Source organism: Loxodonta africana, chromosome 5, assembly GCF_030014295.1.
Source record: "Loxodonta africana isolate mLoxAfr1 chromosome 5, mLoxAfr1.hap2, whole genome shotgun sequence".
Taxonomy (NCBI): Eukaryota; Metazoa; Chordata; class Mammalia; order Proboscidea; family Elephantidae; genus Loxodonta; species Loxodonta africana.
Genome location: NC_087346.1, coordinates 118873898 through 118980882, shown reverse-complemented (window position 1 = coordinate 118980882; position 106985 = coordinate 118873898). Strand labels below are relative to the sequence as shown.

Sequence of the window (106985 nt, the reverse complement as noted above, 5' to 3'; positions counted from 1 at the left end):
TACCAGAGAGAGCCTCAGGGCAGAAGATGCCCAGGAGGCCGGCTGGGGGTGACCTTGATGCCATTGCTTGCCTCGTTACCTTCAGTGGCTGTAGTGAGATTATTGTGAAGAAACTTAGGGCATGAGGGCACACGGCAAGTCACCCTTCAACAGCAGGATCAGCCAGGCCAACCGCGTGCCAGTCAGCTGCTCTGAGAACCAGAAAAGGGGCTCGGTGTTGCTCAGAACACAGGCTGCGGCTCATGGACCTGACTTCTCATTATTCACCTAGTTAATTTCTTCCCCAGAGGGCCTGACTGGTTTGGTTTGCCACCACCGTGTTTAGAACACAAGGGACTGGGCAGAGTTTGCCCCAGGCCTTCACACGCAGGCCTCCTTAGAGGTGAGGAACCTTCTCATGCCCAGCCCATTTGTGGCTGCTTTGCCTGCACTGTCCCCACCCCAATCATATGTGAAAGAAAAGGCAGAGTTTGTTTTCACTAACAAAACACACTGCACTGAAATAGCCACCTATGTAGGAAAGAACCTGGTGGGGCTACTTTCCCTAAAAGGTATATGAGGCAGGCATGTCTGCACAACCAATACATTCAAAGATGGGAGGCAAGAAGAGGAAACCACTCTAGAATGTATTCCTAGGCTTCTGTTGTACTTCGGAGCCCTGGTGGCATAATGGTTAAGCATTGGGCTGCTAACCGAAAGGTCCGTGGTTCCAACCTACCAGTGGCTCCTCAGGAGAAAGATATAGCAACCTCCTCCTGTAAAGATTATAGCCTTGGAAACTCTATAGGCAGCTCTACTCTGTCCTATAGGGTCACTAAGAGTTGGAATCAACTCGATGGCAATGGGTTTGGTTTTTTGTTGTTGTTGTTGTTGCTGTTGTATTTCAGCCTCTGGGAACAAAGTTTCTGGCAATGAATTTGACATTGAAATGTGTTATCTTGTTGGTTATGTGTATAAAGAAACAGGAAAGCACAATCAAAACATTGTTTATGATGCTAAATTATAACATTTGACTCCTTAGGAAAGAGAGTAAACTCATTTGCTCAGTCTGAAAGTATTTGGTCCAATCTCAGATAAAAAGAACTGGCAGCAATGAGAGAAGCCTTCTGAATCTGAGTAACACTATTTCCTGATTTTCTTAGGGATGGGGGTCTGGGCAACGAATGAAATGCTAGTTTTTCTTCTCCCTTCCCCCGTGTATTGTTTAGACCATTGGCCCTGAGAGTGTCTTTGAGTGTGAATAGTGCGTGCCACCTTGTACTCACCCACTGTTTTTGTATCTCAGGTCAGCTGCTTGTTACTCAGCCAGATCTTTTCCCAAGAATTCTGTGCTAAGTATAGTCCCTGAATATAGAACACAAGTGTGAACACAGAGGGATGTGTGCATTTAAAAAGATGAAGAAAATGGAAGAGGAAGCATAATGATTGAAAGCAACTTTTCAGTTCATATATCTGTCTGACTCATCTTTGTTCATTCTCTCCCCTACAGCAAGAAGTGCAGTGTCTTCTGTACCATAAGCTTTTTTATACTATTTATTAATTGTTGCTGGATGAAGAGTCTATAAATAAGCCATCAACACAGTAACAAACTTACATGCCTAACCTGGCATGTTGCTGTTAGCTGCAGTCAGATTGGTCCTAGACTTACGGTGACACCATGCACACTGAACAAAACGCTGCTGTGTCCTGTGCCATCCCTATGGTCAATTATGGATCAGACCGTTGTGATCCCTAGGTTTTCATTAGCTAATTTATGGAAGTAGATCACCAGACCTTTCTTCCTAGTCTGTCTTGGTCTAGAATCTCCGCTGAAACCTGTTCAGCATCATAGCAACCCGCAAGCCTTGGCTGACAGGTGGTGATGGCACTTGAGGTGTATCGATTGGCCAGGAATTGAACTCTTGTCTTCTGCGTGGAAGGGGAGAATTTGACCACTGAACCGCCATTGCCCCCAACCTTGCCTAATAACTATGAATTTATTCTCCAAGAAAGTTAAAAAAAAAAAAAAAAGCCAGATTTCAAGAGGGTGGGAGGGCCCTATCTGGTAGACAGTGAATCAGGAAGTAAGAAAGCAAATACAAAGATACATCCTGGAACGTTTTTTAACTCATGAGACGTCAACATCAATTAGAAGTCTTGCAACTTTTTTTTGTTGTTGTTAAGTAAAATAAGTAAATTGAGATGCTGGAAGTTTTTTTTTTTTTTACGCATGGAAATAAATACAAGTACTTCGTGTTCACTTCTTTGACTTTACAAGTTTACGGAACCTTCTATTAAGGACATTCTAAAGTTTCATGAAACTGGTAGTATAACACTATAAATTAAAGGAAAGGTCCTATCTGTGTATGTTATAAGGCTCAGGGAAAAAATATCCGCGCTCTAATAAATTGTTATTTCCCAAAGGTTCATAGGGAAGAGGTGTTTTTTCATTCATTCAGCGATTATTTATGAGTGTCTGCCATCAAAGACCTCTCAGCTAGTCAGGGGGGACAGACGAGTAAACCAGTGTTCACAGTTCATCAGACAATCGCTACCATAGAGGGGCAGACAGATGACATAACAGAAAAGGAAAACACTCAGCTTAGAAAGTCCAGGATAAAGATCGTCAGAGGAGGTGACCCTTGAGTTGAACCTTGAAGGATTTAGGCAAGCAGGTATCGGAAAGGAAAGGAATTCCAGATAAAGGGAACACATTCAAATGCATAATTGTGGGAGAAATTATACATTCTGGAAACTAAATCATTCAGAATGGACACAGAGCTGGAGTAGACAAGGTTTAGATTATGGAGGACTTTTCAACCATGCTAAGGTGTTTGGTCTTTACCTTGAAGGCAATAGAGTTATTAAAACATGTTTAAGCAGGGCCCTGAGGATGAACAGAGTTAGGTTTGTATTTTGAAAAGGTTAGGGAGGCTGGAAGGAGGTGTTTAAAGCCTGTTTTACAAAACCTGTTTTCCAGTCAGAGAATGCAGCCTGATTTTAGGAGGCCTACTTACTAATGGATGACTGGAAATATGTGCATGAGAGAATGCACATTCCTCCTGCCTGCCCCCAGCACCGTGCACAGGCAGTTCTTGTGTGACCGCTCTGGTGACGGACTGTAAGGAGTGGCCTGGCAATGGGCTTGTAATGACATTTCCTCCATGTGTAAAAATTGAGGAAGTCTCACCAGAAGAAACAGCTCGTATATTGGGTCAATCACCAAGGTCCTGAAATTTGTCACTAAGCCCTATCCTTCTGACCAGAAGTTAAAATTAAGCAGGAGTATATGTGATTGTGATTGGAACTGTGACTGGAGCAAGCTTGCTGGCTCCCATGTGAAAGACAGAAAAATGGCCTTACTGTGTCGAGAAAGAAAGGAACCCAATAGGGAAGGAAATAAGGCAGATTGCTTGCAAATTTATACCTGCCCTTTGGAGATGGAAGTTTGTTCCCAGGAGAATAGAAACTATGGAGAAGTAGCTGAATAAATGAATGAAGTTATTGGTGTTCCTTATATTTTCCATAATAATTTAATTTTTATTCTCCTTTTCAGTTTATTTTGAAAATCCTGGATTGACTTAGTTGTGGTAATGGAAACACATTTTTTTTTTTGTTATTTAAAATTTTTTAAAATTTTATTATGCTTTAAGTATAAGTTTACAAATCAAGTCAGCCTCTCACACAAAAATTTACATACACCTTGCTATATACTGCTAGTTGCTCTTCCCCTGAGATAGCACACTCCTTCTCTCCACCTTGTATTCCGGTGTCCATCCAGCCAGCTTCTGTCCCCCACGGCCTTCTTATCTTACCCCCAAGACAGGAGCTACCCACATAGTCTCATGTGTCTACTTGAGCCAAGAAGCTCATTCTTCACCAGTATCATTTTCTATCTCATAGTCCAGTCCAATCCCTGTCTGAAGAGTTGGCTTTGGGAATGGTTCCTGTCTTGGGCTAACAGAAGGTCTGGGGACCATGACCTCCAAGGTCCTTCTAGTCTCAGTCAGACCATTAAACCTGGTCTTTTTACAAGAATTTGAGGTCTGCATCCCACTGCTTTTCTGCTCTCTCAGGGGTTCTCTGTTGTGTTCCCTGTCAGGGCAGTCATTTGTTATAGCCGGGCACCATCTAGTGCTTTTGGTCTCAGGCTGATGTAGTCTCTGGTTTATGTGGCCCTTTCTGTCTCTTGGGCTCATAATTACCTTGTGTCTTTGTGCTCTTCATTCTCCTTTGCTTCAGGTGGGTTGAGACCAATTGATGCATCTTAGATGGCCACTTGTTAGCATTTAAGACCCCAGATGCCACTCTCCAAAGTGGGATGCAGAATGTTTTCTTAATAGATTTCATTATGCCAATTGACCTAGATGTCCCCTGAAACCATGGTCCCCAAACTCCCACCCCTGCTACACTGGCCTTTGAAGGATTGAGTTTATTCAGGAAACTTCTTTGCTTTTAGTTTAGTCCAGTTGTGCTGACCTCTCCTATATTGTGTGTTATCTTTCCCTTCACCTAAAGTAGTTCTTATCTACTATCTAATTAGTGAGTACCCCATCTCCTTCCCTCCCTCCCCCTTCTCGTAACCACCAAAGAATATTTTCTTCTCTGTTTAAACTATTTCCCAAGTTCTTATAATAGTGGTCTCATACAATATTTGTCCTTTTGCAACTGACTAATTTCACTCAGCATAATGCCTTCCAGATTCTTCCATGTTATGAAATGCTTCATGGATTTATCATTGTTCTTCATTGATGCATAGTATTCCACTGTGTGAATATAAGATAATTTATTTTTCCAGTCATCCATTGATGGGCGCCTTGGTTGCTTCCATCTTTTTGCTTTTGTAAACAGTGCTGCAATGAACATGAGTGTGCATATATCTGTTCATGTAAAGGCTCTTATTTCTCTAGGATATATTCCAAGGAGTGGGATTGCTGGATCATCTGGTAGTTCTATTTCTAGCTTTTTAAGGAAGCATCAAATCAATTTCCAAAGTGGTTGTACCATTTTACATTCCCACCAGCAGTGTAGAAGTGTTCCAGTCTCTCCACAACCTCTTCGAAATTTATTATTTTGTGTTTTTTGGATTAATGCCAGCCTTATTGGAGTGAGATGGAATCTCATTGTAGTTTTGATTTGCATTTCTCTAAAAAAAAAAAAAAAAAAAATTTTTTTTAATGGGTAATGATTGTGAGCATTTCCTCATGTATCTATTAGCTACCTGCATGTCTTCTTTAGCGAAGTGCCTGTTCATATCCTTTGCCCATTTTTTAATTGGGTTATTTGTCTTTTTGTAGTTGAGTTGGAAACACATCTTAACATTTGAGCAATGTTAAAAAGGAAACAAATAACCATGGGGACCCACAAGTAAGCAGAGTTAGAATCTGAGGTGAACTTTAGGAGACAAAGTTGGGATTACTTGGCTACCTGTCTCTCCCTACCTGGAGAATCTCCTTCCAAGGGTATGAACTGCTTATACCTTATATAATTGTGTCTTTTAATAGGAGGTTCTTACATGTTAAAACATGGCTAGCAGAAATACTCTTTAAAAAATAATTCTAGTTTGTATCTGAAAAGAACTACCCCAACCCCATTCCTGGAATCCAGATTTTGAACTTATATGGTATATATAACAATAGCTTAAGCCTTGGTCCCTTATCTTTTATTACCCGCGCCCCCCACATCCCTTATAATCCAAGCAGAAAATGAACAGTCAAACCATTTCTTTGTTAAGAGCATCTACACACTAGGGATAAGTTTTGCTTGTTATCTATCATCTACACTTTACCCAGATCAAAACAGTAATTGTTAACTTCAGCATCATGATTGTCGTCAGTTAAAATTATTTGGGCACTCATAAAGGTCATCATATTGGCACGATCTATCAAGTTATCAGCAAAGTAATCAAATTTTAGGCTCAACTATTCCACTTCTGATCACTGATATATTGTTTCATCTTTGGGAAAAATATTAAGACCTTCACAGCATTTACTGATCTGTCATTACTTTCTGAGTCTATGGATGCTTTATGGGCCAGCCAAGTTGTAAGATCTCATAGATTCTTAGCTGCAAATGCTTCTTCAAATTTTGTTCCTTATTATTTCCAGTATGAGAGAGATTAAAAACAGCCTTTTCAAATTCTAATAGGATAGACTGCACTGTATTTTAGAACTTTTTATTAATATGCCTAATTTAAATGACTCAGTTATAAAATAAATTGTATGGAAGCCCTTTAACCATTGCAAAAAGGAATACCAGTTGTCTTTTCTATGTGGAGTCATTCATTCATTAAAAAAATACTGTGTATCTTCTATGCAGCAGTGTAAGTACTAGACACTGGAGATATAACAATGAGCTATACATACAAGTTTCTGCTCTCATGAAGCTTACATTCTAGTGGGGGTAGAGAGAGAAACAGATGTATGTAAGGAGCCCTGGTGTCACAACAGTTAAGCACTCGGCTGCTAACTGAAAGTTTGGCAGTGCAAACCCATCCAGCGGCTCCAAAGGAGAAAGACCTGGCAATCTGCTCCCGTAAAGATTACAGCCTTGGAAACCCTACAGGGCAGTTCTACTCTGTCATATAGAGTCACAATGATTTGGAATCAACTCAAAGGCACACAACAACATCAGGTGGTGCCAAGTGCTGGGAAGTGAGGGGATAGAGAGTAGTACAGTGGGGGATTGCAGGTTTAACCTAGGTAGTCAGGAAAGGTGACATTCATACAAACAGAGACCTGAAGGAAGAGGGAGTCAGACGTGTGACCAGAATAACTACAAGCCTTCCAGGCAGAGGGCCATGGAAGGTTTCACAGGCAAGTGTGCTGGCGGGAGAAGAAAGAGTCTGGTGTGGAGGAGCAAGATGAGAGCAAGCAGGGTAGGAGCTGAGGTCAGTAGCAGAGAGCCAGATATGTAGGAATGTTTTATTTGACTTGCTTTTATTGGGGTGGGGGAGCAAATTAGCTGAAAACACAGGTTAGTAAGACAAATGGAAAATTTCAGGACAGAATAAGATATTTAATGTATTAGGGAAAAAGGCGATGGTGTATGGGAATTCCTATTTCTTAAATTAGAATTCATCTTTTTACTACAATTGTAATTGATTTGATTGTGGCACTTTTTCTAGTCTTTCTCACTATGGATCTTAAAGAAAAAGGCGGAGTTATAAGTCCAAAACTGAACAACAATTAACTATGAGAGGGAAAAAAATAACTGTGAGAAGAATGTCATTTGCTGTTAATGCGCACAAATGTTAACAATGAAAAGTCAAATGAGGGTTAAAAAGGGGCACTAGATTCCAAAAGTTCAGGCTGTGGGTTTACACAAGTCTTTTGTGCTTAAAGACAATGCTACTGAAGTAGCTTTAATCTGTGCCTGTGTGATTGCAAAGAGGGGAAATGGCTCTTCATGGTTCAGATAAAACACGTAGCCTGTGCTTTGCAGGTGGAGTCTTCAGTGGTAGAGTTAGTAGGGCATCTCCTTCCTGACTGTGGCATCCACTTCCCTTTGAACTAGCACTACACTCAGTGCTTCATTGTTTTACATTATGTTGCTTTTTCTAACCACTTCCCCAAGTGGGAGTGAACAATACATCCCTAAGCAGACCTCTCAGCCATTCCAGGCTGCTGCCACAATTTGGCTACATTGTTCTGCTAATAACTTGATCGTCAGTCTTCTGGACCACTTGCTGGCACTGGGTTTTCGTTCTGGAGATACACTAAAAATCTCCTGACCGAATGTCATTTTGGGGGAACAACCACATTCAAACAGACAGCTAGTTCAGAAAATAATGAACATATACATTACTTTTAGAACCAAAAGCAAGTGGGCATTTTATTTATACATCACTCTGAAACAAAGTAAGAAAACCCCTCACCTCGCCTTCCTATTGCCATGAGCTCCAAGGTCATAGCTGCTCTGCTAAGCCTGATTATGACAACATACGTAAAGAGCGTTAGATTACTATTTGGCAGATACCAAAAAACCAAACCCGCTCCCATCAAGTCAATTCCAACTCACAGTGACTGTATAGGACAGAGTAGAACAGCCCATTTGGGTATCCAGGGTTGTAATCCTTTACGGGAATTCCAGAACACTTAATCGTGCTCATGAGGAGCCTATACACAGACCAAACAGAACTAGCGTATACTGCGTGGTTTAAAATCAGGAAAGGTGTGTACCAGGGGTGTATTCTTTCACCATACTTATTCAAACTATATGCTGAGCAAATAATTTGAGGGCCTCAACTGTGTGAGGACGAACACAGCATCAGGATTGGAGGAAGACTCATTAACAACCTTCAATACGTGGATGACACAACCTTGCTGGCTCAAAGTGAAGAGAACCTGAAGCCCTTACTGATGAGGATCAAAGACTACAGCCTTCGGTATGGATTACGCCTCAAAATAAAGGAAACAAAAATCCTCACAACTGGACCAACAAGCAACATCATTATAAACAGAGAAAAGATTGAAGTTGTCAAGAATTTCATTTTACTTGGATCCACAATCAATGCCCACAGAAGTAGCAGTCAAGAAATCAAATAATACGTTGCCTTGTGCAAACCTGCTGCAAAAGACCTCTCTAAAGTGTTAAAAAGCAAAGACATACCTAATCCAAGCCATGGTATTTTCAATTGCCTACTGTGTATGTGAAAGCTGGACAATAAGTAAGGAAGACCAAAGAAGAATTGATGCATTCGAATTATTGTGTTGGCGAAGAATATCAAATGTACCATGGACTGTCAGAAGAATGAACAAATCTGTCTTGGAAGAATTACAGCCAGAATGCTCCTTAGAAGTGAGGATGGTGAGACTTCATCTTACTGAAGACATGTTATCAGGAGGGACCAGTCCCTGGTGAAGGACATCACACTTAGTAAAATGGTAGTTGTTGTTGTTAGGTGCTGTCCAGTCGGCTCCAACTCATAGTGACAGTACGTTCAATCCATCCTCTTGTGGGTCTTCCTTTTTTGTTGACCCTCTGGAGGGTGAGCTAAAAGGAGGAAGACCCTCAGGGTGATGGATTGACACAGTGTCTGCAACAATGGCCTCAAACATAGCAACAATTCTGAGGATGGCACAGGACCACGCAGCGTTTTGTTCTGTTGTACATAACGTCGCTTTGAGTTGGAACTGATTCCACCACACCTAACAACAACAACAACCTTTAAGCAGACTGCTACACCTTTCTCCTGTAGAGAGGCTAGTGGGTTTGAACCACCAAACTTTTGGTTTGCAACTGAGCTCTTAACCCACTGCAACAGCAGGGCTCCTATTTGGCAGATAAGTGCTCCATAAATTATTACCTCCGTAGGAGTTTAATATATTTGCATCTAGGAAACCTCCTCTTGTCAGATTCCTATTATCCCACTACAATGTTGATGGTGGTAACTGCTATGGCACAAACCCCTCTATCTGGAGAACAATCATTATCAGATGATTGCAAGGGAAAGGGTCGCAGGGGCTGAAAAAGAGAGGCAAACTGGGTGACTTCCCTCAAAGCTCTGGGACAACACAGCCCCTGCTCGTCAAGGAGCCAAAACCACAGGCCCGCACTTTGATCGCCTTCCAGGCCGGCAGAGGGACCTCTTCCTAAACTTCCACCCCCAGGAATTCTCCCAACCCAGTTTCTGGGGGCCGGGAACAAACGCGATCTTTGTCAGGTCTGCTGCGCCCTGCCCCCTCCCCCCCGAGCCCCGCCCAGCCCGTGCCCCCTTCCCCTCCTTGAGCTCCGCTAGCTGCAGGCCGCGCCCTCCCCTCCCCGGGCCCGCCAGCTCCCGCCGTCGACGCGCGCCGCGCGGGGAGCAGAAGGCCAGAAACCGCCAACGCAGAGGCGGCAGAGGTCTCCGGGACACGCGGCCCCGCGGGAGGAGGCGGGGCCTGCGGGGGCGTGGTCTGCGGAGGGGCGGGGCCTGCGGAGGGGCGGGGCGGGCGGCTGCTCGCGCCGCGCCGTGACTGACGGGCGAGCGGGCCCCCGATCCCCCCCTGCCCCCCTCCTCTGCCCGCCCGCCCCCTCCGGGGCTGTCCCAGGAGTGTGTTCCCCTTCAGCCTGGGTGCAGCCTGACGGAGGGGGAGTGGTCCGCTCCGGGCCGGCCGGCCCCGGGGGTGAGGCTGCCGGGAAGGGGTTGGGGGCGCCCGAGGAGCCCGGCATCCCACTCTTCGGCCTGCCGCCCCCGGTCCCCCGCCTGCCATCCTCCTCCCGCCTGGCCTCCCCGCCCCGCCGTGACCCCCGGCTGCCGCCGGAGCCCGACGCGGTAAGTGCGACTTCCTCCTCGGCGTCGGGAGGCGACCGCGCGACGGAGCCCCCTCCCCGCCCCCACGCGTCCCTCCCGCGCGCCCGCGGCGGCCCGAACGACGCTGGGCCGAGGACTCGGTCCCCGCGGGGGCGGTTCTGAGGCACCTTTGTCCGGAGGGGGTGGGCCGCGCGGGGCCTCCCAAAGGCGCGCCCGGGACTCGAACCCTGGCCTGGCTTCCCTCCGCGGAACCGTGTCCAGGGCAGCCCTGGAGTTGTTAGAAGTTCACCACGCGGCGTTCGCGGCCGGCCGCGGAGGAGTGGACTGCTGGTCAGAATCCTTGCTTCTTTCACGTCCTATTCTTACTAATAAAACGACTTGGAAATCATTCCGGATTTTTTCCTCATTGTTACCTGCAGGCTTTCATAACCTAAGTCTTAAATGTTTAAAAAATAATTGCCTCACCTCCGGCGTGTGAAAAAACAGAAAGGGAGTACGTTAATGAGATTCAGTGTGCCTGGCTGAAACTTTCATTTGGACATTTCAGTGTATATGCTGAGATCAGAAACTGAAGTTTGCTGTGTCAAGGAGGAAATGATTACTGATAACTTGGTCACCGTTTCATTTCCTTTTTAAAAATATTTTTGAACAATCGATGCAGTCACAAAATTCAAAAGATGCTAAAGAATACACAGACTCTCTCTCTCCACCCACCCCTGAACCCCCAACCACCAGTTTTACTAGTTTCTTGTGCATCTTTCCAGAGATTATGCATATGCAAATGACATTCCAGCTTTCTTTTAAAAATCGAGTTGTTGTTTATTAAGTATCTTGCAATTAGTAGTTGCCCAGTAAATGTTAATTCTCCTTCCTCTGAGAAAGCAATTTAGACTTCTTGCTTCTTAGACGACTGAGAAAGCAATAATGAGTTTTTTTTTTTTTTTCTGGTTTTAAGCATTTACAGGTTTGACTACATTGTTAGTGTGTGTTCTATTAGTTTGTGATGACTTATGTGAATACTTTTACACAAATGTGAATACACTGGTAGTTTTGGGTAATGGGGCAGGGAGGGAGAAATTCTTACGAAATTATAAGATGGTAGGACATACATAACACGGAGTTCCAAATAAAAAATGAAGCAACTTAGTTTCCACATAGTACAATAGGGTTAAAACAATCCGAAAAGAGAAAATTGAGGCAAAGCAGGAGAAAAAGTAAGACAGGTCAAGGGAAAAGATAATACCAACCACATGCTATAAGATCCTGTACTAGAAGGTGAGTCACAGTTTTGGTCCGGGCTTCCTAGTAGCCAGAAAAAGGGAGAGAGAGGCACAAACTAAGTTTCACTGTGTTTCTAATTCTAAGATAAAAACAAACCAGTTCTTCTGGCAAAGCAGGCAGGTCATATTCTGGTAATGGGGCTTGAGAGACACATTTTCTCATGGGCTCTAATTAAAAGCGAGCTTGTGTGATGCAGCTTACAACATTTTTAAAATATCTCTACGGAAAATAGTGGATTTTGAACAATTTGTTCAATAGTCTTCAATAGAAGGCAATAATAAAATTCTAAAGATAAGCTCTCTGAAGACTTGACTTGATCCATTCATAACATTTAGAATCACCTAGAAGAGTCTTCCCTGAGCTGTGTTCTAAGGAATGAGAAATAGCTTATTTCTTGAAAAAAGGATTTTGAGCTCAAATAAGTTTAAGATAGCTGGGGTAGAGAAATTTCAGTAGTTTTTTACTGTAGAACTTCTTGGAAGTTTAATGCGGTAATGTTCAAGTTTACTTTTTTAAAGGATAACAATCTTAATATTTTGTGACCTTTGCCAGATGTATTTGACTATGGAGCACAAATTGAGAATCACTGAACCTATGGGGATGGATAGACTGCCTATCCTTCAGGCAATTCCTCATGAGTATTTCTCACAACTGAGGTTTATAAGAATTGGAGAGCAAAGAGTCCAGGTTAGACAATTTGGTAAGGACCAAAATGAATATACTCAAAGCCAGGATGTTAATATACTGTATATCAAAGGAAAGGCTACTTTTCCCCTGAATTCTTGCACCAAAAAAAAAAACCAAAAAAAAAACCCCACTACCATGAAGTCGATATCAACTCATAGTGACCCTATAGGACAGAGTAGAACTGCCCCATAGGGTTTCTAAGGCTGTACATCTTTAGGGAAGCAGACTGCCACATTGTTCTCCCTCAGTGTGGCTGGTGAGTTTGAACCATCAACCTTTTGGTTAGCAGTTGAGTGCTTTAACCACTGCACCACCAGGGCTCCTTGAATTCTTGCACAGTTTTTTATTCATCTTCATGTTGCGATATCGGACCAAATGACCTCTAGGACTTCTCCCTCTTTTCTTCATGGCACTCAATGAATTACACTAGGTTTTTAGGCAAGTAGAAGTCCTTGAAAAATGACTTTAATTAATTGTTCTAGGATGTACACATGTGATCAAATGCTCTGTATCACAAACGCCATTTATACTATTAATTTATTATGAAGTCATAGAATTCTGTGGTTGTAAGAGACCCTTGAGAGACACTGTGGGACATATTGGAAAGAGCAAGGGATTTGGAGCCAGAAAATCAGGGATCGTGCTGATACCGTGCAGGGTTATTTTCAGCAAGTTTATGAACCTTTCAGAATGTTTCCTCTTTGTAAGATTAGAATAGTGACAGCACACAGTTCATTCATGGAATAGATGTTGAGAGTCCACTTGGTGCTGGGTAGTAGAAAAACAGCTATCTATATGGGTGCAAATGAGATGATCTATCAAATCCTTTACTATCTAAATTTGTTCCATTCCTGAGTGCAAATGGCAAGAGTTTGGAGGGCAAGGATTATCACCTTATCCAGATGTATTTGATTTCTGAGTTTCAGAAACATAAGATGTGAGAGTTGAGAGAATGAGGGATTAGCCCCCAAATTTATCTGAATTCATTCAGTTCCTGTGTTTACATAATAAGAGAGTAGATAATGAGGGAGACTTATATGAAAGTACTTTATAAAGCATGTAGGGCTACACAAAATGTTATTCTGTGGATATACTGAGGTCACAGCTATTCACTGTCTTCACTCCATTTATGAGAAAGGGATTTGCTAATTACTTCAGGCAGGGTAGGTTATGTTATGGTAATGGAAGACTCCCTTATCTTAGCAGTTTAAAACAACAGAGGTTTATTTCTCAGTCACACTACATGTTCAGTTAGGGTCAGCGGTAGAGCTCTGTTGCAGGTGGTCACTCAGCGCCCCAGGCTGTCAGAGGCTGTGTCTCAACACGTGCTGCCACAGTTGTTGGGGTACAGAAGGGGATGCAGTGAATGCACGTGGGTTTCTAAAGGCTTCTACTTGGAAGTGTAACATGCAACTTCCACTGCCATTTCGTTGACCAAACAAATGACATTGCCACACTCAACTTTAAGGGGGTGGGGGGAAATGGAATCCTACCATGTACCCAGATGGAGAACTGGAGTAGTCTGTGAACAACCTTAATGACTGTTACACTAAGCAGTCTTTATAGTCCTATGAGCTAACATAAAATCTGAATAAATCAAATCCAAATTCTGTTTTTTAGTATTCCATTTAGGAAGTAGAAAACGGCATTTCTTTGTGTATGTATTGTGTGTTTAGTCATAGAATTATGCTAATGAGAATTGGAAAGAATGTCTTTTACTAATTGGAAATGAAATGCTTTTGCAAATTGCACAATTAGATGTACTATTTTGACCAAGTGAATTTCATTCTTTTTGAATTAAATTTCCATTCAATAAACACTTGTTAGATGTGATACGTATACAGCACTCTGTTAGCTTCTATGAGGATACAAAGAAGAATGGGGAGTTTACAACCCCAGTAGAAAATAGCTGTATTTGAGTTCTCTCTCTTTACCTTCCTCTTTAAGGCAACAACAATAACAGAACTTTTTAGTATGACAAAACCTGATTGTGTATATATATGCTATTATACTTTGCCCGTCCCCTACTTTTGATTCTAGTGATTATTTGGTGACAAATTACAGAAACTTAAGTTAGCTTGAGCAAAATGAATGCTTTATGAAAAGGACCTAGCTTAATGTCACAGCCCAAGGGCAGGAAATGCATCTTAGCTTTAGAGGCAGCTGATGTCTGTAAGGAGCCCTGGTGGCACAGTGGTTAAGAGCTTGGCTGCTAACCAAAAGGTCAGCAGTTTGAATCCACCAGCTACTCCTTGGAAACCCCAGTTCTACTCTGTCCTATAAAGTCACAGTGAATTATAATTGATTTGACAGCAACGGGTTTGGCTTGAGTTTTTTAAATGTCAGTAATAGAAGTCAGGAGCTGGGGCTTCTCTCCACCTCTCCAGGTCTGTATAATTTCTTGCCAGTGTCTCTACATCAACTTCATTCTTCTTCTCTGCTAACTTTCTCTATTTTGCTATTACCTAGGTGTCCTAATCTAAGAGTTCACACCCTTAAAGGAAACTAACTAGAGCCTTTAGTATTTCCAGAGGATCTCAATTTTTTTTAAGTGCCACATCTTGGTTAGCTCTTAACTAATGTCAGGTTTGAAAATAATGGAGTTAGCCTCAAGGTGTGCCAAGTTAGGATAATTGACGAGGCTCCCTAGGGCTTTGTAATAGAGAAGGAGGCAGTTCTGTTAGCTTGCAATTAAAGAAACTTGAGATGCCTTCAAAAGTTCTGCTGCGCAGTTAACATTAACTTGGGAATTCTAGTGGGACAGACAGATTACGGTAATCAGGATAAGGAGGTAGAACTGGAGCTGACTTGTAGCAATAATATCTGCTCCCTGAACACTGACAAACACCATCTCCATTGTAAACCCTTCATCCACCCTGTCTCCCTCTCCCAAGGTACAGATAGATACTGATGGTCTAACTCTTACGAGTCACCTGCCTCTGATACTGATACAAGGCTCCCTGGCTTCTCCCCATGGCTAATAATAGAGGAAGAAGTGTACTACCTTGCTCTACTCTTTTCTGCCATCCACATTGGTCTTCTAAATACTCTATCGGGATATTTTACATTTTAACATGCTATTCCATATCCTACCACTGTAACTTACTTTTATTCTCAATAAATTTCCATTCTTTTTCTGTAAGCTATGTGTACTTAGCTTCTCTAGCAGAGTTCTCTTGCATTCTTTACCTGTGCAATGTCCCCTTACTTATTGGTTGAAAAATACCAATACCTTCACCTCAACAGATAGGTGGCTGAAATGGTGAGCCATGGAGAGGTAGTATATGTTACCTGGAATAGGGGAGTCCCAGAAAAATAATACTGTAGTATTATTAATAGAAGAAGGTAAGCAAAAGCTATATATGAGATTAGGTGGGATTTGTCAGGAATATATGGTTAGACTAAAAAAAAAAAAAAGACCAAAAAGGAAGGGAATTTAGGTTCTGATTGTAGAAGACGTGGAATGTCATTCTAAGATGTTCTTATACTCTTGTTCTGTGCACAAAGGGGTCTTTTTAGGTTCAGCTAAACATTCAGACTCACAAACCTACCATGGGCTAGCTTACTCAGAAAGAGACAGGAAGTATAGCTTGCCAAAGAAAAAGAAAAAAACCATTGACGCTATAGGACAGAGTAGAACTGCCCCGTAGAGTTTCCAAGGAGTGCCTGGTGGATTTGAACTGCCAACCTCTTGGTTAGCAGCCGTAGCACTTAACCACTACGCCACCAGGGTTTCCATATCTTGCCAGCAGGGCAGAATCAGATAGATGTTCCTTATCAGTAGGAGCAGTCCTCGTAGCAGTCCATGCAGTCAGTTCATATACCTATCTGGGAGACATCTATCCAAGTGACAGCTCAGGTGCAAGGAGAGGAGACTCACATCAAGTGGATGCAGGAGCTACCCTGGTTTAAAAGCCTGTGTCCCACAGGAGCTAATATATCTTACACAACTCCATAGACTTAGCTGCCAGGGTCCCTGCAAGAGACATGCCAATTACAAGAGCTACTCAGTCAGGAAAATCAAAGCTATGGCTTCCCATCAGGTATTTATAGTTTCTCTGGGAAAAAAAAAAAAAAAAAATTTTTTTCTGGAAACCCTGGTGGTGTAGCGGTTAAGTGCTACAGCTGCTAACCCAAGGGTCAGCAGTTCGAATCTGCCAGGCACTCTTTGGAAACTCTATGGGGCACTTCTACTCTGTCCTATAGGATCACTACGAGTTGGAATCAACTGGACGGCACTGGGTTTGGTTTTTTTTTTTGTTTTCTGAGTCCAGATGCAATTTACTGGTGTAGAGGATCATTTTTTCTATAAGTAATGTTGCCTAGTAACATAGTTGATATATCCACTTGCCAGGGAACAGAAGGGGGAATAGTTTTGTGTACACTTTTATTATCCACATTGCCTTTCATAGTCCTTTTCATTTGGTAAGTATTCAGTAATTTATTTTGCTTGTTCTGGTGTAGTATGTTTTAACTTTTTATGACAGATAAAATGTGAAATAGTAAGAGGTTGAAAGAGGAAGGTAAGGCTGGAAAGATAAGCCAACACTGTTGTTGTTGGGTGCTGTCGAGTCATTTCCAACTCATAGCGACCCCATGTGACAAAGTAGAACTGACCCATAGGGTTTTCTTGGCTGTGATATTTACGGAAGCGGATAACCAGTTCTTTCTCCTGCAGAGCCACTGCGTGTGCTCGAACCACTAACCTTTTGGTTAGCAGCCAAGCAGTTAACCATTTGTACCATCAGGGATCCTTAGGCCAAGACTACTAGGTCGTTAAAAACTCTGCATGCCCTACTAAAGAGCTTGGCTTGTATTTATCTTGTGGATGATTCAGAGGGGAAAAAAAGCTTTAAGTAGGAGTCATGTATCAAGAATTACCCTTTACAAGGTTACCTTGGCAGAAACCCTGCTGGTGTAGTGGTTAAGGGCTATGGCTGCTAAACAAAAGGTCAGCAGTTGTAATCCACCAGGCGTTCCTTGGGAACCCTATGGCAGTTCTACTCTGTCCTATAGGGTAGCTATGAGTTGGAATCGACTCGACGGCAATGGGTTTTCTGGTTGGTTTGTTTGTTTTTGACTGATTAGAGGGTGTTTAGACTTGAGATTAGTGGGTCGTTTCTGCTTAATATTTGTCTTCCTTTGAGGGGATATTTCTCTTATAAATGGAAAAGGAATACTTAATTCTGTGATCAGTTCTGTGATCTGCAGAAGTTTAAATCGTTGGACAGGTTTAGCGTGATCCTTTGGAGGGACCTGAAGCAGTTTGTCCTTCTCAATTTATTTTCCCTGTCCCACACTGGAGGTTGGGAGGGCTACCCTGAACTGCCTCCTGAGAACAGAGGGTTTAATCTAGTGTATTGTTGGCACTAAGAAATTCTGGTTTTCACTGATTCCCATTTGACTCATTAGCATGCCTTCTAGAACAGTCTTTCGGTGACTTTTTTTTTTTTAAGGGCTAGTTTTAGGGCAAGTGAGGGAGTTTCTTCAGTGGTTAACTGGTTTAATTAACATGTGTGGCGATTAGCTATTTGTAATTATGAGCAGCTGAGAAACAGAGTGCTTCACATTTTTCTCTTCCCAGATGCTTACATTGCCCTTTACTGCCCTTTCCTCATCCAGACTTAATGCTGTTCTATCTAACACTGAGCAGCCAACTCAACAAATCTGACTGCTTCTGCAGCAGAATCACATTGATCTGTGATTGACTCACTGTGTGTCCTGAGAACCCAGGGAACCTGGATTATGTTTGTGTCGAGAGAATACTGATTGATTACTTTTTTCACCTGCATCACCGTAAAGCTACAAGGAAGACAAAAACACTTAAACTGGGTTTGGTTCAGGTCAGTAAAACACAAAATTATGGTTATCCAGATTGTTACTCTTTATGGCACGTAAGACAGTTGGTTGTCTCAGCACATACCATACATAACGGATCAGGCAGGAATTTAGCAGCGGTTTCCCATCATCTTTATGGTATTACGATCTTTACCCTTGTGCCACAGCAAATACATGTTTATATTCACAACATCTATGGGGTGGGTGGCAGATCTTCACCAGCCATCAAGTCAAAGGGCTATTTTAAAAAGTAACTAAATATTTTATTATGATCATGCTATAGTCATTATAGTATCAACTGTGATAACTTTTATAGGTGTGCTTTTAAAAAAGACCATATAATATTAATTTAACTGCCTTTAAAAATGTTGTTTGCTTTACTACCAAATATTAGCACTGATAAGCAGTTGAGGGATGAAAAGGTACTTTTGATGTTACTGTGGGTCAGCACTTCTCCGTGTAAGAAATAGTGACAGAAATTGGGAGGGAACCAAGTGGGGAGAAATCTGTGAGGTAGTTGTATTTGGTGAGTAAATGCCACTTTGGCATTTAATTACAATTATGATTAACTCGGCTGCAGTGTTTTGTTACCCAGGAGTGATGTGCTCTTTGAGTACTCTGGTTATTTCTCTGCCACTACCTTGTTTGCTTTTAATTTGGCCAGGCCTTATCCGTAAAGAATTTAAGTCTGCTTTACTACTGTCTACTAGATGTCTAATTTTGTACAGATCAACCATATTCTGAATCTGCTTTCTCACCTGTAAAATGTGGGTAATACCTATTCTACCTGCCTGAGTAGCAAATGAGAATATTTTGAAAGCAGTAAGCAGCACGTTGTACTTAGAAGTACATGGTCTTTAGAGTCGAACCTGTGTTCAAAATGAACACTACTACTCACCAGATAAATGAATTAGTGCAAGTTAATTAACCTTACTTTACTTCAGTGTCCTCACCTATAAAGGTAGATGTATGACCCCCTGCTTGCTGGAGTTTTTGCAGGGGTGAATATCAAGGGCGGACTATCCAATACGCAAGGCAAGCACAGTGCTTACCTCGCTTACCAGATCATCTGTAGTGAACAATTTGACTTTTTTTTTCCGCCACATCAAGGATTCTGCTTCTTGGTACAGCTGGCATCTGTCTATCTCTCAACCCCACAGCACCTTCCTACAGAGTCAAAACCTCATTTCAAATTTACAGTCCCTGAGAGGAGCAGATGACTTAGTAAGCATGGGCTTACTTGTGCTTACTTACTAATCTATAGTGAACAATTTCACATAGGTTTCACTACATCAAAGACCAAAGATGTGGTAAAATCCAAGGTAAGCAGTGTGCTTACCTTGCCTGTTGGATAATGCATACCTGAGTTTTTGTGACAACTAAATGCTTCATTCAGTGTAAAGTATTTCACATATTATTGTGCATAGTTAGGCACTTTGGAAATGGTAGCTGCTGTAAAAATCCAGATTTGCACACGCTACTTACTTTAATCCGATTTCACTGAAGAGCAAACTGAAGACCAGGGAGTAGAAGTGATTTGCTTAAATTATGCTGCTAGCTGGTGAGTCACTTAGCTATTGACTCAGAATCTTTCTGCTTATATCACTTAGGCTACCATTTAAAAGTGATAATATAGGAAAATAACAGCAGAAGCACTCTTGACCAGAACTGCCACCTACCTGACTCATGGCTTTAACCTGATGTATTCTCTTTCTTCTGTAAAATGTACTTACTGATTCCAAGGGCCGACTGAACACTCATGACTACGTAGGCCACTCTGCAGTAGACTTGTACACTTCTCTTCCTTGTTGAGTTGGGTGCTTACCAAAAGTTGGCTGTGTTTATTCCCAAACCTGTTTTTAACAGTTATACTTGTTACGGTAATTATAAAACATTAATGAGTGTAAAGAAAAAAGAATTCTTTCTATGAAAATTGAGTTGAATGCTTTGGAAAGTCTCAATTAAAGCGAGTTATTAAAAATTTGCTGTCGAATTGGATGAAGGCCAGATAACTGTGAAAGCCTGAGGAAAAGTCATCAAAGTCTAAAGCAGTGCCTGTCATATGTCAAAGTCCATAGATCAATGGCTGGTTTGCAGACTGTTTGTTAGTGGTCCACAAGGAAATAAAGAGCTCACACCAAAATGTAAATTGACTGTATCGCTAAGCACACCGTTTGGTTCAGCTGACTTTTTTTTCACGGTAAGACTTTCTCCATGAAGGAAACAATGCATTAATTTACGTTCTGGCACAAGTTCTTTATCTCTTCATGGATACTCCATTGGTCAAATGGACTTTGTATTTATAGTCCTTCAGAAGTGTTTTTATATTCTTTTTCCATTTATAGAAGCTGTAAGTGGAAATCATAGATGATGGATCATTATGGGCATGGTTTATGTAAGAAAGAGAACCCAACCGCAATAGGGAGCCTATATCAAATAAATGGCATTAACCCTATATCAAAAGATTTGTGAGTAAATGTACATTTATATGTTCAAGTTAGAATGTTTAAGGGTATGTAAATATTTTTACAATTAATTTTCATTTTAATGGAGCAACTACAGATTTCATTTAATAAACAAAACAAAAAAACAAACCTATTGCCACTACGTCGATTCCGACTCATAGTGACTCCATAGGACAGAGTAGAACTGCTGCATCTTTCTCCCGCAAAGTGGCTAAGTGGCTAGTAGATTAGCAGCTGAGTGCTTAACCACTGTGCCACCAGGGATCCTTTTTATTTACACTATTCTCAGAGTTCCAGCTTGACAGGAAATGTATCTTTAACCTCACAGATCTCTTAGTATCTTGTGCATGCCTTTGTGTGTCTTTACGGTCCTGTATTGCAATTTTTAAATTAAATGTCTGTTTCTGCATTCTGAGTGTCTCAGAGACCACAGTAATTTCTATAAACTCTCCATAGAGTTTCCGGTCTAATGGAGAAGGCAGACATTAAATAAATAATTTCAATAAAATGATTGAGTTGTCTGAACAAGTTGTTTGGAATGGTGTATGATCATATAGCAAGGGGACTCAATATATTTTAGAGATTACAATTTACCCCACATACTTTTTCACCTTGCTCTTATATAGGTGATTGTGTTGTCTTTTTAGGGTACAATAAAATAAAATAAAATCCCCAATTTAGATGGCTTTTAGCATGGAACTGCACTTCAATTTTCAGTATGTATAGGAATTCTTAACAGCTGAGTTTTCAGTCTACAATGTAGATTAAAAAGCCAAATCTCTTAGCTTATTTTGCCTGAATTTAAGTTTACTTACTGATTAAATCAAAACTATTTCCAATTACTTTTAACTGCGTGAAAGATTTAACATTGTTCTAGAAATCATAATTTTGAGTTTTAACATGTTCTAAGTTTTTTTTTAATTACAAATGTTTTGGTAATGTGTTTGTGGTAACACGTGGAAATAATACAGTTATTACCAATGTTAACAGCACAGGGTTTATCTGTTCCCACCTTTATTTAAATTTCTGATTGTTAAATTGATTCTTTTTTTAGTATAAGCTAGATGTGGCTCTGGACCCGTACTTCTAGCTGGTTGCTAGAGATTGTAATGGTTAAAGTTGCATGTCAACTTGGTTGGGCCATGATTCTCAGTGGCTTGGCAGTTACGTAATGATGTAATCATCTCCATAATGAGATCTGATATAATGTAATCACCACCATGATGAGATGTGTTACAAGCAGCCATTCAGTTGAAAGGGAGTTTCCTTGGGAGTGTGGCCTGCATTCAGTGTAGGTGGACTTTCTGGCAAAACTCCCTGGCTTTTGCTTGCTCTGGATCCTGCATCTGGCTCCTGTTCATCTAACCCCTGGTCCTTGGGACTTAAGCTAGCAGCTTACCTGCTGATCTTGGGATTCATCAGCCTCTCTAGCCTGTGAGCCAGAGGCCTGATGTCTGACCTGCTCATCATGGGTTCACCAGCCCCTGCAGCTACGTGAATCAGGAGAAGCCTCCAACTTGACCCACAGACTGGGGACTTCCCAGCCTCTACAACTGTGTGAGCCATTTCCATGATATAAACCTCTCTCTATATATATTTGTATGTTTCACCGATTTTGCTTCTCTAGAGAACCCAGTTTAAGACAGATGCATAGTTAAAACCAAATTTTCAAAAGCTACACCCAATCCTCCTGAAACTGTTTCTTTCTTATTTCCTTATTTATGTTAATGTTACCATTCTTCTTCTAATCACCCAGGTGTGAAAATGCTGTCATCTTTAATTTCTTCCTGGTGGCCACACACATCCTATAAGGTCTGTCTGTAATATCTTTAACATTCATCCACCTTCCAGATCTGATTGCTTCCAGTCAAGTTTAAACCATATGTACCTCTCACCTTGAGAAGTTTTTTAATTGGTTTCCCCACTGATGATATTTTGCCTCACCAATTTGTTCTTTACTATTGCCATATGAATCTTCTTGAGGCATATTTCTAAACTGCAAGTCAAGAACCTCATTCTCTCCCAGATAAAGTGAATACTCCTTGATAAGTCATTACAAGTTTTATTTAAGACCTTCTTCAGCTGAATTTTAAGATCTTCCAAGGCAAGGCCTCTGCCATTCATCTATTCACTTGTTCTTTGGCTTAAATTCATTAAATATCTGATTTCCATGAACTATATAAGTTATTAGAGATATGGTGATTCTTGCTCTGATTTTACAGTTAAACTTGAGGTACAAAAGCTCAGGTACTCTTTTTATTTTTTCCTATTGTGCTTTAAGTGAAAGTTTACAAATTGAGTCAGTTTCTCATACAAAAATTTGTATACACCTTGCTATATGCTCCTAATTGCTCTCCCCCTAATGAGACAGCATACTCCTTCTCTCCACTCTCTATTTTCGTGTTCATTCGGCCAGATTCCGACCCCCTCTGCCCTCTCATCTCCCCTCCAGACAGGAGCTGCCCACATAGTCTCATGTGACTACTTGATCCAAGAAGCTCACTCTTCACCAGTATCATTTTCTATCCCATAGTCCAGTCCAATCCCTGTCTGAAGAGTTGGCTTTGGGAATGGTTCCTGTCTTGGGCTAACAGAAGGTCTGGGAACCATGACCTCCAGGGTCCTTCTAGTCTCAGTCAGACCATTAAGTCTGGTCTTTTTACAAGAATTTGGGGTCTGCATCTCACTGCTGTCCTGCTCCCTCAAGGTTCTTTGTTGTGTTCCCTGTCAGGGCAGTCTTGGTTGTAGCCAGGTACCATCTAGTTCTTCTGGTCTCAGGCTGTTGTAGTCTCTGGTTTATGTGGTCCTTTCTGTATCTTGGAAACCCTGGTGGCGTAGTGGCTAAGTGCTACAGCTGCTAACCAAGAGGTTGGCAGTTCAGATCTGCCAGGTGCTCCTTGGAAACTCTATGGGGCAGTTCTACTCTGTCTTATAGGGTTGCTATTAGTAGGAAGTGCCTCGACGACAATGGGTTTGGTTTTTTTTGTTTTTGTTTTTTTTCTGTATCTTGGGCTCCTAGTTACCTTGTGTCTTTGGTGTTCTTCATTCTCCTTTGCTCCAGGTGGGTTGACACCCACTGATGCATCTTAGATGACCGCTTGCTAGTGTTTAAGACTGCAGACGCCACTCTCCAAAGTGGGATGCAGAATGTTTTCTTAATAGATTTTTATTATGCCAATTGACTTAAATGTCCCCTGAGACCATGGCCCCCAAACCCCCACCCCCTGCTATACTGGCCTTTGAATCATTCAGTTTATTCAGGAAACTGCTTTGCTTTTAGTTTAGTCCAGCTGTGCTGACCTTACCTGTACTGTGTTGTCTTTCCTGTCACTTAAAATGATTCTTATATACTATCTAATTAGTCAAAACCCCTCTCCCTCACTCCTTCCCTCCCCCTCTTATAACTATCAAAAAATATTTTCTTCTCTGTTTAAATTATTTCTCCAGTTATTATAATAGTGGTCTTATACGATATTTGTCCTTTTGTACCTGACAAATTTCACTCAGCATAATGCCTTCCAGATTCCTCCATGTTATGAAATGTTTCACAGATTCATCACTGTTCTTTATCGATGCGTAATATTCCATTGTGTGAATATACCATATTTTATTTATCCATTTGTCCATACCTTGGTTGCTTCCATCTTTTTGCTATTGTAAACAATGCTGCAGTGAACATGGGTGTGCATATATCTGTTCGTGTAAAGCCTCTTAATTCTCTAGGATATATTCCAAGGAGTGTGATTGCTGGATTGTATGGTAATTCTATTTCTAGTTTTCTAAGGAAACCCCAAATCAGTTTCCAAAGTGGTTGTACCATTTTACATTCCCACCAGCAGTATATAAGTGTTCCAGTCTCTCTACAACTTCTCCAATATTTTTTGTGTTTTTTGGGTTAATGCCAGCCTTGTTGGGGTGAGATAGTATCTCATTTTAGTTTTGATTTGCATTTCTCTAATGGCTGATAATCGTGAGCATTTCGTCATATATCTGTTAGCTCCCTGAATGTCTTCTTTAGTGAAGTGCCTGTTCATATCCTTTGCCCACTTTTTAATTGGGTTGTCTTTTTTTTTGTAGTTGAGTTTTTGCAGTATCACGTAGATTTTAGAGATCAGATACTGATTGGAAATGTCATAGCTAAAAACTTTTTCCCAGCCTATAGGTAATCTTTCTACTCTTTTGGTGAAGTCTTTGGATGAGGATAGGTGTTTGATTTTTAGGAGCTCCCAGTTATCTAGTTTCTCTTCTGCATTGTTAGTACTGTTTTGTATACTGTTTATGCCATGTATTAGGGCTCCTAACATTGTCCCTATTTTTTCTTCCATCATCTTTGTCATTTTAGATTTTATATTTGGGTCTTTGATCCATTTTGAGTTAGATTTTGTGCGTGGAGTGAGGTATGGGTCTTGTTTCATTTTTTTGCAGACGGATATCCATTTATGCCAGCACCATTTGTTAAAAAAGACTGTGTTTTCCCCATTTAAGTGACTTTGGTCCTTTGTCAAATATCAGCTGCTTGTATATGGATGGATTTATGTCTGGATTCTCAATTCTGTTCCATTGGTCTATGTATCTGTTGTCATACTAGTACCAGGCTGTTTTGACTACTGTGGTGGTATAATAGGTTCCAAAATCAGGTAGATTGAGTCCTCCCACTTTGTTCTTCTTTTTCAGTAATGCTTTATTTATCCGGGGCCTCTTTCGTTTCCATATGAAGTTGGTGATTTGTTTCTCCATCTCATTAAAAAATGTCGTTGGGATTTGAATCAGAGTTGCATTGTATCTGTAGATCACTTTTGGTAAAATAGATGTTTTTACAAAGTTAAGCTTTCCTATCCATGAGCAAGGTATGTTTTTCCATTTATGTAGGTCTCCTTTGGTTTCTTGCAGTAGTGTCTTGTGGTTTTCTTTGTGTAGGTCTTTTACATCTCTGGTAAGATTTATTCCTAAGTATTTTGTCTTCTTGGGGGCTACTGTAAATAGTATTGATTTGGTGATTTCCTCTTCGATGTTCTTTTTGTTGGTGTAGAGGAATCCAACTGATTTTTGTACATTTATCTTGTATCCTGATGTTCTGCTGAACTGTTATTTTCAGTAGTTTTCTTGAGGATTCTTTAGGGTTTTCTGTGTATAAGATCATGTCATCTGCAAATGGAGATACTTTTACTTCTTCCTTACCAGTCTGGGTGCCGTTTATTTCTTTATCTAGCCTAATTGCTCTGGCTAGGACCTCCAGCACAATGTTGAATAAGAGTGGTAATAAAGGGCATCCTTGTTTGGTTCCTGATCTCAAGGGGAATGTTTTTAGACTTTCTCCATTTAGGATGATGTTGGCTGTTGGCTTTGTATAAATGCCCTTTATTATGTTGAGGAATTTTCCTTCTATTTCTATTTTGCTGAGAGTTTTTATCATGAATGAGTGTCGAACTTTGTCAAATGCCTTTTCTACATCAATTGATAAGATCATGTGGTTCTTGTCTTTTGTTTTATTTATATGATGGATTACATTAGTTGTTTTTCTAATGTTGAACCATCCCTCCATACCTGGTATGAATCCCACTTGGTCTTGATGAGTTATTTTTTTGATATGTTGTTGAATTCTATTGGCTAGAATATTGTTGAGGAGTTTTGCATCTAAGTTCATAAGGGGTAAAGGTCTGTAATTTTGTTTTTTAGTGGTGTCTTTATCTAGTTTTCGTATCAGGGATATGCTGGCTTCATAGAATGAGTTTGGGAGTATTCCATCCTTCTCTGTGCTCTGAATTACCTTTAGTAGGAGTGGTCCTAACTCTTCTCTGAAAGTTTGATAGAAATCTGCGGTGAAGCCATCTGGCTTTTTTTTGTTGTTGGGAATTTTTTGATTACCTTTTCAATCTTCTTTTGTTATGGGTCTATTTAGTTGTTCTACCTCTGTTTTTGTTAGTTTAGGTAGGTAGTGTGTTTCTAGGAGTTCATCCGTTTCTTCTAAGTTTTCAAATTTGTTAGGGTACAATTTTTCATAGTAATCTGATATGATTCTTTTAATTTCAGTTGGGTCTGTTGTAATATCACCCATCTTGGGTTTTTTGCTTCCTTTCCTGTTTTTCTTTTGTCGGTTTGGCCTATGGTTTATCAATTTTGTTAGTTTTTTCAGAGCACCAGCTTTTGGTCTTGTTAACTCAGTTGTTTTTCTGTTTTCTGTTTCATTTAATTCTGCTCTAGTTTTTATTATTGGCTTTCTTCTGGTGTCTGAGAGTTTCTTTTGTTGCTTTCTTTCTATTTGTTCTTTGGCTTGGGCCCTTTCTTCTTTTTGACATGTACTCTTTATAATAGATAATGTGTCAATTATGCTTATATTTTTGGAATGAAACTTAGGGACCCATATGCAGTTTTATGGTTTAATTTTTCATCTTTGTGTTCTGAATACAGCACAAGTATTTGTTGAATTTGTATAAATACAGGTTTTTAATGTTTATAATGTTAACTTTTTATATGGTTGGAGAAGAGGTATCTGATATTTTTGTAGAATTAAAGTTGAGGTTAAAAGTAAATGGTTTTCATTATCTTTTCTACTCTGGGTAAATAGTTATTAACTCATATTATCTGTCATATATTTTTAAAAGTTAGCAAATTTTAAATGCTATAGGGTCACTATGAGTTGGAATCAACTTGAAGGTAACAGTTTTTTTTTTTTTTTTAGTGGAATTAGTATTCAATTTTGAAAATAAACCTAATTCTGAAGGAAGACCTAATTTAGAAGTATCCCAGATTTCTGACTTTAGGGGATTCTTCGAAACAAACATGTGTTGCAACTCATCTTTTTATGGTTGATGAAAAACTTTGGGAAGTAAGGTAACTCACACACGTCAAGTTAGATACAGACCCAAGTCCAGAGCCAGAATTTAGTTCTCATTCACCCATGCTAGTGCTGCTGGGTAAAATGTGTTCTTGATGTGTTTTCTGCAATATGTATTACTTAAGACCATAGGAATAGATCCATTAATATTGATTAGTAATAAAACAAATTCCATTTTCTGAAAAAACTTTGTATGAGGTTTGCATAATGATGATTACCCATATAAACTAGTTACTGAATAGCTGTGATTTAAATCATTAAGTGAAGTGGCAGCTTTCAAAGCCACACTGTTGAAGTGAGCTCATCTGCCACCTGTCTAATGGCATTTTAGTGTTTCTGCTGTAATACTGAGGAAAGTCATCTTTTAAATTCACAAACTAACACTCGAGCTGATTTGAAGCAGAAATTGCATGCGGATCCCTTAATTACATTTTGAAATATACTCATAATTGACACTTAACGTTAATCTGTTTTAAAGAGTGCCTGAGCTTTTGTACCTCGAGCTTAACTTGAGGTAAAGCAAGGTTATTAAAATAAAAGAGAGGTATAGACTATAATTTTATAACCAGTTTGAAGAAAGTCTTGTGTCAGTTTGAGAGGACAACTGGTATTTAGCCATTGGATTTCAAAGTGATAAAATTTTATGCCTTAAGAATGACCTAGAAAAAAAGGAAGTTCTTAGAATAGTGTATTGTGATTTTTCTCTTAAGTTGAGAAATACTAAAAAGATTTTATCACCAGAGGTCAATGTTTCTCTAATATATTTTTTTAAACACTGGTTTTTTATAATTTAAAAAATTACAGTACAAGTATACAGTATTTGGTCTAATAATTATTGGATTCATTCATTAAAGAGATATTTATTGAGCAACTGCTGTCTTCCAGGTACAGTTTTAAGTGCTGGAGCTACAGTGAGGAACCAAACAAAGGTGTACTGGAGCTTACTTTGTAGTGAGGAGAAATACCATAAGTTATGAAATGCTCTGAAAAAACTAAGAGGGTAAGGGGATAGAGAGTGATGAGGGAGCTATTACTTACATAGTCAGTGAAGACCACTTCGATAATTTAACAATGTAATGATATTTAATATGTATGAATCTTTTATAAATAATTACCCTTGGAAGTACTCATTAGAGGTGAATAAATTTTCGGATGAAACAAATTATATTGTTTGGCAAAAATCGATTGACAGAAGAAAAAGTGTAAAGTAAATGCTTAATGCTTTTATGGGAATGCAACTAGAAAAAGAAAAATTATTGCATTCACAATAATGAAAAAAAATAAAAGAATACGGTAAAAACCTTAATAAGGAAGGCCATAGGACCTATAGTTAAAAAATTGTAAAATCTTATTGATGAGAATGAGATCTGAGCAAACTAAAAAACATATTTTTGTATGTGAACCCTTAATATCATAAAATGCCAATCATCTCAAAATTAATATACAAATTTATTGTAATTTTAATTAGAACCTCAGTAGGATTGGGCCTCTTTATTGAGGAGAGGAATTGTATAATATTACCTTAAAGTATCTATAGAACAGTAAATCTAAAATTAGTTTTTAAAAATTATGAAAGAGATGTGGAAATAGGAACTTTAATAAATATTAAATATACTAAAATTAAAACAGTGTAATATTGGCGTAAAAGTAGATGAATAATAGAACAATTGTTGTTAGGTGCCCGTTGAGTTGGTTCCAACTCATAGCAACCGTGTGTACAATGGAATGAAACACTGCCCGGTCCTGCGCCATCCTCACAGTTGTTGCTATGCTTGAGCCCATTGTTACAGCCACTGTGTCAGTCTATCTCGTAGAGGGTCTTCCTTGTTTTTGCTGACCCTCTACTTTGCCAAGCATGATGTCCTTCTCCAAGGACTGATCCCTCCTGATAACATGTCCAAAGTACATGAGATGAAGTCTTGCTATCCTCTCTTCTAAGGAGCATCCTGGCTGTATTTCTTCCAAGTTAGATTTGTTCATTCTTCTGGCAGTCCATGATATATTCAGTATTCTTTGCCAACATCATAATTCAAAGGCATCAGTTCTTCCGTCTTCCTTATTCATTGTCCAGCTTTCGCATGCATATAAGGCACACCTTAGTCCTCACAGTGACATCTTTGATTTTCAATACCTTAAAGAGGCCTTCTGCAACACATTTGTCCAATGCAATACGTTGTTTGATTTATTGATTGCTGCTTCCATAAGCGTTGATTGTGGAGCTAAGTAAAATGAAATCCTTGATAACTTCAGTATTTTCTCTGTTTAGCATGGTTTTGCTTATTGGTCCAGTTGTGAGAATTTTTGTTTTCTTTATGTTGAGGTACAATCCATATTGAAGGTTGTAGTTTTTGATCTTCGTCCATAAGAGCTTCAAGTCCTCTTCTCTTTCAGCAAGCAAGGTTGTGTCATCTGCATATCACAGGTTGTTAATGAGTCTTTTCTCCAATACTAATGCTGCGTTCTTCTTCATACAGTCCAGCTTCTCAGGTTATTTGCTCAGCATACAGATTGAATAAGTAAGGTGAAAGGATACAACCCTCACACACACCTTTTATAACTTTAAACCAGGCAGTATCCCCTTGTTCTGTTTGAACGACTGCCTGTTGGTCTACGTACAGGTTCCACATGGCACACAATTAAGTGTTCTGGGGTTCCCATTCTTCACAATGTTATCCATGGTTTGTTATGATCCACACAGTCGAATGCCTTTGCATAGTCAATAAAACACAGGTAAACATCTTCCTGGTATTCTGTGCTTTCAGCCAAGATCCATCTGACATCAGCAATGATATCCCTCATTTTATATCCTCTTATGAATCCAGCTTGAACTTCTGGCAGGTCCCTGTGAATGTCCTGCTGCAACTGCTTTTTAATGAACTTCAGCAAAATTTTACTTAGAACAGAATTAGCATCCTGAAATTGAAGATAATTAATAGCAAAATTGATACCTCAGTTCAGTGGGGAAAGGATGATTTATATTAAATATGTGTATTAATTGTTTAATGAGAAACTAGTTTGCTCTGTGAACCTTCATCTAATGTATAATAAAAAAAATACACCCTACATTGTTCTGTCTTATTAACATAACAAAGACAACCCATTCTCAAATGGGATTATAACCACAGGCAGAGAACCCATGACCTGTTACCGTTGAGTAGATTCCGACTCAGTGACCCTGTTGGACAGAGTAGAACTGCCCCACAGGCTTTCCAAGGAGCAGCTGGTGAGTTTGAATTGCTGACCTTTTGGTTAGCAGCCAAGCTCTTAACCACTGCACCACATGGGCTCTGACCACAGGGAGATGTTAGGAGTTACTACACATATTTTAGGGGGACACAATTCAATCCATAACATTCCACCCTTTAGCTCCCCAAAATCCATGTCCTTGCCACATGCAAAACACGTTCACCCCATCACATCATTGCAAAAGCCTTGAGTCAACTCCAAGTCCAAGATCTCATCTTCTGAATTATCTAAATCAAATATGGGTGATACTTTAGGGATATTCCACCCTGGGGCAAAATTTCTCTTATCTGTGAAATCTCGACTACAAATTGTCTGTTTCCAAAGTACAATGGCAAAAGAGGTACAAGGTAGACATTTCACTTACAAATGAGAGAAATTGGAAGGAAAGAAGTATAGTGGACACCCAACAAGTGTAAAACCCAGCAGAACAATTTACATTAGCTCTCAAGGCTCCGAAATAATCCTTTTTTTTCTGAGGCCCCCTGGGCAATGGCCCTGCCCTCCAGACTCCAGGTGTTGGCCATGCCCTAGATTCTGGGTGGAGGCCCCTGGGCCCTGAGCTTCAGCTCCACCTTCCAAGCCCACTGTGAAGTCAACTCTGCTTTCTTGGCTTTGGGCTGTCCATTGATAGTATACAAAGAGCTTCTACATACTGTTAAGAAAGAGACAAACATCCCAATAGAAAAATAGGCAAAACATAAATAGGTAGTTCAGAAAACTAGAAATCAAAATGGCCAATAAACCTATGAAAATACGTTCAAACTCACTTAAAAAAAAAAAAACCCAAACCCATTGCCATCAAGTCGATTCCAACTCATAGCAATTGTATGGGACAGAGCAGAACTGCCCCCATGGGGTTTCCAAGGAGTGGTTGGTGGATTCAAACTGCCCACCTTTGGGTTAGCTGCTGAATGCTTCACCACTGTGCCACCAGGGCTCCAGTAGTCATCTGGAAAATGCAAATTAAGTTTTTTATCCACTCATCTTGCAAAAAAAAGGTTAAAAGAGCTGTAATATGCATTGTTGACTCTTTGGCCTATGACAAAAGATGAAAAAGTACACTTGCTTTTGAAAATGTGAATTTTGGGAAAATAAACTACCAAATTAAAAATACATGTACCTTTGAATCCACCGTTTCAGTCCTGGGAATAAATTCCATAGAAATAAAAGCTCCATAAGGATGTTTGTTTCAACTAATAGCAAAAAACAAAAATGAAATCAACTTGAATGCCCATCAATAAGGAGATAATTGAATAAGTCGTGGCTTACAATTACGAAATAATAGGAAACTGTTAGATCATTATTGATATTTTCACATGTATATTTAGGCAAGAAAAGAAAAATGCCCAAAAATGTATACAATATGATGTCTCTTTTATAAAACAGTATCAAAAACTGCTGCATACATGTGTATAAATATGTATGATTTAATGAACATGGAGAAAGGTGCAGAAGGATATACATCAAGATGTCAACAGTGATTGATAAAATTAAGTTACCAATGGAAAAAAGCATGCATAAATGAGTCCACAGATGTAAAAGGGATTTTATTTGTATATGTATGCGTATGTATGTATAACTAAGCCCATCATCATGTCAGCAGTGGTTAAGTGATGCTACTTGGCCTTTTATCAATCCAAGATCCTGGTGTGTATCCCTTTAAAACCACGGAGCCTATTTCAGTGGCCCATCTCTCACCTGTGTCTCTAGCCTACTCAGAACAGGCACTATAACAAAGAAGTGGATCTCTAACCAGTGCCTGTCTCAACATCTTGGTGAAAGGATCCTTGGGCCCACTTGGTGGTGGGGCATGATTTAACATTTTAACATTCATTTCTCCTTAAGTGTTCCAATTTCTTCTCTATATTTTACTGAGAAATGCCTGGCATCTAGTGGCCTTTAATGAAAGCCACTGTTGAGTTCAGGCTTCTATCAGTTAACTAAACAACAATTAAAATTACTTCTAAGCTTTTGGAGCTAGCACATTGTAACTAGACTCTCTAGTATATGCTCTCACATTAATAGGTTGAGTACAGTTTCAAATTATATGGAATTAAAGTTTATTTTTCTTTTGTATAAAGTTCACTTAAGTATCCTTTTCTCTGCCAGAGTGTTAAGTTTAAAACTTTTTAGAGGTAAGATCTGTTTGTGGTTTGTCTTTGGGTCCCTGGTGGTGCCTTTTACAGATGAGTGCTCAGTAACCATTTACTCAAATGAAGAGAGTGATGGGAACATCATTATGGGCTATTGCAGTAACAGTTCTTCATTGTGTGGGTGTGTGCCATGCCTTATAAGATATTTACTGTCTCTGATCCCTGCCTACTCAATGCCTTATAGCACTCTGGTCATTGCAACAATTAAACTCGCCACCCAATTCCAGAAGCTTTCTGAGAGGAGGTGGAGAATTGGTGCTACCCTTGTTGAGAACCACAGGGCTATAGTAATTAGATAAGCCTTTGTAGGGATGACAGTCTCTGGGTTGTGCAAACCATTAATATGCTTGGCTGCTAACTGAAATGTTGAAAGTTTGAGTTTACCCAGTGGCTCTTTGAAAAGAGATCTCGTGATCTACTTCCCAAAAAAGTGAGCTACTGAAAGCCCTATGGAACACAATTCTACTCTGACATGTATGGGGCCTCCATGAGTCGGAATTGACTCAACAGCAACTGGTTAACTACCTGAGCTACAGGTATTTGAAGGGTGAGTAGAATTTTAAAACCAGAGAAATCGGGACACAAACATCATTACAAGAAGAAGGAGTGTTATAAATGTACACTGTCATGACTGACAAAGTGGTGTGTCTGTGTTGGAAAATAGTTAGAAGTAAAGTTTGATAAATGGAGTGGAGTTTGATGGGTGTCGATAAGAGTCTGACAGAGGTGAGAGGAGGGAGGAAAATGTCCTTTCACTTTCTAATGCATCCTGCATACTGCTGCCAAATTAATTTTCTAAAACATGACCCTACTCAACAGTCTACTTAATATTGCCTGCTAGTCTCTACACCTTTGCTCAAGGCATTTTATCTCATCCTATCCATCCAACTTTATCTCCTACTACTCCTTAAAATTAATGAGTCATGGTTAGCTGGCTGATCCAACTGATACTTCCCCCTCGTTCCCTGTCAATATTCTCATTGCATGCTTTTATTAATATCTTTATTCCATTATAAAATCCATTATCATTCTGCCTCAACAACTTATTATTCTTAGAAGCTCTTTCTCCCTAATGAAACTGGCCCAGCATCACCCTGCTATCCCTTTTGTCTTTCTTACAGTTTTTATGGTTTGTAGCACACTATTTGCACTGGGTTTTCTGGGTAGCACACTATTTAGCACAAAATTGTACATGGCTTTTCATGCCTCTCATTCTTTTTTCTCTGTATAATGTGTGAGGTTAAAATATATGATTCACAATATTTTTGTAAGTCCCCAAAGCAGTTTTGTTTTTTTTGGGGGGGGTCATCTAATTTAGGTATTGCCTTTTGGGTGAAATTATTTGGTACAGTATTAGATATTCTGTTCCTCGAAAACTGAAATTCTGTATTTGTAGATCACAAAATTTTAATACTGCAACATAGTAAGGTTTCTTATATTTAACCTACCAATATGTTTATGTTTCAATAACTAAGACTTAATTCTTTTGAGGGTAGGGACCACGACATATATATCTGTGTTTCCCCACATACCTAGTAGAGTGCCTTGCTCACAATAACTACTTAATATTTTTAAAATTTGACTGCATTTGGTTGATTTTTATTTGCTTTTGTCAATTTGCCTTGACTGTAACCATTTTTTTTTTTTTGTAACCATGTTCAGACCATTGTTTTATTTTGCTAACAACACATAAAAAAAAAACCACCGCTGTCAAGTCGATCCCAACTCATAGCGACCCTGTAGGACAGAGTAGAATTGTCCCATAGGGTTTCCAAGGCTGTAAATCTTTACAGAATCAGACTGCCACGTCTTTCTCCCCTGGAACGGTAGGTGGGTTCAAACCGCAAACTTTCAGTTAGCAGCCGAGTGCCTTAGCCACATCGCCACCAGGGCTCCTTTGCTAACAACAGAGGGCACCTATAGGGTACTTATAGACACCAACAGGGTGCTTGTAGTCCTATCCCAGCCCTTGCTACACTTCCCTTTTTCTACATAGTGTCATAGAAATTTAGATACTGTACTAAATGGAAGTGGCCCTGTACTAATTATAGAGCAATATCGGCTTTAGGCTATTTTATTTGAAAAAGAGTAAATACTGTCATATTTTGATCCTTTGCAGTTTTCAAACTTTTTCTTCTCTTCATTCTTCTCGTTATTTGTTGTTCAAATGAAATCTTATGCAGGATCTAACTGTCTTAATTAGATATATTCCTTTTTTGGTTGATGGGAAAAATTAAAGGTGAAAGGAGACAATCTGGAGCCCCACCTTCTTGCTGTTCCTTCCTCCTCATCCCCCATCCCAGGAGCACAGCTTGAAAATCACTGTAACTCATCTAATTAAAAAAATGCTTCTTGAAAACTGTTGTTTTTTGTTACTCATCTAGAAATTTAGTATGAAAAACAGAAACATTTTAGTTTTAAAGTACAAAGGAAAATGCTCTAGAATAAATTTGTTTCAGCAATAAAAGAGTTAATATAATCAGTAGAGACGGAGATTCTGCTGGGGGATAGTGTAGTGCTTCTGTCTCTGTCATTTGTGGTTTAAGAACAGGGGGTGGTGTTCTGCATTTGAAAGGACTTTAATGAATGCTGTCAGTGTTTGTGAGCACTAATGGTCAGTATGGGAAAGGAGAGCCGAGGAAAGTGGTCTGGCTGCTTCAGGATAGGTGGATGAGAGTTTGCTCTCATTGAACGGAATGTTCCACTGTGTTTCATCTTTATTCACTATCCTTTGTTCCTTATAATGTGATATATTGGTATAAAAGCAAATGTATATGTGAATGTGATTTATTTTCTTTTAAATCTGTTTGTTGTGTACAGCAGGGCATATACTTCTCTTGTCTTGGTTGGATGCACAAATCTGTGTGCAGTGCTTTTTGCCCGTTGCCTAGACGATCACTTGGTTTCTCTGAGGATGTCTGGTTCTCGTAAAGAGTTTGATGTGAAGCAGATTTTGAAAATCAGATGGAGGTGGTTTGGCCATCAAGCATCATCTCCTAATTCTGCAGTTGACAGCCAGCAGGGAGAATTTTGGAATCGAGGACAGACTGGAGCAAATGGTGGGAGAAAGTTTCTAGATCCATGTAACCTGCAATTGCCTTTGGCTTCAATTGGTTACCGAAGGTCCAGCCAACTGGATTTTCAGAATTCACCTTCTTGGCCAATGGCATCCACCTCTGAAGTCCCTGCATTTGAGTTTACAACAGAAGATTGTGGCGGTGCACATTGGCTGGACAGACCAGAAGTGGATGATGGCACTAGCGAAGAAGAAAATGAATCTGATTCCAGTTCATGCAGGTTGATTATTTTCTTATTGTTAGAAATGGGTTGGGGGATTGTCTCTATGATGTTTTAAGATAATTTAGTATTATTTAAAATCAATGATTATATAGATGCACATCTACATACATGCACTTAAAATATCTTGGTATGGACATGTGGTACTTTTGCTAGGATTTTTGAAAATAGTGTAATATTAATCATGTAAAATTATAAAGACAACAGATAGCATTCATATTTACATACTCTGTGTTCCATATATAGATCTGGCTGTGCTTTAAAAATAATTTATAGTAGCAATTTTATGCATCATTGCCTTAGGTTTGTCTCATTCATTTACCTTCTATAGTCATAACAAAACTATAGAAGACATTTCTGTGGTATAAAATCTTAGGACATTTTAATTTACAACAGATTATAAAGTTATCTTTAATTTTAACGAAAATTAAAGATTTTACAAGGAGATGCACTTTGTAGTTGTCAATAATTTTTTTCCGCCATTGTCATTGTCAATAATATTTTTTTATGGTTATTTCTCTTTGTCCTGTCTATGTTGCAGCTCTCCACACTAATACAGAGAATACAGTAACATGTCTTTTTCTAAAATGACAGCTACTAACTGTTGTTGCCTTCACTATGACTGAAATTTGTGCTGACTGTTCAGGCAAATGAAGGACATTCTTTCAGGAGTGTTTAAAGGAACATAGAGGGGCTAGATGTGGTCAGGTGGTGGAAAGGGAGCAAGAAGAAGTGGAAATGAGTTAGAGGAGACTATAGGAAAAAATTGGTAATTTTGTAATGACTTTATCCATCCTTACCCTTGAGATCTGGCTTTATCTTTGAAATGGATTTTATTAGTTTAAACTATTATAACGTATTATGTAACAAGTTAAAGCATGAAAGTCACCTTTCTGATTCATCTTAAGTTGAAAATATTTATTTTGAAATATTTCAAGGCATAAGTAACTCGTTTATCTAGTTTGATTACTGGATTCTTTTTAAAAATTTCTTCACAGGATTTGATAACACTTGTAATTTGTAACTTGTGTATTAATATAGGCATCATAAGGAATTGAGACAAAATAAGTTCATATATTCAAGTGTCACTTACTTGGGGATGTTTACCACCTTTTCCTCTTTTAACCTTGAGAATATGGAATTCTGAAGTGTAGTGTTAGAATGATAGTTAATGTAGACCAGTCATCTGTAATCATCTGTGTAAGGGAGAGAGGAGAATATCTTTATGTAGGTAAATAGTGTATTTATTTAAACATTAAAAAAAAAATTGATGATTTGACATGATCTTAAGGGAATAGGAGCCACTAATAATTTTAATTGGTGATCAGTTGAGTTAATGTGGCTTCATTTTTTTATATTTTATTTGGAGACTTGTTTCCTTAAAGAGAATGGTTTATACAGTAAAAGGTTCATGGATTATCCTTTTATGAGACAACAAAGAGTAATCATGTTTCCATTTGAAAATCAATATACTGTATCAAGACTATTTTAACATTCCTTCCTAAAATTAGAAAAGAAAAACATTCGTTCATTTACCAGCATAGGTTATGAAGACCTTAACATGTCTGCTACCTGAAGAGGTAACGCATCTATGATATAAAATTTATACATGGGTATAATGTTGGAGACCTTTCATAATGTTGGAGAGATTGGCACTATAATTTACCTCTTTACAACAAAGGTAGTTTGCATAGCTAATGATTAAAACCCAAACCCATTGCCTTCAAGTCAGTTCTGACTCAGCGACCCTATAGGACAGAGTAGAACTACCCCATAGGGTTTCCAGGGCTGTAATCTTTATGAAAACAGGCTGCCACATCTTTCTCCCGTGGAGCCACTGAAGCTGAGCAGTTAACCACTGCACCACCAATGATTACTGAAATTAATTTATTCTTTAGTATCCATGCTAAAATATCATCTTAGTGGGATATTCATTATGAAAGAAAAAATATGCTTTTTTTTTACTGAGAGATTGTTACGTGCATTCCTTAAGAATGTAAAATTGACATTTTAGAAATTATAAAAAATAAGAAAATGATATTCTAAAAACCTAAAAAAAATGTTAAGAAGATTACTAAAAAGCAAAGAAGACGGGAGTAAATGATTCACATCTGCAGTAACCAGGCTATTCCTAAAATGTCTCAAAAATAAAATGTACTGAAAGGAAATATCTCTGATATCTGATAGAAGAGGAGGAAATACGTCAAGACAAGTTAATATTCCCAGTGATTTGAAAATTTCATCTTAACACGTTACACAAAAAGAAGAAATAGACATTCTAGAAATGTCATTTGTGTGTACAATTTTATTTCTCCATTTTTTTCTAGATTAAATTGTATCTAATTCTGCCATCTTCCTTCAAATCTCTGGCTCTGAGTCTTTGATCTCTGTCATAGGATACATTTATTTGCTATCGGCATTTTGATTAAGTGAGCAATCTCTTGGTAGTTGCCCTTCTGTTGTAAATAAATCAAAGCTTATCACTGTTAATGTCAAAAGAAGTTACACTGACATTCATCAAATTTTTTTATATAACTTGGAAACAATCTTTCTTATATGGTATTTTCAAATAATAAAATATATAGTGAACTTTTTTTTAGTATATTCTAGCTTGATATCTTAAAATATTAAAGATATAATGGGAAAATGGATATACTATCCTGAGAATTTATTTAAGCAGTCATAATATTTATATAGATCTCAGAACTTAGATTGAAATTTTAAGTTATTACAAAGGAGGTGACAGCTGAGTGGTTTTGCATACTCAGAATCACAATACCCACAGTATATCTGGGCAGTTTAAATCAGGAGTTAAGAGGCATCGTATGTTGGTAATATGTTTCATCAGTTGTATTTTGGCTAGGAGAAATGTCTGCCTGAGCCTTAGACTTCTGGTAATTTCTGCTGCTACATTTTTTTTACCCATCCAAGTGACATATAAGTTTCTGATCTTTTTTAACTTTGACCTTGGGTCTATAACCTAGCCATCTTATCTCCGTGGGAGTCATCTGAGTCATTTTGGTCTTCAAATACAAAGTTTGTTTTATTACACCATGAGGAATTTTAGACCCTAAGAAACAGAGTAGTACCCCATGTTGTCAAGTCGATTTCAACTCATAGCGATCCTATAGGACAGAGTAGAACTGCCCCATAGGGTTTCCAAGGAGCGGCTGGTGGCTTCAAACTGCTGGCTTTTGGTTAGCAGCTGTAGTACTTAACACTTTTATATGAGCAGTCATTCCTAAAGACCTTAATTCAGGATGTATACTTACTAGGGCCACTAAGTTTACTAGCTAAAGTCGCCCACCATGTGCCAGTAGTACAAATACAATTTACACTTCACTTGACTTATCAGCTTTGAAATTATGTCATTTTTGATGTGTTTTTAACTGGAGGATCTCATTATTTCAAAATTTGTCTATAAAGTTAGATTTTATTACTTTATGTATCAGACTACCAATTTCTTAAACAATTTGTATAAAATGTTACTGTACTTTACAAATACTCAAGAATATTAATAGCTAATACTTACTGACCACTTATTATCTGCCAGGAGCTGTTCTAAGCACTTTACTATATTAACTCATTTAGTCTTCACAAAAAAAAATTTGAGCCAGGTTGCTTTTATTCTAATTTTATTGGTGAGGCAAATGAGCCACAGAAAGGCTAAGTAATTTGCTCAAGATTAGAAGTAGTAATATATTTTAAAAATAAACTTTATTTTTTAGAACAGTTTTGAATTTATAGAATAGAGAAGATAGTATGGAGAGTTCCTATGTGCATCACACCCAGATTCCCCTATTATTAATATAGTGCATTTGTTACAGTTAATGAACCAGTATTGATACAATACAATGAACTAAAGTCTGTACTTTATTCAGATTTCCTTAGTTTCTACCTAATGTTCTTTTTCTGTTCCAGGATGGTGTTGAAGATGCCATATTACATTTAGTCATCATGTTTCTTTAGGCTCCTCTTTGTTGTGACAGTTTCTCAAACTTTCCGTGTTTTTGATGACCTTGATGATTTTGGGAGTATTGGTCAGATGTTTGATGTTTTTCTCATGATTAGACTGGGGTTATGGATTTTGGGGAAGAATATCAGAGATGTAAAATACCTTTTTCATCACATCATGTCAAAAGTACATACCATCAACATGTCTTATCACTGTTGATGTTGACTTTGACAATTGAAAATCACTGTATTTTGAATCCAAACAACTAAGATCTAGATTTCATGCTCTTAACCACAGAAGTGTTGTTAGGTTCCAACTCATAGTGACCCTGTTCCAACTCATAGTGACCTTGTGTACAACAGAACAAAACACTGCTTGGTCCTGTACCATCCTTGCAATCATTGCTATGCTTGAGCCCGTTGTTGCATCCACTATGCCAACCCATCTTATTGAGGGTCTTCCTCCCTTTCATGGACCTCTACTTTACCAAGCATGATGTCCCTCCCCAGGAATTTGTCCCTCCTGATAACATGTCCAAAGTAAATTAGATGATGTCTTGCCATCTTTGCATCTAAGGAGCGTTCTGGCTGTACTTATTCCAAGACAGAATTGTTTGTTCTTCTGGCAATCGATGGTATATTCAGTATTCTTCATCAACACCATAATTCAAAGGCATCAGTTCTTCTTTACTCTTCCCTTATTCATCGTCCAATTTCATGTCGCTATGAGGAGACTGAAAATATCATGGCTTAGGTCAGGTGCACCTTAGTCCTCACAGTGACATCTTTCCTTTTCAACAGTTTAAAGAGGTCTTTTACAGCAGATTTGCCCCACGCAATATGTAGGTTCATTTCTTGACTGCTCCTACTGTGGGCATTGGTTGTGGTTCCAAGTAAAATGAAATCCTTGACAATTTCAATCTTTTCTCCATTTATCATGATGTTGCTTATTGGTCCAGATGTGAGGATTTTTGTTTTCTTTATGTTGAGGCATAACCAAATTATTACAGTCATTATTTGGGGGGGGGGTCATGAACCCCCTGAAGCCTATCTGTACCCTGTATCAGTTAAGAGTTCTTAGTTTTAAGCGACTGAAATTGACTGGCCGATTTAAACAGAATAGGAACTTATTGTAATCATACTTGTTTCCAGAACTGCTGGGAGAGCTGGAGAATCAGCTTGGGAAAAAGGATAGGCACTACAGTTGCACAGTTGTCCTTTTTTAACTCCAAATTCTTAAGGCAGAAGAACCTGTCTTTATGCCACTTACTGCTTGCATCTTAACTGTTTTATTTTTATTCCATTTGGAACTGGATAAATGAGGTTTGAAATTTTTAGAATTAGATATATTAGGCATAAAACAATGAAACATACCCCCTATATATACGCTTACATGCACATAGACAAATAATTTAGTCATTTAATTTTAGGGATATATTAGTAGGGCATAGGCTAAAGTAATAGAGCAAAGAGAATAAAAAATACAGTGACTCAAGATAGAAATTTATTTCTCTATCACCTAACAGGTAGGCAGGTAGCCCAAAGCAGATAGATATCTCTGCTTCACAAATTCATTCAGAGACCTTGTGAAGCGAAGCTACTTCCATGGTGTTTCTCAACCATCCTATAGGTTGTTACCCTTTCTGCAGGTTTGAAGCTTACTCAGTTTTCCATCTGAATTCCAGCCCATGGGAAGGGCCAAAGAGACGAAAAGGAGGACTTAAGTAAATGACACATGCTGCATGTGTTAATTCTCCTGATATTTTGTTGGTGAAAACTTAGTCACATGGCCACAGCTGATTGATTGCAAGGGATTCTTGGAAATGCAGTCTCTAACTGAGTAGCAATGTGTCCAGCTAAAACTTATTGCTATGAGAGAAGAAAAGAATGGATCTGGAGTACAATGGATAGCAAGAGGTGAGGACAGCTGAATAGAACTTTTCAAAGTTCTTTGGATCTGATTTTTTAAATTAATTTTTCCATATTCATAATATATATTTTTATCATAGAGGCATTAGAAAATAGAAATAAATGAAAACAGAAAAATAAAAATTACTAATTACATGAATAAGGAGCCCTGGTTGGTGCAGTGGTTAAAGCCATCAACTGCAACTGAAAGGTGGGCAGTTCGAAACCACCAGTCGCTCAATGAAAGAAAGATATGGCAGTTTGCTTCCATAGAGATATGCAGCCTTGGAAACCCTATGGGGTCACTATGAGTTGGAATCGGCCAAGTGGTGGTGGGGAGGGCCGTGGTTAATCACATGAATACCGCCAAATAATGACTTAACAATTTGAAGAGTGTCTTGCAGGTGTTCTCTGTGCACATGTAATAAAATAAGGTTTTTAAAATAATAATCTGAATCTTATTGTACATACTGTTTTGTGGCCTGCTTTTTTACCCCAATGTATTGAGAATATTAAAGTTAGGGCTCTTTTGGTTGCAAATGACAGAAACCCAACTAAAACTGACTTAAGCAAAAACTAGAAATGTTTTCATTCATATAAGTAGGAAGCCTGAGGATAGAGCCTAACTTTAGAAATGGCTGGAGCCAGGTACTCAAATAACACCAGAAATCAATTTTCTCTCTTTCTAGACTCTAATCTCTTTTGTGATGGCATTATCTCAGGCAGGCGCTCAGTGTAGTAGCAAAAATGCCACTGGCAGCCCTGAGTTTACCTTCTATCACCTTAGCAACCCCAATGGAAAAAGAGTGACTCTTTTCCCACAGTGCCAAGAAACATCATGAGATCGGCTCTGATTGGCCTTGTTTGGATCATGTGCCCACCCCAATCAATCATCATTATTGCCAGAAGAATGTGGCCCTCTTACTGGCCAGGGCTCAGTCCCTTGCTCACTCCTGTGCAGGCCATTCTGCCCAAGCCACATGGACTGAACTGAAGAATGTGTAGTCTCCCAAAAGGTACAGATAGGTTCTTTACTATAAAAAGGCAAAACAATAAATGTCCACTAAAACAGGCTTCTATGTTGCCAAATACCCTCCTCTATCTTTTAAAATGACTATGTCATACTCCCAGGAACAGACATGCCTGTGTTTATTTAGTCAGTATTCCTTTTTTTTTTTTTTTTAATTTGCTGCTAATTTTTTTCCTATTAGAAACAACCTGTGATGAACCTTCCCTGTAGGTAGAGCTCTGTACATAGAGATGATGTTTCCTTTGGATAAAGTCCCAAGGGTGTGCACATTTTTAAGATTTTTGACTTGTATTCTCAAAGTCATTTCAGGAAGATTACAACTAGTTTAATTCTCACCAGCATTGTATAAGAGTGCCATTGATCCCTCCTCTTTCCACTGATTATTATTTAAGAAAATGTGTTTTGTTTTGTTTTTTTAATCTTATAAGAGCATAATGCTCAAGACGGACCTTTCTTGCTAGTTAAGCTAAACTATTGTTCGATTTTAAGATGGCTTCCGGGGCTATTTTTGGTTTAAGGTTTAAAGATTATCTCAGGGCAGTAGTTGAAACTACAGCCGCTATGCCTCCAGAAAGTCTAGAGTCCATGAGAATTTGAAATTCTCTTCTGCATTTTTCTTCTTTTGATCAGGATTCTTCTTTAAAATCTTTGATCAAAATGTTCAGTAATGGTAGTCAGGCATGATTCATGTTCCTCTGGCCTCATGGCAAAGGGTGCAGCTGTTTACGGAGGTAATTGGGCACACATTCCATAAAACAAAACAAAAAAAAACCCATATCCTCCTCCTATTCCTGACTCTCCTTCCTTTGTTGCTCCAAGTGAGTAGAGACCAATTGTCATGCCTTGGATGGCCTCTTGCAAGCTTTTAAGGCAGCAGGTACTATGAAACAACCTAGGAGGTAGAACAGAAGCACTAAACACATTATTAGGCCATTTAATTGGGATAGCTCATGAAACCATAACCCTATTGCTCCAAAACAAGGAATCAAATCCCATGAGATTTTTGGCTGTACATAAGTAGCCTCAGCATCTACTTTTTTTTTTCATTGTTGTAAGTATATCTATCACATAACTTTTGCCAATTCAGCTTTTTAGAAAATGTGATTCCTAATAAACGACATTTAACTCTCTTCACCTTAGATATTCTGGCCACCATACCAGGGAAAACTCATAAATTCCCAAACCAAAAAATATTGGTCTTGAAAAGGAAAGAGGTGAAGGCATTCTTTTTCCTTGGCTCTTGTCATTTCTCTTTGTACAGCTGCAGTGCCCTCTCCTTACCCCTTCCCCACCCCAACTCCTTCCTCCTCTTCTTCCTCACCCATCTAAACTCAAAGATACATCTCAAATCTCACCTGCTACTTGTTGCCTTTCCTAACACTAGTCCATATGACCTTTCCCTTCTCTATATACCAATAGCAATTACACTCCTGTTGGGAGTGCACGAGATGATCCAGTGGCGTGATGGTGAGATATTAGAACTTCTATTTATGTTTTATCCTATGCTTTAAAGCTGTTTTTGCCCATGTTTTCTAATGTAAATAATATTTGTATAATGATACCTGTATCTTTTATAAATTAGTAAATATACATATATTTGGGCACGTGCCACAGTATACTGAAAATGGTATTCATCAAAAAATTTAGAGACTGCTAGCTTTTTAGCCTATACTAAGCAATTTGCATTCTCATTTTACATTTGTGGTTTTGAATATTTATAAAAGATGCCAAAAGATTCATGACAGTAATTTGCAGTTTTGCTAAGACATGAATTCTAAATGCCACAAACTATGAGGCAGGTGGCTAGGAGTAAATCACTAATCTAGGGAGTGAGCCAAACAGACTGTTTAGGGTTTCAATGAAGCTTTGCTTTCTACTCATAATCACGTACAGTACAATTCTTGGGAAGTAATTCTGAAAACTTCTTCTGAAAAATTACTCTATTACAAAAGCCAAATGCAAATTATGGTGAGGAAAGTGAAGAAATCTAAGAAGCTTATAATAAAAAAGGTGTATTGGTGCATATCATGTGTTTGTGTGTGTGTGTATGTAAGCTGAGGAATCACAAGGGTTTGCAGTAGTGTCTCGTGTTGCGCTTTAATTTTTTCCATTTTATGGACTGGACTCCTCAAGCTCCAAATCCCTTCCCTACAAAATTATTTCTTTGGCTCCCCACAGTTTCTAATTACTGGTGCAGTGCTGTATATTAGGAGTTACTCTGTAAATAGTTGGTGACTTGATTCTGTTTGATACTTGTCTTCTTTCTATGTTTAGGCATGTATCTAAAAAAAATTTTTTTTATATAAATTCATTGCCTGCTGCAGAGACATAAGCTGGGAATTAAATGTTTCCCTGTAGCCTGGGAATATTCAGCAGTGCATGGTTAATTACAGTGAAAGTCTGCTATAAAAGAAGATTTGAACTATCTCATGCAATTCTTTGAAATATGATTTACCATCTTAGTAACATATAAATAAAACCGAGGTGTTAGACGGGTTTCCTCTGTTATCATATAAAACGTCAAGTAGAAATCACAGAGAAATATATTGTAAATGCTCCAGAAATAGCCTATTTCCAGACATTTGTATTGTGGGTTAGGATGTTTGCTGGGTTTACTGAAAGTCTTTTTAAGTAAGAAGTATGAAACTTAGTTATAAAAATGGAGAATGCTGCAGATCACCTTATAAAAAGACAGTCACTCAGCCAACCAACCAACAAAAAACAGCATTACATAAGGACAAAAGACAGATTAAAGTCCTTCCTATCGTCCAGTGAAAAACAAAGTTCTATTAACCATAGCTTAACTTGATGGTGCACTTACTTTGGCTAGGGCTATCTGCACATAGATTAAGAGCACCACTGCTAACCAAAAGGTCAGCAGTTCAAACCTGCCAGCTGTACCTTGGAAACCCTATGGTGCAGTTTCTCCTTTGTCCTATAGTGTTGCTATGAGTCGGAATCAAATCGACGGCAATGGGTTTTGGGATGTACGCATGCGTTCTTTAGTAATCCTCAATGAGGGATCCCTTGAAAGAAAGTACTAAACCAGGAACTTACTGCCGTTGAGTGGATTCCAGCTCATAGCGACCTTATAGGACAGAGTAGAACTGCTCCATAGGATTTCCAAGGTTCGGCTGGTGTATTTGAACTGCCTACCTTTTGGTTAGCAGCCACGGTCTTAACCATTGTGCCACCACGGCTCCAAGAAAGTACTGCATTACTTGTTTTGCTGTTGAAGAAGGTGAGGCTTAGAGAGGTTAGATATCTTGTTCAGAGCGATACACATAAGTGGCAGAGCAAGATTTGAACCCAGACCTGTAAGACTGTGGACCAGCGCTGTGCGGTGGAACTTTTGTAATGATGGAAATGTTCCATATCTGCACTATCCACTTTGGTAGCACTAGCACCGTGGGACTGTTGAGCTCTTGAAATATGGTAATGCAACTAAAGAACTGGGTTTTTAATTTTATTTAATTTTACCCATGGGGCTAGTGGCTATTGTATTAGACAGCCAACTCTAGAACCTTAGTAAAATGCTCTTAATCAGTACACCATACCTCTCCAATTCAACCCCTCCCCCACCCCACACACACATGCACATCAAAGCGTATAATAGGAAAAGAAAAAGAAGGAAGTGGCAACATTTTAAGTTACACAGAGCTAGAGTATTAAAAGCAGTTTGATTCGCCAGGGACAGAGAAGTGGTCTTTGTCCCATGGAAACCTCTAAGAGACTCTTGCTCTCTTATACCGAGCTGAGGGAGAGTCATCCAGCAGTGGACTTTTGTCCAAGATCCTTCCTTCATACCATTAGTCCTTGTGCTTGCAGGTGCCTCAGGGTAAAGATAAGGAAGGATTTCCATTTCTTTGTGAGTGGTTTTGGCCATCGCTCTGAATGCCTCCTGATCTTGGCTTTGTAGCCTCCCTGCTTGTGTGTTCTTAGCTGTTCGTGTTGGCCTTTTTGATCCTCAGATTTCCTCATTTGCAAAATATGGTTGTTGAATTAAACGGTTTGTACAGAGTTCTTCTAGATGTAAAAATGCTGTAGATAATTGTTTTAATGCTTTAGATCCTGGAGTTCTGTGGATGTGTAGTAAATTTTTGCATTGTTAAAAATATGCGTACAAAGCCCAAATTAAAAATCAGACAACACAAGAGATGCTAGAAAGCTGTGCAGCGTTTGAAGTCTGTTGCGTAGCCCTGGTCCTCTCTCATGCCGTTTTCTGAATGGATGGCTTCGCTCTCAACAGGACGCAAAGCAGAAGCCTGCACTTCTTGTGATTCTTCATTCGGAGCAGAGGGAAGTGGTTGCTGTATACCTAGATATCTCAGTGAATTAATTGTCACATTGAAATAATATGTTCTTTTAACATACAGTAGCAGTTAAAGCCTTGAGAGCAGATAAAGAAGTTTGAAATGTTATGTTAGAAGCATAAGTTGGCTTTTTGTTAATGTGTATATGTATAAACAATTTTGATGCTTTTACCTTTGTGCTCGTTTTGAAAATAACAAATATTCCATTAAGTTCCACCAGTTCATTTAAACTATTTGAAGAAATTTAGTTTACATACATTTGAAGTAAAGTCTTTAATGTGTAACTCAGTGTTTTGAACCTGTTAAATATCATTACCTGCTGATTTTGAGAATATATCCATTTCTTGACGAAAGGACGTACCAGTGGTCTTCAGCCTATGGTATGTGTTAGGATCACCTGTAGGGATTTTTTAAAAATACGATATTTAGGTTTCACCTCAGACCTAGTGAATCAATCTCAGGGAATGAGGCCCTGCATACAGATGCTGAAATGCTCCCCAGGTTATCCTGATATATGCCAGAGGTTGAAGAAGCACTAGTCTAAACCAAAACACCCTGAAAGTTCTTGACAAGAAAAGAGGTGGTCTATTCATTAAGTGGTCTTATAGCGACATCACTAATAACTTAGACATCATTAATAACTTTATTATACTGACATCACTAATAACTTAGTGACGACAGTATTATAAAGTTATTGTTTTTCTTCCAAAATTTAACATTGGTATTTGTGTTTGGGTCTGGTGACTCATCACTCAAAAAAAAAAAATTCAGGTAACTCACTGTCTATCATTACTGACAATTACTATGATGCATAAGTAATGTGATAAAAATCATAGGAACCTAAGAAAGAAGTGTTGTATTTGTTTACCTTATCTTGTTCTTGCAAGAATCTATGACTTATGAAAATTAAACATCCTACTCTTCTCTTACGCTTAAAAAAAATTTTAATCACTAATATTCTTATAATCAATTGTCAGTGTTTTGACAATGTAAAACATAATTTTGTTGAAAAATGTTTTAATCTTTAAATCATTATTAATCAAATCCACCATTATTTGCTTTTGCTTATCTTATGCTTTCTCCTAGATTTTAAAATAGTATCTAATTCTCATTTATTTATACAAACAACATATAATTACATATTACTAAACACATTTTTGTAATAATGATCCTAAATGGGAGGTAGAATATATTAAACTGGATTTTCTAGGTCATTACACCAATAATATTTGTAGTGAACCACACATCCCTTCTAGATAATATACATTTTGCCTCTGTTGTCATTATTGACAATTATCCTCTAAGGTCATTTTTTTAGTGTACAAATATATATGGTGCTGAAAACATGCTGGACTGGGAGGACTTAGGTAGGGATAGATATTAGTCAAGGTAATACTAACCTCTGAAACAGGTAAATCCTAAGTCCAATGTGAGTGTTCTTGTGAGTATAGTCTATATGAGTGTTCTTGTTTGATTGACCTTCCATGTGTATAGTTTAGGTCTTCCTTCATCAAAATCTTCATTCCTCTGAATGCTTCAAAGGTCAGCAGAGCAAGGGCGGGGGTTTGGGGACCATGGTTTAAGGGGACTTCTAAGTCAATTGGCAAAATAATTCTATTATGAAAACATTCTGCATCCCACTTTGAAATGTGGCGTCTGTGGTCTTAAATGCTAACAAGCAGCCATCTAAGATGCATCAATTGGTCTCAACCCACCTGGATCAAAGGACAATGAAGAACACCAAGGTCACACGATAACTAAGAGCCCAAGAGACAGAAAGGGCCACATGAACCAGAGACCTACATCATCCTGAGGCCAGAAGAACTAGTTGGTGCCCGGCCACAACCGATGACTGCCCTGACAGGGAGCACAACAGAGAACCCCTGAGGGAGCAGGAGATCAGTGGGATGCAGACCCCAAATTCTCACAAAAAGACCATACTTAATGGTCTGACTGAGACTAGAGGAATCCCGGCGGTCATGGTCCCCAAACCTTCTGTTGGCCCAGGACAGGAACCATTCCCGAAGACAACTCGTCAGACATGAAAGGGACTGGACAGTGGGTAGGAGAGAGATGCTGATGAAGAGTGAGCTATTTATATCAGGTGGACACTTGAGGCTGTGTTGGCATCTCCTGTCTGGAGGGGGGATGGGAGGATAGAGAGAGTTGGAAGCTGGCAAAAGTGTCACGAAAGGAGAGACTGGAAGGGCTGACTCATTAGGGGGAGAGCAAGTGGGAGTACAGAGTAAGGTGTATATGAACTTATATGTGACAGTCTGACTTGATTTGTAAACATTCACTTGAAGCTCAATGAAAGTTAATAAAAAAAAAAAAATCTTCATTCCTCTACATTTAACCAGTGGTTAGGGAAAGGACCATGGAAAAGGCTCATCTGCTCTTAGCCACCTTAGCCTAGAGGGAACATAGTTCATTTTCATCATAAGACCACACCTATTTGCAGAAGAGGCTGGGAAATATACTCTAGCTGCTATATTACAGGAGAAAAAGAAAAAAGGTTTGGGTGAACACCTAACAGTTTCTACCCCATCCCTGCCATGAATGACTGCTAGTCATTCATTCTTGGCAAGGCATTTAATCTCCTTTGACTTCATTTCCCTTTACTTCAAAATTAAGAGAGCTGACAACTTTTCTTTTTCTTTTTTTTGATAGTTAAGAAAATGCTCTTAAGATCTAGTGTGGCTTGATTCAACAAAGCATTTGTCAGAATCCTAATATTCTTAAAAGTAGATCTGATGAGGAATGAGAGCTAGGTTATGGCACAGTTGGTGGTTTTGTAGCTAACTGCATAACTAGCCAACAGATGTTGATTACTTGATTCAAGTTTTCCTGGAGGGAAGATTGTGGGGGTATGTGGACTCAAGACTTTATTCTTAGTCCTAGCCTTTTTACTTTTTCAACAGTAAATAAGATGAAAACATAGAACTCATATACTTCAAATTACAATTTAGAATTTTCAAATAATTTTTTAGGCTTCTGGATTAGCCCATCATATTGCTTTAACCTATAATACAAGTTATAGGTTACTTGGGCTTTTGAGGTCTTGCCAGGGAATCAAATGAACTGTTTCTAACACTGTTATTATGACAATACATTTATATTCCAAACAATTATTTTATAAATGAGCTGTGGAACATAATCCATTTTTAAGTAAAGGTTGTTCTGTATTTGTATTTCCAAAATGGTTTAATTGCCTTCCTATCTTCAAAGATGAGACTAGAATGATCTCTCATACCCTTAAATATAATGTTAGAAGATTATGACTATCAGCAGGGATATAGGTTGGCTCTTTCTCAGCAGAGATGATGTATTGACTAGATGAGACCTCAAATAAGACAAGGTAGCTAGTAACTAGCAGTTGGATGTCACATTCACTCACGGTGTTTACAAGACACACATGTGACTTGAGCCATCATGGATTTTTAAAGATGAAAATATGATGAATGATTATACATTAGTATCAATTACTTTTATTACATTTGTAGGCTTTAAAAGGACTTTGATAGGATGGATCTTTTTAATGTGGTACTATTATTTCAAAATGTGTATTTTCTTTCTTTTCAGGACTTCCAATAGTAGTCAGACATTATCATCCTGCCATACTATGGAGCCATGTTCATCAGATGAATTTTTCCAGGCCCTTAATCATGCTGAGCAAACATTTAAAAAGATGGAAAACTATTTGAGACATAAACAGCTGTGTGATGTAATTCTAGTTGCTGGTGACCGCAGAATCCCAGCTCACAGGTAATTGTTTTCTAAATTTCTGTGTGTGTGAAATATTTCCTTGATAGTTCTCGACGTTGAGGTAACACATTCTAACTAATTATGATGGTGGAATGCTTTGTAAAGGGGTATTTCATTGAATTTCCACAAAGAAAATGGTACATATGAAATTATTACGCATTAAATGACCCCAAGAGGTCTTTTTCCCTCTGTAGAAGCACACAAGCAAAACACATTAGCTCCTAAGCAGTAGGTATTGTTTGTTATAAATATTAACTACTATAAGCATCTTTTATGCCATGGTCTACCTATCAAATAATTTCAGATAAACTCGGTGGAAATTAGAGCTTGTGGGTATTTAGAAGCAAAAAGATGGTGGAATGAAGTGGCTAAGAGTCTTATGAGTTTTGAAATAGGCATATCTATCTCAGCTTCTACTTGTTGACCTCCAAAAAGCATAAAAAGCAGTGGTGCTAGGGAACAAAAGCCTTTAACACAAATGAAGTATTATTTCTTGAAGTAAAAAAAGGAAAAGAGAACCCCTTAGTAAAGAATAGTTATTTTCTGTCTGGTAATTTTGTATTAAACTATTCATTGTTAATCACCACTATGATCCCAAAGATTTTTTATGCCATCCCAACCTAATTAACACTCAGTCCTAAAGGTTTTTTTTAAACCCTCCAAAGTGAAAGTAAAATCATTAGGAAGAATTGTACTTGATCTTGTAGCTTTCGGTGACTCAGTCAGCAAACACTTACTGAGATGCTACTACGTTCTGACAGAAAGTCCATGTTGTGAATATGGATTTATTATGCAGATATTTCAACCTAAATTTCATAGAGGCACCTAAAATTTTAAAATTTTTAAAGCTGAACTCATTACCTTACCTGCCCCTAGCTGTCATTTCTATATACTCTCAGCGTATACCAAAAAATAAAGAAGCCTGTTGCCATCATGTCGATTCAGACTCACAGCACCCTAGCATCCTTTTATTGCCCAAGACAGAAACCTAATATTGTTCTCCTTAATATCTTGGCCTTTCCTACCCAGTATGACAACAACAGGTAAAAACCCCTGTTAATAGTGTATTGTTTTTATTCATCCAGATATTTTCTATGTACGAACCTAATAAAAACTATATATAATTATTTAATTTCTATTTTTAAAAAACATAGTCTCATATATATCCTATTTTATATACGTCTGCTACTAAAGACCCCTTTAAAGTGTTAAAAAGCAAAGATATCACTTTGAGGAATAAGGTACACCTGACCCAAGCCATGGTGTTTTCAGTTGCCTCATATGCATGCGAAAGCTGGACAATGACTGAAGAAGAACTGATACCTTTGATGACACAACGTTGCTTGTTAAAAGTGAAGAGGACTTGAAGCACTTGCTGATGAAGATCAAAGACCACAGCCTTCAGTATGGGTTACACCTCAACATAAAGAAAACAAAATTCTCACAACTGGACCAATAAACAACATCATGATAAACGGAGAAAATATTGAAGTTGTTAAGGATTTCAGTTTACTTGGGTCCATAATCAATGCCCATGGAAGCAGCAGTCAGGAAATCAGACATTGCATTGCGTTGGACAAATATGCTGTGAAAGATCTCTTTAAAGTACTTAAAAGCAAAGATGTCACTTTAAGGATTAAGGTGTGCCTGACCCAAGCCATGGTGTTTTCACTTACCTCAGATGCATGTGAAAGCTGGACAATGAATAAGGAAAACCGAAAAAGAATTGATGCATTTCAGTTATTGTGTTGGAGAAGAATATTGAATGTACCATGAACTGCCAGAAGAACGAACAAATCTGAGTTGGAAGTATAGCCAGAATATTCACTAGAAGCAAAGATGGCAAGACTTCATCTTAAGTACTTTTGAAGTATTATCAGGAGGAACCAGTCTCTGGAGAAGGACATCATACTTGATAAAGTAGAGGGTTAGTGAGAAAGAGGAATACCCTCAACGAGAAGGATTGACACAGTGGCTGCAACAGTGGGCTCAAGCATAACAATTGTGAGGATGGCACAGGACCAGGCAGTGTTTCATTCTGTTGTACATAGGATTGCTGTGAGTCATAATTGACTCAATGTCACCTAACAACAACAGCAGCAATCCCTGAAGAAGGACATCATGCTTGAAAAGTAGAGGGTCAGTGAAAAAGAAGACCCTCAACAAGATAGATTGACACAGTGACTGCAACAATGGTCTCAAACATAGCAACTATTGTGAGGATGGCGCAAGAGGAGGCAATGTTTGATTCTGTTGTACATAGGGTTGCTGAATTGGAACCAACTCTACTGCACTTAACAACATAAATATATACTGTTTTGCCACTTTCTATTTTTGCATCATAATAAACTTGAATATTAGTGTGTGTCAGTTAATATAGTTGTACTTCGTTCTTGTTGATTGTTGCTTAGTGTTTTTGTGTGGATATTATGTGATTTATTGAAAAAATTCTTTACCAGAAGGCATTTGCACTTAGCTCAGGTGACTTCATCGCTTGCCTGCCACTATTGCTCTAAAATACAAATGTGGAATTTTCTCATATCACTGTGGTTGCTTTTTTCAAATCCCATTAAAATATGAGTTCTTTGAGACACTTGTAGTGCTTAGTAAATACTTGTTGAATGACGATGAAGGAAAGATGAAATACTTGCCTCAGGAACACATTAGATAAAAACCTACTTTTGTTACTCACTTGAATTTTCTATTTTTTGACAGATTATATTAAGACAATCCTTTTTTTTTAATTTTAGTGAAAATTTGCCATAAAAATTATGTTGGTAGAAAGCAGATTCCCAGCCTATAATAACTGGTAGAAAACAGATCCCCGGCCTAAAAAGGAACAAAGTGGTAATATACTTTCATTTCTTAGATTAGTTTCCTGAGGTTGCCTAGCAGATTACACAAGCTTGGTGGCTTAAAACGACAGAAATTTATTCTCCAACAGTTCTAGAGGCCAGAAGTTCAAAATCAAGGTATTGGTAGGACTGCACTGTATCTGAAGGTTCTAGGGAAGAATCCTTTGCTTCCAGTGTTTTATGGCTCCCAGTGGTCCTTGGCTTGTGGCTACATAATTCCATTTTCTGTCCCCGTTTTCACATGGCCTTCCCTTCTTTCTCCCTCCCTGTATATTTCTCCTCTGTGTGTCTTATAAAGACAATTATCATTAGAGTTAAGGCCTACCTGGATAATGCAGGGTGATTGCATCTTAGGATCTTTACCGTAATTACATCTGCAAAGAGCCTTTTTCCAAAAAGTTCATATTCACAGATTTGGGGGACTCCATTTAACTCACTATACTTGTTCTGGAGATGCAGCATGGCCTAGTGGTGAGAAATAGACTTTTTGGGGACAGGCCTTTCAGTCCCAGCACAACCACTTTTGTGGAATTGTAGCACGTTTTGTTGTTGTTTTAACTAAAGGGTGAAAAAAAGCGAGAGAGAAGATGTAAGTATTATGGGTGCTTCTTCCCATCATTCCATTCAGTGATTGTAGTCCTTGGAATGGCTGTAAGATGAGAGTCATATTGGGTGAGCATCTCACTTTGTTGAATGTAATGCTAGTATTTAAAGTACCTCCTTCAAATCTTTGCCCAAGCATCACCTTCCAGTAAGACTACCCATTTAAGCCTAACCTCTACTGCCCACTCCCCTTATGCTGCTTTTTTCCCCATAGCATTTACCACCTTTTAATATCTATAGAATTGTGTTATTTACTGTTTGTCTCCCTCCCTTCTAGAATGTAAGACTCCAAGAGAAAAGGGATCTTTTGTCTACTTTGTATACCAGTGTATCTCAAGTGCCTAGAACAGTGTTCAGTACTTACTAGGTGTGCATCAGTATTTGTTGAACGTATGAGTGAAATGAATAGGCAGTACTCAAAAAAAGATACCTGAGTGGGCAATAAACATTTGAAATGCCCCTCGATCTCACTAGTAATCAGGTGAATGAAAATTAAAACAATGAGATATCATTTAACACTTTGCAGGTTGTCACAATTTTTAACATCTAACAATATTGTGGAGAAATGGAAACTCTTATATACTGTTAGTGGGCGTGCAAGTTGGTACAGTACTTTGAAGAGCAAGCGGCAAAGCTGGGGAGTAAGGAGACTGGAATTGGAGAGGGATGCAAAGGGAGCGTCAACTATTAGCTGAATCTGTAATTTTTATTTCTTTAAAAGAAGGAATAAAGTAATTCTGTATAAGCATAGTGACATGGAAATATCTCTAAGACATATTATCAAATGAGAAATGCATATATATATTCATAACTTATTTTTGTTTATGGACAGAAATAGTATATACTATAGTATATTACAAAAAATATTATAGTTTATAACAGCATTATAATTAGAGTAATAATAGAGAATAATACAAATATTATCAGAAAAGTTAAAACATGAATTTGTTAAAGTCCTTGTCAGATGCCTTCCATATATTCACTACTTCTGTGATTAAATTTTAAATAACTTAGGTTATTTTCAAAAGATAACTGTAAAGAGAAACTAACTTATACATTTTTTCTTTCTTTGTGTAATCGAATCAATGCTGTATGCTTGTAGCTTTTTTTCTGGATGTTATAAAGCGATAGTTGAATAGTGAATGTGTAAACCGTTTACCTCAGCAGAAAAGTTTCCATAATAGTAATTTATTATTCCAAGGAAGGAAGTGAAGCATAAAGCAATTTGTCAAACTTAAAATGCATTTCCCAGCATCCTGCACTTTCTGTGGGTAACACATTCCTTTAACGGAAGCATTTATTAATGAACATCAACTTTAATAATGTCATTGAGGTTTTTTTTTCTTCTGATATGTTCTCAGATTGGTGCTCTCCTCTGTCTCAGACTATTTTGCTGCCATGTTTACTAATGATGTCAGAGAAGCAAGACAAGAAGAAATAAAAATGGAAGGTGTAGAACCAAATTCACTATGGTCCTTGATTCAGTACGCATATACAGGTAATAAGTCTGTAAATGTAAATTTAAAACCTTTTAGATTTATGTTATATTATTAGATTTCAGATTTCTGCTATGAATATAGCATGCCACAGCCAACAGTTAATTCTTCTAATCATCTCTGATGATACCAGTATGGATTAAAATCCCCATATTAAATCTTTTTCAATGGTTATAATAATTAAACTTTTGAATTTTTAAAAAAATATTAATATAATTAGATGAATTTCATAACGTTTTTAAATTACTGCATTTAAAACTTGGAAGTTATGCATAGCAGACATAAACTGCTAATTAATGCATCATTTAAAAATTCTGAAAATACACTATTTATTATTTTAGTAGAAATTGTGAAGACGTAATAATCTTTTTTTCACATTCAGTTTTTTTTCTTTTTGGAACGTCTTAAACCAGCTAAGTCTAGAATACATGGAGCGAATATCTTATTTAGAAATATCACTGTTAACATTGTTCTTTTATAAGCTCAGTTCAGTATAGTTCCATAGCTAATGGAATTTCTTTTTATCACTAAGGCCGTCTTGAATTAAAAGAAGATAATATTGAGTGCCTGTTATCTACAGCTTGCCTTCTTCAGCTTTCACAGGTTGTGGAAGCATGTTGTAAGTTTTTAATGAAACAGCTTCACCCATCCAACTGTCTCGGAATTCGTTCTTTTGCCGATGCACAAGGTTGTACAGACTTGCATAAAGTGGCTCACAATTATACTATGGTATGTATTTTTTGAAAAGCAGACCGGCATATGCTCTTTGCTTTATCCCTTATTGTTGGAGGCTTTTCTATATGTTGCTGTTTTCCAATGGCTCTGCCATATGCCTTGGAGTTCAGATTCACTGTATAGTGTGTCACATTTTCATTGAGTTATGAAAGAAAAACCCCATGTATTATTTCTCCTGGATATATGTGTTAAGCCCTAAGTTACTACAGTCACTAAGAAGCAGAGCAGTGGCCTAGACTGTTCTATTCAAGATTTTCAGATCTACTGCCTTTTGAAGCAGGGCTTCTCCAAACTTTGTACTTCGCAGCGTATGTATAAATTTTACAATTGTCCACAGGTTTGCTCATGGAAATTGGTGAAAGTAGTTGTATTGGTACAGTACTGATACAGAAGACAGGAGGATGAAAGGAAGCTTTTTATTAAGGACACATCGGATTATGTGGGTTTATTATGACACATACTGATTATATATAAGGGGGTATTTGTAGGCATATAGAATACTGTTCTTATTAACTGTAGCAAGCTGTGCACTCAATAATTCATATAGGGAGTTCTGACTCAACAGCATGGAAGATAATGTTGTTAAGTGCTGTTGAGTCAGTTCTGGCTCTTTGTACAACAGGACGAAGCACTGCCGGATCCTGCGCCACCCTCACAATCGTTGCTGTCCTTAAGCCCATCCTTGCAGCCACTGGGTCAGTCCATCTCATTGAGGATCTTCCTCTCTTTCCTTGACCCTCTACTTTACAAAGCTTGATGTCCTTCTCCAGAGACTGATAAGTCCAAAGTATGTGCGATGACGTCTCGCCATCCTTGCTTCTAAGGAACATTCTGGCTGTACTTCTTCCAAGACAGATTTTTTCCTTCTTCTGAACAAAACCAAACCCGTTGCCATCAAGTTGATTCCAATTCATAGCCATCTTCTTCGCTAACACCCTAATTCAGAGGCATCAGTTCTTCTTCAGTCTTCCTTATTCATTGTCCAGCTTTCACACGCATATGAGGCAATTGAAAATACCATGGCTTGGGTTAGGCCCACCTCAGTCCTCAAAGTACATCTTTGCTTTTTGACACTTTAAAGACATCTTTGCAGCAGAGTGGAAACCCTGGTGGTGTAGTGGTTAAGTGCTACGGCTGCTAATCAAAGGGTCGGCAGTTCGAATCCGCCAGGCACTCCTTGGAAACTCTATGCAGCAATTCTACTCTGTCCTATAGGGTCACTATGAGTTGGATGGAATCGACTCAATGGCACTGGGTTTGGTTTTTGGTTGGTTTTGCAGCAGAGTTGCCAAGTGTAGTACATCATTTAATTTCTTGACTGCTGCTTCCATGGGTATTGATTGTGGATCCAAGTAAAATGAAATCCTTGACAACCTCAATCTTCTCTCCGTTTACCATGATGTTGCTTATTGGTCCAGTTGTGAGGATTTTTGTTTTATGATGAGGTATAATCTGTACTGAAGGCTGTGGTATTTGATCTTCATCAGTAAGTGCTTTAAGTCCTCTTCACGTTCAGCAAGCAAGGTTGTCATCTGCATATGGCTGGTTGTAAATGAGTCCTCCTCCAATCCTGATGCCCGTTCTTCTTCAAATAGCCCTGATTCTGGAATTATTTTTTTTAGCATATGCATTGAATAAGTGTGGTGGAAGAATAGAACCCTGACGCACATCTTTCCTGACATTAAACCACACAGTATCCCCTTGTTCCATTTGAACAACTGCCTTTTGGTCTGTGTATAGGTTCCACATAAGTACAACTACATGGTCTGGAATTCCCAGTCTTTGCAATGTTATCCATAATTTATGATCCACACAGGCAAATGTCTTTGTATAGTCAATAAAACACAGATAAACATCTTTCTGGTATTCCCTGCTTTCAGCCAGGATCCATCTGACATGAGCAGTGATATCACTTGTTCAACATTCTCTTCTGAATCCAGCTTGAATTTTTGGCAGTTCCCTGTCAGTGTGTTGCCGCAACCATTTTTGAATTACCTTTAGCAAAATTTTACTTGAGTGTGATATTGACGATATTGTTTGATAATTTCCACATTCTGTTGGATCACCTTTCTTTGGAATGGGTGCAAATATGAATCACTTCCTGCCAGTTGGCCAGATAGCTGTCTTCCAGATTTCTTGGCATGATGAGGGAGCACCTCCAGCACTGCATCCATTTGTGGAAACATCTCAGTTGGTATTCTGTCAAGTCCTGGAGCCTTGTTTTTCACCAGTGCCTTCAGTGCAGCTTGGACTTCTTCCTGCAATACCATCAGTTCTGGATCATGTGCTACCTCCTGAAATGGCTGAATGTGGGCCATTTCTTTTTGATACAGTGACTCTGTATATTCCATCATCTTCTTTAGATGCTTCTGCATCATTCAGTATTTTGCCCATAGAAACCCTCAGTATTGCAACTCAAACCTTGAATTTTTTCTTCAATTCTTTCAGCTTGAGAAATGCTGAGCGTGTTCTTCCCTTTTGGTTTCCTAACTCCAGGTCTTTGCACATGTCATTGTAGTATTTTGCTTTGTCTTCTCAAGCTACCTTTTGAAATCTTCTTTTCAGCTCTTTCACATCATCATTTTTTGTGTTCACTTAGCTGCTCTGTTTGTTCAAGAGCAAGCTTCAGAGTCTCTTCTGACAACCATTTTGGACTTTTCTTTCTTTCTTGTCTTTTTAATGACTTCTTGTTTTCTTCATGTGTGATGTCCCTTATGCCACCCCACAACTCATCTGGTCTTTGGTCATTGGTGTTCAGTGTGTCAAATCTATTCTTGAGATGGTCTTTAAATTCAGGTAGGATGTACTCAAAGTCGTATTTTGGCTCTCATGGTCTTGTTTTAATTTTCTTCAGCTTGAACTTGCATGTGAGCAATTGATGGTCTGATGCATACTCGGCCCCTGGCCTTTTTCTGACTAATGATATTGAGCTTTTCCATCGTCTCTTTCCACAGATGTAGTCAATTTGATTCCTGTGTATTCCATCTGGAAAGGTCCACATGCATAGGGGCTGTTTATGTTGTTGAAAAAAGATATTTGCAATGAATAAGTTTTTGATCTTGTAAAATTCTGTCATGTGATCTCTGACATCGTTTCTCCCCAAGGGCATATTCTCTAACTACTGATCCATTTTCTGGCACTGTATCAGACAGTGTTCCACTGTTATTCATAAAGTTTTCACTGGCCAGTTTTTTCAGAAATAGACTGCCATGTCCTTCTTCCTAGCCTGTTTCAGTTTGGAAGCTCCGCTGAAACTGGTCTATCTTGGGTGACCCTACTGCTATTTGAAATACTGGTGGCATAGCTTCCAGCATCACAGCGACGTGCAAGCCACCACAGTACAACAAACTGACGGATAAGTGGTGGAGTATGGAGGATAATGGATATGAATTGACCTAGGATAGTGTTTTTTTTTTAGTGAGAAAATAAGGGTGTGTTGAAGATGTATTGTTGTGATCAGTTTCTATGGTCTTAACAGTAGAAGAGCACAGGGAAGGAGAGTATGTGGAGTTTTAAGGACTGCCCAACTTGTCACACTACAGCAGTTGGTCTTTCACACCTTAAGCAATGGTTGAAGACTGTTGCTGTAAATGCTCCAGTCAGGGAACTACAGTTTCTGGGAGAAAAAAAAAAAAATGTGCACATTCACATATTGTATGCAGTTATCCTTATTACTAATTTCTTAACATTTAGGATTTTTTTTTCCTCTACCTTCTTCCTCACCCCATCCTTCAGTTGAGTTGGTGAGTCTGTGAAGAATTGACAATACTTTCCCTAAAGCTTTCTCTTTCGTTAGAGAAAACAGAGAATTTGGGAGAATTCCAAGAATAGATATTTAAAATATTAGGAAGATCAGTTCTGCCTACCTCATGAGCTTGATGTGAGCCCCGAATGAGTTAATGGAAGTTAAGCACTTAAAACAGTGATTGACCCATGGGTATACCCACTCAGTAAATGGTATCCTTGTCAATGTCATCATCATTACACACAATTACCCTATTCAACACAATAGAGAGTTCTATGAGTGGACAAAAACACTCATACAGAAACAACCTTTATAATTGTTTTTTTCCCTACCTGTGGTATAATCACCTCTCAGGAACATTTCTTGTCCGTGATGGTCACATGGCCTCAGGTGAAAAAATAAAGGTTTGCCATAGGACAACACTGTTCAGACCTGGCATGGTATTATTTTAACATCTTTTTAATTAACTCTTTTGAAAGATCCCCCCACCACAGCATTTGTCCTCCATGCACATTTCTCATTTTAACCTTATGCTTGCAGTTTCAAATATTTTTTGGAATAAGATGACTATAAATAAAATAAAGCTGGATTTTTTCTTCATAATTAGTTCATAATTTAAGTAATATCTACTTCTTACAAAGGAGTTTTATTCACATAAAAGAATTTATATGCATTTAGGTCACTCTTGTTGTTTACAGTAGAGACACAATTGCTTTTTTAAGGCTTAGACATAAATTTAAATTAGCTGGATGTTTTTAAAGCTATTTTCATAGCCAATTAGTTGTGGTAGATTTTTTTTTCTCAAGGCCATTATTTGACATTATTCAGTTTCAACAGAGACATGAAATTGAATTCTAATAACAAGTAATTTAGAGACAGATTGTCTGATTTGAATTGTTGCTATGGGAACTGAATGGAAATGTATAGGAAAGTTCAATCTTCAATTAAAATAAATCCCTCAATAATTTCATTTGTTTAAAAAACTATTCCAAAGGGGGAAAGGGCACAATGCTAGCAAGTGTTTGGTAGTGTGATAGTTGTTTGTTTCATAAAATGGGTTAAAAATATGGAGTAAACATAATGCCATGCCAGTAAAATCAACTCTGCAATCAGTAAGCAGTATGTATACTTGGGGTGTTCACTGATCCTACATGAATACAAGTAGGAAAGGACAGTGAATTCCTTCTCGTGATCCTAGAATGTGGAAACTTTTGTTTTCATTCTGAATGTCATTGAATGTGCCCTGTAGTAAGTCATTTCATCTTTAAAAAAATGTCTGAGACTGGTTATATCATTACAACTATGTAAGGACGAGTTCCTGCAGAAGGACATCATGCTAGGTAAAGTAGAGGATCAGTGAAAAAGAGGAAGACCCTCGACAAGATGGATTGATGCAGTGGCTGCAACAACGGACTTAAACATACCAACGATTGTAAGGATGGCCCAGGACCAGGCAGTGTTTCATTTTGTTGTACACAGGGCCGCTATGAGTCTGAATTGACTCGACAGCATCTAACAACGATAGCATTTAATGACATTATGGGTTTATGAAACAAACATTAACATTTAATTTTAAAATTTAAAATTTTGATTCTAAATCTAGAAAACTTATTAAAACATTCCATTCTGCTAAAATAACTAAAACCGCTAAAATAGCTGCTTCAAAGTCAAATTAATACTTTTGAAAAGAATTTTTGTTTAACCTTGAGTCCAGTAGTATTTTGATAAGTTGTTGAAAAGCTCTATTTTAACTTAATATGAATTTTACTAGAATGGAGTTAGCATTATTCTAAATTAGATATATCAATAGCTTTTTTCTCACTGGTGAAATTTAATATCATTTCAAAGTATGGCAATAGTTATATCAATTTTGTATAAATGTATTGATTGAACTGTATATTATACCTTTGAGCAATTAGAAATGTATGTTATTTTTATTTCTTCAGAATCTCACTTAACATTATAATTGTCTTTCTGTGTGGCCATGTGATCTTTGTCCTTGAAAGTTTTAATGCCTGCTTAATAATCCATTGAGTTACAACCCCCCATAGCCAAACATTTTGGCTGTTTACCATTTCTTACTATTATAGATAGTAATAGAAGTATCTTTATGTATTCAGCTTTTTCTCCTTTTGCAAATTATTTGTTAAGGGTTAAATTACTAGTGGGATAACTGGGTTGAGAGCTCCAACATTTTTATAGCTCTTGCTATGTGTTACCAAGTCATTTTAGAATGTCGGTATACAAATGAGTAGAACAGTTTGCTTGAAGGCATTCCACATCAGGATTTTATTAAAATATATTATCGAAATGTCAATCCAATGGATATATTTTAGATCAGTACCTAACTTATGTGACAGCAGGCTATGTAGAAAATATATTCTTATTTTAATATAGAAGATAATTATTGATAGTTCTGGTTCTAATTTAAACAGCCTTTAGCTGTCTTACTCATCGTCTGACTCATAATATATTAGAAAATATAAGAAAAACATTAAGAAACAGTATGTCTAGCACTTGCATTTATAACTGTGTAATATATCTATGCATTAAGATTTATAACCTTGCACACCAGATAACTTTTCTTTCTGTTCAGATTATTTACCACCAGAGCCTGGTAAAGATCGTTGTCTCAAACTTAAGAGCATTTCTTTTCCATTTCATACTATATGGGGAGTTGATTGTGGTCTGAGGCCAGGACTGAGTCATCTTCAATGTAAAGCCCTGGAGCCCCAATCCACTCCAGGGCTACCTTTTTGCTTTGATTCTTTTTCCTATAAGCCCAAAAGAGCTTTGTGTATAAATCAGATTAGAAGAAATAGAAATTATCACAACAGGTCTAAAATCCTGGTGGTCTTTCAGATAACACTGAAGTACTTTCAAAGGTCAGTTTGGTTATAGAGTAGCCCTGAGGAATATACTTTTCCTGGAGGGCAGACTCAGAGAAGACATCTGTGGTCCAGAACAGTCCTGGGAAATCTAGTCAGCTTGAAGGTCATTTCTGTGTAAGAGAAATTACTTCAAGGCTCACCCAGGTATTTAGCTCCACTGTTGGCCAAATTCTTCAGCAACCACAAATCCAAACTAGCTTCTGACAGTAGAATATTTTACATCTCAGTGTCTAATTCTTTCTTCTATCTTCCTTCAAAAAACTTGCCAAAACTATTCCCTAACTTATGCAAAAACCAAACCAAACCTGTTGCCATCGAGTCGATTCAGATTCATAGCAACCCTATAGCACAGAGTAGAACCGCCCCATGGGGTTTCCAAGACGCAGCTTGTGAATTCAAACTGCCGACCTTTTGCGTAGCAGCTGAGCTCTTTAGCCAGTATGCCACCAGGGCTACAAGTTTTGTGCAAAGCAATATCTAAACGTCCCAAATCCATTTTTAAAATGTAATAAGTGATAAAACACTTTAATTCTACTTACGTAGAAGTAAAAAGCTTAACAATGTAATTTCACTTTAAATGCTATTTTTTATTCTGTTTCTTTTCTAGTAAGCAGTAATAAATTGTGTTTTGGCATCTAACTCAAAAAACTTCTAGTTTCCTTTAAATAAACTATGATAGCCGGAAAGAACAACATCGTTTGTATGCTTTTCTTTTCTCTAGGAGCATTTCATGGAAGTAATTAGAAACCAGGAATTTGTATTATTACCAGCCAGTGAAATTGCAAAGCTCATGGCCAGTGATGACATGAACATTCCTAATGAGGAGACAATATTGAATGCACTTCTTACTTGGGTTCGTCATGATTTGGAACAGAGACGGAAAGATCTCAGTAAACTTTTAGCTTATATTAGGCTCCCCCTTCTTGCACCACAGGTGAGCCACTTTTGATGATTTAAAATTAGTGTCATAATTTCAGCAACATTTGAGTATTCACTTTATGCTAATTGCTTTACTATGTATTTGATTATAGGTTAATATTTTTCTTTGCCTGTTCTATTTAATAAGGTAATGTTACATATATTCCTTGGGAAAGTGTATATGAAAAGAATTGGAGGTAAAAAAAATCCTGCTCATGTTCTCAACCCCAAAATTCTGATAATATAAATTGCATCAGTTAAGTAACATTGGTGATTTTGGGTTAGTAATTTCTTTTTTTTTTATTGCGCTTTAGGTGAAAGTTTATAGCTCAAGTTAATTTCTCATTCAAAAATTTATACACATATTGTTTTGTGACGTTGGTTGCAATCCCACAATGTGACGCACACTCCCCTCTTCACCCTGAGTTCTCTCTGTCCATTAATTCAGTTCCTGTCCCGTCCTGCTTTCTCGTCCTGCTTTTGGACAGGAGCTGCGCATTTGGTCTCGTATATTTGATTGAACTAAGAAGTACGTTCCTTGCGTGTGTTAATTCTTTGTTTTATAGACCTGTCTAATATTTATCTGAAAAGTGGGCTTTGGGAATGGTTTCAGTTCTGGGTTAGTGGAGCATCCAGGGGCCATAGTTTCAGGGGATCCTCCAGACTCTGTCAGACCATTAATTCTGGTCTTTTTAGGTTAGTAATTTTGATTCAGCTACAAACCTATCCTAGAAATAGAAGGAAAATTAGTAAAGCTGGTAGTAAAAGGAATACTGAATTCTAGGAATCAGAAAATTTCTATTCATTTATTTGCCACATGTCTATTAAGTATTTACTAAATGCTGGATTCTGGTGATATATAGATTAATAAGACATGACAATAGTTCTGGCTGTGCCATTTAAACCCTTGTGATTTGACACATTCACACACCTGTTTCTTCATCTGGCAAGTGAAGGGAACATCTTCTCTGTCTCATAGGGTTATCATGAGGATCAGAAAAGTGCCCTGTGAAATATGATGTGCTATAAATACGAATGATATTATTATTATTTCAGTATTTAAAAATCTGTTCAGTGAGATCAAGGTAATCAGTCATAACATAGTTATATGCATTTTTCCCCTTTTTTTATAATTTTGACTGGAATATACAAAATTTACTCTGCATGCACTGCTGCTAATAGGCAACAGCACTTTACCTTGAGACTTGAAAGCACAGAATTAGTTATTACTACAAAAGGTCAGATCTTTTTTTTTGGTTTAAAATGCACTGAATGCTATATAATTTGTATTTATCTTGCGAATGTGTATTACTCCCTGTGTTGTAAGTGAAAGTTGTTCTCTACCTTACAGAAGTCAATCTGATGCCTTGTAAGAAAGACTTCCATCTTCAGGAGTAAAATATTATATGAATCCATAGGCATGAAACTGCACGAATCTATGGCAATTCATGAAAAATAACTTAAAATTCTTTCCCTTGAAATCAGATTTAAAGAAGAGAATTACACTTTTACTGTTACCTGGCAGAACTATTTTTCTTATTCTTTCTAGATGAGAAAAAATAAAATCTGAACGATCCTATTAGGCTTTGAAAAGAATCTTGTACAATTAAGTACACTGACAATTTACTTCAGTCCTGCAGTTTCAAATACTTTTGATACTGTATTTGCAGGGGAAACCCTGGTGGTGTAGTGGTTAAGGGTTGGCAGTTCAAATCTGCCAGGCGCTTCTTGGAAACTCTATGGAGCAGTTCTACTCTGTCCTATAGGGATGCTACGAGTCGGAATCAACTCGACGGTACTGGATTTGGCTTTTTGGTTTGGTATTTGCATGACTGTCAGGGACCTTCAGAATTTCTGTTGTCATAAGATCTTAGAGTTGAAAGACACTTTGGAGATCATTTAGTCCAGCCTCTGTTGTACAAATGAAGTAACAGACCAAAACAGTAAACCCATATGTTCAAAATCACAAAGTGATTACATAAATTCCTGTCCTTCTTAATTGTAGCTGTATTTGGCTTTGCTACTGGGCTAACATTGTAGAGCTAATAAGTAGGACCCAGATCTAAGTAAAGTTCTGTGGCTTTTCCATTAAACTGCTCTGCCTCTTAAATGTACTAAAATTGCTGGCCAGGGGCGGTGATATCAGGTGGAAGAAAAAATAGATTAAAAATAAATCAGTGATTACAATGTAATGAGATAAAGGCTGTGCTAGATATGTGAACATGGTATTGTGAAAATAATAGAAGTAGTCCATTCAGACTGATTGTGATGAAGCAGAGAGAAGTGACTTCCTGAAGTGTCACGTGATCTGCATTATGGATTAGCCACCCAAAGAAAGGGGAATGGTGGTCCCAGAGAGACAGCAGATTGTACCTACGTATGGAGTCATGAGTGAATATTTTATTTTCTGGAATTTCAAGATAGTTTGCATAGAGTAGAAAAATAAAAGGGTGGGGGGGAGGGGCAGTGTCAAGAGATGAGGCTGGACAGGAAAACAGACCAGATCATGGAGACTCTTTAGTCATGCCAGGGAGTTTGGATTTTATCCTATAAGAAGTAAGGAGGCACTAAAGATTTTAAACAGAGGAATGTCATAATGAAATTTTTATTTTAAAAAGGTCAGTATGACTGTACTGGGGATGATGGATCAGAAGGGTCAAAACTAGAAACCCTAATGGGAGGCTATTGGAATTCAAATAAGAAGTGAATTAGGCACTCTCTGGCAGTGGAGATAGAAATTACCAGGCTCAAGAGCTATTTAGAAGGTCAAATTGATAAAAATTAATGACTGGTGAAATGGTTGAGAATATGAGAAAAAGAAGGGCCCAGGATGATTCTTGTTTGTGCAACTAGGTAATGAAAGTGCTATCAATTGAGACAAGAAATAGAGGAAGAAGAGCTGATTTTAGGGTGGGGAAGGAAGTGGGAGAATCATGTTCCCAGAGCTTCTTGGCACCTTTAATCCTCTTAGAGTCTGAGAAGAAATTTTAAAAAATCACTTATTTAGGTAGTTGAAGCCAAGGGGAAAAGAAAGTCACTGGCCAAGGAAAATAGAAAAGAGCTAGGGGTGGAACCCTGAGAAACCTTAATACTGCATTTAGTGGTAGCTCTTAAACTTGGCCGAGTATCTGGAGTGGTAGTGAAAATAGATTCCAAGTTTAAGAAAGGAAGTATTAGCAGCCTCGGATGCTATAGACAAATAAGGACTAAAAGTCTACTGGATTAGCCAGTGGTTCTCAAGGTGTGATCCCCAACAGTAGGATGGGCACCACCAGAGAACTTGTTTGAAATGCAAATTATTAAGGCCCCACAGCCACTAAATATGAAGCTCTGGGGGTGGGGCCTCGCAAATTGTGTTCTAAAAAGCCTTTGGATACTTCTGATGCGTGTTCAAGTTTGAGACTGTCTTAACGTGATGAATTTTAGTCAACTAGTGATGATGGAAGCACATTGCCCTAATTCAGACATAGTACTTCACCTTTCTGAACAATGTTTTTCTTTTCTAGAAAGATAATAGTGCATTGCAGTATTGTGAAGTTTAGAGATAATGGCTGATTTTTTCCCCGCCTCAGTAAAAGTGAAGGGCAAAGTTGCAGAAAGAGTTATCAGGTGATAAAGTTTTAAAATAGACTCTAAAATCATCAAGAAAATGTCAGATTGTATTCTGTATGTTCTATTTTAAAAGGCAGGGGAATGTGACAGTTATGACAGTTGTTAAAATTGTCTAATGACTGTCAAATAATAAATGACTAATATAAAAAATTGTCATTAGGCTCAGTTACTTGGAAAAATTAGTTTTCCGAAATCGCTCCTTTTCCAATGATGCTAACAAAATAAGGTTTTCTTCTGCTGTGTTAATGTGAAGACCATCAATTGCTCATATGCAAGTTCAAATTGAACCTGAAGAAAATTAAAACAAATCCAAGAGAGCAAAAATACGTCCTTGAGAATATCCTACCTCAATTTAGAGACCATTTCAAGAATACATTTGACACATTGAACACTAATGATAGAAGACCAGACAAGTCGTGGGATGATATCAGTGACATCATACATGAAGAAAGCAAAAGGTCATTAAAAAGACAGAAAAGAAAGATAAGACCAAAATGGAAGTCAAAAGAGACTCTGAAACTTACTCTTGAATGTAGACTACCTAAAGCAAACGGAAGAAATGATAAAGTAAAAGCTGAACAGAAGATTTCAAAGAGCGGCTTGAGAAGACAAAGTAAGGTATTATAATAAAGTGTGCAAAACCTGTAGTTAGAAAAACAGAAGGGAAGAACACACTCAGCATTTCTTAAGCTGAAAGAACCGAAGGTAGCGTAAGATCACAAACCAGTGGTACTGGAGAAAGAAGTCCAAACTGCACTGAAGGCATTGGCAAAAAGTAAGGCTCTGGGAATTGACAGAATACCAATTTGATGTTTGAACAAATGGCTGTAACCCTGGAAGCGCTCACTCGTCTATGCCAAGAAATTTGGAAGACAGCTACCTGGCCAGCTGACTGCAAGAGATCCATATTTGTGCCTATTCCAAAGAAAGGTGATCCAACAGATGGTGGAAATCATCAAATGATACTATTAACATCACATGCAAGTAAAATTTCAGTGAAAATAATTCAAAAACTTGTAGCAATATGTCAGCAGGGAACTGCCAGAAATTCAGGCCAGATTCAGAAGAGGACTGGAACCAGGGATAGCATTGCTGATGTCAAATGAATCTTGGCTGAAAGCAGAGAATACCAGAAAGATGTTTACCTGTATTTTATTGACTATGCAAAGGCATTCAACTGTGTGGATCATAACAAATAATGGATAACATTGTGAAGAATGGGAATTCTACAACATTTAATTGTGCTCATGCAGAACCTGTACATAGACCAAAAGGGAGTCGTTCAGACAGAACAAGGGGATACTGCATGGTTTAAAATCAGGAAAGCTGTGCATCAGGGTTGCATCCTTTCACCATACTTTATTCAACCTGTATGCTGAGCAAATAATTCAAGAAGCCCACTTGATGAAGAATGCAGATCAGGATTGGGGGAAGACTCATTAACAACTAGTGATATGCAGATGATACAACCTTGCTTGCTGCAAACAAAGAGGACTTGAAGCACTTACTGATGAAGATCAAAAACTTCAGCCTTCAGTATGGGTTACACCTCAACATAAAAAAAACAAAAGTCCTCACAACTGGACCAATAAGCATCATCATTAGAAGTGGAGAAAATACTGAAGTTGTCAAGGATTTCATTTTACTTGGATTCACAATCAGCGCCCATGGAAGCAGCAGTCAAGAAAAATCAAAGGAGGTACTGCATTGGGCAAATCTACCGCAAAAGATTTCTTTAAAGTGTTAAAAAGCAAAGATGTCACTTTGAGGACTAAGGTGCACCTGACCCAACCTATGGTATTTTCAGTTGCCTCATTTGCATGCGAAAGCTGGACAATGAATTAAGGAAGTCTGAAGAAGAATTGATACCTTTGAATTATGGTGTTGGTGAAGAATATTGAATATACCGCAGACTACCAGAAGAATGAACAAATCTGTCCTCAAAGAAGTACAGCCAGAATGCTCCTTGAAAGGGAGGACAGTGAGACTTCGTCTCACATATTTTGAACACATTAACAGGAGGGACCAGTCCCTGGAGAAGGACATCATGTGTGGTAAAGTAGAGGGTCGGTGAAGGAGAGGAAGACCCTCAATGAAATGGGTTGACACAGTGGCTACAATGATGGGCTCAGGCATAGCAACAATCGTGAGCATGGCACAGGACCAGGCAGTGTTTCATTCTGTCGTACATAGGATCACTGTGAGTTGGAACTGAGTCAATGGCACCTATCAACATAACAACAACGAGTAGAAGCAGGAGCCCTGATGGCGCGGTGCTTAAGCTCAGTGCTGCTAACCGAAAGGTCAGCTGTTGGAACCCATTAGCCGCTCTGTGGGAGAAAGTTGAGGCAGTCTGCTTCTGTAAAAATCACAGCCTTGGAAACCCTATGGGACAGTTGTACTCTCTCCTATAATAGGGTCCCTAGGAGTCAGAATGTACCCAATGGCAGCAAGTTTAGTGGGAGCAGTGGTGGTTCATGCAGGAGACCTGGATTCAATTCCCATGCAGTGCACCTCACATGCAGCCACCACCCATTTGTCATGGAGGCTTGCGTGTTGCAATGATGCTGAACAGAGCTTCCAGACTAAGATGAACCCGATGATCTACTTCTGAAAATTGGCCAATGGATCACAGAAGTCTGATTCTTAACCAATCACGGGGTGGCACAGGAGTGGGAAGTGTTTGGTTCCAGTTGGCATGGTTTCACCATGAGTCAGAGGCAGACTCCATGGCAGCTAACAATAACAGGAGGGGTACGTATAGTAAGTTTATTTTAGTGACTCCCACAGTAGATCCTTAAGCAATCCTCTACCAAATGACCATTTTAATCTGGCTTTTTGAAATCCTGAATAACCCAGAAGACAAGTGTTTATTATTTTATTTTACTTTGAAACTATTCCAAACTTGATCAAATTGTAAACAAAATTGGTAGAAATACTAGGACATATGTACATTATTTAAAACGTTTTTGACACCTACACTCTTTTTTTTTAAATTGTGGTAAATATATATGTAACATTGTTTGCCTGACACGTAAATTCTTAATGTTCCTAATAGCACATATTACAAGTACCTTGGTTTCTATTATTCTGTCCTCAGTTCTCGTTATTGTTATTCTACTAAAATTCAGAGATATGAGTCAGTATTTACTTTTAACATTCTTTCAATTTACAAATTTTTGAAACCAAAATTTTTTTTAAATCTGTAGAATTCATAAATAACTCATATTTTACTTCTTACATTAGAGTCTTTCAGGGGACAGTTTTAGAGAAATACTCAGATGAGGTGAGTGAAGATAAAAATTTATAAATTGGAAAATTTTCTCCTGTTTTCTAAATGCTTTCATTTTACTAATTTGCCATTCTTTATGGTAAAGGAGGCAACTGTATTCACCCAAAATGTGGGGTATATGAGAGCGTGCGTTTTGTAGTTCTCTCACAATGCCTTCTGAATAATTTTTAGAATGAAACCTAGTACCTTCCATTTGACTAATTTGATACTTAGAATAATGGCTTTATATTTTCGTCTATTATTTTTTTTCATAAATTACAGAGATTGTCAGCATGCTAGGAAATATATTTTACTCTAGATTGCAGTTACAAGTTAAATCCTCCAAGACTTTATACTATTTTTTTTCACATTTTTATTTAGGAAGGACTAAAGTAATTATATATAACAGAAGTAATATAAACATTAAGATTAATCTAAATGAGCCAACCCAATGCATATTCATTAATGGTTTCTACAGCAATTATAACTATGTTTTGTGTGCACAGAAAAAATGTGGGATAATTAATATGAGAATTTATACTCTGGCATAGGTCCTGACACTTAGGTCTTAATTTGGCTTTTTTTTTTTTTTTTTTTTTTGCCTTTGGCATGCTATGCTCAGTTTCCAAATGCCACAAACTGTTTTTTACAGCGACTTTTGCTAGAGAGTCTTCCATTATTAAAACTTGATTTTATATTTTTAGAACTGTGGACTGTATATTTCCTCATCATTTTTTAGGAACCAAGAAGTGTAAAGATAGTACACTCATCAAAGGAACATAGAATCCTTGCTCATTATACCCATATTCTGCATATTCAGCTGCATTCTCTCCCCATATTTGAAGGGGCATTTGGCACCTGTACGGAATGTTAAGCTACTCTCCTAGGGCACTCTGATGAGATGCAGTTGGCCTTTCTTCCCTATTACCTCAGTGTCTTGTGGGTCCATAGGCCTCACTGCTGGTGAAGCAAGGGAAGCACGCCTGGCATGGCATGGCTTTCTATCCAAAGAGAAACACTGCCACTTTTTTTTGCCTCTCCACTGCATTGAATTCTAGAAGGACCACCTTGGCTTCTATGTGTTTTGTGCTCAAGAAAATGTATGCCTTCCTCAACTCAAAGGAGAAAAAAATGAATAAATGTAATGAAGACACTGTCCAAACTTTAATAAAACCAAATATTTAAACATATAGGTCTGTTTAATAATGAATATTTTGGTTTTAGATTACCTTTGGTCATTGTTAGCTGAATTTTAATAGTTGAATTTAAGGGAAAAATGAAACTATATAGTCTTGATAATTTCACAAATCTCAGTTTATTATGAGAAACATTTTAATTCCTTTTAAGCGAAAATCAATAGAATTGCCAGCTACACTATAATATAACCCACTTTATTAAACTCCAAATAGAATTTTTATTTTCCTTGGAAAAGCATTTGTTACAGAAATTCATTATTGATTCTAAATGAAAATTTAGCATAAATTTAAGACTTACACATAACATCTGGAGTGAGATGGACTACCTTATAACCTGTATTTTAATCTTCATTTGCTTTGGAGTTTTGTTATTTACATCCAGCAGGATACTTCATATTTAATGACTGCTTCTCTAGAGCACTCTCCTTAGATCTACTGAGGTTGTAGTTGGGAGCAAGAGGTACCTCTATTATTCAAATTTAACCCTGGCTAGGCAAAAATATTCCTATGACTTCTAAGTCTAAAATGAAAATTTAAAAACTCCTTATAACCTATGTTAGTTATTGAGAAGAACGGTAATTCCAGAACACTTAATTGTGCTCAGGAGGAACCTGTACCTAGATCAAGAGGCAGTCGTTTGAACAGAACAAGGGGATACTGCATCATTTAAAGTCAGAAAAAGGTATGCATCAGGGTTGTATCTTTTTGCCATACTTATTCAATCTGTATGCTGAGCAGATAATCCGAGAAGCTGGACTAGGTGAAGAATGTGGTATCAGGATTGAAGGAAGCCTCATTAACAAACTGCATTACTCATATGACACAACCTTGCTTGCTGAAAGTGAAGAGGACTTGAAGCACTTACTGATGAAGATAAAAGACCACAGCTTAAAGTGTGAATTATAGCTCAACATAAATAAGGCAAAAATCCTTACAACTGGAACAATAAGCAAAGATTGAAGTTGTCAAGGATTTCATTTTACTTGGATCCACAGTCAACACCCATGGAAGCAGCAGTCAGGAAATCAAAAGACACGTTACATTGGGCAAATCTATTGCAAAAAAACCTCTTTAAAGTGTTGAAAAGCAAATTTGTCACCTTAGAGACTAAGGTGCGCCTGACCCAAGCCATGGTATTTTCAATCTCATCAATATGCATGTGAAAGCTGGACAACGAATGAGGAAGACAGAAGAAGAATTGACGCCTTTGAATTGTGGCGTTGGTGAAGAATATTGAATATACCATGGATTGCCAGAAGGATGAACAAATCTGTCTTGGAAGAAGTACAACTAGAAGCAAGGATGGTGAGACTGCATCTCATATATTTTGGACATGTTATCAGGAGGGATCAGTCCCTGGAGAAGGACATCATGCTTGGTAGCGGGTCAGTGAAAAAGAGGAGGACCCTCAGCAAGATGGAGTGACACTGTGGCTCCAACAGTGGGCTGAAGCATAACAAGAATTGTGAGGATGGCGCAGGACTAGACAGTGTTTTGTTCTGTTGCACATAGGGTCACTGAGTCGTCATCAACTCGACAGTACCTAACAACGACAACATAACTTATTTAGATAGAGAGATAGATGCATGCGTACATACAGGAGAAAGATGTGGCAGTCTGCTTCCATAAAGATTACAGCCTTGGAAACCCTATGGGGCAGTTCTGCTCTGTCCTATAAGGTCACTATGAGTCAGAATTGACTTGATAGAAACAGGTTTTAATTTTAAAAAATGGTATTAGAATAGGAATAGGCAAATGGGTCAGTGGAGCAGAATTAAAAATCAAACAATAGATCTCATATATCTGACATCTATTTCTGAGAATGCAGTATATGGTCAAGGTTCAATTCAGTTGAGAAAAGGGAGGAAGGGATTACTTACTAAATGTTGCTGGTACAGAACCAACTACATGTCAGGAAAAAAATACAATGGTCCTCCACTCATATACTCTACATAAAAATTAATTTTACATGGATCAGTGGCCTAAATGAAAGAAATAAAGCAATAAAATCTTACCATATAATCTAGCAGACTATGTTCACAAACTGGAGGAAAATAGACTTTCTAACCAAGACTGCAAATTCAGAAGTTGTGAAAACAGACATAATTAATGACCTAAAAATAGAAAAAGTGTTATGAAACAACCTCAATAGACAGATGATAAATCTAGAAAAATACAGTCGAATGTCAAAAGATTTGTGTGTATGTGTGTATTAGAAAGAACTCTTATAAATTGCCAATCAAAAGATAAACAACTTAATACAGAAATGAAGGAAGGACAGAGAGAAGAGCAATTACAAGTGACCAAAAGTATGAAAAGATGCTAATATTCACTCTTCAGGAAAATTCAAATTGAAGAAACAATGTCATATCACTGCAAAAAATAAAAAGAGCTCTAATACTTATTCCTGACAGGAATGGTGTTCTCTCATACATGGCTGATGGAAACAAGTGTTACAGCCTCTTTGAAAAGCAATCTAACTTTTTTCCCGCCCATCTTTATACCCTTGAGCCCTCCTGGACCAATTCATTTCCCAAATTGAATTCATTTCTCATAGAGGTAAAATTAGTACGTAAGGACAAGTGTACAAGACTTGTTTATAGTAGGGGGAAAAAAAAGCATGCAAATGTGTACGTGTATTTATATATATTGTGTATATGTGTACATATGTGTGTAAGAATGTATGAATGTATGTATATAATGGAAACAAAATGTCCATAATAAAAAAAGACTGAAAATATTAGTACATTTACAGTATGGAATATTATTCAGTTATTTAAAAGAAGAAATCAGAACTATACCTTTTGTAGAAAACTTGGAGGACTTTTCACGAGGTATTGTTGAGTAAAAATGGCAAAATGTAACAAAGTATCTGTCATGGATTGAATTGTGTCCCTCCAAAATATCTGTCAACTTGGCTAGTCCATGATTCCTAGCATTGTGTGATTTTCCACCATTTTGTCATCTGATGTGATTTTCTTATGTGTTGTAAATCCTACTTCTATGATGTTATTGAGGCAGGATTAGAGGCAGTTATGTTAATGAAGCAGAACTCAATCTGCAAGATTAGGTTGTGTCTTAAACCAATCTCTTTTGAGATATAAAAGAGAAGAGCAAGCAGAGAGACATGGGGGCCTCATACCACCAAGAAACACAAGCCAGGAGGCTTTGGACCCAGGCTGGACCCTTTGGACCCAGGGTCCCTGCATTGAGAAGCTTCTTGACCAGGGAGCATTGATGACAAGGACCTTCCCCCAGAGCCAACAGAGAAAGAAAGCCTTCCCCTGGAGCTAGCACCCTGACTTTGGACTTCTAGCCTCTTAGACTGTGAAAGAATAAATTTCTCTTTGTTAAAGCTATCCACTTGTGATATTTCTGTTATAGCAGCACTAGATGACTAAAGCAGCATCTAATAAATAATGAGTGAAAGAAAAATATGTATACCTAATCTATAGGTATATATATATCTGAGAATTATGTCAGCATACGATTCTGTAAGTATGGAAAAAATATGAAAGAATACACACTGTGTTGTTTACAAGGCAGGGAGGGAGGGAAGAATGATGAGGGGTGATGGAGAACCAAACAAAAAAGGAAAAGATTTTCCGTTTTTAAAAAGCAGAGTGTGGCCATAGTTATGCATTTATATAAAATTACATAAGTAAAAAAGAGGATTCACTGAAGCATGGGGATTTCCATTTTTTAGAATAATCACCATTTGCAGTTATTTTCCCCTTCAGAAATTAAGTTTTGCTTTGTTACTGTTTGAGCATTGTTTAGAGAAGTCAGGTAGATACAGCCTAATCAGTCAACTTCAACTAATAATTTTTCTTCCTCATTTAAATTTTTTCCATTAAGAAGTAAAATGACTTATTAGGAAATTTGGAAAATACAGAAAAGTAGTAAAAAAAAATTTTTAAACACTAGAATTCCTACTACTCAGATAAACACTATTAAAATTTTAGAATATATATTCTCAATTTTTATTTTTCAATGAAATTTAAAATGGAAGTTTTGTAAATGTTGCATATTTTAGTTAAAAATAGGTGTTCAGACTTGAATTTTTAAAAAGTATAATTTCTATTTATGAATTATATCATTTATTCTTTTAACCTTACTTTTTCCTTTGTCATTCACTATATATACTCAATATTCTTTTCTAGTTCCTGGCAGACATGGAAAATAATGCACTTTTTCGGGATGATATAGAATGTCAGAAACTTATTATGGAAGCAATGAAATACCATTTATTACCAGAGAGACGGCCCATGTTACAAAGTCCTCGGACAAAACCTAGGAAGTCAACTGTTGGTACATTGTTTGCAGTTGGAGGAATGGATTCAACAAAAGGTATCAAAAGATTTTTTATTTGGGGGAAGATAAAAAGAACTGGTTTTAATAGTGAATATGTATGATCAAAGGGTTCTTTGGAGAAATGGCTGGTTCTAGGACTGGGGCAGGAAAAGTACAAAATAAGCCTGGAACATCTTGTAATGCCAGAAAGTAAAGAAATGCTTAAACAATGATGGAGACTGGCCAGAGGCAGCAGGAAGCAGAGCATGTAGGAGCTACCACTGTTCAAATCTGGGATAACACGAGCATCAAAATAATGATTGTAAAAGAGTATAGTCTCTTGAATCAATAAATTTCTTCAAGTCCACACTGATATATAATTAAAGAAGGGAAGGCTCTTCCTTCCAGTAAAATGCCAACTAATAAATGTAGGAGGAAAGATGAGATTAGAAGATCACCATTTGGCAACCATCATAATAACCATTGATTCGGGCAAAAACCGTCAATGGATACTGAGACGAGTGAGTGAAAGTTTGAAGAGAACAGGATATTTAGTCTTCAAGTATCTTCCCATCATGTGCTCAGTAGTCACAAAGGGTAAAACAGCATCTCTATGGGGGAGAGAACCAGCGTGCAGCTCCTGAACCAAATGAGCAGCGTTCACCAGTGAGCACTGCTAGTAATAAGACAGCACGTGCCCCTGACACGGTGCGCTGAGAAGGACTTCAGCAGCACAGGTGTGTTATCCTTGCCAAGAGTGTATAAACTGAATTCAGTCGTGAGAAAGAAACAAACCCAGGCTGAGGGACAGCCTACAAGATAAGTTGTCTGTCTGTAATCTTTTTCAAAGATGTCAGTGTGATGAAATAAAAAAGATTCAGGAATTGTGCAAGATCAAAGGAAACTAAAGAGACATGACAGCTGATTATAATGCATGATCTTGGATTTTCTTTTGCTATAAGGACATAATTGGACATTTGACAAAATCCAAATAAATTCTGTAGCTTAGATAATATCGTTTTATCAATGTCAACACACAGATTTTGATGATTGTACTGTCGCTTTGTAAGAGAATTTCCTGTTTTGGGGAATACAAACTGAAGCACGTAGGGGCACAAAGGCATCATGCCTAATTTTTTACTACTCTTAAGTAGTTCTGAAAACAATATATACGTATATATCAAACATAGTAAAATGGAAACATTTAGGAAATCTAGGTCAAGGGTCTCTGGAATTTTTTATACCATTTTTGCAACAGTCATTACTAATTGTAGCAATAGTTGCAACTATCATGATACATAGTGCCTACTCTGTGCCAGGTATTGTGCAGAAGTTTTCTGTGTGTAATCTCGGTACACATTGATCTCCCTTCCTCTGAATTTCTAGTACTAAAAAAACTAAAAGCCTGCAATTCCCTGACAATACCTCTCTGGCCTCTGGCTGCCGCTCTGACCTCAGCTCATACTTCTCCCTTCACTCCTGTTGCAGCCCCATTAACTTCCTTGTTCTTCTAACATGCCAAACATTATCCCACGTCAGGGACATTGCACTAGCTATCCCCTCTCAATGGAATGCTCTGCCCCCCAGATGCGATATTCTTCATCCTGTCAATTCATCCTACCTGTTTTAATTGTGTTGATTTGGGGAGATAGCATTCATTATGTTGTTCATATGTATCAGGCATTATGCTAAGCACTTGACCTATATTGTTTCATTTCATCTTCACAACAATTTTAAGAGTTGAATGCTGCTGCTCTCTCTTATCGATGAGGATACCAAGACTTAGAGAAGTTAAGTAATGTTCCCAGGATCACATAACTAAAAAGTCATAAATCAGAATTCAAATACAGGCATTCTGACTCTGGAGACTACAATCTGCTCCTTAACTCTTCATTTATCATACGATTACTCTGCTTAAAAACTCCAGCGGTCTTTATTTCTTAGCACATCAGGTGTAAATTCTTCTTTCTGGTTTTCAGGATTTTCTCTAATAAGGCCCTTGCCACTTGACCAACTTTATTTCTGAGTCTTTCTTGATAGTAGAATATCCTGACCTTCCACCACATTCAAGAAATCTTCACTGACCTTATTTCCAGAGTCTTTATAACGAAGAGCAATTTGCATTAGTTGGATGGTGGTCTGATCATTGAGCTCTTGGCCCCTTTCTTTCTATGTCTGTTTAGTACATTGTTAGTTGCCATAGACTTGATACTGACTAATGGCGACCCAGCGTGTTACAGAGTAGAACTGCTTTATAGGGTTTTCTTGGCTGTAATCTTTACAGAAGCAGATTGCCAGGCCTTCCACAGTACACTGGGTGGGTTCAAACCACCAAACTTTATGTTAGCAGTTAAGAGCAAACCATTTGTGCCACCTAGAACCTTTTTTTCTGTTTATTATAAAAAACCCATTGCTGTCAAGTCGAATTCCGACTCATAGTGACCCTATAGGTCAGAGTAGAACTGCCGCATAGGGTTTCTGTGGCTGTAAATCTTTACAGAAGCAGACTGCTGCATCTTTCTCCGGTGGAGAAGCTGGTGGGTTTGACCTACCAACCTTTCAGTTAGCAGCCAAGTACTTAACCACGTGCCTCAGAGGTCCTTGTGTTTAGTATAGGGCCCAACAAATAAGATGGTGATGGTTCTAATCAGCCACTAAGAAAATATTAGAATATTTGTGCGCTTTCTTTTTTAAAGGTTGATTTTTCAGTATGAATTAGGGAAGTCCTAAGGTTTTACATAGAATTTTCAATTATTAGGACTTATTATTTATTTATTTATTTATTTATTTTGGGGTATTTGGGGTTTTTAAAGATACACGTTTGAGACTTCTAAGATTTTATGTTTTAAGAATTGTGTTTGATTTTATGAGAGTAACTTTTAGTTATGATGATATAAGACTATGATACTGCTGGGGAGCCCTGGTGACATGGTAGTTCAGAGCTCGGCTGCTGACCAAAAGTTCACCAGCCACTTCTTGGAAATTCTATGGGGCAGTTCTACCCTGTCCTGTAGGGCCACTGTGAGTTGGCAGCGGCAACAGGATGATACCCCTTAATGAACAAGATCTAAAAGAATTCAGATCCAAATTAAAAAGAAAAATCCAAATGAAGAAAATATTGTCCAAATATATTAGTGAGGAAATGTGATTAGCATTACCTTTTAATTTGATGAAAGGAAGAAGCTTTTAAGATCAAATTTAGTGATGAATTAAGTATAATATTGCATTAAATAATATAATAAAATCTCACTATAGCAAAAAAAAACCTGAAGAGAAAGATTATTCAAATAAAAAATATTTTTGAACAATTACTATGTACAAAGCACTATACTTGGTACTATGAAGAAAACAGAGGTAGAGGAAGACTTCATAGCTATCCCTCCCTCCAAATAACTTAGAATTTTTAAGGTGTATAAAAAATAATAAAAACTACAGCATATGAGACAGCAGCTAAGAGGTCAAGCTGCTAACCAAAAGGTCAGCTGTTCAAATCCGCCATCAGCTCCTTGGAAACCCTGTGGGGCAGTTTTACTCTGTCCCGTAGGGTCACTATGAGTCACAGTTGACTCCACAGCAGTGGGTTTGGTTTTTTGGTTTATACCTATAACAAACTTATTTTTAAATTTAGCAGAGGGTCAGTAGTACTAGTGCTCTGATGACCTACTTGTAACAAATACTTTTGAAGTGTTTGGTGTGATCCTTATCAAGTGACAGTAATTCTGTCAGGATAGCACTGATTGCCTGTTGTATTAGAAATTCAGAGGATTGAAGTGACCGTTGTGATCCACAGGGTTTTCATTGGCTGACTTTCTGGGAGTAGATCACCAGGCCTTTCTTTGGCTCCCCTTAAATCTGTTCAGCATCATAGCAACACACAAGCCCCACTGACAGACAGGTGGTGGCTGCACACAAAGTACACTGGCCAGGAGCCAAACCCAGATCTCCTGCATGGAAGGTGAGAATTCTACCCCTGAACCACCAGCGTCCCCCCAGTAAGGATATACTCCCTGAAGCCATCAATGACTTCCAAATAGCTAGATCCAATAATACTTATTAGTCTTTATCATACTGGGTCTCTCAGCAGCAGTCCAACCTGCTCGAAACTTTTTTCTTTCAACTTCCATGGCACTGCTTTTCCTCTCATTTCTGGCTGTTGCTTCTCAGCCTCCTTTGACACATATTCCTTACCCACTTGACCTTCAAATATTGGAACCTGGTGAATGCCTGAAAGAATATTAAGAGATGAGGTTAAAGACATAGGGCCAGATCATACAGCAGCATATTGGAGTATAATAAAAGTATTATTGTCCCTGACAGGGAGCACAACAGAGAACCCCTGAGGGAGCAGGAGATCAGTGGGATGCAGACCCCAAATTCACATAAAAAGACCATACTTAATGGTCTGACTGAGACTAGAGGAGTTCCGGCGGTCATGGTCCCCAAACCTTCTGTTGGCACAGGACAGGAACCATTCCCGAAGACAACTCATCAGACATGGAAGGGACTGGACAGTGGGTAGGAGAGAGATGCTGATGAAGAGTGAGCTAATGATATCAGGTGGACATTTGAGACTGTGTTGGCATCTCCTGTCTGGAGGGGGGATGGGAGGATAGAGAGAGTTGGAAGCTGGCAAAAGTGTCACGAAAGGAGAGACTGGAAGGGCTGACTCATTAGGGGGAGAGCAAGTGGGAGTACAGAGTAAGGTGTATATAAACTTATATGTGACAGTCTGATGTGATTTGTAAACGTTCACTTGAAGCTCAATAAAAGTTAATAAAAAAAAAAAGTATTATTGTCAATGCTAGTAAAATTATATTTTTGTGTGTATAATTTCATAAAATACTCAGGGTGAAATTTTTATTTGTATAACTTCTGTATGTTACTATTAAGGAGCAACAAGCATTGAAAAGTATGATCTCCGCACAAATATGTGGACCCCTGTAGCAAATATGAATGGGAGGAGGCTGCAGTTTGGTGTCGCAGTGTTAGATGACAAACTGTATGTGGTTGGAGGAAGGGATGGCCTGAAGACTTTGAATACAGTAGAGTGCTACAACCCCAAAACAAAAACCTGGAGTGTGATGCCTCCAATGTCCACACATAGACATGGCCTTGGTAAGTATAACTATGTACACTTGCTTATGATATTGTATGTTAGGCTTTCACAGCATTTTTACATCCTGTACCAGGTAGAAGATGACCAGCGTGGCAGCTGCTGACTCAGCAGCAATCAGTCACCAAGCATTCCTTCACAAATTCCTTGTCACCTGAGAAGAAGCAGGAAAAACAAGCATATACATGAATGTGGCAGCAACCAATACAAGTAAAAACATGGATTAAAAAAAAAAAAAAATGGATACTAAAGGATTTTAGTGTAGCGACACCAAACTGCAGCCTCCCCCCATTCATATGTTCCTTGTTGACAATTAGTGCTATCTAGCTTAAATGAAACACTTATTTTAAAATCTTTAGTAGTGTTGTTTTTGATCTATTTTCCCTGACTTTTAAGCAGAAATGAGTGGTAGCGCAGAGAATGTAATGATAGAGACGTTCAATCTCTCATTCAGTATTCACTGAGCAGACATTTATTAAGCATCTACTGTGTGCCATGCTCTTTGCTCTATAGGTGTATAAAGATGAAGGAGGCACTTATTTCTACCCTCAAGGAACTAATGGCGCATTCTGAAATGGACAGAAGAGAATTTAGAGATCTTGTATCAAGTGACTTCTCTTTTCCGAATGAAATAGGAGAAAGAATTATTTGATGAGAGTGGAGAAGGTGGGGAATAAAATTAGATGGGGACTTGAAATGCATATGTATCAGCAAGATTTTTCTACATAACAAACTACTGCAGATCTTACCCACTGCCATCAAGTTGATTCTGACTCATAGCGACCCCATAAGGTTTCCAAGGTTGTCAACCTCTACAGAAGCAGACTGCCACATGTTTTCCCTGTTGGGCCGCTGGTGGTTTCGAATTGCCGACTTTTAGGTTAGCAGTCGAACACTGTAATCACTGCACCACCAGAGCTCCAGACCACAACCATTTATTTAGCTCATAGATCTGTGGGTCAATTGGGTGGTTCTTAGGGTCTGGGCTGCCTTGGCTGATATCTGCTGGGTTTTCTCATGAATCTGTGGTCAGCTGGCAGGACTGTTGGATGATCTAGGATGGTCTCACACGTCTGGTGCTAAGTACATGGTTGACGTGGACAGATTTAATCATACATTCATTCTAAGCACCACACTAATGACTTACGGAACTGCAGTGAGTTCAAAGGAGAATGATCATATAACTCAAAGTGTCTTTTTTGAGCCCTTAACTCAGGTTGTTATGCCCTTTAAAACAGCCTTGTTCTTACTAATTTACCTTATAATAAATGTTACAAATTTGAACTTATAAAATGAATTTATACTTAAAAAACATTTCTTTTATTTCTTTATATGTGGGAATTCTATGAAGATTTCTTTTGGAAAAAAATACATATTTTCAAAGTTAGCATTTGAGGGGTTGGAGTAGATGGATCCTTTTATGTTTTCTTCAGTCCTTTGGAAAAAAATTATGTGTGTGTGTGTGTGTGTGTTGTACATTAGGGCAAAATATGTAATGTAACAAATGGGTGGTATGTTGGTTTGGGTCATGCATGAATATATCTCATTTGAACATGATTTCACAAATGAAAATATATTTGTCTCACAGGTGTTTATGACTTTCAAGTGATATATATTTTTACCTCACCTGGATATGATCATATCATACCTCTTTTTAAGATCTCTACTGACCCTCCGTCTCATTCAGAATAAAACGCAAAATCCTTACAATAGCCCTGACTGCCCTACATGGTCTGATTCTTCCGTCACCTACTCTCACCCTGCTCAACCAAACTGGCCTCCTTGCTGGACCTCAGTCACACAAAGCAGACCTCAGGCATATGCTGTAGCCGCTGTCTCAACTTCTCTTTCCCTGGATATCTGCACGTTAGATTTCCTACCCTTATTCAGACTTCTGCTCAAATGTCAGCTTATTAGAGGGATCTCTCCTGACCCTCTCTAACCTCTTACTCTGCTCCATTTTTCTTATTAGCGCTTTTTAATACCTGAAGTATCTTTTGTGACTATTTTCCCCACTAAAATACAAGGTCCATGAGAGCAGAGCTCTTATCTGTTTTGTTATTAAGTGCCTGGCACTTAGTAGAAACTCAACAGATATTTGTTGAATAAATGAATTTGGCTGAGTTCACTGGTGATGAATCACACTAATAGATTGTGGTATCAATCTAAGTACAGTAAAATATCATGAATTTGAATTAATAGGTGGAAAGGAAGAAAAATGATTTTACAAATATAAATTAAATCTAAATTATTGAAAAATGTATTAAGCAATAGTAATGTGTGCACCTGATATAGTTTTTAAAAATTTTCCACAGCTTCTTTTCTACTTCCTATTTTGTCGTGTAGTGCCTGGGGTCTTAAAAGCTTGCAGACGGCCATCCAAGGCACAAGAGTTGGTCTCTATTCACTTGGTGCAACAGAGGAATAAAAGTCAGGAATAGGAAGAGGATATGGAATGTGTGGCTAATTGCCTCCATGAACAGCTGCCTCCTTTGCTATGAGACCAAAAGAACTGGATGGTGCCCGGCTACTGTTACTGAACATTTTGATCAAAGACTCTATAGAAAAATCCTGATCAAAGGGGGGAAAATATAGAACAGAATTTCAAATTCTCATGGACACTGGACTTTCTGGAGCCATGGAGGCTGGACGAACCCCTCAAACTATTACCCTGAGATAATCTTTAGAACTTAAACCGAAACTATCCCCTGAAGTCTTCGTAAAACCAAACAATAATTTAGTTAACCATTAAAAAATGCCTTCCTTAAGCATTATGCCCGCATTATGCCCTTGTAAGAACTATCTATATGGGATCAAAGTGACAACAGCAACTTGAAAGATTAGATAAGAGCCTTAGGAGGCAGTGAGTTTATGTTAATGAGGGAGGAACAACTGAGAAAAGGAGAGTAAGAATGGTTACACAACTCGAAGAATGTAATCAGTGTCACTGAATTATACATGTAGAAACTGTTGAATTAGCATATGTTTTGCTGTGTATATTCTCAACAACAAAATAAAATTAAAAAAATTTTTTTCCATGGTCAAACCTCAAATACTGCTTCTAAACCTTTTAAGACAAGAAATACAGTGCTATTTCTTACCACCACCCCCATGACCCACCCATAAAGAAAAGCAGTGAGGAAGGCAAATATCCATATCGTAAGTTTTTGCTTAGTTACATTTGAGTATTTACAGTTCATTGTACTTATATTTCAATTAAAATGTGCTCTTAATTTAAGACTTAGCAATAAATCCAAGCCATTACTTTTTCCCTGTCTCCTTGAAGGTGTGGCTGTATTGGAAGGTCCCATGTATGCAGTAGGAGGGCATGATGGCTGGAGCTATCTGAATACAGTGGAAAGATGGGACCCTCAGGCTCGCCAGTGGAATTTCGTTGCCACCATGTCCACCCCCAGGAGCACAGTAGGTGTGGCAGTACTCAGTGGAAAGTAAGGAAATACTTATAGTTCCATTTAAAACACAATAAATAAATATTAAGCTATATAATTTCTAGCTTAAAGATATACATAAATAAATCATAGAAGTACTTTAAGAGTGCTATAAAGGAATTTTAGAAATCATTAGTCATTTTTATAATAGTTATAACTACATAGGGTCACAATGAGTCAGAACTGATTCAGCAGCACCTAACAACAACAAATATAAATAGCTCAAAGTTAAGTTCGGCTTTCATTTAAATGTGGAGATACTGTGAATTTCTAATTGTCATTTTGAGTGAAGAAATTTTATATAAATAGTCAATATTAATAAATTGTCCAGTAAAGACCTGGTGGTTTATATACCTTTAAAAGTATATGATCTTTTAAAAGTAGTATGGCCTCTCTCTCTCTCTCTCCCTGCCTCTCCCTTTCTCTCTCAGCATTTCCCTAAATAATTCCTTCCATCTGTTTAACTGATTTATGTTTATTTTTACTTCTTTTCTTTCTTACCTTGGTAAACTGGTAAAAACTAGATGGGATTTAAAAAGAAGGGTTCTCTTGCCTCTTGCCTGCTCTAAATAGAGAAAACAGATCTGGATCAAAAAAGATCAAGCCATCATCAATAGCTCTTGTTACTCAGAGACTAAGTACGTATATTTTTTTTAGCCTTTTCTTCCATAGAATGAAGCTTTACATATGGCTGTTAAATAAAAGCTGTTGTATACCTTTTGCTCACTTAAAATGCTTTATCATCGTTTCCAGAAAGAGGAAGGAATCAGGGCTAAAATAGAGACAGTTAAAGTTATTTGTAGAATTATATTATTGATTAAAAAACTAAAACCAAACCCATTGCTGTTGAGTCAATTCTGACTCATAGCAACCCTACAGGACAGAGTAGAACTGTCCCTTGGACTTACCAAAGAGCACCTGGAGGATTCAAACTGCTGACCTTTTGGTTTGCAGCCATAGCACTTAACCACTACACCACCAGGGTTTCCATATTATTGATTACAAGGAGAAAAACTAGAAAAATTTTGGTAAAAATTTCTGTATTTTCTGACCTAAGGTCTTGTTTCGTTTAGGGCCTATTAGTCATATTGTACTTTTTATAATTTTTTAGCACTATTATAAGTGATAAGAAAAATTTAACCTATTTTTAAAATGTATATGATAGCCACACCCTTGCCCCCCCACCCCCATTTCTTCTAGTAAAGAAATAATTCAGAATTCATCACTACGTATCTTTCCTCATTGGTAGAAGAGGCAGCCACTCAAGAAATCTAGTGAATGAAAAAAAGAAGGAAAAAAACTAAACAGTATCTTCCTGATTTTAACCTTTTGATTTAAATGTTTAGAATTAGTTCATTGGACAACATATACATTTTGTACAAGGGCAATTTTTTTAGCCCATATTTCTAATACAGGACTAAAAAAAAAACAGACATTTCTAATGCTTTTAGACCTACGGTAGCCTGAACTTCTAGGCATAGAAATACTTTCTTGTATTTTCTTGCTTTCTAATGAAAAATAAATATTTCAGTCTTTAACTTACCTAGAGTACAGTTTGGAGCCCTGGTGGCACAATGGTTAAGAGCTCGGCTGCTAACCCAAGGTGAGCAGTCGAATCTACCAACTGCTCCTTAGAAACTCCATGGGGCAGTTCTACTCTGTCCTATCAGGCCTCTATGCGTTGGAATCAACAGCAACATTTTTTTGTTTTAAGTACAATTTATTGAATATAATTCTGATAGCCTAGTAATTATATCATAAGCTAAGGATCTGTAATTTACTAAATACTTAAATAATTTGCTTTTGAAAATACAGTATGTCTACACTTATTATAACTGTGAAAAACACTTGATTTATTCAGAGGTAGAATTTCAAGTGAATTAAAAAAAATTTTTTTTGCTGTAATGTTTTTACACAATGAATAAAATCAAGTAAGAAAAGAATGTCGTTTTAGAAATGCCGTGAAGCAGTAGTATTAAAAGACTAGAATTACTTCTGCTGCTGCTTTTAACTTCCTTACCACTCTTTAACCTTGTTGTCCCACTAACCTAATTTACTTTTCACTCAGAACCCCATCCCACTCATCCTACAGACTTGGAACCCTGAGTTCTATGTCCACGTGGTTGAGCCCTTCCAGAAAAATCCTGCAGCCACAATTGCAAGTCTGTCTACTGTCTCTCCCATAAACCCTCAGAAGCTATTCATAAATTTTGATAGTATCCTCAAACCTTCTAATCCTTCTCTGCCTCCTTACTTTCTATTGAGGATCTTGCCTCTTCCTTACAGGAAAAAAAAAAATCATGGCCCAAATAAACTAAATGTCATGTACATTTCCCTTCCTCTAAGACCCATTGTCCTTTATAAAGTTAACTATTTCCACAATGTTATTCCCCTCCTTTCATGTCAAGAGATGGCACATCAAAGAGCAGTTCTGTTCTTTTACCTTTTTCCCCTGACTTTTTAGGCGCTTGCCCTGTCAATATTATTTCTGCCTCTTATATTTTCTTTTTCATAGTTCTTTTCCCTTCATCTTATGAATTCAAGTTTCTGCCATACTAAAAACAAATATAACACTCTGTCTTGGTCAGCTAGTGCTGCTGTAACAGAAATACCACAAGTGGATGGCTTTAACAAACAGGAGTTTATTCTCTCACAGTCCAGTAGGCTCTAAGTCTGAATTTAGGGTGCCGCCTCCAGGGAAAGGCTTTCTTTCTCTCTTGGCTCTGGAGGAAGGTTCTTGTCATCAGTCTCCCCTTGGCCTGGGAGCATCTCAGCGCAGGAACCTTAGGTCCAAAAGACACGCTCTGCTTTCTTGGTGGTATGAGGGCCCCATGTCTCTCTGCTCGTTTCTCTCTTTTATATCTCAAAAGAGATTGGCTTAAGACACTATCTAATCTTGTAGATCTCATCAATATAACTGCCACTAATCCATCTCATTACATCATAGTGATAGAATATACAACACATAGAAAAATCACATCAGATGACAAAATGATAGACAATCATATACAATACTGGGAATCATTTCCTAGCTAAGTTGACAGATATTTGGGGGGACACAATTCAATCTATGACACACTCCTTCAACTCTACACATCCTACACCCAAACTTATTCTTTCTCATACCTTTTTATTGTAGTTGATGGACTCTGTTGCTCTCTCAGAAATCTGTAATTTATGATAAACTCCTCCTACATCTTCCCCCAAAGCATATCCATTTTTAACTTCTAAATATCTTTTAATTCTTTCCTATCTTCCATTCCCACCATCATTATCTCATCTCTTTCCTGGTCTATTGCGTTATCTCCCCAAATGGTCAGCTTGCCTCTAACCTTAACTGTCTCCCTTTCATCCTTCTTTTTACAGAGACTTACTTCTCTGTCCAATTAGGACCGTGTCACTTCCCTGCCTAAAACCTTTCAGCAGCTTATCTGACCAAGCCTCTTTTATGACCTTGCCTGTGTCCATCTCTCTAGACTCTGCCATTCTCTACCTATAGCATATTATACTCCAGCAAAACTTATTTGTTAAACATATGTTTTGTTTCACACTTCTGGTGTCTTTTAATACCCATGCCATCTATCTTCAAATGTTGTTTCCTCCACTTCCCCACCTGACAAACTCAGTCATCCTTGAAACTTGCTCAGAAATCACCTGTGGAAAACCTCCAATCCCCATTCCTCTTTCTTCATTTCCCCTACACTTGTTATCCATTCCATCTGCAGCATTTTTACTGTGAGTAATTTGTGTATAATTGTATTACAGTGTAATAAATTCCAGTGTCTTCAACTATGTTAATATAGTTTAAGTTTAAAGCAAGATATTGCTACAGGCATATCTTGCTGTTTAAAATGTAATCATCTTACTATTTAAGAACAAGTATGAGTGGCATGGTGTATTTTAACTATGAAATCTGTCTTTAAAGTATATGTAAATATTTAGTTTTAATGGGTAGATTTATTTAGTACAGTTCAAATATTACTTCTTGAAAATCAGAAAATAGTTAAATATTAACTAAGGCATCCATAAATTTAAAATGTATGATCTTTTGTACAAGCAGTGGGCTGAATTTACTTTAAAAAAAAAATACTAATAGAAAAATACTGATAAAGAGCTTCCCAAGTGAACAGTAAGTACAAGAAGGTTTTATGTGTAATGGAAAAAAAAATTGTGTTCAAATATTTTACATATATTTTAAGTTTAGAGGAAAAGACTGTCTCTAATTAGTGCAGTATATTGATTGATGAATTAAAACTGATCTACATGGCAACATTTAGATCATTCCACCAAAGCAAACCCATTAAAAATGGCATAGGAATTAATATTTATTATATACAAATAAAAAAACCAAACTCGTTGCCATCGAGTCAATTCCAACTCATAGCGACCCTATAAAAAAAAAGTTCCAACTCATAGCGACCCTATAGGACACAGTAAAACTGCCCCAAAACGTTTCCAAGGCTATAATCTTTAAGGAAGCAGACTGCCACATTTTTCTCCCATGGAGCGCCTCTTGGGTTCAAACTGCTGACCTTTTGATTAGCGGTCGAGCACTTAGCCACTCTGCCACCAGTGCTCCTGTTTTGGCGTATTTTAGATGACTTACAGTATCCTTTTCTCCAGTAATTTAAGGATCGCTTTGAATCCACCAGCTGCCCCCTTGGAAACCTTATGGGGCAGTTCCACTCTGTTCTGTAGGGTCATTATGAGACAGAATTGACTCAGTGGCAACAAGTTTGGTTTTTTATTTGTATATAATAAATTTAATGTATATGCTATTGTTTCAAGCTATCCTTTTAGTCCCCTGTTTCACAATCACAAATACATACTAGATGACAGTTGACTGTAACTGCTCATTAAAATAACTTTGTGTCCTGGTTCTACTTCTTGCTGGGTGACCTTGTGCAAGTCTTTTAATGTCTGTGAGCCCCGTTTTCTTCACCTGTGAAACAGGGATACAACTGGTTTCTGTTAGTATTGTTGTGATGAGTAAATTAAATAATACCATGTAAAGTGCCCTACCTATGATAGGTGCTCAGAGATTAGTTTCTAATTCTATTTTAGATATTTAAAAAATAAATAATAGTATGTTTATACATCATGTTTTATCTGTTCTAAGACACATATTTTAACATCTAAAATCGGGATGCATCTTACAAATCAATGGTGATTTACAATCGCTGTCAAACAGATAGCAGCTGTGAAATAGTTATTGCCTTCAAGTGCAGCTTGTTTTCCTTATTATGTATCTACAAAAGTGATATGTGGTAGGATATATAGATATATATAAACCTGTGAAAGCCAGATCCTGTGTAAGGCAGAGACCTGTCAGAGAAGGAAAATTAAAATATTTTCCATTGAAATGAATGACAGAAAAATGGTAAGACTGCACCCTGTCAAAGGCAGAAAACTTGTGAGACCTGGAAAAACAAGGCATATATATAATACATGATACAAACATGTGTCATTTAATTGGTAGCATATATTCTTTCATAAAGGTACATAAATTGACAGTGTGTCTTATAATCGATGGCATCTTAAAAAGAAAAAAAGTTTTTTTTTCTTTTTAGATTTGATGAAATACAGTAAGTATAGCCTCTTAAGCAAAATAAAAATGCTATATCTTATTTATCATTTCATTTGTTCTTTTTACAGACTTTATGCGGTTGGTGGTCGTGATGGAAGTTCTTGTCTCAAATCAGTAGAATGTTTTGATCCTCATACCAATAAATGGACACTCTGTGCACAAATGTCAAAAAGAAGAGGTGGAGTAGGAGTAACTACCTGGAACGGATTGCTCTATGCTATTGGAGGACACGATGCACCTGCATCCAACTTGACTTCCAGACTCTCAGACTGTGTGGAGAGGTAGTTTCCAGTCAAGGAGAACTTAGAACAACAACTAAAACACACACACACACACACACACACACAAACACATACAAGCCTGTGACACTTTCAGACATATGAATAACTCTTTATTGAGAGTTCACTACATGCAAGGCAGTTCCCGAGGAACTCTGTAAACACTGGGTTGTCTTCTCTGAGCATTCCTCAATCTATCTCCCTACAGCCTATTCACATTCTTCCCTTACCATATTCCTGTCTACTTAAACCTTGCCTTAGAATTAGTTGCATAATTTGAATGGATTTAGGAGGAGAATCAATAGAACTTGGTGGATAATTAGATATGAGAAGTGATAGAGAAGGAGAGGCTCTTTAAGATCAAGAAACAAGGTAAATGATGGTATACCTTAATAAGAAATGAATCTTTGTCAGAGCAGCACCTTTTCTAATAAGTTGCTAGACATCTAAGTGGAGATGTCAGCCAGGTAGTTGAATATATGAGCCTGGAGCTCAGGGCAAAGCTTTGGGCTGAAGATGTGCATTTAAGAGTTATAAGTACATATCAATTTCAATACAGTGAAAGAGTAGAGAGAAAGAAAAAGGATGGGTATGGAAAACGTCAACATTTAGACATGTAGTATACAAAATAAGAATGAGATGTAGCAACTGGAGGAATAAAAGGAAAACTCATCTCATCTAATGAGTAGAACACATTCGGATTTCCCCAGCTGATTCCAGGTGACCTAATATATTCAAACCACTGTTTAATCCAGACCACATGTTGCATTTGATTGCTGTGTCCTTCAAAGCAGCCTTTTTATCTAACTCAGACCATTTTTTTCTTTTTTTATCATATTGACTGTTCGAGAGACAGGGCCAGTTGTCTTACCAAATGTCCTACTTTCTGGATTTGTCTGGTTCCTTCCTTGTCAGGATGTTTAGCATTTCTTTAGCCCCTGTATTTCTGTAAAACTGGAAGTTATATCTAAATGCATGATGGGTTAAAATTAAACTTCTGGCTAGCATATGTCACAGTTGATATTGTATACTTCATGCTGTCTCACATCAGAAGTTATAATGTTTGATTTGTCCACCTTTAGCAATGCATAGATTGAACACTGATTTGGGATGATGACAGTATAAAACTTTAAATGCATGATTGTGACTTTTTCCTTTTACAATTGGAAAGTAGTCTGTGTGTTGTTACTTTGGCACACTCATTCACTCAGTCATTTTATTGCCAATCGATAATCCTTGTCTGGATCAATACTTTCTTTAGGGTTTGAAAAATTGTTTCTCTAATTCTGTCATTCTTTCTACATTCGTTACCAAGAATTATTTTATAAAGTAGAGTTTTCCCTGTCAAGCAGCCCTAGTGGTGCAGTGGTTCAGCTGCTAACCAAAAGGTCAACAGTTCAAATCCACTAGCCATTCCCTGGAAACCCTATAGGGCAGTTCTGCTCTGCCCCGTAGGGTCGCTATAAGTCGATTTGGTTTGGTTTTTGGTTTCTCTATCAACTTGAGGTCTTTAGATATTCTAACAAAGAGCTTACTTATTCTAATGTATAGTATTCAACATACAGTTAGTTATTCTAACATACAGTTCTAATATATATGATAAATTTTTTTCCTTTAATTGCTAGTATTAATAAGGAGTATTATTACATATAAATGGTTCAGATGCCCCAAAACTGTGTTGAGACCATCATTTTTTCAACAGATATTTCTTTTATAGTTATTAACTGTTAGATGCTGGAATATGTGAGGAGCAGGAAAGACGCTGTGCCTGTTCTCATGAATGTTATAATCTTATCAGTAAAAAAAAAAAAGTTTTTTTTTTTTTTTTAACTGTAGAGACCAAAAATTAATATATAATTGTAATAAGTGGCATGAAGGAGAAAAAGTCTATTTTGAGAGACCTGGGGGCTCAAGGGAGTACTTCCTGAAAGAGATGACATTTAAAAGTAAAACTTGAAGAATAAGTAGAAGTTGGCCAACAAAGAACATTTCTGAGAAAAAGCATAGCCTATATAAAGGTTCTGAAGCAGAAAGGGATACAGTTCTTTCAAGAAGCTGAAAGAAGACCACTGTGGCTAGAGAAGAAACAGTATGGGGGAGAGGCAGGGAAGAGGTGTGGTGGAGTGGGGGTGGAAGCAGATCAAGTAGGTTCTTAAGGCCTTATTAAGGATTTTGAATTTCAAAGAGCGGTGGGAAGTGTGTGTGTGTGTGTGTGTGTGTTGACATGATCAGGCTTTTGTGACTTATGAAATAAATTGTAAGTGACTAGAAGAAGGATGAATGGTGAAATGAAGCTTTGCTAATGACAGTGAGCTCTTTCTGTGAAATAATAAGCAAACTTGGTTGTTGTCTTTTGAGAAACAGGAAAGTTACACCTGCGCTTCACCTGTGTTGGGGGAAAATAATTCAGATTCTGCTTGTTATTATAATTCAGAAAATAAATAGGGACATCTTTATAGACTTTGCCCCATAAATTAGACTCACTGTAGTACTGCACCAAATGAAAAATTGTTCATTGATACAAGAGATATTAGATGCACTGTAGATCGTCTGAGCATCTGTTACTGGATAGACAACTTCAGGCAGCTCTAATTTCCATACCTCATGAAGGGAACCAGAAGGTCCAGAGGTGGGAAGCCACAGTGAATCAGGCTATGCGTTATCATATGTAGAGTTTCATGGCTTGATTTCTTCAGATTTTAAGTAGGCAATCTGTCTTAGTTTCCTAGAGCTGCCCTAACAAAATACCACAAAGAGATGGCTTTAAAGAACAGAAATAAATTTTGTCACAGTTTTGAAAGCTAGAAGTTCAAATCAGGGCCTCAGCAATGTTGATTCTTTCTCAGGGCTTTGAGAGAGGAACTGTTCTGTGCCTCTCTCCTAGTTTCTGGGGGCAGCTGGCAGTCCTTGGCATTCCTTTGCTTGTAGACAGACACTCACTTGCTTTCTTCCCCATGTGTAACTATTTCCGTGTCCATCCTTCCCTTTATAAGATACCACTCAAAAGGAATTAGAATTAGGACCCACCCTACTCCGGTATGACTTTGTTAACAAATAATATTTGCAGAGAAAAACCATGTTTCCCCAAACAAGGTCACATTCACTGCTACAGGGGTTAGGACTTCACTGTATCTTGGGGGGGGGCGGGAGGGGGGCGGACACAGTTCTATCTATAACGCAATCTAAAGCCTTAAAGTAGTTTCCCATGTTTACAGAAATAGTTTAAGTGCTGTGCATCTGCTAAACGAATCTATTATAACCGAAAAAAAAAAAAAAAAAACACCAAACCCAGCGCCGTCGAGTCGATTCCAGCTCATAGCGACCCTGTAGGACAGAGTAGAACTTCCCCCATAGAGTTTCCAAGGAGCGTCTGGTGGATTCGAACTGCCGACCTTTTGGTTAGCGGTCTTAGCGTTTAACCTCTACACCACCAGGGTTTCCGAATCTATATGTTAAAAGTTTTCAGGAAAATATTGATATTTTTCTCTAAAATATGTTCAGATGTACTCTTATCTAGTAGGTAATAAGACAGAAGATAAACTTGAAGAGTAAAATTATTTTTACATAAAATACTTTGAGAACAATATCAGCTCCAGCTCTAAAATTTTCTTTCAGATATGATCCCAAAACAGATATGTGGACTGCAGTGGCATCTATGAGCATCAGCAGAGATGCAGTGGGCGTCTGTTTACTTGGTGATAAACTGTATGCTGTTGGAGGATATGATGGACAGACTTACCTTAATACAGTGGAGGCTTATGATCCTCAGACAAACGAGTGGACCCAGGTATGGCATGTTCACTCTTCATTTTTATACTTACTCAGTTTTTGTTTAAACAATTATTTTGGCAAAACAGATTCTCTCAATTTTGACTAATATGGAAATTTATAACATAAGTATGAGAAAGTATTCTCCTGATTAAATATGAGGAAGCAAGAGGGAATTTCAAAATTTGTAACAGAATTAAATCTAAAATTACCTTTGAAGTATAAGTTAATACTCAGAGATGTTACAAGTCGATCCACTACCATTTCCCTGCTGGGAATTGATGAGATATTCTAGCATTGACAGAGTTTATAGGATCACAAGAGGACTGTAATAAAGGGAGGGGAGATTGTAGAAAAGAAGAAACAAAGATAGAAAATTTGGAGGGGTTTTTTCCCCTTATATGAGCAATAACTTTTAAATACTCAAGCTACTGATATTTGGGAGCAGGTCAAATTTCTGGCATAACCTAATAAAGATGGTAATCCTGAATTATATTAACAAGTAAAAAACTTGACTTGGCAAGCGTATTAGCAAAAAGAATTCTATTTCTGGGAGGGATCTAGCACTTTTAAGAATGATGTTTTGAGATCTTTGTTTCCATCATCAATCAATAGTTTTGTACCTGTAATACCCAATTCAGAATCTGGTAGAGAAAAGACCGCCAGTAAATGTTTAAGTGAGCCAAGTTTCTCCTACATACAAGGACCAATACTAAGTATTGGCCAGAAAACACCACTTATGAGAATCCCTGCTGTAGTAGAACTTAACTTCTACTTAAGCAGGTAAGATATACATGTGCAAGGGGAGAACCCACAGCATTAAGTGCTTGGTGTTAAGTGTCCACTGGTATAAGCAGTGAGTAGAGTAGAAAACCAAAGAGAAAAAAGAAGTTGGTTGTTGGGAGGACTTTAGTGAAAAAGAGTAGGATTTAATGAATTGACCCAATTCAAATATGTGGTAAAAGGGGGTATTTTGTGAAGGAACATAAAATTAATGTCACTGAGGCAGAGGGACACAAGATACATTTAGGAACTGTGACTAGTTATAAGGATTCATGCTTGAAAAGAGTAGAAGTTCTTATGTTCTTTGAGGCGCGAGGGATTGGAGCCAGTATGGAGGTCTGTGAAGGCCAAGCTGAAGAGTTTGGTAATGATAAGCCTGCAGAGACTTTTAACCAAGAGAGTGATGCAGTAATAGAAAGTTCAGCTAGGCAGCAATTGGGGACAGAGTAAATTGGGGTAGGGGCAGGCAGAGGTGAAGCCTGGAGAAAAGGAAAGCATGTAGAAGGTTGCTCGAGGCTCGAGGTATTACGTACATAACATAGGGGAGGGAAGGAAAGGATGAAGTCAGGTGATATTACCAAGTCTTGTCAATGCTTTGTGTACTCACTCTAACTGGTCTTTTAGAAGGTGCAGCTTCTGAAGAAAACAGCAAAGCAATGATCAGAGAGTTCCTTAGAAGATAAGAGATAGAGCATTTAAATAGAAGAGAGGAGGTTTCAGCCATATAAGGAAGAATGGAGACACTTAGTCATTCACGAACTTTTAGGAACCTGAGAATGTGACAGAGCAGAAGCCACCACACAGAGTTTAAAAAGTAAAGGGAAGAATAAAACTAAGGGTAGGAGCTACAGGGACATGCAATTTTAAAATAATGATGATAGAAATTTAACATTTATTGAACACATCTTATGTAACAAGCTGTGTTCTAAACGTTTTACATTAAAAACCCATTGCTGTCGAGCATCCTCCCAACCACCCTATTAAGTAAGTACTATTATTTTCCCACCATACAGGATGAGGAATCTGAGACACAGGTAGATAACTGGCTGAAGGTCACGTAGCAAATAAATGGTGGAGTTAGCGTTTAAGCCGAGGATTTTTTTTTTTTTTTCTTACAATAGGAATGGCAATAAGAGGGTGGGGAGAGATTCCAGTTTTGCTGAGAAAGCAACACTGAAAAACACCTTCCTGGGAAAAGGGCAGGAAACAGAAATGAGAACAAAGACTGATCATCCTTAGACTGGAAAAAAGATTTTATCCTCCAAGGCTGGAGGAAAAGATGAGAGGGGGCATGGAGACAAGTACAGGGAGTTTTTAAGTGAAGAGAAGGATAGAGAAAGGGACTGACACTGTGTGACGTTGATTTGTTTCTTAAATAAGTGAGATCAGTTGGTAAAGGGAAGAGGGATAAGATTGAGGGTTTGAATTGGAGCATTTTAGAATAAATGCTAAGGGTTTTCATTAGAAATTATGTGATTACCTACCATCAGCCTCCCGCCATGTCAGAAGCAGTTATGAATGGCAACCCGGAGCCCAAAAAAAAAAAAGAGAAGAATCTTTCTCTGAGATATATTTGACATAAGCCCTTAAGCCACTTATAAGTAAATCTATTGGCCAGTATTTGAGACTTGTTATTATAGATAAGAGAAGAAATGATGAAGTAAAAGAGCTGAACAGAAAATTCCAAAGGGCAGCTTGAGAAGACAGAGTAAATATTATAGTGAAATGTGCAAAGACCTGGAGATAGAAAACGAAAGGGGAAGAACACATTTGGCATTTCTCAAGCTGAAAGAACTGAAGAAAAAATTCAAGCCTCTAGTTGCAGTTTTGAAAGATTCTATGGGCAAAATATTGAATGACACAGGAAGCATTAAAAGAAAATGGAAGAGCTGAACAATTTGTTGTATTGTGGTGGCTTACGTGTTGCTGTGATGCTAGAAGCTATGCCACCAGTATTTCGAATACCAGCAGGGTCACCTATGGTGGACAGGTTTCAGTGGAGTTTACAGACTAGGAAGAAGGACCTGGCGGTCTACTTCTGAAAAAATTGGCCAGTGAAAACCTTACGAATAGCAGTGGAACATTGCCTGATATAGTGCCTGAAGATGAGCCCCTCAGGTTGGAAGGCACTCAAAAGACAACTGGGGAAGAGCTGCCTTCTGAAAGTAGAGTCAGCCTTAATGACGTGGAGGGGGTAGAGCTTTCAGGACCTTCATTTGCTGATGTGGCACAACTCAAAATGAGGAGAAGCAGCTGCAAGCTTCCATTAGTAACTGGAATGTGGAATGTACGAAGTATGAATCTAGGAAAATTGGGAGTCGTCAAAAATGAAATGGAACACAGATCAATATCTTAGACACGTGGTGGACAACAACATTGCAGATAATTTATATTTCATGCTGAGTCACTCTATCAAAATTAAAAATCTATGACTACATAGCTATTTTGTTTATATGCCACCAGTACAGGTGAATGTGAACTTAGTATCTGAAAAATAAATGTTTTCCTATCAATGTTTTGGCAAATGGACAAGAGGCCATTTGCAGACAGAATAAAATGAGATTACAGAGTCTTAAAGCACCACCCACACACAACCAGCCTTGACCTAAACCAGGAGGTGACTACTGCATTGTATTTAATAAATTCTCTAAGTTAAACTTTCTAGCTGGTTGTCATGACAACCGCAAGTATTCGCAATCTTAGAGACCTAGTATCTTAGGTATTTTGAGAAAAGCTGCTTAATTGCAAACAGGCATTTTGACTTAAATAATTCAGAGGTTACTCCTAGAATACTTATAAATGGATACGGTTTTTAAATTGATTGATTAAGAGTATACAACAGCGATCAAAACAGCTGACTGGGGTGGAGAACAACTGAGAATTCTCTTAAAACTGGAGCCTAGATCTGTTCTAAAAACCTGCTCATTTGTCTGGGGGTCATACTGATTAGGAAGTTATTTTGATATCGTGTATTTGACAAAAACACTGTATTACATACCCCCACATACATAAGTACAAGGCAAACTTTCTTAGTATTTTGTGTTTGTCACCCTCCACCCAACGCTCACATTTAAATTCTCTTAGGTCAAATGCAGAGATTCTTAATTTGCTCAAAGTAGTCCTTTAAAACCTATCTTGTGGTTTTTGTAGTTTATAGTTTCATAGTTTATAGATTATCCTGTAAGTGAAGGGGAAGGAACCAGGCCAGTAGGGCTGGTGCAGCAGGGGTCCGGGGCAGCAACTCTTGGTCAGCAAGTACAGAACCGTTTCAGAATTCTCCCAACTGGTGTGGTATGATCAACGTTTTTTTACCTGCAAATCCAACACCTGTCTCTTTTTGTTTCAGGTTGCTCCACTGTGCCTAGGAAGAGCTGGGGCTTGTGTTGTGACTGTAAAATTATAATTTAGTGCTTTGTTTCCTAGATGAAGATATCCTCCTCCTTTTTGAATATCTGATTCAGTTGTCCTGTCGATGGATACATTTCTACTCAATTTGCAGTGCTCCACTCCTGGGTACAAAGTGCCTGATCTCAAAGGGAAGATGTTAAAACAAGGGAGGATGGTATAAGCGACCAGGATTAAATGCTCTCATTTTCTAACTACATCAAACCTGCAGCTGGTAGATTGTGAACATACGTTTCTGATATAAAATATGAGGACAAATGCACTGCTCTAAAACGTAACCCAGTGTTAACTGGGAATTTCATTTATTCATAGTCAAGTGCATTTTATTCTCATTTTCCAGATTTCTTTTATTAAACTACAGTCACACCAGATAGAACTTCTAAAGTTTTGCTTGATACATTTTTTATCATACATGAGTTGCAGTGCTTGTTGTTTGTTTGTTTCCTGGTTTACTAGCCCACAACCACTATTTTAATGGTACACTAAAAACTCTACTGTGGGGTATTTTCAGAAACAGCTGTATCATACCTGCTCCAGTTGTGGGTTTTCTTTCTAAAATTGGCTTAGTGCAATAAGTAAAGAAAAACATTAAAGAATGGAAAAAAAATAATGACCAAATAAAAACTTGATATAATCTGGGGGAACTATTTAAATATTCATTCCATTACATTTAGACTGACCAAGAAGTACATATCATGATATTCTTAAACTGAAACGTATTTTGCATTAAATTTAAGATATGCAAATTTACACAGAGAAAATAAATGTCATACCTTATAATGTTCTTTCACCTAACTAGTATTATGAGGATTTGTTTTATATTATAAAAAATTTTTTTGATTTTATCTTTTGATATTGACACAGTTGCTTAGATGTTCTTATGTTCTCAAGTCTGTTTTTGCCTACCCTCCCTCGCTTCTTATGTTTTGTCACAGGTAGTAACCCATTGTGTTTGTTTGTATTCAAACAATTTTGGGGGAATGGGCTTATTGAATGTTTGAAAAATGAGCTTAAAGTGTTTGCTACCCAAAGTTTTGTACATTTGTAAACTCTGATTACATATGTGAATGTTAATACTCCCAGTGAATTATTTATTGTTTGCAAAATGCACTGGGCAGTAACATTTTGTGATAAACCTGTAACATATAAGTCATTAACTTGTATCTTAACATAAAATGAGTATAAACTAAATTCTCGTCTTTGAAAATACAATGTTGTGGTTAGTGTGTTTTTCTGTTTTATATCAGGATAGGCTTTATTAGTTGCTTTCTTTAAAAATTAAAACTTTTTTTTTAATTAACTGATTTTGAATACTCATGAAATGTTTCTACTTTGAAACCCAAGAAACCAAGTACCTGTAGTCCCAAAAGAAGCCTGTATTCATTTTACTTGTGTGGCCACCAAGAAAATAATGGTGTTAGTGACTAATATATTAATATTTCATATATTCATTATATTATTAAATACATTAATACTTAATATATCTAAGGATATAAATACATCCTTAATCCTTATATTTAAAATATGTATTTTAACTATATTAAATAAGTGAATTATTTAATATTCATTTCTTATTTTCCTGGCTAGGAGGGATCAACTGTGGAGCATATATCTGTATTTAGGTGGAAAGGAGAGAAGAAGAGACAAAGGTATAAGAAACAAAACTCTTGAGAGCTCAAATGTGTCAGTATATCATCATCTGCTTGTGGAAGCTTAGACCTGCTGTTTGAATGGAAGTACATATATTGCAGCCATCCCTATAAACACTCATTGCTCACTCTCTTGTTCCCTTGGCCGCAGGGAGGCCAGAACACGTTAAAGAAAGGAACTTATTCTCCTCTCTAAGGTCCTTCCTTTCCTTGAGAGGATCTATCAGAGGAAAGCCCCTTTATTTTTGATCCTGACAGAGGGCCTCTCTAATGCAGTTTTGTAGGCAGTAGGGCCTGCTGTCTTGGATACTGGTAAAGAGACCCATTTCTTCTCTAGTGGCAGGGCATTAGCCAAAACATTCCCTCTTCCTCTTGTCAGACATTTCATAACTCTAGAGAAAAATATGGCTGTTCGTTGCATCCATCCTCCAACATTTCTGTCTTGACTTCTATTAACCTGTCCATTGAGATGTCTGGATGCTCTTTATTTATTAAAAAGTAATAATATTTGATATTAATTGTTGAATGCTTATTATCAGTTAGAAACCAAGTCCTCACAATAAGTGAGGTATTATCTGTTATATTCCCCTTTTTATAGATGAGATAACTGGGACACAGAGAAGTTAACCACAAGATAATACATCAAGTAAGCGGCAGAGCTGAGATTAAAACAGTCAGCCTGACTCTGGATCCACACTCTATCATTCCTGCCTCTAGGCAAAAAAGGAGAGAGAGACTTCATTATGTGAGGAATTGTTTATTTTAATAAAAAGAAAAATTAAGAATATCGATGTGGTGTAGTGAAACGCAGATGAAATTGTGCACTACAAATTAGTAAGCAAGCACAAGTAAACCCGTGCTTACCTTGCTTATTGGATAATCTCCCCTGCCTATGCTGTGGTCACCCTGGGCTGATCCTCACTTCCTGAACATACTCCGGCTTTTCGACTTCCATGCTCATGCTGCTCTCCACCCCTGCCCTTCCCTCACCTGCCTCAGATGTGTGAACAAGGAAACCTCATGGATTCTTTTTGTCCTGTGATTCAGAATCTGTGATACTGTAAACCACACTCAAATGCCTCTAAGGTAGTTTACCTCAAAGAGCAAGTCTGTTTCATATTTATATTCAACAAATAATTAGTGAGAGCCTGTTATGAAGACGTGGCAATAGATAAAGTGCTGCCTGCTACAGGAGTTACAGAAATATACCTTTGTCTATGTCCTTATGGAGCTGACATTCTTTCCCTTCCTTTGTTTTAGGATCTATTATGTAAGATTTTAGTCTCCCTGCTGTTTTGCTCAATGCCTTATTAGCAGTTATTATTTATTATTGTTGGAGTCACAAAACAATATTGGTTGTTGTGTGGGTATTAGCATCATGACTAGCCCTTGCTGGAATAAACAAATTCTCAATTGGATTACCGTACTCCCGAGTCCTCTGCAGCTTTGCTGCTGAGTTGCTAATACAGAGTCAGACAGATAAGTAGGTCAGCTCTTGCCAACTTATTACCCAGCATTTTCTTTCTCTGAAGTTCTCACGGTACAGCTATTCCTGCCGCTTCCACAGAGACAGCTCTTTGAAAGACAGCTTCTTTGACTGACCTCATCACCCCATCTACCACTAAGCGAGGACCTCTTCCACAAAACTTACTCCATCTATGTCTCATTTGAACTATTCGCTTTATCATGTATTGTAGATTTCTAAAGGTGTGTAACTTTAAAGAAAACTTCCTTTCTTAATTACGCTACTTCTACTTCCTCACTTAAAGAAATATGTTTTTACTATCTTAAAAAGTGACGATAGACCTTTTCTGAATAGAATTTTTTCATAAAAATCTATATCAAACAATCTGACAAGGTTTTAAACATAGCATAGTCATGACTTTAATACCTTGAGTATGCATTACTTACAGCCATAATTGAATGGCGATTGAGTCATTATTTGCCTGTCCAACCTATATTAGGATCAAAAAACCCATTGCTGTCGAGTTGATTCTGACTCATAGCAACCCTATAGGACAGGGTAGAACTGTCACCATAGAGTTGTCCAAGGAGTGCCTGGTGGATTTGAACTGCCGACCTTTTGGTTAGCAGCCATAGTACTTAACCAGTATGTCACCAGGGTTTCCCAACCTATATTAGCTACTTTTAAACCACAATCCTATTATACAAGTGTTATAATCAAAACTCACCAAAATTTGAACATAAAGTTTATTCTGAGCAGACATTCTATGTGCATATACCAAAAAACCATCCTGCTGCCATCAAATCAGTTGCACCTGATAGCAACCCTATAAGACAGAGTAGAACTGCCCCATAGAGTTTCCAGGGAGTGGCTGGTGGGTTTCAATCGCCAACCCTTTGGTTAGTAGCCAAATGATTACTACTGTACCACCAGGCTCCATATGCATATAGGGAGACCGTTTTCATTCCAGAAAAAGCAAATGGCGTACAATGAGGCTTATAAAGAGTAGATGAGGGAGAAATATAGAAGATCAACCACTGTCTAATCTTAACATGATTGAATAAACACTGCCTTCGCTTTTACTGAGATCAGCTGATACCAGGTTACTTCTGGCCAACCTGCTAATGATTTGGCCCTCCACCCACCTGCAGCCAGGAGACTTTTTGAGATTTAAATTAGGAGGTGATGGTTTGACAACTAGCGTCTTCCAGCAGGATAAGATAAATTTACACTGCTGTAGAGGAGTTTCTGGCAGGCTTTTGCAGTTTGGGTCAGGCTTTTTATGGTTAATATTTGGTTTCATGGATAAGAAAAACCTTAAAATGAAAGTAAGATGTCCATTACTAATTTCCTATTCAACACAAATAATATTTGTTCAATAAGATAAAACTATTTTAAAATACCACAATTAAATATATTTATTATCCACAAAGAAATGCAGCCATATGGAACCAACTTTAGCCTAGGCAAAGGCCCAGGGCACTAAATATGGTTTCCAAGCTTCCTTGGCTTTGCTTCTAAACTGCACCCCATTAGCCAAGAGGAAAATAATTACCCAAGGGGAAAATAAGGATGGCACAAGGGCTAGTCATGGATGCTGATACCCACATAGCAACCAGTATTGTTTTGTGACTCCAGCAATAATAAATAACTGCTAATTCAACAGCTTTCTGTGAGCCAGACATTTTTAAGTGCTTTATATAATTTTTTCTCAACTCGACGGCAGTGGGTTTAGTGGGTTTTTATATAATTTATTCATTTAATCCTCATAACTACAGTAGGCGGTGGGTAATTATCATCATCACCATCTCCATTTTATAAATGAGACTGAAACTAAAAGCAGTTAACTACAGCCAGTCAGTGGCAGTATCTAGATTAGGACCCAGAAGTTTGGTTTCAGTGCCTGTGCTTTTAACCAGTCTGTCATACTGCCCCTCTAAGGGTTATAAAATAGCAAAACCCACAGTCGTGGCAACCTAACCTTTGGCTTGCATTAGAGAAAGAACAGTAAATAATGCAGGATAGTGGTGGTAAACTGAGACGATGGATGAGCAAGTGCATTAGATTGAGTGAAGGGATGCCCCATATGTGTGTATTTGTTTTGTGGGAGTCACTGCAAGGGGAATTAATGATAGTTAATATAGGGTTGATGAAAATATTAGTCATCAGCCTAAAATGTTTTCCTAACTTTTTAACAATGTATCTAGGCTCCTCTCTCTTTATACATACAACATAATGTACTTTAAAGAGGTTGTGGTTCAGTTAACACATACAAGGCTTTGATAGTGGAAAAAAATTAAACATGTTCCCTAGATGCCATAGGAACGTTTATAAGCATGATAATTCTCTTTTCCTTGCCTCCATAATACTGTGAACCAGAGCTTTAAAAAGAATTTAAGGGAATGTGGAAGTATCGGTTTGGATTTATTGGCAGCACAGAACAGAAACCTGACTTTGGTGACTTGACCTAATCCTGAGCTTTATTCTCACATAAGAAGAGGCTGGCAGTCCAGGGCTAGTTCAGTGGCTCCACAGTGCACTAATATCCCAGTCTCCTCTCTTTTCACCTGCCTTTCTTAACAAGTGGCCTCCCATGCTTGTTGCCTTATACTTGCAAGATAGCTGCTAGAGCTGGTATTTCAATGTAGGCAGACTGGCTCCATATTTATACTCTTAACCACTAAGCTATGCTATCCTCTTGTTTATCAAATTTACTTATATGTATTTTCTAAGTATTGGAAAGGTTAATACAGTTGCATGAATAAGTAATTTAGCCTCTTCCATTCTTCTCTAATAAGGAACCTTCTAATATGGAACTCAAATAAGATCAAATAAAACCAAAATTAGAAGGGTTACCAAGTATTTAGGATCTCATAAAACATGAAATATTTGGAAATCATTTTCAGTGGGCTTTGAGGAATAAGAAAAGGGAGATAGAGAAATGCTTTAGAGAAAAAAAAAATGGGGCGGGAACTCCAGTAGTAGTTTCTGAATGACAGAAGAACTGCACTATAATAAGTTTCAGATATAACATGAGTTAAGTCGTATCTTGCAAAGTCTGTGGACCACTTGAAATATGCAAACCCCACAACACAGCATTTCTATTCCTAAATATTTTTCCAATAGAAATATATATTTATTCACAAAAGAAATGTACAAGAGTGTTCACAACAGCACTAAACTGAAAACTACCCCAATGCCATCAACAGTAGTATTTTTGCACAGTGGAATATTATACAGCAATGTGGATGAAACAAAACAATATACAACAACATGTATAATTCTCACAAACATTATATTGAGCAAGAGAAGCCAGACACAAAAGATTACATACTGCATGATTCCACTTATATAGTTCAAAAACAGGTAAAACTAATCTATGAGGTGTTTGAAGTCAGGATAGTGGTTGCCCTTGAGGGCACGGTGACTGGAAAGAGGGATGTGGTTAGGTGGAGGCTGTATTTGGATATGCTGTAATATTATAATTCTTCATTGAGGTGCTAGTTACATGGATGCTTTCACTTTGTGAATATTTATCAGGCTGTACCCTTATGATGTAAGGTACTTTATGTATGTTTTACACAATTAAAAAAAAATTGTTTAACCAAATTGTGTTAGTTTCTCTTCTGCCAGAAACATTACAGTAGACTTCCAAATTTTATTGTCCTTTTATTCAATATTTGGGTGGTGGGGAAATTTTATAATAACTTCTCTATGGTACATAAATCTTGCAATAAGATACAGTCATTGCAAAGACTGTACAGATGATTGCTCAGTTCCCTTCCAGCTCCAGTATTCAATAACGTAGATTGAGTTATCTGAACGTCTCTTCTTTGCCCAACCCACCAGACATGTATGTCTGGATATTATTCCCAGCCAGAATTATTCCCAGCTGGTATGCAGAATGCTACAGGGGTTATATCACCCTCTTGCTTAAGCTTTCTAGTTGTCAATTATGGCTTTAGGATTACTTGAACAGCTTCTGAAATACGCAGATGCCTGACCCCTATTTCAGATAGGATATCTTAAGACATCAGTCGTAGCCAGAACCTGGGTGATTCTAATGTGCAACCACAATTGGGAACCATTACCTAGCCCCATCCTACAAAATGGTGGCTTACCCTCCTCTCAGCCTGTATCACTGTCTTACCAACATCTTCAAATCAAGGCACCTTGTGTTATATCAAGGGCAAACTTCTCTTGCACCCTTTATCACTTTCCCATTGACAGAGTCAATTCCGACTCATAGTCCCAAAGGGTTTCCAAGACTACAATCTTTACAGAAGCATACTGCTACAGAGCGGCTGGTGGGTTCAAACGGCTGACTTTTCAGTTAGAAGCTGAGCGCTTTGCCACTGTACCACAGGGGTCTATCTACAGAAAACAGCACCTATGGCAATTAGTTTCAAACCGCTGAATGATCTTACAGCTGCTGATAGAAACTGTGATGGCCAATAGAAACTGCTCGTTAGTACTTCTCGAGAGGCACCCAGGGCATGCACCCTGCCTGCCATACCTTAGTTACATTTTACTGCATCACTAGGGCTCTTTGCACTTTAGAAGAGTCATTTATTCACAGAGTTATGAGATTACAAACCATTCTTATCTGCTCAAGTTCTATGTCTTAGTCATCTAGTGCTGCTATAATAGAAATACCACAAGTGGATGGCTTTAACAAACAGAAGTTTATTCTCTCACAGTCCAGTAGGCTAGAAGTCTGAATTCAGGGTCCCAGCTCCAGGGGAAGGCTTTCTGTCTCAGCTAGTTCTGGAGGAAGATCTTTGTCATCAATCTGCCCCTGGTCTAGGAGCTTCTCAGCTTAGGGACCTCAAGACCGAAGGACACACTTTGCTTCCAGCTCTGCTCTCTTGGTGGTAGGAGGTCCCAG

General features: G+C 37.9%; 1 protein-coding gene across 9 annotated transcripts; it reads left to right on the top strand.

Moving 5' to 3' along the window:
- The first annotated feature begins 10106 nt into the window (after positions 1–10106).
- Positions 10107–106581, top strand: KLHL5 (kelch like family member 5). 9 transcript variants are annotated; one of them, XM_064285936.1, is made up of 13 exons: positions 10126–10234; positions 17804–18024; positions 35539–36015; positions 50803–50985; positions 55805–55941; positions 56472–56668; positions 64032–64244; positions 76471–76657; positions 81491–81715; positions 85000–85162; positions 90818–91030; positions 94643–94814; positions 100571–106581. In XM_064285936.1, the coding sequence occupies exons 3-13, from the start codon at positions 35633–35635 to the stop codon at positions 100652–100654; spliced, it is 2157 nt and encodes a 718-aa protein (XP_064142006.1). In that variant the 5' UTR covers positions 10126–10234; positions 17804–18024; positions 35539–35632; the 3' UTR covers positions 100655–106581. The 9 variants fall into 9 exon arrangements, with proteins under 9 accessions (XP_064142010.1, XP_064142009.1, XP_023405565.1 ...); XM_064285937.1 differs by lacking the exon at positions 10126–10234 and having other exon boundaries at positions 10365–18024; positions 100571–100632; positions 101231–106576; XM_064285940.1 differs by lacking the exon at positions 17804–18024 and having other exon boundaries at positions 10107–10234; positions 35542–36015.
- The last annotated feature ends 404 nt before the right edge of the window (positions 106582–106985 follow it).

Bases quoted from the DNA above. Each gene is read 5' to 3' on its own strand.
- KLHL5 (XM_064285940.1), top strand. From the start codon at position 35,633: ATGTCTGGTTCTCGTAAAGAGTTTGATGTGAAGCAGATTTTGAAAATC. The intron at 55,942-56,471 runs GTAATAAGTCTG...TTTATCACTAAG, and splicing joins GATTCAGTACGCATATACAG to GCCGTCTTGAATTAAAAGAA. The intron at 85,163-90,817 runs GTAAGGAAATAC...TTCTTTTTACAG, and splicing joins GTGGCAGTACTCAGTGGAAA to ACTTTATGCGGTTGGTGGTC.